The sequence below is a fragment of the Tamandua tetradactyla genome, chromosome 9 (genome assembly GCF_023851605.1).
Source record: "Tamandua tetradactyla isolate mTamTet1 chromosome 9, mTamTet1.pri, whole genome shotgun sequence".
Lineage (NCBI taxonomy): Eukaryota > Metazoa > Chordata > Mammalia > Pilosa > Myrmecophagidae > Tamandua > Tamandua tetradactyla.
The window spans coordinates 248,607-387,503 of record NC_135335.1 but is presented as its reverse complement, the minus strand read 5'-3'; the positions used below and the strand labels follow the sequence as shown (position 1 = coordinate 387,503).

At 52.8% G+C, this 138,897-nt stretch overlaps 5 protein-coding genes and 1 long non-coding RNA gene across 13 annotated transcripts; 4 read left to right on the top strand and 2 right to left on the bottom strand.

The window, feature by feature from the left end:
* Window positions 1–22,174: 22,174 nt before the first annotated feature.
* On the top strand, window positions 22,175–31,183 carry RNH1 (ribonuclease/angiogenin inhibitor 1). 4 transcript variants are annotated; one of them, XM_077115231.1, is made up of 9 exons: window positions 22,175–22,323; window positions 26,609–26,714; window positions 27,449–27,619; window positions 27,700–27,870; window positions 28,257–28,427; window positions 28,530–28,700; window positions 28,790–28,960; window positions 30,638–30,808; window positions 30,919–31,183. In XM_077115231.1, exons 2-9 carry the CDS (start codon window positions 26,629–26,631, stop codon window positions 31,004–31,006), a joined length of 1,200 nt encoding a protein of 399 aa, XP_076971346.1. In that variant the 5' UTR covers window positions 22,175–22,323; window positions 26,609–26,628; the 3' UTR covers window positions 31,007–31,183. The 4 variants fall into 4 exon arrangements, with proteins under 4 accessions (XP_076971346.1, XP_076971349.1, XP_076971347.1 ...); XM_077115234.1 differs by lacking the exon at window positions 22,175–22,323 and adding an exon at window positions 23,977–24,087; XM_077115232.1 differs by lacking the exon at window positions 22,175–22,323 and adding an exon at window positions 24,439–24,503.
* Window positions 31,093–93,964, bottom strand: PTDSS2 (phosphatidylserine synthase 2). 2 transcript variants are annotated; one of them, XM_077115236.1, is made up of 12 exons: window positions 93,734–93,964; window positions 56,752–56,853; window positions 44,431–44,513; window positions 40,849–40,916; window positions 36,423–36,557; window positions 35,936–35,986; window positions 35,648–35,761; window positions 35,433–35,551; window positions 35,008–35,122; window positions 34,790–34,935; window positions 34,533–34,718; window positions 31,110–34,216 (listed from the first exon to the last, which is right to left on the bottom strand). In XM_077115236.1, exons 1-12 carry the CDS (start codon window positions 93,916–93,918, stop codon window positions 34,018–34,020), a joined length of 1,503 nt encoding a protein of 500 aa, XP_076971351.1. In that variant the 5' UTR covers window positions 93,919–93,964; the 3' UTR covers window positions 31,110–34,017. The 2 variants fall into 2 exon arrangements, with proteins under 2 accessions (XP_076971350.1, XP_076971351.1); XM_077115235.1 differs by lacking the exons at window positions 40,849–40,916; window positions 93,734–93,964 and adding an exon at window positions 59,137–59,624 and having other exon boundaries at window positions 31,093–34,216.
* Window positions 93,965–94,183: 219 nt separating this feature from the next.
* On the top strand, window positions 94,184–96,729 carry LOC143645801 (uncharacterized). The gene is made up of 3 exons (XR_013157185.1): window positions 94,184–95,262; window positions 95,439–95,527; window positions 95,843–96,729. It is a non-coding gene; the product is annotated as an uncharacterized LOC143645801 (long non-coding RNA).
* Window positions 96,730–100,819: 4,090 nt separating this feature from the next.
* Window positions 100,820–120,217, top strand: ANO9 (anoctamin 9). Of its 2 annotated transcripts, XM_077115225.1 has the most exons (23): window positions 100,820–100,875; window positions 105,147–105,191; window positions 105,317–105,439; window positions 105,537–105,658; window positions 106,459–106,505; window positions 106,632–106,690; window positions 106,762–106,832; window positions 107,131–107,265; window positions 107,433–107,529; window positions 107,793–107,853; window positions 107,952–108,034; window positions 108,121–108,225; window positions 108,366–108,530; window positions 108,620–108,656; window positions 108,771–108,882; window positions 117,061–117,118; window positions 117,581–117,678; window positions 117,760–117,893; window positions 117,978–118,130; window positions 118,577–118,724; window positions 119,221–119,322; window positions 119,398–119,491; window positions 119,622–120,217. In XM_077115225.1, the coding sequence occupies exons 1-23, from the start codon at window positions 100,870–100,872 to the stop codon at window positions 119,817–119,819; spliced, it is 2,253 nt and encodes a 750-aa protein (XP_076971340.1). In that variant the 5' UTR covers window positions 100,820–100,869; the 3' UTR covers window positions 119,820–120,217. The 2 variants fall into 2 exon arrangements, with proteins under 2 accessions (XP_076971340.1, XP_076971341.1); XM_077115226.1 differs by lacking the exons at window positions 100,820–100,875; window positions 105,147–105,191; window positions 106,459–106,505 and having other exon boundaries at window positions 105,329–105,439.
* A 307-nt stretch (window positions 120,218–120,524) lies between these two features.
* On the top strand, window positions 120,525–127,194 carry SIGIRR (single Ig and TIR domain containing). Of its 3 annotated transcripts, none has more exons than XM_077115230.1 (10): window positions 120,525–120,722; window positions 123,445–123,609; window positions 124,338–124,536; window positions 124,931–125,064; window positions 125,174–125,314; window positions 125,472–125,615; window positions 125,806–125,908; window positions 125,981–126,131; window positions 126,433–126,622; window positions 126,872–127,194. In XM_077115230.1, the coding sequence occupies exons 2-10, from the start codon at window positions 123,603–123,605 to the stop codon at window positions 127,033–127,035; spliced, it is 1,233 nt and encodes a 410-aa protein (XP_076971345.1). In that variant the 5' UTR covers window positions 120,525–120,722; window positions 123,445–123,602; the 3' UTR covers window positions 127,036–127,194. The 3 variants fall into 3 exon arrangements, with proteins under 3 accessions (XP_076971345.1, XP_076971343.1, XP_076971344.1); XM_077115228.1 differs by lacking the exon at window positions 120,525–120,722 and adding an exon at window positions 122,102–122,269; XM_077115229.1 differs by lacking the exon at window positions 120,525–120,722 and adding an exon at window positions 122,102–122,307.
* Window positions 127,195–127,727: 533 nt separating this feature from the next.
* Window positions 127,728–134,527, bottom strand: PKP3 (plakophilin 3). The gene is made up of 13 exons (XM_077115224.1): window positions 134,169–134,527; window positions 132,334–132,413; window positions 131,582–132,183; window positions 131,381–131,504; window positions 130,820–131,024; window positions 130,431–130,605; window positions 130,036–130,153; window positions 129,799–129,969; window positions 129,467–129,652; window positions 128,955–129,108; window positions 128,576–128,768; window positions 128,311–128,398; window positions 127,728–128,180 (listed from the first exon to the last, which is right to left on the bottom strand). The coding sequence occupies exons 1-13, from the start codon at window positions 134,392–134,394 to the stop codon at window positions 128,145–128,147; spliced, it is 2,358 nt and encodes a 785-aa protein (XP_076971339.1). The 5' UTR covers window positions 134,395–134,527; the 3' UTR covers window positions 127,728–128,144.
* Window positions 134,528–138,897: the final 4,370 nt, after the last annotated feature.

Below are 138,897 nucleotides of genomic sequence, written 5' to 3'. Positions count from 1 at the left end.
TAGCCAGGGAAGTTGAGCATCTTTTCATGTGCCTTTTGGCCATTTGTATTTCCTCTTCTGAGAAGTGTCTGTTCATGTCTTTTGCCCATTTTGTAATTGAGTTGTCTGTCTTTTTGTTGATGAGTTGAACAATCTCTGTTTATATTCTGGATACTAGACCTTTACCTGATATATCATTTCCAAATATTGTCTCCCATTGTGTAGGCTGTCTTTTTACTTTCTTGACGAAGATCTTTGATGCATGAAAGTGTTTAATTTTGAGAATTTCCCATTTCTTTCTTTCTTTCTTCAGTGGTAGTGCTTTGAGTGTAAGGTCTAGGAAACTGCCTCCTATTATAAGGTAGATAAGATATTTCCCTGCATTTTCTTCTAAAAGTTTTATGGTCTTAGATCTAATGTTTAGGTCTTTGATCCATTTTGCGTTAGTTTTTGTATACAGTGTGAGATATGGATCCTCTTTCATTCTTTTGCATGTAGATATCCAGTTCTTTAGGCACCATTTATTGAAGAGACTGTTCTGTCCTAGGTGAATTGGCTTAACTACCTTATCAAAGATCAATTGTCCATAGATGAGAGAGTCTATATCTGAACATTCTATTCAATTCCATTAGTCAGTATATCTATCTTTATGCCAGTACCATGCTGTTTTGACCACTGTAGCTTCATAATACACCTTAAAGTTAGGTAGCATGAGACCTCCAACTTCATTTTTCTTTCTCAGGATACTTTCAGCTATTTGGGGCGCCCTGCCCCTCCAGATAAATTTGGTTATTGGTTTTTCTATTTCTGAAAAGTAAGTTTTGGGGATTTTAATTGGTATTGCATTGAATCTGTAAATCAATTTAGGTAGAATTGACATCTTAACTATATTTGGTCTTTCAATCCATGAACACGGTATGCCCTTCCATTTATTTAGGTCTTCTGTGATTTCTTTTGACAATTTTTTTTGTAGTTTTCTTTGTATAGGTCTTTTGTTACTTTAGTTAAATTTATTCCTACATATTTTATTCTTTTGGTTGCAATTGTAAATGGATTTTTTTTCTTGATTTCCCCCTCAGCTCGTTCATTACTAGTGTATAGAAACGCTGCAGATTTTTGAGTGTTGATCTTGTAACCTGCCACTTTGCTGTACTTATTTATTAGCTCTAGTAGTTTTGCTGTGGATTTTTCAGGGTTTTTGACATATAGTATCATATCATCTACAGACAGTGAGAGTTTTACTTCTTCCTTTCCAGTTTTGATGCCTTGTATTTCTTTTTCTTGTCTAATTGCTCTGGCTAGACCCTCCAACATGATGTTGAATAATAGTGGTGATAATGGACATCCTTGTCTTGTTCCTGACCTTAGGGGGAAAGTTTTCAATTTTTCCCCATTGAGGATGATGTTAGCTGTGGGTTTTTCATATATTCCCTTTATTATGTTGAGGAAGTTCCCTTTTATTCCTATCCTTTGAAGTGTTTTCAACAAGAAAGGATGTTGAATTTTGTCAAATACCTTTTCTGCATCAATTGAGATGATCAGGTGATTTTTCTGCTTTGATTTGTTGATATGGTGCATTACATTAATTGATTTTCTTATGTTGAACTACCCTTGCATACCTGGGATGAATCCTACTTCATGGTGTATAATTTTTTTAATGTGCTGCTGGATTCAATTTGCAAGAGTTTTGTTGGGGATTTTGCATCTATATTCATTAGAGAGATTAGTCTGTGGTTTTCTTTTTTTGTAATATCTTTGTCTGGCTTTGGTGTGAGGGTGATGTTGGCTTCATAGAATGAGTTAGGTATCTTTCCCTCCTCTTCAATATTTTTGAAGAGTTTGAGCACGATTGGTACTAATTCTTTCTTGAATGTTTGGCAGAATTCACATGTGAAGCCGTCTGGTCCTGGACTTTTCTTTTTGGAGAGCTTCTTAAGGACAGATTCAATTTCTTTACTTGTGATTGGTTTGTTGAGGTCGTCTATTTCTTCTCAAGTCAATGCTGGTTGTTCATGCCTTTCTAGGAAGTTGTCCATTTCATCTACATTGTCTAGTTTATTAGTATAAAGTTGTTCATAGTATCCTCTCATTAGTTCCTCTCATTACTTCCTTTATTTCTGTGGGGTCAGTGGTTATATCTCCTCTTCCATTTCTGATTTTATTTATTTCCATCCTCTCTCTTCTTCTTTTTGTCAACCCTGCTGAGGGGCCATCAATCTTATTGATTTTCTCATAGAATCAACTTCTGGTTTTGTTGATTTTTCTTGTTTTCATGTTCTCAATTCAATTTATTTCTGCTCTAATCTTCATTATTTCTTTCCTTTTGCTTGCTTTGGGGTTAATTTGCTGTTCTTTCTCTAGTTCTTCCAAGTGGACAGTTAATTCCTTGATTTTTGCTCTTCTTTTTTGATATAGACATTTAGGGCAATAAATTTCCCTCTTAGCACTGCCTTTGCTGCATCCCATAAATTTTGATATGTTGTGTTTTCATTTTCATTTGCTTTGAGATATTTACTGACGTCTCTTGTAATTTTTTCCTTGACCCACTGGTTGTTTAAGAGTGTGTTGTTGAGCCTCCACGTATTTGTGAATTTTCTGGCACTGTGCCTATTATTGATTTCCAGCTTCATTCCTTTATGATCTGAGAAAGTGTTTTGTATGATTTCAGTCTTTTTAAATTTATTGAGACTTGCTTTGTGACCCAGCATATGGTCTATCCTTGAGAATGATCCATGAGCACTTGAGAAAAAGGTGTATCCTGCTGTTGTGGGGTGTAATGTTCAATATGTGTGTGATCTATTTTTTATTAATATATTTTGTCCAAGAAGCTGTAGGTTTACAGAAATATAATGCACAGAAATGTATAAAATACAGAGTTCCCACAGGGCTCCCCATTATTCACACCTTGCATCAGTGCGGTAGGTCTGTGATGGTCCGTGAAAGGACATTTCACTAACTACAGCATTACTGCCATCCCTTGTTATGGCACTGCTGTGTTGTGCAGTCCTGTGTGTTTCCTTTCTTTTTTATTCTAGTGACAGATACACGGCCGAAAACTTACTCTTTTCACCATGGTGACGTATGTAATTAAGAGTTGTGAATTCCATCCGTGTTGTGCTCCCATCACCACCGTCCGCTACCGACACGTCGCAATCAACCCCATGGAAACAGCACAGTCTAAACATTAACTCCCGTTTCCCAACCCAGTCCGGCCCGGGGACTGTGTTCTAGGTTCCGGCTGCATGAGTCTGCTGGTTCTAAGGGTTTCATATCAGTGAGATCATACCACACGCGTCCTTTTGTGTTTGGCTTATTCCACTCAGCATGATGTCTTCGAGGTCCTCCCATGTTGTACATAAATCAGGACTTTATTCCTTTTCATGGCTGAATAATGTTCAATTGTACATATATTCCACATGCTGTTTATGGGTTCATTGGCTGACGGACTCTTGGGTTCTTCCATCTTTTGTCAGTTGTGAATAATGCCCTGTGAACATTGGTATGCGCATATCCATGAGGCCCTCCTGGGATTGCCAGGCTGTATTGTAATTCTGTAATAACTTTTTGAGGAACTGTCAGACTCTTCCACAATGAAGGCACCGTTTTACACTCCCACCAGCAATGAATGAACATCCCTGTCTCTCCACATCTTTCACAATACTTGTAATTTTCTGTTGTTGTTTTTAACAGTGGGTGGAAAATGGTATCTCATTGTGGTTTTCATTTGAATTTCCCTCTAGCTAATGATGTTGAGCCTCTTTTCATATGCTTTCTGGCCATTTGTATATCTTCTTTGGAGAAATGTCTATTCAGATTTTTTTTTGCCCATTTTTATTGGCTTGTTTTATTCTTAGATAATAGGACTTCTTTATGTATTCTAGATATTAAACCCTTATGAGATATGTGGTTTCCAAATAGTTTCTCCCATTCAGGAGGCTGACTTTTCACTGTCATGATGAAGTCCTTTGATGCACAAAGTTTTTTTATTTTGATGAGATTTCATTTATCTATTTTTTCATTTGTTGCTTGTGCAATCATTGCCTAACACAAGGTCCTGAAGATGCCTCCCTTGGTTTTCATCTAGTTTCTTAGTTCCAGTTCTTATATTTGGGTCTTTGATCCATTTTGAGTTGATTTGTGTACCTGGTGTGAGGTTGGGGTTCACCTTCATTCTTTGGCAAATTGAGACCCCATTTTCCTAGCACCATTTGTTGAAGAGAGTATTCTTTCCCAATTGAGTGGACTTGAAAAATCAGTTGTCCATAAATGTGAGGGTTTATTTCTGTACTTTCAATTCTATTCCACGGGTCTCTGTGCCTGTCCTTGTGCCGTGGTGTTTGGATTGCTGTGATTGGATTCCATGTAATTGGATTACTGCTTTGTAATAAGATCGAGAACTGTACATCTCACAACTTCATTCGTCTTTTTCAAGACAGGTTCAGCTATTCAGGGCTCATTAACCTTCCATATAAATTTGATGATTGGCGTTTCCATTTCTGCAAATGTGATTGTTGGAATTTTTGTTGAGATTGCATTGAATCTATGAATTGTTTTGGGTTGTACTGACATCTTAAGCCTCTTTAACTTCCAATCAATGAACACAGAATCTCCTTTCATTTATTTAGAAATGTTTTGTAGTTTTCTGTGGACAGGTCTTTTACATCCTTAATTAGATTTACTACCAGATATTTGATTCTTTTAGTTACTATTATGAATGGAATTTTTTTCTTCATTTCTTCTTCTGGTTGTTCATTACTGTTGTATAGAAACACCACCGATTTTTGAGTGTGTTCTTGTACTCTCCCACTTTGCTGAACTCATTTATTAGCTCTAAGAGCTTTGTTGTGGATTTTTCAGTATTTTCTATAAATAGGATCATATCATCTGAAAACAGGAAGAGTTTTACTTCTTCCTTTCAATTTGGATGTCCCATTTCTTTTTCTTGCCTAATTGCTTTGGCAAGAACTTCCATTACAATGTTAAATAACAGTGGTAACCGTGGGCATCCTTGTCTTGTTCCTGGTCTTTCACCATTGAGTATAATGTTAACTGTAGGCTTTTCATGTATACCCTTTATCATGTTGAAGAAGTTTTCTTCTAGTCCTAGTTTTCTATGTGTTGTTATCAAGAAGTGGTGCTGTATTTACTCAAATGCCATTTCTGCATCAATTGAGATGATCATGTGAGTTTTTTTCCTTCATTCTGTTAATGTTCTATGTTATTAATTGATTTTCTTATGTTAAATCAATTTTGCATATGAAGGGTAAATCTGACTTGGTCATAGTGTATGTATAATTCTTTCAATATGCTGGCGGATTTGGTTTGCTAGTATTTTGGTGAGGATTTTTTCATCTATATTGATAAGATATTGGTTTGTAGTTATCTTCTGGTATCTTTCTCAGGTTTTGTTATGAGGGTGATGTTGGCCTCAGAGAATTAGGGAGTGCTTCCTCCTCTTCAGTTTTTTTTGGAAGAGTTTGAGCAGGATTGGGGTTAAGTCTTCTTGGAGTATTTGGTCGAATCCCCCTGTCATGCCATCTATCTGGTCCTGGGCTTTACTTTTCGGGTAGGTTTTTAATTATCGATTCAGTCTCTTTATTCATTGTTGTTTTGTTGATATCTTCTATTTCTTCTTTAGTCAGTGTAGGTGGTTTGTGTGTTTCTAATAATTTGTCCATTTCATCTAGGTTATCTAATTTATTAGCATATAGTCGTTCATAGTATATTGTTATAGTTCTTTTTATTTCAGCAGGGTCGGTAGTGATGTCTCCCCATTCATTTCTGATTTTTGTTATTTGTGTCTTCTCTCTCTCTTTTTTTTCTTAGTCTGGCTAAAGTTTGTCAATTTCATTGATCTTTTTTTTTTTCTTGCATGGGTAGGCACTGGAAATCAAACCCAGGTCTCTGGCATGGCAGGCGTTTAAGAATAAAATTTAAATTTAAAAAATTGAAGGGAGAAATAGAGATCTCTGCAATCATAGCTGGATAACTCAGTACACCACTATCAACAACAGACAGAATATCTAGACAAAGATCAATGAGGAAAAGGAGAATTTGAAAATGATGATAAATGGGCTGGACCTAACAGACATACAGAACACTACACCCCAAAACAGCAGGACACACATTTTTCTCAAGTGCACATGGGTCATTCTCCAGGATACACCCCATGCTGGGTCACAAAATGAGTCTCAAGTAATTTCCTTCATTCTGTAAATGTTCTGTATTATTAATTGGTTTTCTTATGTTGAACCACGTTTGCATGTGAGGGGTAAATCCGACTTGGTCATGGTGTATGTATAATTCTTTCTGCCACTGAGCCACCATTGCACCGCCCTGTTGATCTTTTAAAGAATCAGCTTTTTTGTTGTTGTTTTTCTTTCTTTCTTTCTTTTTTTTTTTTTTTCTGTTTCATCGATCTCCACTCTGGTCTTTGTTATTTTCTTCCTTCTGCTCACTTTGATTTTAGTTTGCTCTTCTTTTTCTAGTTCTTCCAGTTTTTAGGTTAGGTCTCTGATTTGAAGTTTTTCTTCTTTTTTAAAGTAAACATTCAGAGCTATAAGTTTCCCTCTGAGCACAGCCTTCACTGCATCCCATAATTTTTTTTTTATCCCGTAAGTTTTGATATGCTGTGTCCTCATTTTCATTTGTCTCAAGATACTGTCTGATTTCTTATTGGACCCATTGATAGTTAAGGGTGAGTTATTTAACTTCCACGTATTGGTGATTTTCCAGTTCTCTGCCTATTATTGATCTCCAACTTCGTTCTCATGTGGTCAGAGAAGACGCTTTGTATAATTTCAGTCTTTTTTAATTGATTGAGACTCATTTTGTGACCCACCACGGGGTGTATCCTGGAGAATGACGCACGTGCACTTGAGAAAATGTGTGTCCTGCTGTTTTGGGATGCAGTGTTCTGTATGTCTGTTAGGTCCAGTCCATTTATCATCATTTTCAAATTCTCCTTTTCCTCATTGATCTTTGTTGAGATGTTCTGTCTGTTGTTGAGAGTGGTGTACCGAGTTATCCAGCTGTGATTATAGAAGTGTCTATTTCTCTCTTCATTTTTTTAATTTAAATTTTATTTTTAAATGCAGGTTTTATTGCGATATATTCACATATCAAATAATCCATCCAAAGTATACAATCAGTGTCTCACAGTGTGATCACATAGTTGTGCATTCATCATCACACTGAATTTTAGGCCATTTTCATTGCTCAAAAAAGAATTATAACAGACACAAAAAAAGAACCCCCAAACACGACATACCACTTATCTGCCCCCCCATTGTTGACCACTAGTATTGGTGTGGTACACTCTTTACTGTGGATGAAGAAGTATTTAGATATTACAGTTATGTTTAAAAAAATAAAAAGATATTACTGTTACTATATTCCCTAGCTAACAATAATTATTTTGATTCCATATACTACTCTAGTATTAACTTTTTTGTACAAGTGCCATATATTTGTACTAGCCCATGAAAGAACTTATTCATATTTGTCATGTTAATCTTAAACAATGTCCCCGTCAAGTTTCATTGTTATACAATCCCATATTTTACCCTCTAGCTTTCCTTCTGGTGACATATATGACCCTAAACTCCCCCTTTCAATCAAATTTGCCTACAATTCAGCACTATTACTTAGGACCCCAAGAACAAGCCATCTTCACCTCTGTCCATTTCCAAACATTTAAGGTCAACCTTGTTAAGAATTCTGCACGTATTGGGCAGCTGCCCCCCCATTCTCTAGCTTCAGTCTAACTCCTGGTAACCTATATGCTACGTTTTATGTCTCTAAGTTGACATGTTCTGGCTAGTTCATATCAATCATTAATATCCTTTCACATCTGACTTGTTTCATTCAGCATTATGTTTTCAAGGTCATCTGTGTTGTTGTGTGCTTCAGGAACTCTTTGTTCTTACTGCTGAGTAATAGTCCATCGCGTGTATTGACTCCATTTTATTTGCCCATTCATCAGCTGGAGGACACTTGGGTTGTTTCCATCTATTGGCAGTTGTGAATAGTGCTGCTGTGAATACCAGTGTACATATGTCTGTTCATGTCACTGCCCTCAGCTCTTCGGGGTATATATATACTTAGTAGCAGAATTGCCAGGTCATAGGGCAACTCAATATTTAGTTTTCTAAGGTACCACCAAACTGTCTTCCACAACACTTGTACCATCTTACATTCCCACCAGCACTGGATGAGTTTTCCTATTTCTCCACATCTTCTCCACAATTGTAGTTTTCTCTTTATTTATAGTGGCCATTCTTTTTTAAAAATTCAGTTTTGTTGAGATCTTCACGCAGCATACTGTCCATCCAAAGTACACGATCTCATCACATAGTTGTGTATTTATTACCATAACCGTTTTTAGAACATTTGCATTGCTCCAGAAAAGAAATAAAGAGAAAAAAGAAAACTATAAAACATTGCTACAGTAAATCAAAGAAGACCTAAATAGGTGGAAAGACATTCCGTGTTCATGGATAGGAAGGCTAAATGTCATTAAGATGTCAATACACCCCAACTGATCTAAGATTCAATGCAATATCAATCAAAATTCCAACAACCTACTTTGCAGAATTGGAAAAGTTAGTTATCATATTTATTTGGAATGGAAAGGGGCCTCAAATGGCCTTAATTATGCCCTTGGTGCTCATCACTAGTGCATAGAAACACCAGTGATTTTTGCATATTGATCTTGTATTCCACCACTTTGCTGAGTTTATTTGCTCATGTAGCTTTGTCATAGTTATCTCAGGATTTTCCAAATATGAGATCATGTCATCTGCAAATAATGTATTTTATTTCCTTCTTTACAATTTGGATGCCTTGTATTTCTTTTTCTTGCTGAATTGCTCTAGCTAGAACTTCTAGTACAATGTTGAATAACAGTGGTGACAGAGGGCATCCTTGTCTCTTCCCCAAACTTAGTCTCTCACTATTGAGTATGATGTTAGTTGTGGGTTTCTAGTACCTTACACTTATCATAGAGAAAGTTTTCTTAAATTCCTATCTTTTGAAGTGTTTTTGTCAAAAAAAGAATGCAGAATTTTGTTGAATGCCTTTTCAGCATCAATCGAGATGATCATGTGATGTTTCCCTTTTGATTTTTTAATCTGTTGTGTTACATTGATTGAGTTTCTTGTGTTGAACCATCCTTGCATTCCTGGTATAAACCCCATTTGGTCTTGGTGTATAATTCTTTTAATGTGTTAATTCGATTTGCTCATATTTTGTTGAGAATTTTTACATCTGTGTTCATCATGGAGATTGGCCTGTAGTTTTTCTTTCTTGTATCTTTATCAGGTTTTGGTTTTAGAGTGATGTTAACTTCATAGAATGAGTTAGGTAGAGTTTCTTTTCCCTGAAAGTTTTGGAAGAGTTTGAGCAGAAATGTTAATTCTTCTTGGAATGTTTGACAGAATTCCCCTGTGAAGTCATCTGGCCCTGGGTTTTTCTTTGTAGGAAGATTTTTTTTCCAGTGAACATGTGGGAAACAAAATTAAAAATACGATGCCTTTTATAATTGATTAAAAAAATGAAATAGGCTTAAATCTAACAAAACATGTATAGGATTTGTATGCCAAAAATTATAAGAAGCTGATTAAAGAAATCAAAGAAAATCTAAATACATGGAGAGATATGGCATCATGGATTAGAAGATTCAAATATTCATTCTCCCCAAACTGATGTACAAGTTTAACCCAACCCCTCCCTTCCCCCAGCAGGGTTTTCTATAGATATAGACAGGATTCTACTAAAATTTACATGGAAAGGCAAAGGAACTTAAAGAGCTAAAATAATTTTAGAAAAGAAAAACTGGGAGGATTTGTTCTTCCTGATTTCATCATTTATTCATAGCTTCAGTAATCAAAACTGTGGGGTACTGACGGAGGGACAGACCCGTAGGTCACTGGGAAGAGTAGAGAATCTGGAAATAGCCCCCCACAAGCACAGCCAATGAATTTTTTTTCCTGTATGCTGTATGCAGGGGTCACATTTCATTCTTTTTCCATGTGCATATCCCATTATTGCATCACCATTTGTTGGATTTTTGTTTGTTTGTTTTGGGGAAGTGCATGGGTCAGCAGTTAGCCCAGGTCTCCCACATGGCAGGTGAGAATTCTACCACTGAACTACCCTTGCACCCCCGACTGATTTTTTTTCCCCTTTTTTTGAATTAATTTTTTTAAAAACATACCAAACACAAACATTCTTAACATATCACTCCATTCTACATATATAATTGGTAATTCACAATATCATCACATAGTTGCATATTCATCATGATCATTTTTTAGAGCATTTGCATCAATTCAGAAAAAGAAATAAAAAGACAACAGAAAAACATTCGTACATACCATGCCCATAACCCTCCCTTTCATTGATCACCAGCATTTCAATCTACTAATTTATTTTAACATTTGTTCCCCTATTATTTATTTATTTTAATCCATATGTTTTACTCATCTGTCTATATTGTAGATAAAAGGAGCATCGGACACAAGGTTTTCACAATCACACAGTCACATTGCGACAGCTGTATCATTATACAGTCATCAAAGAAACATGGCTACTGGAACACAGTTCTACATTTTCAGGCAGTTCCCTCCAGCCTCTCCATTACATCTTGAATAACAAGATGATATCTACTTGATGCATAAGAATAACCTCCAGAATAACCTCTCAACTCTGTTTGGAATCTCTCAGCCATTGACACTTTATTTTGTCTCATTTTACTCTTCCCCCTTTTGGTCGAGAAGGTTTTCTCAATCCCTTGATGCTGAGTCCCAGCTCATTCTAGGATTTCTGTCCCACGTTGCCAGGAAGGTCCACACCCCTGGGAGTCATGTCCCACGTAGACAGGGGGGAGGGTGGTGAGTTTGCTTGTTGTGTGGGCTGGAGAGAGAGGCCACATCTGAGCAACAAAAGGGGTTCTCTCTGGGGGTGACTCTTAGGCCTTATGTTAAGTAGGCTTAGCTTATCCTTTGCAGGTTTAATTTTGTATGAACAAACCCCAACATTGAGGGTTATTGATTTGGTTGTCCCCACTGCTTGTGAGAATTCAAGAATTCTCCACTTGGGGAAGTTGAATTTTCCCCCTTTCTTATATGTCATGGTCAGTTTCATGTGTCACTTTGGCCAAGTGGTGGTACCTCTTTATCTGGTTGGGCAAGTGCTGGCCTGTCTGTTGCGATGAGGACATTTCATAGAATTGAATCATGATCACGTTGGCTGTATCCACATCTGATTCCATTTGTAATCAGCCAAGGGGAGTGTTTTCTGCAATGAGTGATGCTTAATCTAATCACTGGAAGCCTTTTAAGGAGGATTCAGAAGAGACAACCTCTCTTCCTGCTTTGGCCAGCGAGCCTCTCCTGTGAAGTTCATCCAGACCCTCCATCAGAATCGTCAGCTTCACAGCCTGCCCTATGGATTGTGGATTCTGTATTCCCACAGTTATGTGAGACACTTTTATAAATTTTATATTAACTAGTATTTCCTGTTGATTCTGTTTCTCTAGAGAACCCTAACTGATACAGCTTGGTACCAGGAATGGTTCTTAAGAAACAGAATCTTAAAAATGGGTTTTTTGAATGGTTTTCTACTCTGACTGGACTCAAAGGCATTAACAGTTTGTTTGGATGGTTGGCTGAAACATGTATCAAAAGGTGGCTGACGTTGCCTGAGGTTGAAATGCCAGAACTGCCCTGGTATAATGTAGATGAGGGGATCCAGAGGCTTAGAGAGTTGGGAATGTTAGAGTGGATTTATCATGCGAAGCCTGCTCTTACACCCTAGGAATGTCCAGAATATGCACCTTTTACCAGAACACTGAGAAATAAATTTGTAAGACTAGCGCCATGATCCCTGAAGAGCTCTGTGGTTGTACTTCTCTGTAGGTCAGATATTACTGTGGGAACTGCTGTCACTGAGCTGGAATCCTTAAACACAATGGGGATGACAGGATCCTGAGTTGGCAGAAGCCAGGTGGCAGCACTTAATCGCCAAAGACAGGGTAGACGTGGCTATTATAATAGACAACAAACTCAAAGCAGACATCAAGATCATATGACATGCAGAGATTTGTGGCATTGGCTAGTAAATCATGGGGTGCCTAGAAATACAATAGATGGGCAGTCTACTAAATTCTTGCTCAAGCTGTATAAACAAAAGAGTTCTAGGTCAAGTGAACAGGAATCTAACTTGAATTACAAAAACACAGAGTCATGGCCCCTTAACCAATTTCTAGAGTTGAGACAGTTTACAACCCCAGATCCCCTTGAATGAAGGGGAGGCCAGGTCCCTTTGGGGGAGAAACCTGTTACACTGCTACAAATTTATACTGTTAACCTTCCTCTAAGTCTTCCCCAAGGAGACCGACGGCCTTTTACCAGGGTAACTGTGCATTGGGGAAAAGGAAATGATCAGATATTTCGGGGATTATTAGACACTGGTTCAGAAGTGACATTAATTCCAGGGGACCCAAAACATCACTCTGGTCCACCACTCAGAGTAGGGGCTGATGGAGGCCAGGTGATCAATGGAGTTTTAGCTCAAATCCGTCTCACAGTGGGTCCAGTAGGGCTCCGGACCCATCCTGTAGTTTTTTCCCCAGTTTCAGAATGCATAATTGGAATAGATATACTGAGCAACTGGCAGAATCCCCACATTGGCTCTCTAACTCGTGGAGTAGTGGCTACTGTGGTGGGAAAGGCCAAGTGGAAGCCACTAGAACTTCCTCTACCTAGCAAAATAGCAAATCAGAAGCAATACTGGACTGCTGGAGGAACTGCAGAGATTACTGCCACTCTTAAGGACTTGAAGGATGCAGGGGTGGTGATTCCCACTACATCCCCATTCAACTCTCCTATTTGGCCTGTGCAGAAAACAGATGGGTCTTGGAGGATGACAGTGGATTATTGTAAGCTCACCCAGGTGCTAACTACAATTGCAGCTGCTGTTCCAGATGTGGTTGAGTAAATCAGTACATCCCCTGGTACCTGGTATGCAGCTATTGATCTGGCAAATGCTTTTTTCTCAATAGCTGTTAGTAAGGACCACCAGAAACAGTTTGCTTTCAGCTGGCAAGGTCAGCAATATACTGTCCTATCTCAGGGATATATCACCTCTCCAGCCCTATGTCATAATCTTGTCTGCAGAGACCTTGATCGTTTCTCCTTCCCACAAGACATCACACTGGTCCATTATATTGATGATATCATGTTGATTGGACCTAGTGAGCAAGAAGTAGCAACTACTGTAGACTTACTGGTAAGGCATTTGTGTGTCAGAGGATGGGAGATAAATCCAACAAAAATACAGGGGACTTCCACCTCAGTGAAATTTCTAGGCGTCCAGTGGTGTGGGGCATGTTGAGATATCCCTTCTAAGGTGAAGGATAAGTTGCTGTATCGGGCCCCTCCTGTGACCAAAAAAGAGGCACGATGCCAAGTTGGTTTCTTTGGATTTTCTGACAACATATTCCTCATTTGGGTGTGCTACTCCGGCCCATTTATCGAGTGACCAGAAAGGCTGCTAATTTTGAGGGGACCTGAACAAAAGGAGGGTCTGCGACAGGTCCAGACTGCTGTGCAAGCTGCTCTGCCACTTGGGCCATATGATCCAGCAGATCCAATGGTGCTGGAAATGTGAATCACAAATAGAGATGCTGTGTGGAGCCTTTGGTGGGCCCCTATAGGAGAATCACAATGCAGACCCTTAGAATTTTGAAGCAAAGCCTTACCATCCTTTGCAGATAACTACTCTCCTTTTGAGAAACAGTTTTTGGCCTGCACTGGGCCTTAGTAGAGACTGAACGCTTACCATGGGCCGCCAAGTTATCATGAGACCTGAGTGGCCTTTCATGAGTTGGATGTTATTTGACCCACCAAGTGATAAAGTTGGGTGTGCACAGCAGCACTCCGTCATAAAATGGAAATGGTGTGTACGAGATAGGTCCAGAGCAGGTCCTGAAGGCACAAGTAAGTTACATGAAGAAGTGGCCCAAATGCCCATGGTTTCCACTCCTGCTGCGTTAACTTCTCTTTCCCAGACCAGAGCTATGGCCTCTTGGGGAGTTCCTTACAGTGAACTGACTGAGGGAGAGAAAATTTGGGCCTGGTTTACAGATGGTTCAGCACGATATGCAGGTACCACCCGAAAGTGGACAGCTGCAGCATTACAACCCCTTTATGGGGTGTCCTTGAAGCACAGTGATGAGGGGAAATCCTCCCAGTGGGCAGAACTTCGAGCAGTGCACCTGGTTGTTCATTTTGCTTGGAAGGAGAACTGGCCAGAGGTGCGTTTGTATACTGACTCATGGGCTGTTGCTAATGGTTTGGCTGGATGGTCAGGGACTTGGAAAGACCATAATTGGAAAATTGGTGACAAAGAGGTCTGGGGAAGAAGTATGTGGATAGACCTTTCTGAAACATGAATATATTTGTGTCCCATGTGAATGCACACCAGAGGGTGACTTCAGCAGAGGAAATTTTTCATAATCAAGTGGATAAGATGACCCGTTCTGTGGATACCAGTCAGCCTCTTTCCCCAGCAACTCCTGTCATTGCCCAATGGGTTCATGAACAAAGTGGTCATGGTGGTAGGGATGGAGGTTATGCATGGGCTCAGCAACACGGACTTCCACTCACCAAGGCTGACTTGGCTACAGCCACTGCCGAGTGTCCAATCTGCCAGCAGCAGAGACCCACACTCAGTCCCTGATATGGCACCATTCCCCGAGGTGACCAGCCGGCTACATGGTGGCAGGATGATTACATTGGACCACTCCCTTCATGGAAGGGACAGCGATTTGTTCTAAAGGAAATAGATTACACACTCTGTGTATGGGTTTGCTTTTCCTGCACACAATGCTTCTGCCAACACTACCATCCGTGGGCTTACAGAATGTCTTATCCGCCATCATGGTATTCCACATAGCATTGCTTCTGATCAGGGAACACACTTCACAGCAAATGAAGTGCGGGAATGAGCACATGCTCATGGAATTCTGTGGTCTTACCATGTTCCCCATCATCCAGAAGCAGCTGGATTAATAAAAGTGGAATGCCCTTTTGAAAACTCAATTACGGTGCCAACTAGGTGGTAATACCTTGAAGGGCTGGGGGTAATGTTCTCCAGGAAGCTGTGTATGCTCTGAATCAGCATCCGCTGTATGGTGCTATTTCTCCCATAGCCAGGATCTATGTGTCCAGGAACCAAGGGGTGGAAATGGGAGTGGTACCACTCACTGTTACCCCTAGTGATCCACTAGGAAAATTTTTGCTTCCTGTCCCTGTGACCTTGAACTCTGCTGGTCTACAGGTTTTAGTTCCAAAAGGGGGAGTGCTTCCTCCAGGAGAAACAACAGTGATACCACTGAACTGGAAGTTAAGATTGCCACCTGGTCACTTTGGGCTACTCATGCCCCTGGATCAACAAGCCAGGAAGGGGATTACATTATTGTCTGGGGTAATTGACCCTGACTATCAGAAGGAAGTAGGACTGCAACTACACAATGGAGGTAAAGAAGAGTTTTCCTGGAATATAGGAGATCCCCTAGGGCGTCTTTTAGTACTACCATGTCCTGTGATTAAAATCAATGGAAAACTGCAACAATCCAATCCTGGCAGGACTATCAATGGGTCTGGAACTTCAGAAATGAAGGTTTGGGTCACTCACCAGGCTAAGAACCACAGCCAGCTGAAGTGAGGTGTAAAGGGAACATGGAATGGGTAGTGGAAGAAAGTAGTGATAAATATGAACTACGACCACGTGAACAGTTACAGAAACAAGGACTGTGATGCTGTTTTGTTCCTGTTATACTATTTAAGTTGTAAGATATCAAGTTTAAGAATGAATATTACCCAAGACTTGCACTCTATTCTGGAGAGATTTAATATGTTTCCTGATATGTGCAAGACAGTTGAGTATTGTTAGGTGAGGGAAAAAAACGTATCTTATTGTTTTCTATTTCAAAATTAGGTATGGTTTAAGGTGGTATGTATAGCTGCCAAGTTTACGAGGGGTGGACTGTCATGGTGAGGTTCATGTGTCAACTTGGCCAAGTGGTGGTACTTGTTTGTCTAGTTGGGCAGGTGCTGGCCTGTCTGTTGCGATGAGGATATTTCATAGAATTAAATCATGATCGCGTCGGCTGCATCCACAGCTGATTCCATTTGTAATCAGCCAAGGGGAGTGTCTTCTGCAATGAGTGGTGCTTAATCTGCTCAATGGGAGCCTTTTAGGAGGATTCAGAAGAGACAGGCTCTCTGGCAAGCCTCTCCTGTGGAGTTCATCGGAGTCGTCAGCTTCACAGCATGCCCTGCAGATTTTGGACTCTTCGTTCCCACAAGAACGAGACACACTTTTATAAATTTTTATTTATGAATATTTCCTGTTGATTCTGTTTCTCCAGAGGACCCTAATATATCATAAGACCTGTTTTTTGCCCCAGCATGTGGTCTATCCTGGAGAATGTTCCATGAGCACTAGAGAAAAATGTATCACCTGCTATTTTGGGGAGCAAGGTTCTACATATACCTGTTAGGTATAGTTCATTTATCATTATTTAGATTATTTAGTTTCTCTGTTTCCTTATCGATTCTTTTCTAGATGTTCTATCTATTGAGGAGAGTGGTTTGTTGAAGTCTCCTTTTACTATTGTAGAATTGTCCGTTTCTCCCTTCTGCTTTGCCTGTGTTTGCCCCTTGTACTTTGGAGCAACTTTATTAGGTGCCTCGATATTTATGAATGCTATTTCTTCTTGGTGAATTGTCCCTTGTATTAATGTATAGTGTCCTTCTTTGCCTTATACCGTTTTTGTATTTATAGTCTGCTTTATCTGATATTATTATAACTACTGCAGCTTTTTTGTTTTTTGGTTACTACTTGTGTGGAATATCTATTTCCATCTGTTCACTTTCAGCCTATTTGTATCTTTGGATTTTAGATAAGTCTCTTGTAAACAGTATATAGATGTATTGTATTTTTTTAAATCCATTCTGCCAAGCTCTGTATTTTGATTGAGGAGTTTAAGCCATTAGAATTCAATGTTGTTACTGTAAATGCTGCCCTTACTTCAAGCATTTTATCCCTTGGCTTTTATTTGTCAGATCTAGTATCTTCTCACTTTTATCCTTTTAGTTACCCTTAGTAATAATTAATAATCATCATTTCTGTATTCTCCTCTAGGCTTTTCTCTCTTTATTTTTATTTTTTCATCTGGCAGAACAGCCTTTAATATTTCTTGGAGGGCAGGTCTCAGGTTAACAAATCTTTCGTATTTATCTGTGGAAATTTTAAACTCTCCCTCACTTGTGAAGGACAGCTTTACTGGATAAAGAATTCCGGGCTGGCAGTTTTTCTCTGGCAGGATCTTGAACATCCCACACCACTGCCTTCTCGGGTCCTGTGGAGTAATCGGAGCTCGGTCGTACGTGGCTTCCCCTGTAGGTGCTGAATTCCTTTTCTCTTGCTCCTTTCAGGATTCTCTCCTGCTCCTTAGCACTTGACAATCCGATTATTAGGTGTTTTGGAGTTGGTCTGTTTGGATTTATTCTATTTGGAGTTTGTTTGGCTTCTTTGATTTCATATTTACGTCTTTTATAAGGGGGGTGGGAAATATTCCCCAAGTGTCTCCTCAAGCAATCTTCCCAGCCCTTTACTGTTTCTCCTTCTGGGACACCTTTGATTCTTATGTTTGTGAGCTTTGTGTTGTTAAGTCATTTCCCTGAGATCCAACTCCAGTTTTTCCATCTTTTTGTCATTTTTTCTTTTGTGCATTCAAATTCTGTTGCTGTGTCCTGTAGTTCTCTCATTCTTTCTTCTGCCTCTTCAAATCCGCTTTGTCTCGTGTAATTTAAATTTGATCTACCATACCTTTCAGTTCTGTGTGATCTGCTGTTAATTTATTCTTTCCAATTCTGCTTTATGTTCTTCTAGTGTCTTCCTGATATCCTTTATCTCTTTAGCCAAGTCACTGAAGTTATTTAGGAGATTTGTTTGAACATCTTTGATTATGAATTCCAAATTCTTTGTCTCTTCTGGCTTTAAGAAATGTTCTTTTTAATTTTTAAAAAAATATTTTTATTGAGAAATTTCCATGCACATACAACCCAACTATATTATACAATCAGTGGTTCACAATATCATATAGGTATGTGTTCCTCACCATGACCATTTTTAGAACATTTGCATCACTCCAGAAAAATAAAACGAGAAAAGAAAAGGCTCATACATACCATACCTCTTACCCCTCCCTCTCATGGACCAACAGTATTTCAATCTACCCAATTTTTACCCTTTATCTCCCCCTATCATTTATTTTACTCATCTGCCCACACCCTGGATAAAAGGAGCTCAGACACAAGGTTTTCACAATCACACAGTCACATTGTGAAACCTGTATCATTATACAATCATCTCCAGGAATCAAGGCTACACACAGCTCAGCAGTTTCAGGCACTTCCCTCCAGCCCCTGCAATACACCCTAAACTAAAAAGGGGTATCTATGTAATGCGTAACAATAACCTCCAGGATAACCTCTCCACTCTGTCCTCTGGCTTTTTAATCTGATCATTTGGCTTGACCACAGCTTCTTGTTTTTCTCATGTGCCTTGTAATTTTTTTGCTGTTTTCTTGGCATCTGATTATCTTGATAAGGCTAATTTGAAAGTGATTTCCCTCACTCACGTCAGGTTTTTGTAGTTGCTGGGTGTGAAGGTTTGTGGCACTTGGTTTCTCAGTAGTTCCCACGGTGCAGGGGCAGTGCTGTTCAAGGGGGCCGAGGGGGGGGGCGGAGGGATGGGTGGGCTGGTCTGCTGCTCCCCCTCTCCTGTGGGGGCTCCCTTCTCTCCCACGTCTGCGTGTGCTGGCACCTGCCAGCCCCGGCTGCGAGTGGGCCCTGTGTCCTGCAAGGTCCAAAGGTGAGGTTGCGGCCTCCTGCTGGGGAGCGTCCAAGCGCCCAGCCCTGAAGGGCTCAACTTCACCAGCCCTTAGGCGGGGTACACTTCTCCCTCAGCAAGACCCAGGCTGGGGGCGTGGGTGTGAGGCTGGGGGACGGGGTGGGGACGTGGGGTGGAGACCTGGGGGTGGGGGGCGCCTGGTGCAGACAGGATCGGGGCTGCCGGCCCAGGCCGCCCCTCGTCCACCCCAGCGGGGCTTGCGAGGACATCGTGCGTCTGCCTGCCCGCTCCTGCGTGGAAGGACTCCCGGCTGGGGGGGTCCCGGGCCGCAGCCATGGCCTCCGGGCGCAGTCGAGTCCCCGCTTGCATTTCTCCGCCTTTCCGAGCAGCTGTTTCCTACCGCCCGCGCCCCCCGGCAGTGTCGCCGTGGATGGGTGCACCGTCCACGCTGCTCCCTCTGCGTGGGGCGCCCTTTTATTACCATCTCGCTCTAGCAGTTTCTGTAACTGCTTTCGCCCCTAAGCCGGCTTTGTGATGTCAGTGGAGCCCCCCAGCTCCTCCCGCTTCTGCCTGCACGGAGTCTCCTTTCCGTCCTTCCACCGTGAGCCCGCGGGCTCTTCGGGCCTGAGGCCTGTGCGGGACGCACACGGGTGGTGCTTTCCATCCAGGCGGCCACTCTGCCTTCTGACTCGGGTCTTCAGTCCATTAACACTCGGTGGTTTTACTGGGAAGGCAGCACTTGCTTTAGCCATCCTGTCCTTTGTTTTTTGTACATCTTTTATCTTTTTTGTCTCTTTTCCTTTACTGCAGCCTCTTTTTCTGTACAGTTGATCTTTGGGGATGTTTCTCACAGATTCCGTTCCTATTTCTGTAATAGTTTCTTTGTGGCTAGCCTGGGGCTTGTCATCACACGGCCTACATCTACAACCCACTAATTTGAAAAGATACCAGCTTAACTTCTGAGCACACCCGTTCTCTGCTCCTGTATCCGTCCCTTTTTCTCCTAATATTGTTTTTGTCCCCAAATACCTCTTTATATTTTTCATGTCCATTATCAGGAAATATGACTGTTTTAAAGTTCAGTTATATTCTGACCCTTATAGGAAGTAGAGTAGCGTCGTACATTGAGGACACGGTACTACCGGGTTTTGCATTTACTCTTTTAGTTACCTTCACTAGTAATGACTTATTGTTTTCATGCTGCTCTAAGCATCTCCTGTCTTTTCCTTTCAACCTGCAGAACTCCCTTTAGTAGTTCTTGTAGGGCAGGTCTCTTGTGGTGGGGAACATGCTCAGCTTCTGTTTTATCTGTGAACTTTAAAAACTATTTTTAGTTCAAAAGATTTCTTTTTGAAGGACAGAAAAATAAAGAATTTTCGGCTGCACTTTTTCTCTTTCAGCCCCCATATATCCCACTGCTTCTTGCTTCCATGGTTCTGAAGGGAAAGTGGAATTTCGTCTGGAGGGTCCTTCTACGTGGCACATCGCGTTTCTCTCGCTGCTCTCAGGGTCGCGTGTCTGCGGCGCTGACCCCTCCGCGTGGCTCCGCTAGCCTTTGCAGTGCGCGGCTTCCTGGACATGGAAATTTAGCTCTTTCATAAGCGTTGGGAAATTTGGGGCCATTTTTTCTTCACGTATTCTTTTTGCCCCCTTCCGGGACGCATGACAGCGTTTGTACGCGTCGTGCTGTCGCTGAAGCCCCTGAGACCTGCTTCCGTCTGTCCTCCCGTCCCGCTCAACGCCGCTGGGCCCAGGGCTTTGGCTTATTAGGGAGGGAGGGGGAGGGGGAAGTAGGGGGGCACCCGCCGAGGCCCCCCATCGAGGCCCCCCATCGAGGCCCCCCCCCCCCCCGTCGAGGCCCCCCGTCGAGGCCCCGGCTGCACGCCTGTCACAGGCCTGGGGTCTGGAGCGCGCACACGGCCGCGCAGCCCTGGCTCCAGGACGTCCGGATACGGCCGCCCCCCACTCACCACCGAGCACGCTCCCCCTCAAGTCCCCGCGAGCCCTGCATCGTACCTGTGTTTTCCACACCAGAAGTGGCACGCTGACGTGACCACTGCGTGTGAAACGCGGCTGTCCACGCACAGGACGTGCACTTTTCTGTGAGCTTTTCCAGCTCATAAAAAGGGAGTTTTAAAGAGAATCGCATTTACAAAAGTGGAGCAGGGACAGACGCCCCCCTTCCTAGCCGCCCCAGTGTTGGCCTCGCGCGTGAGCCCACGAGTGGGGTCGAGGCAGGCACTGAGGGACCGGCAGGACACACCCTGAGCTCTCCCCACTCCGGGAGGTGGGGGCGGGGGGTGAAGGCGAGAGGAACGGAAGTGGATGGGCCGGGGGTCGGGGGGCCGCTGAGAGCTCTGGACCCTATCCTGGGCGGACCAGACCGGTTCAAAGGGACAAGTGCAGACCCCGCGCTCCCTGTACCCCACGCGCGTCCCTGCCCGCCCCGCTTCCTCGGTCGGCCCTCACGCTCCACGGGACAAGGCTCGTGCAAGCAGCATAGACGCCATCGGCGCCGACCGTTTCAGTGCCCGCGGCGTGACGGAGGACGCACGTGACAGCAGGACCTGGGCGCTTCCCGCAGCCCCGCGGCGGGCAGGGGCCCCCGCCACTAGAGGGAGGGGCGGCCCGCTCCGCGTCCTCGCCCCCGCCCACGTCCCTCACGCGCCCCGCCGCGCCTCAAGGGCGCACCGGGGCCACCGCCGCTTCCGCGGAAACATCCCGCGGCCGGGCGCAGTTACCGGCAGCCCCGCCCGCCTCGCCCTCCCCGGACACTGTTGTCGGCCGGTCAGTCCGTCAGTCAGTGAGTCCGTCAGTCCGCGAGTCCGTAGACGCGGAGAGAGGGGGCTCGGACCGTGTCAGCCTAAGGCTCGATCGGCGCGGGTCCCCTCCCCACCCCAGCAGGTCCCTCCCCTCCCCAGCAGACCCCTCCTCTCCCCAGCAGACCCCTCCCCTCCCCAGCAGACCCCTCCTCTCCCCAGCAGACCCCACCTCTCCCCAGCAGACCCCTCCCCTCCCCAGCAGGCCCCACCTCTCCCCAGCAAATCTCTCCCCTCCCCAGCAGACCCCTCCCCTCCCCAGCAGGCCCCTCCCCTCCCCAGCAGGTCCCTCCCCTCCCCAGCAGACCCCTCCCCTCCCCAGCAGACCCCACCTCTCCCCAGCAGACCCCCCCCTCCCCAGCAGACCCCACCTCTCCCCAGCAGACCCCTCCCCTCCCCAGCAGACCCCACCTCTCCCCAGCAGACCCCACCTCTCCCCAGCAGGCCCCGCCCCCCCGCAGGCCCCGCCCCTCCCCAGCTGGCCGCGCCGGCTCCCTGCCCTTTGCCGGCGCCGCCAGCCACGCCACGATTCGAAGAGGAGCCGCCGTCCTGCGGTCCGTCCCAGGCCAGTGGCAGTCTGTCGCCCGTCGGTCGCCCCTAGGTCAGTTACGCTCCGAGCCTACGGGTCGCTTATGCGGCCGGCGGGTCCTGGCTGCCCTTTCCGGCACCGGCCTCAGTCGGGTCCCTGCGCATGCGTGCCCTCGCGCTGCTGCGGCCTCACTGCCCCGCGGGCGTCCTCCCGCCCCGAGGAGCCCCCCGCGCGTCGCCCCCGCCCTCCGGGGAGGCCCGCTGGGAGCGCCGGCCGGGGTGGTGGGTCTGCGCCCCCAGACCCGCGCCGGCGGCCCCGAGCCCCCTGCTCCTTTGGCGGCCCGTAAGGCGCGTAGGCAACACCTGGCCTGGCCAAAGGCTCCCGCAGACTGACCCCTGGGCCTGGTAGCCCCGGGCGGAGGGCCCCTCCTGGCCTGGCTTCTGGACACCCTCCCCGCCTCACCCCCTCTGCCTCCCACACCCCCTCCCCTGGTCGGGATCTCTCAGTGGCGCCCTGGATAGTGCAGGGAAAGCTGCCCTCCCCGCGCCCCGTCGGAGTCCGGCAGTCTGGGGGCCCCGACCCAAACCCTGATGGTGTCAGCATCTCGGACGCGCAGGGCTGAGGGTAGGGGGCTCGAGGGACGGCCGAGACCACGCGATACGGATGATCTAATTGCAGGCATGTGCCGGCCGCTGCGGTCCAGGTGCCGCGCTGCAGGCGGCCCGCTCGGCTCCCACGGAGCTTCCTCTGTCCACAGAACTTCAAACGTGGGGTGGGGCAGTCCTGGGCTGACCTGACCCTTCATGAATCACCATCAGGGCCGTCTTTAGTGATCAGACTCCAAAGTTGAAAACCAGGATACGGGTACAAGTGAGGCTCAGCCACAGGGTTTTTACATCACAGGGACACAGGTGGAAGCAGCCGGGCCCAGGCCAGAGCTGTCAGGCGTCTCCTCCCGCGGGCCAGGGAGCAAGGAGGCTGTCTCCCTGGTGCAGCCACCGTAACCGTCCCCTACACCCTAATTTCTCCCCTTAGGGTTTGTGAGGAACCCTCAGGAAAGCGCCCCACACCTGTGGGCGAGCCTGGCAGAAACATGCTGTATCAATTGCTTGGGGCCTCCATGCAGAGGCCCACGTGCCAGGTGACTTAAAGCAATAGGGATTTATTCCTGTACAGTTCTGGGCCAGAATTCCAAAATGGAGGTGTGGGCTGGCCGTGCTTCCTGGGGGACCCAGGAGCCCCTGGGTTTGTGGCCACATCGCCCCAGTGGGGGCTCCATGGTCACGTGCCCTCTCACCTGCGCTCCCACTTCCCCGTCTAGTCCGATTGGACTTAGGGCCCACCTTGTCCCTCATCTCAGATAATTACATCTACAAAGCCCCCTAAGCGGTACCGGGGTTCGCACGCGACTGTGGCCTTTGGGTGACACATTTGAACCCACAGCACAGGCTTTGGCTTTGGTGGGCGCCTCACGGAGGGTGAGCCCGTCCACGTGTGTGGGCGCGGTCCTGTCCACTGGAGGTGGGTGACCTATCCATGCGGGGGAACGAAAGAACTCAAGAGTACTTTCAGAGTTGCTAAAATGTCTCACTGTGCATTGTTTTAAAACTTAAAACTGTCCTTGAAGGTCTTTCCGTGTTAATTATAGGTTTTTCCGCGGATAGCGTCTGGGTGGGCGCCGTCCAGCCCTCTTTCTCCGGCTGGGCATCTAGATTGTTCACGGGTTTACTCGCCTTCCGGCGCGCCGCGGGTTCCCGCAGGCGCCTGTGCCGCGCACCTGGGCGCGCTCCGTGAGGCCTGTGCAAGCTGGAGGGACCCGCAGCGTCGCTCGGTCAGGTCGGGCAGTGAGACGGGCGTCAGAGCTCCCAGCTTCATCCCCGTGCGCGCGGCCGGCGGCGCGGGTGGGGCAAGCGGAGGGGGCTTCCCGCGATGGGGGCCGCGCTGAGAGCGGGGGGCGAGGGCGCGCGCCTGGGACCCGGAAGTGCGAGACCCCGCCCCGCCCTGTGACGCGCGGCGGCCCCGCCCCCGCCCCATGACGCGCGGCGGCCCCGCCCCCGCCCCGTGACGCGAAACTGCCCAGGCCCCGCCCCCTCCCCCGCCCCGTGACGCGAAACTGCCCAGGCCCCGCCCCATGACGCGCGGCGGCCCCGCCCCCACCCCGTGACTCGAAACTGCCCAGGCCCCGCCCCGTGACGCGCGGCGGCCCGGACCCCGCCTTTCCCCACGGCCTCCCGGGGCGGCGACGGCGCGCGGTGAGCGTCGGGAGCGGCGTCTGCGGGCGGGCGGAGGACCCCAGGCCTGGGGCGGGCGGGGGTCGCGGCGGGCCCGGCTGCGCGTCCCCGAAGCCGCCTGGTTCCCGCCAGGCGCAGGGAGCCTCACGGGGGCGGGGGCGGGGGCAGGCGGCCTGCGGGCCTGAGGGTCATGAGCCGGGCCCGGCCCATCGCGCTCCGCCTCGGCTTCGCTTGGCCTCGCTCGGGTAGCCGCACCCACCACCTGGGGTCCGAGCGGCCGTGCCTCCGGCCTCAGAGCCAGCGGCCTGCGCCAGGCCCCGCGCGTGACCCGTGACCCGCCTGGCCGGCGATGGCTGCGACCACGTGCTGTTTCCCGGGGACGCTGAGGGGACGGGTTGCCGAACCCCCAAATCCTGGGCGCAGGCAGCCCTGTTTTATCGTGGGGGGCGCCGCTCTCCCCGGCCCCTCCGGCGGGGCACGGCCTGGCGGGAGCCGGGCGATGCGCAGCCTGGGGACACGGGGCAGCAGGCGGGCCCAGACAGGGCACCCGAGTCCGTAGTAGCTTGGCTGGGTGGGGTCCGGCCTCGCCCCTGCTTCGAGCAGTCGGCTCTGACCCCCGCGGCTCCTTCTGGGGGCCTCCGGCAGCCCTGGATAACGAGGCCTTGGGCACAAACGGGAGTGATGGGGTGTCCGCAGTCGGGTAACCCCAGCTGGGTGGGGCGGAAGGGCTGTGCTGCAGAGTGAATGATGCCCGGGGAGGCGGGGCCGGTCCCGAGGGGAGCAAAGCCAGAGGCGTGGAAGGGGAGACTCAGGACGCAGGGTCCGGGGGCTCCCGTTGGAAAGGGACTTGTGGCTGCCGGGGCCAGCAGGCAGGGCCGGTGTGTAGAGTGGCCCAGCGCGGGTGTCCTGGGTGAGGGACAGCCCATTCCAGCTTGGAGCCAGGCCTGGGCGGAGAGGCCAGGGGCTGAGCGTTGGCAGCAACCCCTCCAGTCCCAGGGACCACGTGGCAGCCCCTCCCACAGGAGCTGGACCCCACCTGAGTGGACACTTGCTCACCCTGGGCAGCTCTGCCGGCCGTGCCCACCCTCCTTCCGCGCAGTGCTCGGGTCTCATGCCTGGGCGGGCCTGCACTCCTCCCTGCCCCAGTACTCCCTTCCTGGCTGCGGGGGTGGTTGCAGCGGGAAGGGAACCCTGTGAGGTCAGCTCTCCAGTTGGGAGGGTGGCCGCGGTGGCCCCAGCTGCCCATGGACTTCTGAGCGGCCTGCACAGCGCTTCCCACTCCTCTCTGAAGGTGGAGCCCCTTCACTGAACCCTAAGGGCACCCTGGAACCCTTCACCATAGGTTAGCACCCTCCATCTAACCTGGCTGAAACTGGGCCTTTAACTGCTCCTCCCTCCAGCTCTCTCCAGCCGCCTCCCCGGGCTGGCTGCTGGCCAGCCTCCTGTGGGCTTGTCCTACTCTGTGTATGACCTTTGAAAGGGCAGCCCCAGTGGCCTTATTTTTGGGTGAGGGCCTTTCCTGGGACTTCTGCTGCTCTGGGGTGAAGCCCCCTTCTCTGTCCTGCTCCCCCACCCCATAACCCCTGCGGGGCATCTTGCCTCCCAGGCAGCTATGTGGAGCTCAGGGGATGTGTCCACTGCCCCCGGACATGTGAAGGTGGGTCTGACTTCACAGGTCCTCCCAGGCTGGTGGGGTTCCTGTGGTCTCGGCCCCCACACCCTCATGACCTCAGGAGCTTGGAGGTGGTTAGGTGGCCTGGACCCGGGTGTTAGATGGTGCTGTTTTTCTGGACTCTGCCCTCGTCCCCCATGAGTGGTTCAGGGCCCCTGACCTGCCCTGTCTGCCCTCTGCCTCCCATGGGCTGATGTCCCATCTGGGGACCTGTGGCCAGTGCCCCTCGGCAAGCGTGAGCTGTCCAAGGCTTGTGTCCCCCACCCAGCCACTTCATGGTGGGCACAGACCTGCTTTCGGGATGGCAAGGCAGGGTGGGTATCAGGAGGGGAAGTCCTCCATGCTCATCCCTTGTGGGCTGCAGGGCCTCTGCCCCGCCAGGCTGACCCCAGGCCTTCTGCCCCCTCTGCCTGGGGAGACCGTGTCTGAGGCCACCCTCTCCCGCATCTTCTAGGAAACGCCCTTCCCATCACCATGAGCCTCGACCTCCAGTATGAGCAGCTGAGTGAGGCCAGGTGGGCCGAGCTTCTCCCTCTGATGCCGCAGTATAATGTCATCAGGTAGGACCCCCGCCCCACCCTGCCAGGGAGGTGGCAGGCTGATCGCATCTCATCCCCCCAGGTCACACAGCACTCTTCTTGAAAATTTTCTTAACCATTTAGAAAACCTGAAAACTGCTCTTGGCTGGGGTTCCGAGGCAGATGGCCCAGGGTGTCCTGGCAGCTGGGCTGGCACCTCCAGCTTGGTCCCCTCCCCTGCTCCCCTGCCTCATGGAGAGCTCCTGTGGGGGATGCTGCCCTTCCCTGCCAGGCCTGGCTCGTGCCCTTACAGTTCTCCCGTGTCCCAAGTAGGAGAGGGGCCTGCTCATCCCGTTTTTTCTGACTTATGTTGGGGCAATTTTTAAGTTACAGGGAATTCGCCGAGATGGCCCACATTTTCACCACCCCAGCACTAGCAGCCCTCCCCGGGGCCCCCGAGCCCTCCCCTCTGCTCCTGGCCCCACGGGGCACTTCCTCAACCCCCTTCGGAGGCAGCTCCTCCCTTGTCCTTGGCCTGGATGCTTCCAGGTGTTGAGCACTGGTGGCCGCCCCGCCCCACCCCAGGTTTTGTGAGCAGTGATGACCGTCCCCCCGGGTTTCGTGGGCTGACACTCCTGCCCCTGCCCACGCACCTCCTTAGCACCTTCTCCTCCGATGCCCCGAGTGTCACTGAAGACAAAGGAGCGTGGGCCCAGGCCTGGCAGGGTAGGCGTGCGCCCCCACGCCACCACCACATGTCCCCCCGCCCCCCGCAGGCTGGACGACTGCGGCCTCACGGAGGCGTGGTGTGCGGACCTGAGCCGGGCGCTGCAGGCCAGCACCTGCCTGGAGGAGCTCAGCCTGCGCTGTGGCGCGCTAGGCAATGCGGGTGCAGGCCTGGTGCTGCGCAGCCTGCAGGACTCCCCGTGCGCGATCCGGACGCTGAGGTGGGTGCGGGAGCTGTTGGGGGGCGCGCCTCGGGCCCCCTTCCCCCAGTGCAGCTGCCCTGAGGCCCCCCATGCTGCAGCCTGCAGGACTGCGGTCTGACCGGGGCCGGCTGTGCTGCCCTGCCCGCCGTGTTGCGCGCCCTGCCCACCCTGCGCGAGCTGAACCTCAGTGACAACGCCCTGGGCGACGCAGGGCTGCGGCTGCTCTGTGAGGGGCTCCTGGATGCCCCATGCACGCTGGAGAAGCTCAAGTAAGTGCCCGCCCTCCCCACACCCCGCGCTGACTTCACGCTCGCCTGGGGACTCCAGGAAACGGGCAGGCCCCCAGACGAGGTGGGGGCAGTTGTAGCAGGGCCCGGGAGGCCCCTGGCTCCACCAAGAGGCACTGGCTGGGCGCTCCAGTCTGGCGTGGCCTCATGGCACTCGTGCTGAGCCACAAACATGCGGGCGAGGCCAGCACGCAGCAGCTGCGCCAGGGCCTGGTGGTGTCCCCATGCCCTCTGGAAATGCTCAGGTAAGTGGCTGGGGGCAGCCATGGACCCCACTGCGGGGCCAGACGGGCAGCTGGTTCTCACTTCGCAGACCACCGCGAGGCACCCTCCCCCCACACACCCCCCTCAGGTGTCCCTGCCCCCAGGCTGGAGAGCTGCGGTGCCACGTCTGCCAGCTGCAAGGAGCTGGGCAGCATTGTGGCCGCCAAGGACTCGCTGCAGGAGCTGGCACTGGGCGACAACAAGCTGGGGGACGCGGGCATCGCAGCGCTGTGCCCGGCGCTACTCAGTCCCAGCTCCAGACTCAAGGTCCTGTGGTGAGTGGCCTCGGCCTTGCGGGTAGGGAGGAGCCCCTCCTCAGGGAACCCTTGGTCCTGCAGTGGTACCCCCCTAATCCTCCCTGCTCCCCATCCCCCCAGGCTCTGGGAATGTGATGTCACCGCTGAAGGCTGCAGAGACCTGTGCCGGGTCCTGCGGGCCAAGGAGAGCCTGAGGGAGCTCAGTGTGGCCGGCAATGAGCTGGGGGACAGGGGTGCCCAGCTGCTGTGCGAGGGCCTGCGTGAGCCGAGCTGCCAGCTGGAGTCGCTCTGGTGAGTCCAGATGCAGCAGGATGAGCTGGCCTTCTCCGGAGCTGGGGGAGGAAGGAGGGGCGGCGGCCAGGACATGTCTGTCCCCACAGGGTGAAGACCTGTGGCCTAACGGCCGCGAGCTGCCCACACTTCGCTGCCGTGCTGACTCACAACAGAGCACTGCAGGAGCTGCAGATGAGCAGCAACAAGCTGGGGGATGCAGGCGTGCAGCAGCTCTGCCAGAGCCTGAGCCAGCCTGGCACCACACTGCGGGTCCTCTGGTGAGTGCGCCCATTGGCCTTCCCCGTGGAGACCCATGCACATGCCTCCATGGCCTGTGCACACCCGTGCTGGTGGGGGTTGCTCTCACGGGCATGCAGGGTATGCATGCGCTGCTTGGCTGCATCCACAGCACCTGCTTCTTGGCCCAGCTCTGCCTCGTGTTTTCCTGGGCATGCTGGTGCACGTGCCTTCCCCAGTGCCGAGCATCGCGCCGTACCTCCTGTGGTGCCCACATCGCCTGCTTCTTTTGTGGAAGGGAGACAGCCTGCCTTCTCCCATGGACTGGTTCCTGGGTCCCTCGGCTCTGGTTTCCTCCTGCTTCTGTTAAAGTGGCTCTCCCTAAGGAAAGGTTGCGGAGATTTTTGGAGACGCTGTGTACCTGCCGATAATCTGTTCGGCCTTCCCTCCCATCCCTTGGCTGGCATATGGCAGGGCACGTTTCCCCCACGCAGTACTGCTGTATCACTTCCTGGCTGTCTGTGGAGAGCTGCTGTTTGGACCCTTAATGCATCGTGCTCCTATTTGTGATCTGCTTTTTCTCTATGGAAACTAAGACCTTTTTCCCATGTTCTCTACCTGATGTGGGTTTCTTATCGTTGACTCTGCTGGCCATTTGGTAGCCTGCTTCTCTTGCTAGAGGCATTACTTCTTGGGTGACTTCTCTCACCTCTCTCTGGATGTCCCAGGAATCGCTTACGGGGTCTCACGAATGGACCCACTGATTTCAGTTCTTTCCTGATGAGTTTTGTTCCCGTTTCTGGGAGATGTGCTCAGGTCTGTCTTCTAATGTACCTATTGAATCCTGTGCTTCTGAGAACTGCTGTTCTGTGTGCAGTTCTCACTGTGAGCAGCCGGGGGCTCTGGGGGTGTTTCTCCCACAGGGAGCCCTCCACCTTCCTGCCAGGGAGAGCTCCGGCTGCTGGGTCCTCAGGAGCCTTGCCAGAGTGGAGGGTGGGAGGGGGTTTGGCAGAAGCATGGCCGCAGTGCTGGGAGTTGCCAGGCTGAGCCCTCTTACTGCACGAACAGCTGACCCTCCGCCCTTCACCTGCATGGGGCCTGTTGTCTAACTCCATCTCTTTCCTTGGCCCACGGTCTTCCCGTGGGGCCTGGAAACCTTGCCCACTCAAGTGTGCTCCTGCCTGGCACAGCTGCAGCCCCCTCAGCACCCTTGAAGCCCTCCATGCCAGGCTGACAGCAGTCGAGCATCATTATACAGACTTGGTGGCTCAGAGCGGGCCCATGTCCTTTCATGGTTCTGGAGGCCCCACTGAGCCAGAATGGAGGCCCTCCCTCTTCACAGTGCTGGACTGGGGTTTATGCCCAGCCAGGTTAGGTAGGATGATCCCCTAAGAAGGATGTCTCATGGCATCAGACCTGCAAAGCCTGTCTTCGTTTTCCTTAAAAAGGGAGCATTTACCAGTTGTGGGGTGAAGACTTAAAAGTTTTGAGGGGCTGCTGCTCAAGCCCTGCAAACCCTACCTATTATACCCACCCAGCCAGCACCCCCGTCTCAGCCCAGATGGTGTCAGCTCAGGTCCAGACTCTCATCTTTCAAATTATCCTGTGAGCGGAAACTGTCTTCACTGCTCCCCAGTCCCGGTGGGGAGATGAGGACTGGGCGCCGCTTGCTGACCAGTGTACTTGGGTCTTGACTCCGCCCTCTGCCCTCTGCCCAGGCTGGGCGACTGCGACGTGACGGACCGAGGTTGTGCTGCCCTCGCCGCGCTCCTGCTCTCCAGCCCCAGCCTGCGGGAGCTCGACCTGAGCAACAATCCCATGGGGGACCCCGGCGTCCTGCAGCTGGTGCAGAGCCTCCAGCAGCCCGGCTGCGCCCTGGAACAGCTGGTGTAAGGGGGTGGGGCGGGCCGGGGCGGGCTGGGTTGGGAGGGGCAGGGGTGGGGATGGGGAGGGGCACGGGTGGGGAGGGCTGGGCCCACCTCCCCCCTGCCTCCCGCAGCCTGTACGACATCTACTGGACGGCGCAGGCAGACGAGCGCCTGAGTGCCCTGGAGCAGAGCAAGCCCAACCTGCGCATCATCTGCTGAGAAGGGCCCGACCTCCCCGCCAGACCCCACAGCCACGCTTCCCAGGACACAGCCTCTGCCTCTGGGGTTCTAGACTCCAGGGGTTCTAGCTCCGGCCGCAAGGAGAAACCCAAATCTTGTTAATTTTGTTGGGGATACTTTCAATCCTTTATACTTATTAAAACACTTTTTCTGGCAGGAGGGGTCCTTGTCCTTTGCCATGGACCCGTGTTTCTCCTCCAGGCACGGCTGGGCCCTCAACCCGAGGCTGCCCCCTGTAGGCAATTCACTGCCTCGTGTAGAGACGGGGTCTCAGGTAACGCTACCTAACTGCACACCCTTCCACCTTGTTCCCCTGCTGGTTAGGAGCTCACAGGCTGCCTGGCCCCAGCAGCATGTGCAGCCTGCCCGCGGCTTGCAGGCGCGGGTCCCATAGCCCGGGTCCCCCACAAGCCTAGCCAGCCATGGTGGTACCCCCCAGGGCCAGCACAGGGTGGTACTCTGACCTGCACGCTGCCCAGTGGGCACATGGGTACACCTGCCTTCGAAGGGCCTTATATCTGTGTAGCAACTTGCAGCTCTGGAAATGAGCCTGAGTAAATTGTGCCAGGATCTGAGAAAGTGTTGGAAACCAACGGGTGTCACAGAGCAGAGCAGCCTGGAGGCTCCTGGCTAGACCCGGGTCAACGTAAAGGCGGGCTGGCGGGCAGGGCTGGGCACAGATGCGGGGCCACAGTCCCTCTGCCAGACCCGCAGCAGCAGCCAGCCCAGACCAGCCTCATCCAGGATGCTGGAACCGGAGCTCAGATCCGTGAGACTGGCCACACATGCCACACCCCAAGGATCTGCCAGAGCTGGGGCACCCATGGCAGGAACCTGGGTAGCGGCACCCCGACGCAGGGGCACACCCACACGGAGAACCCGGGATGCCTCCTGCGGGACAGTGGGGGCCCACGTCACTCCAGCCTCCTGGGGCAACACCCCTAATGTGTGCAGCTGTGCTACCCCAAGAGCCACCAGGGTGACAGAACCCAAAGGCAGAGACACTGGTTTACAGAAGCCTGAGGAGTCATATGACTAGGGGAGGGGGTCCTGGCTGCAGCCCCCCATCCAGAGGCCAGGTGCTGCACCTCCCAGTCTCACAACTTAAGTTTGATTTCCCAAAATGAAAAGTAAAGGGAATAAAGCAGACGCACCCCGGCGAGCTGTGGGCAATGCAGTGAACACAGGCACGTCGGAACCCTGGAGGAGCATGAAGTTATCTGAAGAAACAATAGCTAAGAACATCTCAGATCTGATGAAAAGCGTTCCATCCAGGAGCCAAGAGCTCTGTGAACAGCGAGTGGAGCAGCCTCCAGGCCATCCACACGCAGACTCGCTCTGTTGGACACAAAGTCCCAAGACAGGAGAGAACCACGAGTCCACCCAGTAAACTCTCTTCAGAAAGGAGGGCGGATGGAGACATCTACAGATAAACAAAAGCCAAGATTCGTGACCAGGAAACAGCTACAGAGTCTCAGGCGGAGAGAAGGCTGCCAGCAGGAACAGGATAAAATAAGGGACCCTGAAGAGGGAGCTGCACAGCAAACAAACACAAACTCATTTTTGCTTGTAACCCTTTTCTTTTCCTATTTGTTTTAAAAGACAACTGTATTAGGCAATAACTTAAAAACTGTTCATAGGTTTAAAACAAAACTGTAAGGGAGAAAAACCCGAAGAAACCAGAGTCCTGTGAGGCCAGGCAGCTGTGGGAGGCACGGCAGGGTCCAGCCAGCATGTTCCGGCCACTGGTGGGTTGCGGCCGGGGTTCCTTCCCAGTGTCCCCTCCCCACCACCAACCCTGCCGTGCGCGCGGGCAGGCAGCAGCATCCAGGCGAGGGTGGTGCAGCCCCCAGCTAGAGGAGACGCGAGGCCACGGACAGGGTGCCGTGAGGGGATTCCCCGCATGCTGCTCTTCATTTGCAAACCTTCAGCATCTACTTTAAGAACAGCCCACAAAGACGGCTGTCCCTTTTCAGAAACCCCACACCCACCTACCTCCCACAGCCTGGCACCTACTCCTGGACCTCCCACAGGCCTGCCCTGCTGTGTCAACTGCTCCACACCCCCCGGACCCAGCCCCGTCCTCCAATGAGGGGGCAGTGCAGCAGTGACAAGGGCCCCACAGGAGGCCGAGGGACACCCACTGGAGGTCCCCGAGTCCTGGAGGTGGGGCTGCTCTGCTCATGGAGGGCCTAAGCCAGCAGATGAGGGGCCCGTACTGCTGGGTTTGGGGTGGCTCGCTGTGGGCAGGTGGACGAGGGTATGAGGTGGCCAGCAGTGGGGAGGCCCTGGGCCTGGGGCAGCCCTGGACAGCAAGGAAAGCCCAGGGTTGCAGACCTGCGTCTTCACTCTGTCCTCTCTGCTTGTGGATGAGCCCAACACCTGGACGCCACTGACACAGACAGCCCCAGGCCTCGGATTCTGTAAAGTGACCCCTCTCGTTCACACTACAGGAAAGGGCTCAGTGTCCCCAGCTCTGACTCACCCACTGCTCGGTGGCCTTGAGGTGCCCATACACCATTCAGCACTCAGGCGGCCAGCAGGCCACGTAGAGATGCAGCTGGGCCCTTGGCCAGCACATCCCGTGTGCACACCCCCAGGGCCCCTGCCCTGGCCACCCTGCCCACAGACCACTGCGTGGAGGCGAACAAAATGGGGGTGCGAGCAGGGCTGGCACGAAGGAGGAAGTGCCAAATCCAGTGGGCCAAGTTGCCCCCACACAGCCCCACCTGCCAGCTTGCAGCTTGAGAAGCCTCAGGAAGAGCATGGGCACCACAGGCACGTGTGTGCACACACGCACACACACCCACACACGCACGCACACTCACGCACGTGGACAGAGTCCAGGAAGGGGGCCTCTCTCATGCCCTTCCCTCAGCCCCGTGTGTGCATGGCCGCCTCTGTGAGGAGACGCTTCAACTAGGAGGAAAAGAAAACAAAACCGCGAGGGCCAGGAGCCTGTTGGAAGGTTCTAGGGGGAATCGCGAGGCTCAGGAGGTGGACAGGGAGGGCATGGAAACAGGCGGGGCAGCTGGGAGCTGGGCCTCGCTCCTTTCGGCTGTCACAGGCCCTGGCAGGTCATCGTCCGGCCCCAGTGAGTGCCCGTCCCCACGGCCGATGGGGCAGCCCTTGCTATTCCTGCTCTCCTGCTGCTGCCGCCGGGTCTCCTTGTACCGCAGGGTGATGTCCCTGGGGGTGGGGAAAGGCTGTGCCATTGCCTGCCATGCCCACACCAGCGAGGGCCCCTAGGGACCAGGTGGCTGGGGGCAGGGAGTGTGGGGCCCTGGCCTGGCCCCGGCAGCCGCACGTGACAGACAGGCCGAGGGCACCTCCCAGGGTGGGGACGACCCCGGAAGCACCCAACCCCTCACAAGTTGAAACAGAGGCCCCGGGAGCTGCATATTGAGGACAGGGAAGACGACGTCCTCAGGGACATGCGCGCCTCTGCAGGCACAGACTCCTCTCGGGCCCTCCCCACGCCGCAGGGAGGCCTGGCTGTGCTCACCGCAGGAAGAAGCGCCAGGCGGTCCAGGTGAGCACGAGGACGGAGCCCAGGGCCCAGCACTGGGAGATGTAGAACGGGAGCGACAGAGTGAGCGTGTGCGGGTCGTACTTGACCACGATCAGGAACTCGGTCGCCGCGATGGCCGCCACCAGCCAGGCCTGCTGCCCGAACTTCTTGTGCAGCTTCCTGCCACGGGCAGGGGTGTCAGCCGCGGGCGCCAGCATGGCCCTCCTGCCCGCCCACCCAGCCCCACTCACGGGTCGTCCATGAAGTCGTAGATCTCGCGCATGGCCACGCCGCCCACGTTCACGAAAAAGACGAGCCGCAGGAGAACGAGGCAGTGCTCTGGGGGCAGCCACAGCACGAACTTCAGGTAGAACGTGTTCAGCTCCGCCAACAGGAACTAGGTAGGGGACAGGGGCGGGCATGAGGGCGTGACAAGGCTGCGGGGACCGGCCCAGGGCACCCGGCTTACCACCAGGATGATGCCGCACACGGCCAGCCAGCGGCGCAGGCTGGAGGCGGGCTTCCACTCGAAGCGCACCCAGCTGTAGGGTGTGAACTGAAAGGCGATCCTCTTCATCTTGCCCCTGGAAGCACAGCAGGCCTGTAAGGCCGGCCCCCCAGACCCCCACAGGCTGCAAAGTGTCCCGCCCTCGCTGGGTCCCGTTTACCCCAAAGCCAGCCCTCCCCCACCCGAGGAGTCAGCGTCCAGGGCCTCCAGCCCCCAGAGGGCTCCCCAAAGCCTGGACAGTGCAGGCTCGCGGCCCCGCCTCGGGGCAGTGCAGAGGCCGAGTCCGCGTCCCGACGGCCAGGTCCTCGCGGCCCCCAGGTCAGGGCTGAAGCCGACTCTGTGCACCCCGTGCCGCTCGTCCCGCGTGGGGCAGGCCCGGGCCGTACTTGTAGGTGGGGATGTTCCAGAGGCCCTGCCACTGGTAGGTCTTCAGGGACAGCCACTCAAGGGTCTTCATGCCACAGTAGATGCCCAGCCCGTTGCACACGAGCACATCCATGATCCACTGGGGGCGAGAGCCCGGTGAGGCGCGGATGGGCACAGGCCGCCGCTGCTCCACCCACACCCCGCGGGGCCAGGACCGTGATGGGACGGCACCTACGTGGTCCCACCAGCACTCGCTGAAGTTGGGCAGCTGGTGCTCCAGGCTGTACTCGAGGAACTCGAACATCACACTGATGATCATGCACATCCACCAGTCGCGGATCATCAGGGTCTGTGAAGGTAAGGCTGACGGCAGTTGCGGGGCGGGGCCTGGGGAGACGCGGGGCGGGGACCAGAGAGATGCGGGGAGGGGCGGGGCAGGACCCGGGGAGACTCAGCGGGCATGCAGCAGGCACAGGGTGGCCCTGAGAAGGAGGCTGCTAAGTCGTGTGACACAGTCACTTACCTTCAGGTACCAGCCGAGGAAGTGTGCAGGGACAAACCCGTCCAGCTTGTCCTGGGGACAACAGAGCACAACAGATGGATCCCACGGCCCCAGGGCACCCTCACTCAGGCCTGCCACCCCTCCCACCACCACGTGTCACCACAGGGCTCAGCGAAGGCTCCTCTCTGGACTCAAGGCTGGGCATTACAGCCCCACCCTCAGGACAGTCCCTGCGCCTGCGACCTCAGGACTGACCCCAGGCAGAAGGAGGCCCGGTGCTCCCGACCCTGCTATGTGTGTGTTGTGTGGGGAGGGTCCTGGAGGGAAGGTGCCACTGCCCCCTGTCCACAGGCAGGTTGAGTACATGTTCTGGAGACATCCGCAAGGGACAGCAAGTACCCGAGGACTGTGTTCATAAGACCAGAGCCCTGGGCCTTGCACCAGATTAGTGGAGGTGGCAGAGAGGCCCGCCAGTGTCCTGAGACTGCCGTGGGGCAGCCGGGCTCACCCAGATGTTGTGCAGGGGGTCGGTCGCATTGCCTGCATCATACAGGAGGCAGTTTCCCCCGTAGTCTCTCTCTGGCAGTGGAACCCCCAACTTGGGGTCGATGTACTTCAGAAACTGCCTGCCATCATGGACGGTCTATGGAGAGACCCTCGTTAGGGTCCCCACCCCGTGTGATGGCCACAGCCCGCACAGTGCACGGAGCCCTGGAAGCGGCATACATGTGGCATGCACAGCCGTCTCCACAAGCCCGTCCAAGCACAGTGCCCCTCAGGGGCCTCCCACCCGGCAGGCTGGGTAGATTTGGGGTGCCCGCAGGGGCCCCCAGGAGCAGAGCAGTTGCTTCTTCAGCTTTGCCCATGGCAGGATCAGGAGGCCTTGAGCCATCCGTGGCCCAGGGGCCTCAGGTCGCTACCCAGATGATGCCAGGGCTGTGAAGGTGGCACTGGGCTCCTGGGTGCAGCGAGGGCCCGGTCTCACTCCCACGTCCGTCTGTCCTGCGTAGAGGCGTGGGACTCTGTCAGGAGGAAGGCTGTGAGGCCCTGCTTTCTTCCTCAGATCCGGGCTGGACGTGCAGCTTTCCCAGACCTGGCGCCCCTGTGAGCCGGTGCTCCTTCAGGCCTTTGCACAAAGCACACACTGGGGTGACGCCCCTCGAGAGCCAGCACAGCCTTGTGTCCTCCTGCTCCCGTGGGCTCAGGTTCTGAGTACAGGGCCCCATCCTTACACCACAGGAACCAAGCAGGGAGGGTCTCGGAGACCAGGGGACCACGGGACAGGACAGAGGCCACAGGTGTCCTGGGTGGCGCCAGGCAGGGGGAGGGTGGGTGTGAGAGCACAGGGTCAGGCCCGAGGACCTGGCCGGATGCAGCTCTGCCCACGGCTGCCTGGGGCAAGGGTCACCTGTGGAGGGCCAGGCCCAGGAGCAAGAAAGGGTGCCGGGGAGGAGTTTGTGACCGAGGGCAGCGGTCTCTGCCTTCTCCTGTGATGGGAGCCTTTAAAATAGGGTCTTTTAAAGGGAAGTCTTAGAACCTATGCGACCTGTCCTGGTGCACAACTCCATGCCCAGAGGAACCCAAGGACCAGACAGCAAAGGGCTGCCCGAGCTGCAGCACTGCCTGTGAGGCCCCCACAGCCCCCAAGGTTGGGCACAGCCCGTGTGAAGCGGGCACCGGGAGAGGAGGGGTGCAGAGTCTGCCAGACGGTGGTGCGGAGGGGCCCCTGTGCAGACTCCCCAAAGCCAGCAAGGACCATGAACACCTGCTCCTGGCAAAGGGCAGCGACACACCCTGGCCCATGGGACCCTCCTTGCCTATAAGGTTCCCCCTAATTGCCCTGCAGCGGCCTGTGGACCAGTGAGGGCTTGGGAAGGGCTGTGGGCAGCAGGGAAGAAGGGCAGCTCCGGGTAGGGTAGCCAGAGCAGCTAAAGACCCAGCACGTGCGTGTGGGACGCAGGGGCCCAGGAGGACGCATGAGCACCTGTCCCCGAGGTGGAGTTACCCACTCCCCGGCAGAAGCAGAGGTCACCGCACATGCCCGGAGACGGAGACCCCACCTGCCCGACGTCAGCAGCATCACTCTGTGTCACGGGCACAAACACTCACCAAGGCAGGCCATGTTCTAGGACACACGTGAACCTTAGCATATTAAAGTCAACTGAAATCCAAACACTTAGAACTTAAATGACACCCTTCTAAATAAACCATGGATCAGGTTTGTCTCAAAAGAGACCTCAGAATACTTTGACCCAAACAAAAATAAAATTCAACCTATTAAGATCAGTGGGACTGTAGCTAGACCAGTTCTTAGAGGGAAATTTATAACATTAAATACTTGTGTTAGAAAAGAAGAAAGGTTTCCATTACCTAAGCATTTCCACCTTAAAAAACTGAAGCGGAAACAGCAAAATAAACTCAAAGCCAGCAGAAGGATGGTTAGAGTAGAAATCAGTGAAACTAAAAAAAGAAAGAAAGAAAAAAACCAACCACTCCACAACTGCCCCCAGTCGTGGGAAGACCGCCTACAAGAGTTCCCTATCCAGCAAAGCCCTTCTTCAGAAAGGAAGGAGGAATCAGTTCAGACACACAAGAGCTGAGCTGGCCCAGCGGCCTGAACAGGCCTGCCCACGCCAGGAGCCGTCAGCTCTCTTCAAATGGACCCATAGACTCGATACAATTCCCACCAGCACCTCTCCAAGACATTCTGTAGAATCAGACAGCTGATTCTAAAACCGTACGGAAAGCAAAGGGATCAGAATGGCTAAAACAATCCTGAAAAAGAATAAAATTGGAAGAATCACATGACCTTGGTTTAATATGGAAAAGAATCCAGAAACAAACCCACGTAACAAATATCGTCAATGCGTTCTCAACAAAGGTGCAAAAGCAATTAGATAGAGGAAGAGTAGTCTTTCCAGCCAATATGCCGGGAGAAATGGACACCCAACCCAAAAGAACGAAGACTGACCTCAGCCTCACAACCCAGGCCACCCTGGATGTACAGCGAGGGGCGCCCTGCAGTGGTGGGCAGTCCTGAAGCCTGGCCCCAGGGAGGCCACGCGGCCACATGCAGGGAGTGCCCAGTGTTGCACACACACCGACGCCCTGATCCCGACAGGCAGAACACGCCATGGAGGGTACAGGAGAGGGGTGCATGGGGCCTCATGTACAATTTCTCTCAGCTTCTCGTGAGTCTATATTTCAAAACAAAAGGTTAAAAAATAATGCAACTCAAAATGGATGACAGATCTAAATGTAAAAATAAACTGAACTTTTAGCAGAAAACATATAAAGTGTTAACAACCTGGAGTTAGACGAAAAATTCTTAAATTGAAATCCATAAAAGAAAATGAATGAATTTACTTTTTTTTTCTGCATGGGCAGGCACTAGGAATTGAACCCAGGTCTCTGGCATGGCAGGCGAGAACTCTGCCACTGAGCCACCATCACACCACTCAAATGAATTCACTTTTAAGTAAAGGAAAAAAGAAATCTACAGATTTGGAGAAAAAATTTTGCAAATCACATACCCAACAAAAGACCTCATGTCAGAAAAACTCCCAAAATACAACACTAAGAAGGAGGCAAAAACCCAACAAAGTAAGGGCAAAAGACATGAACAGACAGACCCTTCAGCAGAGAGGCTACGCGTGGGAGACGCTCAACCTCATCAACCTTTGGAGAAGTGCAAATCCCAGACAGGATGAAATGCACTACACACTTACATCTGTCTCAATGGCTAAAAGAAAACACACTGACAACTCCAAGTGCTGGAGAGGATGTGGAGTAAATGGAACACAAATACACTGCTGGTGGGAAAGTAAAATGGTATGGCCCCTCTGGAAGAGGGTCTGGCAGTTTCTTCAAAAGTTAAACGTAACGACTGTGCTGGTCTGAAGAGGTCATGCATCCCAGGAAAGACAGGTTCTTTTTCCTAATCCAGTCTTGGAGGGCAGACCTGTTGGGTGGATTCTTTTTGATTAAGTGGCTTCCATGGAGATGTGTTCCACCCATGCAAGGTGGGTCTTAGTTTGCTTACTGAAGTCCTTTATGAGGGAACCAGTTTGGAAAAAGCTCAGAGCCAATACAGAAAGAGATGTTTGGAGACGCAGAAAGAAAGCGCCCCTGGGGAAGCTGTTTGAAACCAGAATCCAAAGGACCAGCAGACGCCAGCCATGTGCCTTCCTAGCTGATAGAGGTGTCCCGACCCATTGGCCTTTCTTGAGTCAAGGTATCGTTCTCTGGATGCCTTAGTTTGGACATTTTTATGGCCCTTAGAGCTGCAAACCTGTAACTTAATACATTCTCTTTATAAAAAGCTAACCCATTTTTTTGTATATTGAATTCCGACAGCTTTAGCAAACTAAAACCACATATTTCCCAGCATTTCCACTCCTGAGTGTTTACTGCAGAGAAAGATATAAACAACTAAAATAAAAAATGAAAATGGTGACATTTTTATTGACCTTACAGAAAATAAAGAGTATTATTAGAGAATACTATGAAACACTGTATGACAACAAATTAGACAACCTAGAAGAAATGGAAGAATTCCTAGAAACACACAAATTACCTGAACTGACTCAAGGAGGAAATAGAAAATCTCAAGAACTTATAAGTATAGAAACTGAAACAATAAACTCCTCCAAAAAACAGAAGGGGAGGGATTACTTCCTAACCACTACGGGGCCGGCACAGCGATAAAGGCAGCACAAGGAGACAGAATCAGGGGCTGATGCCCTGCGTGAACACAGCTGCAGTCTGCCCGCACAGGGCTCTGCTCCGACTTCTGCAGGCAGGAGCTCCTGGGAGGATCCCCGAGTCCCCTGCCCACCTGATGGGGCCTAGGGACTGAGTGCACAGAACCCTTTCTGTCAGCTTGCCCTTACCCTAACTGCCCACACTTGGTGCACCTAAGAAAAACCGCTTACCTGGAAGAGTATAAAGATGAGAAACAGCTCGTAGACCACACTAACGCAGAGCCAAAACCTCCAGTAAGCTACAAAGACAACACAGGTACGTTAGGGGACCCCAAGACTCCAGGACAGGGCCTGACGTCAGCCCCCCAAGCCCTGGAAGAGCCTTCCTAACTCAGATCTGAGTTCACGTTTCTCTCTGGGATGGTTCTGTCCTTCCCTTCTGCTCCAGTCCTTAGCTCTTACTTCTTTCTCGGGGCCTGCTGCAGTGGCTCAGAAAGGCTGTGAAATGTTGGAGGGAGACGGTGGCAGCCAACACCTCGTCCTGTCTTCACAGGAAATGCTTCGCTCTGCATTAAGTATGTTTCAGTAGTTTTTTCGTAGATTATTTTTTATCTCATTTTTTCTCTTGCATGCTACATTTCTCATAAATTTACTTTTCTGAATTTAAAAGGATCATTTAAAAAAATATGTTCTGTGATGAATTACATTACTAGGGTTCCTAACATGAAGCTCTCCCTGAGCTCCTGTGATAAACCCAATGTGCTCATAACTTGTCGGGAACTGTCTTCAGGATAAAACCCAGCAGCCCACATCAGGCCCTTCAGAATTCCTTTCATCAGCCTTGGCTGCAGCGCTTTTCACACTCTGAAATGAAAAGCTCAGTTCTCATTGGGGGATGGTGGGATGTGGAAAGTCTAAAACTGTTCTCAAGTGCAAACACCTTTTCCCTTCCAAGAACCTTGAGAATGCTGCCTGAGAAAGATCTTAGTGATCTGACTGCCCATTGCTTACCTCTGTGAAACAATAAACCAAAGCCTACCTTAAAGTCACTCCCCTCCAGTAGCAAAGCTGTGCTGCTCACAGCACTTAGGAGTTGTGGAGGAGGAGCCTGGGGGGTGGACCCCGCTATCGGGAGAGCCTGCCTTTGGGCAGCCCTGTGGGGTGGGGGCCTGCTACCCAGACAGGGCCGAGCGCCCCACAGTGAGCAGGCTGTAGCTGCCTCTGCACAAGCTGTGGGGGCTACTCTGGGCAGGCGGCCCCTGGGGGGGTGCTGATCTGCTGGGGGGGGGATTGGGGGAGGGGGCGAGCAGCAACTGTGTTTATGGAGAATCACACTGCCAGTCGTGAGACGTGATGTGAAATACAGAGAAGGAGCAGATTCACAGCCAGAAACTAGAGCCCAGGTTGACCAGGCTGGCCGGGGCCTGCAGGCAGTGAGAGCACCAGCTGGGGAGCTTCTCCTGGAGGGAGGCTGCAGGGGAAAAGGATCCACAGCAGGGAGTCATCAGAGTGTGCTCAGGAGTCAAAATTAAAGCTCAACGCAGCACAGGTCTGCACAGCACAGCGAGCCCCGACGGAGCAGAGGGCTGCACGTCAGTGGTGACAGACGCTCCACACCCAAGCAAGGGCTCACTCCTATGGGACGCATAAGGGGACTCAGTGTTTTACGCATGGTTTTTCTGTAAACCTCCAATTTATTTTTAAAACATGCTTGTGGGGGTGGAATCAACCTTGTGTGGGCGGGAAATAGGGGCGTGGTCAGTCCTCAGAAGGCTGAAGCAGTTCTCCAACACCAGAGACACTGAGGCACGAGGGGTTCTCTGCGCTCACTGATGGGAACACCTCTGTGGAAAAGTCTCACTGGGTCAACAGCTACTCGAAGGGCTAGTGAAGAAATCTGCGCCGGGCAGCCATCCCCCCACTGGCGCCCGACGTGCCACACCAAGGACGGCGTGCTGCAGCGCCTGGCCCCATGGGCACCCACCCACCTGGCCCTGAACGTGTGTCGCTCCTGCATTGCCCCAGGCCACCTTGTGGGAAGGCAGAGCAGCATGCTTCCCCTCACATCCACCTAGGACCCACGATGCCCACCTCTCCCACCTTCCCACAGCATTCCCAGCCCCCTTCCCTCTCCCTTAGAGGATCCTCCACTGACTATCCACCTGAAATCATAGTGGACGAGAAGACGACACAGGGAGCTGCAAGAGTGCTGGCAATACTCTGATTTACTTGTTTTCTGAAGGAGCCACGGATCAAAAGGAAAAAAATCTCTGTGTGTAAAACCATGAAGGGAGGGGCCGTGCTGAGCTGGCCCAGTGGGAGGCAGGGAGGCGCGTCCAGGGACCTGCTCTGAGGGCCAGACCCCCGCCCCCAGCGCTGCACTGCCGGGACGGCCTGTCCCCCCTCTGAGCACATCCTGGCTGCAGAAGTGTGGGGCGCCCACCAGCGCTAGATTAACAAGATGCCTGGAGAAGACGGGGTGGCGGGTCAGGGCAGGCTCCCCACGTCATCGCATTCCTTAAACCAGAAGAGACATGCACATTTATTCACGGCAAACTAAATTTTTTTTAAAACGTAGGAGTGGAACAGGGCTCACAGGCCTCCCAGGAGGAGGGAGACAAACCGTGCAGGGGGAGAGGCGCGAAGCAAGTGTAGTGGGAGCTTCCGGAATCCAAACACCTTCAGCCCAGCATGAGCCCATCCCACAGGGTGACTGAGGGCTGGCGCTGGCACCCTCGCCTGGTCTCGACAGCTGGTGGGTACGCATCGCTTGGGGCCATGGCCAACCACGGCCCCGCCCAGGGGTGGCCCCGCCCACCCACAACTGAGATGCGCAAGCCCCTAACCAGTACTGTCACTCCAGGGGGTTCTGACCACATGAGCAATCAAACGTGCACACACAGATGCAGGGGCATCCTGCAGCCTAGCTCACTCTAAAATAACTGGAGATCTCCTAAATGCACAGTAATAGCAAACCGCTCAAGTAAATCACATGACACTCCAGTGGCAGCTAAACAAGCAGCCATTAGATATTCACTGACAAAATTAACATGTAAGGCAATGCTTGTGCCAAACCTAAAGTGGAAAATGCGTGACATCAAACCACACATGCAGTGCAATTCCAACTTTATTTTTAAAACCTTTGTGTACTTATACACAAATACATCAAAATGTAATAGTGGTTATTTTTTTGTGGGTGGTTTTTATTTTTAAATATTTTTATATTTTGTATTTTTCAAATTTCTATGGTAAATATATACCTCTATTAAAAAACAATGAAGAAACAGGTTTTTAAAATTACTAAGTGATTAACCTTCAAGAAAACCAACCCTCCTGTGTCCAGAGCCCTAGGACAGAGCTTTGGGGACGTCCAGCCACCACTCCTCCTTGGAGGGCGAGAAGCCATAGAAGGAAGACCCAGGGATGGGGTGGGGGTGGGGGTGGGGGTGGGGGTGGGCACAGGCCCAGCCAGGACAGCGTGCCTGGGACCATGCGGTGTGTGGAGCTAGCCAATGGCAGAACCTCCTGCTCCACTCATTGCTGACCCTGCTGGATGCCCAGGCACCATGGCCTAAGACATGGGGTGAGCGGAGACAGGGAGGGCAGGGTGAAGTGAGGAAAGGCTGCACAAAGATCTGAAGGAAGACGGTAGGCACAGAAAGAACCCCACCTTGTGCAGCATCTCTGAGCTGCCTTGGGGTGCAGGTGCCAGAAGCAAGAGGAAGGACCTTCACCCTGAGAAGCAACTGTGAACCGAGCGGCCTCTCAGCGCAGAATGGCCACGCAGCCAACAGAGAAAACGTGGGAAGTTACCTGGATGAGGTCTGGAAAACGGCCCATCTTTAGCTTGTGTGACTCCAAAACATAAGAAAACCAAAATGCTGGCCACGATGCCTCTGCAAACCAAGAACAGAGAGCCCCTCAGTGTGCGTCCCCATATGCAGCCCCGCATCTGCTTCTCTTAGGTGGGGGGCGGGAGGGACCCCCAGGAACACCCAGCATGGCAGCCCCCAGCGGCAGGTCCCCACAGCCCCCCATGGCGCGTCCCCACAGACACCACAACAGGTCCCCATGGCCCCCCATGGCCCGCCAGTGGCAATCTGCCCCGTGCCCTGCCTGCCGAGAAGACCCTTCTGTTAGGGCTGCCTGCTGGTCACCAGGTAAAGCCCAAGGCCGTGGATGTGCATGGTTGCATCAAAGGAGCCCCCACAACTCCACTGAGGGTCCAGGCAGCCTCCCAGGGAGGGAGGATACCCGGAGCTGGTGGCCTCCCCACCCAACACCACCGGGACCCCTAGTCAGGGGAGGAAGGTGGTGCTGGGACCACAGCTGAGCACGGTGCATAGACGGGCAGTGCCCGCAAAGGAGTGCCCTGCCCGGGCAGCAGGGAGGCCTGGGGCCCACAGGCACAGGGATAAGCAGAGGCCGGCCCTCCCCATGGGGCCTGCGTGGACCCCCGGTGGGCCCCCAGACACTCGGTGGCTCGAGTGGATTGGGCTTGTTTTCACCTTCCACGGAGCCATCACACGCATGAGACTCAGCGGGCAGCCAGTGCCCATTCCCAAGTGCATGTCCAATCCATGGGTGCCGACAGGACGTGGGTGTGTGTTTAACCCTTGCAGAGCCTGCCAGACAGCTTTCCAAAGCAGCCGCGCCGTGCACTGCAGCGCTGAGTTCCTTCCTGCGCTGCCTGGCCAGCGGACCTCTCTCTGGAGGCTCACGGACGCCTCTGACCCACTTTCTCATCGGGCTGAGGTTCTCAGACACTGGGGCATGGGTCCTTTAGTGACATGCATATTGACCGTGTCCATTTCGGGCCCCTCTGTGGCCTGGGGGTGCTGGCGCTGCTCCTGGCTTCAGGGGCACAGGATGGTCCACCCCACAGGCCAGGACTGGACCCCTTCTGCCACCTTCCTTTTCTCCAGTCTTGCACCCCCGAGTAGACGAGGAGATTCTGCCTCACACAGAAGCCCCCAAGCTCACAGAACGGGTGACCTCTAGAAGTCCCAGCTGGGCACACTCGCTTCACAAACCCACTGCTTCTTGGCTGGTGCCGCTACAAAGCTTGCGCCCACCACCGCATCCTCCACAGCCTCCAGGGCCTCAGGCACCGAGACCTCAATGCCCTTCAAGAGGGCCAAAGGAACACAGAGGCCCCCACATGGGCACTGTCGGGGAGGAGTCGGGGTGCTTCACCTTTCAACTTCTCTTGGGGTTGGAAATTTCTCAAAATAAAAGGCTGGGCAAAAATAAAGCTGCCCACCACGGCCCCCATGTGCACAGCCTGCGGCAGCTCTCTGGGCCCCCCCCCCCCCAAACCTCCCAGAGACCACTGTGGCCCCCAGAAGTAAGATGGCACCTCGCCCCCATGGCCCAGCCTCCACTGCAAAGTAGGAATCAGCCCTGGCCGTGGCAGGGGCTCTGTCAGACAGCACTGCTGCTGCCTCAGTTTCCTTGTGTGCGAACACCAAAGCGGTGCAGGTGTGTCCCTGCTGTGGCCGTGTGTGCCACCGGGGTACCCCCAGGAGTGCACCTCCTACTGGCCCCATCAGTGGGGACAGGCCTGCCACCAGGGCTTCTCAAAAATGCCCAGAAGCAGCTTTCGGTTTAAGGCACCTCCTCTCCTCTGGCCCACCTGGGGCACCTGGGCCTGGGGGGCAGGCGGAGGCGGCCTGAGCTCAGGCTTGGGGTCTCCCTAGATGTGATCACGGGAGTGCTGGATGGTCAGGCCAGCCCAGCTTTAAGCTGCAGGGCCGCACGCACCCCGCTCCCTGTCCACTCAGCATGACAGGCCCCAGGCCCCGTGGAGGCGAGGACCCCAGGCTCAGGGAGGGGCCCGCCACCCGCGGCCTCACAGCTGCCAGGTGTAGGTCAGCACGGTGCAGGACAGCCATGCCCTGATGGCCCTCCCGGGGAGCGTGGAAAGGAACGTCATGCTGGGCGAAACGACAATGCACCCCCAGGACAGAGACATGAGGGGAGCACAGGAGCCACCAGGCGAGGCACTCTTTGCTCCCCAACACGGACCCAGGCCAGCTTCTGCTGCCCCCAGAGGCCCACCAGCAGGTTGGAGAGTCCCACAGCCCCCACATCGCACAGCAGAGGGCCCCGCCGTAAATCCAGTCCTCACACCCCCCATCGTAACCTTTAAAGTAACTTTTTTTTTTGGTATGGGCAGGGTCTGGGAATTGAACCCAGGTCTCCGCATTGCAGGTGAGGTGAGAAATCTGCCACCCAAGGTTTTCACAATCACACGGTCACATCATGAAAGCTATACCATTATACAATCATCTTCAAGAAACGTGGCTACTGGAACAAACAGCTCTACATTTTCAGGCAGTTCCCTCTAGCCTAATACACCTTAAATTAAAAAGGGGATATCTATATAATATGTAAGAATACCTCCAGGATAACCTCTCGACTCTGTTTGGAATCTCTTAGCCACTGACACTTTATTTTGTCTCATTTCTCTCTTCTCCCTTTCGGGAAGGTTTTTTCAATCCCTTGGTGTCAAGCCCCAGCTCATTCTAGGATTTCTGTCCCACGTTGCCAGGAAGGTCCACACCCCTGGGAGTCATGTCCCACGTAGACAGGGGGAGGGCGGTGAGTTTGCTTGCCATGTTGGCTGAGAGAGGCCACATCTGAGCAACAAAAGAGGCTCTCTTGGGGGTGACTCTTGGGCCTAATTTTAAGTAGACTCGACCTATTCTTTGTGGGGTTAAGTTTCATATGAACAAACCACAAGATTGAGGGCTCAGCCTATTGCTTTGGTTGTCCACACTGCTTGCAAGAATATCAAGAATTCAACTTAGGGAAGTTGAATTTTCCCCCTTTCTCACCATTTCCCGAAGGTGACTTTGCAAAAATTTTTTATTCACTGTTCAAATTACTCTGGGATTTATCAGGGAATCACTCTGGACAAACCTACAAAATCTCAAGCCCTATTCAAGGCTTCATGTACTTAACAGTATTCAATGAAACTGTCCATATAAGTTATTTTATCTCCCTCATTTGTTTTTTTTTGCACGGGCAGGCACTGGGAATCAAACCTGGGTCTCTGGCATGGCAGGTGAGAACTCTGCCTGCTGAGCCACCATGGCCCACCCTCTCCCTCATTTCTGAAAGACAGTTTACTAGATCTAGAATTCTTGGTTGGCAATTTGGGGCACCAGCAAGTCTTCCCACTGCCTTCTTGCCTTCACAGCTTCCAACAAGAAATCAGCACTTAATTTTATTGAGGCTCCCTTGTATGTGATACGTTCCTTCTCTCTTGCAGCTTTCTGAATCCTCTTTAACTCAGGCATCTGACAGCTTGATTATAACTTGGCAAGGTGTGAGTCTACTGGGATTCGTCCTATTTGGAGTTCTTTGAGCACCCTGGATATGCATATTTCTGCCTTTAGTTAAATTCAGGAAGCTTTCAGCCATTATTTCTCTGAATATTCTCTCTGCTCCTTCTTCTCTTCTTCTGGGAAACCCACAACCATGCAGTGGTGTGTCTGATGGTGTCCCACGGGTTCCTCAGACTCTGTTCACTTTTCTTCATTGTGTCCCTCGGACAGGATGATTTCAATTGTCTTATCTTCAAGTTCACGGATCCCTTCTTCTGCCAGCTCCAATCTACTTCTGAAACCTACCAGGGAATTAAGTTTTGTTACTATGGTTTTTAGCTCTGTTTGGTTCCTTTTCATAATTTCCAACTCTCTAATAATATTCTCTTTCTTGCCATCTATTATTTTCTCGATTTCCTTTATTTCTTTGTTTTCCTTTAGGTCTTTGAGTCTATTTAGGACCATTTTTTAAGTCTTTGCTGCTATGTCCCAGGTCTGGGCCATCACCACTTGTTTCTTTGTATGCTTTGTAATCTTGTATGAAACCTGGGAACTTTGATATTTTAATGGGTTACTGCTAGAATTTAATCTCTGAGGCATCTGTTCCTTAACCTTGTATACAGCTAATGTCGATAGAGCTTTCCCTGATTGCTAGGAGCTAAAAGAAGCAAAGAGAAAAGAAAAGAGTTTCCTGAGTCTTTGCAGCCTGACCTGTAGAAATGCTCTCCTCCGGGGCTTAGCCAATGAGTGGGTTTAGAGAACAGCTCAAGACCAAAGTGTGGAGGGTTCCTTGCTTCCTTCTGTGCAGGCCCAAACATGCTCACGGGCCTAGGAATTTCCCATTTCCAAGGTCATGGATATCCCTTCCTTCCGAGGAAACATTTTCTTCTTGGTCCTGGGCGCTGCATGTCTGCCCAGCAGCCAGCACTTCCTTGCCCCAGGCAGCCACTCGCCTACTCTCCCACTGCACCCTGTAGGAGAGCTCGGTGAGCTGCTTTCTACATGCAGGCAGGTTCCGGGACAGTGAGTCCCTCAAGCTCCACCAGATAGACGGGTCCAGACATTCTGTTTCCAGTATGTGCACCAGGATTACTCTACTCCCTCCAGAAGGGGGGCCAGGAACTTGCTCTGGGAGCACGGGCTAGCTCCACACTGAGCTGGGGAGGGGTGGAAGAAGGGTCAACCAGGACACCATGAGATCTGACTACTTTCAAGTGGCCTTTTTTTTTTCTGACTTGGTGCTTGACCTATTATTACAATCATTTAATTGTTTACTGGGGCTTTGAGAAAGATGTTTCTGTCAGTTCTTGCTGGTTGCTCAAAGCTTCAGGGAGTGGGGAAGGGGACACAAACAGAGCCCTAAAGCACTCACCCTGCCATCTTATCTGATAAGAAACTATTTTCAGTTAAAAGTGCCCAAATGAATCAGGGTACATCATCCACGTCTTCTGGTGGGTTGATATTCACTTGCGTGAATGCAGGAGTCTAGGTATCCATTCACCTCCTGAAGGACATCTTGTTACTTCCAGTTTTGGCTAATATGAATAAAGCCTCTATAAAAACTCAAATACAGGTTTCCATATGGACATAACTGGCAGCTCAATTGTGTAAATACCTAGGAGCGTCACTGCTGTATGTTTAGCTTTACAAGAACTGCCCAACTATTCTCCAAAGTGGCTGAGCCATTTCACATTCCCACCAGTGTGAGCAGGTGTCCCTGTGCCTCTGCATCCTTGTCAGCATTTGGTGTTGTCAGTGTTCTGGATTTTAGTCATTCTCATAGGAGTGCAGTGGTCTCTCCCTGCAGATTTTAACTGACTACTATCTAATGGCATAGGCTGCTGAGCATCTTAGCTGCCACCTGTACATCTCTGGTGAAGTATCCATTCAGATCTTTTTACCAGTTTTTCATTATGCCACTTGTATTATTACTGTTGAGTTTTTAAAGTTCTTTATATGTTTTGAAGCGAGACCTTTATCAGATATGTTTTGCAGAAATTTTACCCCAGTCTGTAGCTTTTCTTTTAATTCCTGAGCAGTGTATTTGCTGAGCAATTTTTTATTTTAATGAAGTCTAACTTATCATCAATTTTTTCTTTCATGGATTGGGTTCCGGTATTGTATCTACAAATTAATCACTGAACCCAAGCATCTTAGTTTGCTAATGCTTCCAGAATGCAATATTCCAGAAAAGGATCAGCTTTTAAAAAGGGAATTTATTATGTTGCAAGTTTACAGCTTTAAGGATGTGATGGTGTCCCTATTAAGGCACCAACCAGAAGTTACCTTCTCTTAAGAAAGGCTAATGCTGTCTGGAACACCTCTGTCAGCTGGGAAGGCACATGGCTGGTGTCTGCTGATCCTTGTTCCCACTTAGTTGCTTACAGCTTCTGATGCCAGTGGTTTCTTCTGGAAGCGTCTGTGGCCTTCACTCACAACTGGGTTCGGGCTTAACATCTCACAGGAAGGCATATGGCGACGTCTGCGAGGCAGCTGCCCTCTCTGTGAGTGCCCCAAGCATCTACAAACATCCATGTCTCTGTGGGTGTCTCCAAGCATCTGCTCTGCTCAGCTCTGAGCAATTTCTAAAATGTTCCCGCTTTTAAACGGCTCCAGTAAACTAATCAAGACCCACCTTGAATGGATAGGGCCACATCTCCATCTAATCAAAGGTCAGGCCTACAATTACATGTATCCCATCTCTGTAAAGATAATCTAATAAAAATTTTCCACCCTACACTATTGAATCAGGACTTAAAGAAACGGCTGCCCCCACAAGACTAGGTCATGATTAAAATATGGCTTTTCTAGGGTAGACAATACATTGAAACCAGCACACCAAGATCACACAGATTTTCTCCTACGCTTTCCTTAAGAAAGTGTATTTTTGTATTTTACGTTTCGTTCTGTCCACACCCTATTTTGAGCTAATTAAAAAAAACATTTTTATTGAGAAACTGTCACATACATACATTCCACACATGGTGTGCAATCAATGGCTCAAATATCATCACACAGTTGTGTATTCATCACCATGATCTTTTTGTAGAACATCTGTATCATTCCAGAAAAAGAAAAAGAAAAAAGAAAAAACTCATACATACTATACCCTTTACCCCTCCCTCTCACTGACCACTAGTATAACCATCTACCCATTTTACCCCTTATCCCCTATTATATATTTATTTAATTTTTTATCCACATATTTTTACTCATTTGACCATACCCTAGATAAAAGGAACATCAGACATAAGGTTTTCACAATAACCCAGTGTCATCATGTGTGAACTTGGCCAGGTGGTGGCTGTTCGTCTGGTTGGGCAAATGCTGGCCTGTCTGTTGCAATGAGGACATTTCATAGAATTAGGTCATGATCACATCAGCTGCATCCACAGCTGATTCCATTTGTAATCAGCCAAGGGGAGTGTCTTCTGCAATGAGTGGTGCTTAATCTAATCACTGGAAGCCTTTTAAGGAGGATTCAGAAAAGACAGGCTCTCTTCCTGCTTTGGTCGGCGAGCCTCTCCTGTGGAGTTTGTCCAGACCCTGCATCGAAATCGTCAGCTTCACAGCCTGCCCTGCGGATTCTGGACTCTGCGTTCCCATGGTTACATGAGACACTTTTATACATTTTATATTTACGAATATTTCCTGTTGATTCTGTTTCTTTAGAGAATCTAACAAATACAGCTTGGTAGCCAGAGTGGTTCTTAAGAAACAGAATCTTAAAAATGGGTTTTTATGAATGGTTTTCTACTCTGACTGGACTCAAAGTCACTAAGGACTCTGATTCCTATAATCAGAATAGCATTCCCAATCCATGGAGTGAGTTGGCAAAAGAGATAGTCAAAATTTCACAGATTCTCCTAATGCTTCGCTTGTACAAAGCCAGGCTCTGGGGGATAATGTTTTTGACACCTTTATGGAGTTTTGTGGAAACAGGAGGTATAGAGATGTTGGCCGGTTGTTGTCAGATACACTGGCTACATTAAGGAGTGAGAGGGATGGGCTTAAGGCTTCAAATGAGAAGCTTTAAGCGCTGACAGATGTAGAAGTTTCTATGAGTATCCTGAAGGAAAATCTTATTTTCTGTAGCCGTAGACTTGAGATCTCTGAAAATCAGACTCAGAATATTACTGTTAGAGTAACAACTTTACAACAAAAACTGAAATCTCAATGTTTTATGGTGTCTGCTGTTAAAGTGAGGGCACTGATTGGAAAGGAGTGGGACCCTGAAAAATGGGATGGTGACATATGGATTGATAATGATGTCAGGGACAAGGTTGAAACCCTAGGTCATGCTGAGTCTTCTTTAGATAACCCTGTAATAGTCTGCCCTGAGGACATAGCCACCCCACCTCCAGCCTGCCTTGAGGAGTTGGCCACCCAACCTTCACCTGAAGGGATTAGCCCTAGAGTGATTAATCCTGTTTCACCAGATGAAACTGCAAATGAATGCCCTGAGGCAAATGGCTTGGAAGATATTTTTCATTCTTTTCATGACCCACCCCCACCACCCCTCATTTCTTCCAGACCTATAGCTAGACTAAAGTCCCAACAGGCCCCTAAAGGTGAGGTACAAAGTATCACACATGAGGAGGTACATTATACTCCAAAAGAACTGTGTGAGTTTTCCAATTTATATAGACAGAAATCAGGGGAATATGTGTGGCAATGGATTTTAAGGGTGTGGGATAATGGTGGGAGGAATATAAGGCTGGATCAGGCTGAATTTATTGATATGGGCCCACTAAGCAGAGATTCTGTATTTAATGTTATAGCTCGAGGGGTCAGAAAAGGTATTAACAGTTTGTTTGGATGGCTGGCTGAAATATGGATCAAAAGGTGGCCAACATTACCCGAGGTTGAAATGCCAGAACTGCCCTGGTATAATGTAGATGAGGGGATCCAGAGGCTTAGAGAGATGGGAATGTTCGAGTGGATTTATCATGCAAAGCCTGCTCTTACACCCCAGGAATGTCTGGAGGATGCACCTTTTACCAGAACAGTGAGAAATACATTTGTGTGACTAGCGCCATCATCCCTGAAGAGCTCTGTGGTTGCACTTCTCTGTAGGTCAGATATTACCATGGGAACTGCTGTCACTGAGCTAGTAACCTTAACACGATACGATGGGGATGACCGGACCCCGAGTTGGCAGAAGCCAGGTGGCAGCACTTAATCACCAAAGACAGGGCAGATGTGGCTATTTGATAACAGACAGCAAACTCAAAACAGCTCAGCATACCTCATCTCAGCACTCACAGCTCAGCCCAGGCCTTTGGAGATGCAGAAAGGAATCACCCCAGGGAAAGCTGTTGGCACCCAGAGGCCTGGAGAGAAGGCCAGCAGAGATCACTCTGTGCCTTCCCACGTAAGAAAGAACCTCAGTGGAAAGTTAGCTGCCTCTCTGAAGAACTATACATTAACTAAATAAATCCCCCTTTACTGAAAGCCTATCCATCTCTGGTGTGTTGCATTCTGGCAACTAGCAACACCCAGTCACACTGTAAACATTACATCTTTATAAAATCTTCATGAATCAAGGCTACTGGAACACAGCTCAGCAGTTTCAGGTACTTTCCTCCACCTACTCCAATACACCATAAACTAAAAAGGGATATCTACATAATGTATAAGAATAACCTACAGGACTCTGTGTTTGAAATCTTTCTGCCACTGATACTTTATTTTGTCTCATTTCTCTCTTCCCCCTTTTGGTCAAGAAGGCTTTCTCAATCCCTTGGTGCTGGGTCCCAGTCCATCAGAGGATTTCTGCCCCACATCCCACATTGCCAGGGGATTTACATCCCTGGGAGTCAGGTCCCACATAGGGGGGAGGGCAGTGAGTTCACCTGCCAAGTTGGCTTAGAGAGAGAGGCCACATCTGAGCAACAAAAGAGGTTCTCTGGGGGTGACTCTTAGGCCTAATTATCAGTAGGCTTAGCCTATCCTCTGCAGGAATAAGTTTTCATGGGGGCAAACCCCAAGATCGAGGGCTCGGCCTATTGATTTGGTTGCCCCCACTGCTTGCAAGAATATCAGAAATTCTCCAAATGGGGAAGTTGAATATTTCTCCTTTTCTCCACAAGCCCCCAAGGGGACTTTGCAAATACTTCTTTATTCACTGCCCAAATTACTGTGGGATATATCAGGACATCACAGTAACCTGGACAAACCAACAAGATTTCATGCCCTATTCAAGATTCCATGTACTTAGTGTTCAATTAAACTGACCACACAAGTTAAATTAGGAAATGTACCATTCAAAATATAAATTTTGCACCCAATAGACATCTCTCCCTTCAGTCTCACACAGGAGGTGAAGTTTTAAAAGTCTTACCCTGTATTCTGAGATACCTTAGTCCTATCCAGATCAGCTCCATTCACATCTCTACTGAAATCTGATCACTTTTTCAACTTTTTAACAGTTCCTGTATGGGAAACAGCTGACCTTCACAGCTTCAGTTCTCTGAGTCTCAGGTGTCACATAAATACCTGAAGATTCTGGGAATAACCAGGCTACATACAAATAGCTCGGTATCTCAGAATTTAGAAATAACAGTTACAACTCCTGAATATACATGACTGCTGTAAGAACTTACAATGTAGAATCCGTCACAATAGGTCCCAACTTGATAACCCATGTTGGTATTCTGAGCTTCTTTTTGTGAAGGATAAAAAGTCTGGGTCTGTGTTCATTTTTTTCATACAGATGCACAATTGTTCAGTGCCATTTGCTGAAAAGCCCTCCTCTCCCTTCTTCACAAGCTGCCTCTCCTCTGTCAACGACCCGTCAACTTGATTGTGCAGACCTATTTCTGGGCTGTCTATTGTGTTCCACTGGTCTATGCCTCTCTGTTTTTTTTGCCAGTCCCATGCCATTGTGATTTCTGTAGCTAAAAATAAGTCTTAAAACTGGTAGTAGGAGTCCTCAAACTATTTTTTTTACTTCAGTATTGTAAATATATAACATTTCAACATGTGGTTTTAAAATGTGTGAAGATGCTTTGTTTACTAAATTTGTAAATGGAATAAACTAGGTCCCTTAAATGTGTCAGTCAGAAGCACTGGAAACCACGAAAATGTCACCACCAGACCCATCAGCGAAACACCACCTAGCAATAAAAAGACCACACGAGAGGTCCGTGTGACGCGTTGGATGTGCAGGGCCGTCAAGCTGAGTGGGAGGAGAAGACATGAGAGAGCACACAAGGCAGGGCTCCGTCTGTGGACTGCCAGGGCAACAACAAGTGTCCGGTGGTGGAGTGGTGCCAAGGGCCGGGCTGGGGTGAGGGCAGTGCTCTGTACCTTGGCTCCCTGTGGCACACAGATGCACACTCTGTAAATGAGGTTATGTTATTGGTGTAAACTGCATCTCAGTAAAGCAGATTTAAGAAAAACAAAGCAATCTCCCTCAAAGTGACAGAACCCATTAGACCCATCAGAAGAGGAGTACGATACATAGGCTGAATTGGAAAACTTAAAGGAAAAGTAGTTTTCTAAATGTATAACTTTAATAATCTACATTTTAATTTTTTTAAAGAAAAGCGATCTTTAGAAAGTCTTTTCTATGCATAAGAACCGCCCTTGAGGGCATCTAAACCTGCCCCATTATAAAAACAAACGCACCCTGGAGACCTGCAGGTCACTGGGGGATTCAGGCAGGGCAGCATGCAGGCCTCCTCCCCACAACAAGGGCAGGCTCCTGTGTGGGGGGGGTGCAGGGGCCCGTGCTGAGGTCTCAGGGAAGATGCACGGTGCACACATGCGAGGACTTTACTGGGAAGGAATCACAGGTCACGTGGACAGTGCTGTCTAGCACCACCACATCTGTGAGGGGGGTGCTGTTCCGCTCTTGGCCTGGGTTTAGGGGCCAGAGAACAGGAGCTGAAAAGATGCCCAGTGTCTCCAAAACACAGACATACAGAGAGAAAAGAGTCCTGAGACTGCTCTGTGAGCAGGTGAGAAGGAGCAGGCGAAGGGGATTCTGCCTGGGAGTTCATCGAGCAGGGACAGTGGGGAAGGGTGGCCAGGGGCTCAGAAGTTCCAAGCGTATGCACCTGAGGTCTGATATTTCCCTGGACACCCACAAGGAGCCATCAGGAAGGCCTTCGGTGCAGCGACGTCTAGCTGGCACTCACCGCTTGGATGTCACCCACACTGTGGATGTTCCAAAAGCCAGGGGACCGCCAGGAGGGCCAGGAAAGAAAGTGGCACCCAGGGAGAGGAAAAGAGGAAGATCCAGCAAAGCAAAGGTGGGGAAGAGCCCACAGAGGGTCCCCACATGCCTCTAACGGTAGGGACAGGGACAGCCCTCCTCCAGGGAGCAGGCCTAGCAAGTTCCACCAGAGCCTAGATCCCCCGACAGTGTCTTCTGACAAAAGTGCTCTGACCCTCGCCTGCTCTCCCCGGACCCATCCCCCCCATCCCCCCAACCCCCACCCCCGTGGCCATCCCGCAGAGCAGAGGTCATCAATCAGTCACCTGACACTTCAGAGCTGGTCTAACATTTTCGAAAAGCATCCACACCAGAGCGCAGGACCACAGTCAGCCAATGGGGCACTGCACGTCATCCAGGAGACACCCAAACGTAACCACTCCACCACCAGAGGCTTCTGCTTCACGCTCAACCTCCAGCACGCTGACACCGCACAGGCCGCAAGCACGAGAGGCAGCCACACACACTCGCAACCCCCAGGGGCAACACAGGCCCCACGCCCCAAGAGGCAGCCGTGAGACACGGGCCCTTGGGAAACAGTGGAGGGGCTGGGCAGCCCCAGTGGCCTTGTGGGGGCGTTACCTCTTGGTGTTGTAGGCCGTGTCCTGGGGCGTCTCCTCCAGCAGAGTCACGTAGCCCAGCGCACAGGTGAGGATGAACAGCACCGTCAGGGTGTGCGCGCGCCTGAAACCCAAACACATGTACACGCGGTCAGGCCACGGACAGCACCGCGCAGGAAAGCTGCACCTTCCACCGTCCACCCCGCAAAAACGCCAGAGGCCTGGCCATTTCCAGAAGAGTCTGAACGTGAACCGTGAAGGCGATAGAGGCCCAAGTGACAGCCACGCCGGCTGCGGCTGCGAGGGCTACAGCTGAGAGGCGGGAGCTGGTGACAACAGCAGCCCCGTCCCTCCAAAGAGGGTTTACCAAGATGGCCTGGCGCAGAGACCACTGTCCACCAGAAGAGACACGGGCACGAGGTCGCCTCTCGGCACCTGGCTCTGGCTCTGCCCACTGTGCCCCGAGATGTGGTGGGGGCATGCTTCTCCAGCACAGCCTTGGTCCCAGCCACCAGGTGCAGGGCCACAGGAACTCAGGGAAATCTCAGCCTTGCTTTCAGCTGAACTCCGCGCAGTAGACGAGCTCAGTATTTCAGAGACCTGCCCAGTAACTACAGCAGAGAAACCAACTTCCTTCCCTGGGTCTGGTGACTCGAGAAGCTGATTCTCTGCTCACAAGGGCCTAAATCTACAAAGGGCTCTTCCCCGAGCTGGTGGCTGTCCAGGAGCATGGCCAGCGGCGGCAAGCACTCCGGGGCTCTCAGGAAGCCTGGCCTGCCCCTTCTGCGAAGCTGTGGCCAGAGCTCACCCAGGTCTAGGACACACACCCCGAGGCCGTCAGATCTCCGTGTGGAGAGTAAGGAGACACGCATGAGAATCAAGAACCTACTGGGTGCTGAAAGCTTTCAGATAAAGTTAATAACAACAAAAAGCAGCAACTCGTGGGTGTGTGTGTATGAAGGGAGTAACTCGTGGGTGTGTGTGTCCATGTGCTGCCATGGCACTTGCCACATCAGGGACTACCCAGGGTCACAGAAAAGGAGCCAGGCCTGGAGGCAAAGCAAGCAGCACTGTCCGAGGCCACGCAGCCAGGTGGGGCGGGGGCTCCAAGGCTCTCCCCTCAGCTTACAAGTCTCCTGACAGCAATCATGACTCAGGGCGGGGGGAGCCTCGAGGGACCTGGAGGGAGTGCAAGCCATCCGCTAGCCCACCCACCCATTCATTCACTGACCCACTCACCCACCCACTCATTCACTGACCCACTCACTCATTCATTTACTGACCCACCCACTTATTCACTGACCCACTCACCACCCACTCATTCACTGACCCACTCACCACCCACTCATTCACTGACCCACCCACCCCCTCACACATTCATTCATTCCACAGAACCTGCTGTGACCCAGCACACGCAACTCCATCCAAGAACTGAGGAAACGCAAAGGTGACCCCCAAAGCCATGCCCCATGTGGGGTGAGCAGCTATCTGGTGCATCCCACAGAGGCTCGGGCACAGAGACTCCTAGCGCACGACTACTTTATTTCTTGCACAGCACAAAGGGTCCAAGTAGCAGGGGAAGAGATGCCACCTTGGCCAGAGCCTGGGAGGGTAACTGCTCCGGTCAGGTCATGCTGCTGAGATGAGGGAGCTAATGGGTTGACATGCTTTCACAGGCTCCAGGGGAAGGGGCCCCGCCCACACAAGCAACCTGCATGCACACGCTAGCAGGCAGTTCTCCTCAAGCTGCCTACAGACTCTTGCGAAAGACCCAGGCCAAAGACCTGCACACACGCAAGCAAGAGTGGAAAAGGGGAGAACAGGAGGGGGAAGAGGGGGAAAGGAGAGGTTGGCAAGGGCTGGGAGGTGGCCTTGATGTCCCCAACACTCTCTGAGCTCCCCCAAGAGGCAAGATAACTGCAGACCCGAGGAACGGCACATAAGGAAGCCTGACAACTGGGACAACAAAGTGAGAGCAGACAAGGGGTGCTGGGAAAGGATGGGCTGCAGTTTCAAACTGGGTGGAGGTAAAGGGAGGCCTGCTCAGTGACACCTGGGCAGGACTGGAAGGCAGGGAAGAGGCGCCGGAGAAGCACATGCTGGTTCAAGTGGCCCAGTGAGGACTCAGCCTTAATGCTGGCTCCAGCCCTGGGCAGGGGAAGGCTGCAAACCAACTTGGCTTCAAGAGGCCCCTTGGAAGGCATGGGCATGAGGACTAAGGCTGGAGAAGAGGCACAAGCAGGAAGCCCAGCAGCTGCGAGACTGGCTAGAAAATGGAACACAAGAAGGTGGGCGTGTTCCCAGATGACCTAAAGAGAAGGGATCTAGTCCAGGTCTCTTCAGCCCTGGAGCCTACATGGGCCACCTGCTTGGACTGTGGGTGGAACCCAGTGAAGGCAGCACTTGCCTTAGGGTGTTGTCAGCAGCAGGGCAGATTGTCCCACCAGACAACCCAGCATCTCCTCAGCTGTAAGATGAGCAGATGGCACGCAATGGTCTCTGAGATTCGGGATTCTCACGTGCGGGAGCATAGGCTCCTGACGCTCCGACGTGGAGGCTGAAAAGCAGGACAGATGCCCACAGCTCTCCCTGCCTCCTCTGCTGAGCATTCATGAATCCTCAGAAGAAAACGCAACACACAGGAATGATGTCACAAATCAAATTCAGGTGGGAGGAGGACGGAGGGAAGATGGCAGAGTAGGAAGCCCCAGGAATCCGTCCCTCCACCCAAACCACTGAGCTGCCAGGAACTGCGCGTGTCCACTGCTGGACTCTGGGGCCCAGTGGACCATGGAGCAGCGGTCAGGGAGGGATGGGAGGAAGGGGCTGGTGAGCTGCAGTCAACACCATGGACCTTGTCCACCCCCGTCCCCAGCCATGGGGCGGGCAGCCCTGGGGGCTGCAGCCCGGCTCCCGGGGCGGCTCTCAGGGCAGGGTGGCTGGGAGGACCCAGGCCTCCGTCCAGAACCTGTGGTGCGTGTGGTCTGACTGCTGGTCACTGCTTTCGATCAGCCTCTTCAGGTCGCTGGGGGGGCGGGTCTCAGGGCGGCCACTATTCCAGAGACCCTCAGGGAAGAGCGGCCGAGAAGACCTAAGGAGGCAGCACCATTTCTTCTGTCTTTTCTGCTTCCTTTCCCCATTTAGGAGCAACAACAGTTTGGAAAAGTCACAGATGAACAACTTCAGCCTCAACAATGACAACAAAACCCTGCCGATCCCAGAGGAGTGGAAACCAGACGTCCAGAGTCACGGCTTAATATTCAGAATGTCCAGTTCCCAACAAGAAAACATGCAAAGAAACAGTAAATTATAGCTCATTCAGTAAAGAAAATGAATTTGCCATAAACTATGTTTCAGTTTGTTAAAGCTGTTGGAATGCAATATACCAGAAACAAAATGGCTTTTAAAAAAGGAATAAAGTCGCAAGTTTACAGTTCTAAGGCCACAGAAATGTCCAAAATAAGGCATCCAAAGAAAGGGCAGATGAGGTTCAGGGTTTCTCTCTCAGCAGGAGGGACCACGGCCACGTCCCGTCGCTTTCTCCTCATTTCATCAGGCTTCCCCGGGGCGTTTTCATTCTGCATCTCCAGCGGTCTCTGGCTGTGGGATATCTGTCGGCTCTGAGCTTTTTCCACGATTCCCTCTTAAAGGGCTCCAGGAAGCGACCCCACCTGGAATGGGTGGCTCACATCTCCACGGAGACAATAGGAAGCTCCCCCCAGGGGTACTGAATGAGGGTTAAAGGACATGAATTTTCTGGGGGGCATGACAAAGTAAACCGGCACACCATCCCTGAAGAGGCGTATACATGCCTCATCACAGACTTAACATAAATTGTCTTAAATATGTTCAGTGAGCTCCAGAAAATTAGGAAAACACTGAAAACGTAAAATATAGAAATTGAAAAAAAGGAAACAAGCAGAAATTTTGGAGGTGCAAAGTACAGTACCAGAAATGAAAAATTTACTAGATGGATTCAAGAGGTGAATAGACACAAGCAGGGCTCCGTGAACTTGCAGACAACTGCGACCACCCAGTGCGAGGAGCAGACGTAAGATGAGCAGCGCCCGAGGGACCGGGGGACCCATCCTGGGTACCAGGTACACACCCTGGGATCCCAGAATGACGAGAGAGAGGCAAAGGGGCAGAAAAAGTATCTGAGAAAATAATGGACGGGAAATTCATAAATCTGATACAAGAGATGAACATACATATCCTGGAAGCTCAGAGAACCCCAAGCAGGAGAAACTCTAGAGATCTATACCAGGACACATTATACCACAACTGTCCAAAGACGGACAGGAAATTTTTTTCATCTTTTTTTTAATTAATTTTTAAATTAAAAAAAAATTACAAGAAACACATTCTTAACATAGTATTCTGTTTCACATTTATAATCAGTAATTCACAATATCATCATATAGTTGCATATTCATCATCATGATCATTTCTTAGAACATTTGCTTCAATTCAGAAAAAGAAATAAAAAGACAACAGAAAAATAAAACAAAAACAAACAAAAAAACTATACATACCATACCCCTTACCCCTCCCTTTCGTTGATGACCAGCATTTCAAACTAAATTTATTTTAACATTTGTTCCCCCTATTATTTATTTTTATTCCACGTGTTCTACTCATCTGTTGACAAGGTAGCTAAAAGGAGCATCAGACACAAGGTTTTCACAATCACACAGTCACATTGTGAAAGCTATATCATTATACAATCATCTTCAAGAAACATGGCTACTGGAACACAGCTCTACATTTTCAGGCAGTTCCCTCCAGCCTCTCCGTTACATCTTGGATAACAAGGTGATATCTACTTAATGCGTAAGAATAACCTCCAGGATAACCTCTGGACTCTGTTTGGAATCTCTCAGCCCTTGACACTTTGTCTCATTTCACTCTTCCCCCTTTTGGTTGAGAAGATTTTCTCAATCCCTTGATGCTAAGTCTCAGCTCATTCTAGGATTTCTGTTCCATGTTGCCAGGAAGGTCCACACCCCTGGGAGTTATGTCCCACATAGACAGGGGGAGAGTGGTGAGTTTGCTTGTTGTGTTGGCTGGAGAGAGAGGCCACATCTGAGCAACAAAAGAGGTTCTCTTGGGGGTGACTCTTAGGCCTATCCTTTATGTAGACTTGACCTATCCTTTATGGGGTTAAGTTTCATATGAACAAACCCCAAGACTGGAGGCTCTGCCTATAGCTTTGGTTGTTCACACTGCTTGTGAGAATATCAAGAATTCAACTTGGGGAGGTTGAAATTTTCCCCATCCTCACCATTCCCCGAAGGGGACTTTGCAAATACTTTTCCACTCCCTGATCAAATCACTCTGGACAAACCAACAAAATCTCATGTCCTACCCAAGGTTCTGTGTACTTATGTTGTTCAAGCAACTATCTACATAAGTTATATTAGGAAACGCACTAGTCAAAATATAAATGTTGTACCAAATAAACATTTTTTGCTTTAGTCTCACACATTAAGTTGAAATTTTAAAATATTAATTACCATCTATTTTTAGCACCCTGCAGTAATGACAGTCCTTTGTTCTTCCTCATGCAAAACCCTTTTTAAAATCTGTACATTTATAGTCACTATCGTTATACACTCTAGGCATTACTAGATTATACCATCTCAAGCTTTATCATCTATCTTTGTTTGTGATTTCATTTATGTCCCCAGCCCTCCTCCCTCTATCATTCTCAAATTCAGCTTCATTCAGTGTTTTAAAATAATTGTATTAAAGTTAGGTGGTTTTCTGCTGTCCATTTCTGAGTTTTTATATTCAGTCCTGTTACACAATCTGCATCCCTTCAGCTCCTATTACCCAATATCTTACCCTATTTCTATCTCCTGATGGTCTCTGTTACCAACAAAATATTCCAAGTTTATTCACTAATGTCAGTTCATATCAGTGAGACCATACAGTATTTGTCCTTTCGTTTTTGGCTAATCTCACTCACCATAATGTCCTTAAGGTCCATTTATGTTGTTACATACTTCATAACTTCATTCTGTCTTATAGCTGCATAATATTCCATCGTATGTATGTGCCAGTTTGTTTAGCCACCTGTCTGCTGATGGATATTGTGACTATTTCCATCTCTTGGTAATTGCAATAATGTTGCTATAAACATTTGTGTGCAAATGTCCATTTGTGTCCTTGCCCTCATGTCCTTTGAGTAGACAGCATATAGACGGGTCCTGTTTTTTTAATCCATCCTGCCAGTCTATGTCTTTTGATTGGCAAGTTTAATCCATCAATATTTAGTGTTATTACTGCACAGGTAGTACTTTCTTCTACCATTTTGCCTTTTGGATTTTATACGTCATATCTAATTTTCCTTCTTTTTACCTTTACTCATAGTCTTCCTTTCTATACTCTTCTCCACACCTCTCTTCCTTATCTTTTCCTGTCTGTCTCTAGTGCTCCCTTTAATATTCCTTATAGAGCTGGTCTCTTGGTCACAAATTGTCTCAGTGATTATTGTCTGAAAATCTTTTAATTTCCCTCTCATTTCTGAAGGACAATTTTGCTGGATATGGAATTTTTGGATGACAGTTTTTCTCTTTTAGTACCTTAAATATATCATCCCACTGTCTTCTCGCCGCCATGGTTTCTGCTGAGAAATCTACACATAGTCTTATTGGGCTTCCCTTGTATGTGATGGATTGCTTTTCTCTTGCTGCTTTCAAGATCCTCTCTGTCTCTTTGACCTCTGACATTCTGATTAGTAAATGTCTTGGAGTACGTCTATTTGGATCTATTCTTTTTGGGGTACGTTGCCCTTCTTGGATCTGTAATTTTAAGTCTTTCATAAGAGTTCGGAAATTTTCAGTGATAATTTCCTCCATTAGTTTTTCTCCTCCTTTTTCCTTCTCTTCACCTTCTGGGACACCAACATGTATATTTGTGCACTTCATATTGTCCTTCAATTCCCTGAGTCCCTGCTCATATTTTTCCATTTTTTTCCCTATATTTTCTTTTTCTTGTCAGATTTCAGATGTTCCGTCCTCCAGTTCACTAATCTTATCCTCTGTCTCTTGAAATCTACCATTGTAGGTTTCCACTGTTTTTTCCATCTCCTCTACTATGCCTTTCATTCCCATAAGTTCTGTGATTTGTTTTTTTCAGACTTTCGATTTCTTTTTGTTCATTCCCTGCTTTTTTTATATCCTCCCCCAATTCACTGATTTGGTTTTTGATGAGGTTTTCCATGTCTGTTCGTATATTCTGAATTAATTGTTTCAGCTCCTGTATCTCATTTGAATTGTTGGTTTGTTCCTTTGACTGGGCCATATCTTCAATTTTCCTAATGTGATTTGTTATTTTTTCCTTACCTTCATTAGTTTATTCTGCAGATTGCTTTCACTTCTTTTACCTAGGGTTTTCTTGTCGCATGAATTTGTTGTCTATCTGTTCTTTGACATTCAGTTCGGCTTTTTCTGGACCTCTAGCTTAGGTTTTGTTTAACAGAGGAGAATTTTTCAGTTCTTGTTTTCTTGTTTCTTGCCCTGCTTATATGGTGCCTTTACCTCCCCACCCTTAGTAGATTCTACGTAGGTATTATAGCCCCAGCCAGATTTTCCCAGACCAAACTGGCCTCCTATCAGGAGGAAAGAGTCACCTGAGTCGGTTTTCCCTGCGGTGAGACCCAGCAGGTTGAAAGACTTTCCTGTGAAGTCTCTGGACTCTGTTTTTCTTATCCTGCCCAGTATGTGGGCACTTGTCTGCCTACGGGTCCCACCAGCATAAGATGATGCAGTATCTTTAACTCTGGCAGACTCTCCCTGCTGGGGGCGTGGTGGAGACAGGGGAGAGGTTGTAGGCTGGTTTTAATGGCTTCAAATTATGAAGTCCTGGCATCTGAATTCCTTGAGGGAGGGATTCCACCTGAGTTGGGCTTCACCCCTCCCCTGGGGAAGGCATAGACTCCAGACAAGCTCTCAAACTTGTTTCTGCTTATGTCTGAGGCAGCTGCAGCCTGAGAAGTTCTACCGCTATATTAAAAGGCAGTCAAGCCTTTGTAGAAACACAGCCACAAAAACCTGTTTCCTTTTTTTTTTTCTTTTTCCGTCAGCCCTGCCCCCTGGGCTCCAGGGCAAAAATCAGCAACCTCCACTTTAACCAGGTTCACCTGAGCTGGGGGCCTATTTTTAGTAGTCAGAATTTGTTAATTAATTCCACAATTGGCATTCGGATGGGCTCAGCCCCTGCTGCTGTTAAAGTCCCTTTCCTTTCCCCTCTGGGAAGCACCCTGTGGGAGAGAGGCGCCAGCCGCCGCAGCTTCGGGAACTCATGGTTCTGGGGGGGTGCTCGCAGCAGGTTCAGCTGGTCCAGACTGGTGTACACTGTGTGTCCGGTCACTGACGTGGCTCCAGGAGCTGTTCTGTACTGTTTCTGGTTATTTAGTAGTTGTTCTGGAGGATGAACTAAAACGCACACATTGCTAAGCTGCCATCTTGGCCCAGAAGTCAAAGCTCACTATTCTTTGATACATTTTGAGTAATTCTGTAGATGGTGTGAGGAAGAGGTCTTCATTTTTTTTTCTTTTCTTTTTTTAACAAATCGAGATCTAGTTTTCCCAGCACCACTTTTTTTTTTTAATGCAATTTTATTGATATGTGTGCTGGCTTGAATCTACTGTGTACCCCAGAAAAGCCATGTCCTTTAATCCTCATTCAGTACTGCTGGGTGGGGGGATTTTTTTTTGTTTCCATTCCAATTGTGGATGGTAACTTTTGATTAGATGGTTTCCATGGAGATATGTCTTCACCCATTCAAGGTGTTGTTGCTTGCTGGAGCCCTTTAAGAGGAAACCATTTTGGAAAAAGTTTCAGAGCCAGTAGAACCATTAGAGACACCAGAACTGACAGAACCAACAGAATGGACAGAGGCCTGGGGAAACCACTGAAGAAGCCTTATGAAATGAGGAGAAAAAGCTGGCAGATGTCACTAGGTGCCATTCCAGCTGAGAGAGAAACCGTGAACATCATCAGCCTTCTTGAAACAAGCCATCTTTCCCTGATGCCTGAATTTGGACATTTTCATAGCCTTGCCTTAATCTGGACATTTTCACAGCCTTAGAACTGTAAACTTGCAACTTACTAAATTCCCCTTTTAAAAAGCCATTCAGTTTCTGGTATATCGCATTCCAACAGCTTGCAAACTAAAACAGATTTTGGTACTGGAGAAGTGTGGTGCTGCTGCAGTTTGCAAATACCAAACATGTTGGAATGGCTTTCTAAATGGGCAAGAGGAATATTCTGGAAGAGTTGTGAGGCGCTTGATAGAGAAGGCTTTTAAGAGACTGTAGAAATGTGGACCCTAAAGATACCTCTGATAAGGCTCTAGACAGAAATGTGATGTGCTATTGCAAACTAGAAGGAAGGCATACTTCGTAGATGGAGAGCAGAATTTAAGAGTGATGAACTTCCATATTTAGCAGAAGATAATTCCAAACTAAATGTGGAAAATGCAGTCTGGCTGCTTGCTCCTTGAAGCTTATAGTAAAATGCAAGGAGAGAGAGATAAGTTGAACTCTTGCATACAAAGAAATGAAAAACTGATGTTCTGGAAAATTCTGGGCTTCCAAGAAGGGAAAACCCAGAGAATAGTGCCCCATGTGAGGATTTAATCAAATGTGGAACCAGTCAGCCATTTCAGAGAAAGCCAGGATTGGAGACAGTGTTACCCAGGAAGGATCTGTGGAAACTCCTGCTGTCTGATGGAAACGATCCCTGCCTACTACATAGAAAGTCAACAAGAGTGTTGTGGGATCTGTATAAATGGAACTGCTGCCAGTCTGGACTAAAAGGCTCAGAAAAGGGACAAAATGAGGGTAAAATGTCTTCAGAGGCAGAACCATGGAAGCTGAGGTCTGAAGTTAAGAAGCCTTGGGCCAAGAGAGCAGACCCATCCATGCACTTGGAGAGAGCGAGTCTGCCCAGAAGGCAGATGGTGGGCCTTCCACTTCTTGCAGGGGAAGAGTTGTGCTGCCTCAGGCCTTGGATAGGGTGGAGCACATTTCTAGGGGATCGAGGAGAGCCTGTCTTCCACTCCATTGTCTTGGAGGGGTTGAGCGTGTGCCCCAGAGATGGCAGAGAGCCCAGGTGCAGCTCCAATGCTTGGAGAGGGTGCAGCCAAGAAAAAGGTGGTCTTCTCAGTGGCCCCCAAGGGTTGCATTCGGAGAGAGGTGAGCAGCTGCATAGTCTCTTGGAAAGCATGGGACTGCCACTTTCTAGCCCCTAAGATAAATGACTCCCAGACTTTGAAATCTAATGGAGTTTGCCCTGCAGGTTTTTGGAACTGTATGGGCTCAGTGACCCCTGTTTCCCTTCCAATTTCTCCCTATGGAAATGGGACTGTGTATCCTATGACTGTGCCTCCTTTGTATGTTGGCAACAAGTAACTTGCTCTGAGTTTTACAAGTCCAGAGCCAGAAGAAAATTCTGCCTTCAGACAGAACATGCCTCTAGCTGACCCTGATGACTCTGTACTGTTTCTGACTTTGTACTGCATTCGTGTTGTTACTGAAATAGTTTAAGTCTTTCTGATATTGTGATGGAATGAATGTATTTTGCATTTGGAAAGAACATGTCTTTTTGGGGTACAAAGGGTGGAATGTGCCGGTGTGAATCTGCTGGGTACCCAGAAAAGCTATGTCCTTTAATCTGCATTCAATATTGCTGGGTGGGCTCTTTTTTATTATTCCCATGAGATGTGACCCACCCAATTGTGGGTGGTAACTGTAGATTAGATGTTTTTCTTCATCCATTCATGGTGGGGTTGCTTACTGGAGCTCTTTAAAAGGGAACCATTTTGAAAAACGCCCCAGAACCAACAGAACAGACAGAGCCCCTGGCAAGCCACTGAAGAAGCCTTATGAAATGAGAAAAAGCTGGCACACATCATCACATGCCTTTCCAGCTGAGAGAGAAACCCTCTCTCTCATGAACATCATCGGCCTTCTTGAACCAAGCCATCTTTCCCTGATGCCTTAATTTGGATATTTTCATAGCCATGCCTTAATCTGACATTTTCACAGTCTTAGAACTATAAACTTTCAACTTAATAAATTTTCCCCTTTTAAAAGCCATTCTGCTTCTGGTATATTGCATTCTGGCAGCTTGCATATGAAAACAACATATGTTATAAATTCCCAGCCACTTATTAAAGACACTATTCTTTCCCAATTGAGTGGTCAATGCTCCCTTCTCAAAAACCAGTTGGGTTCCATGTACTTACAGTGTTCAATTAAGCTGTCTACATAAATTATATTAGGAAATGCACTAGTCAAAATATAAATTTTGTACCAAATAAACATTTTTTTGCTTTAGTTTCACACATAAGTTAAAATTTTTGAATATTAATTACCATCTATTTTCAACATCCTGCAGTAATGACACTCCTTTGTTCTTCCTCATGCAAAACATTTTTTTACCTTGTACACTGTGTCACTATCATTACACGTTCTAGGCATTCCTAGATTATACCATCTCAGCCTTTATTGTCATTCTGATTTCCTGTATAAAGAATCTTGAATCTTTCTGTTCTTGAAACTGTTCTAGTTTGCTAAATGCCAGAATGCAATACACCAGAAACGGAAGGCTTTTAAAAAGAGGACTTTATTAAGCTGCAAGTTAACATTTTTAAGGCTGAGAAAATGCCCCAATTAAAACAAGTCTACAGACATGTCCAATCTAAGGCATCCAGGAAAGGGTTTCTCTCTCAGCTGGAAGGGCACATGGCAAACACCACATCAACTGCTAGCTTCTTCTCCTGGCTTCCTGTTTCATGAAGCTTCCCAGGAGGCATTTTCCTTCTTCATCTCCAAAGTTCACTGGCTGGTGGACTCTGCTTCTCATTCTGCTCTGCTATGTCATTCTGCTCTGCTCTCTCTGAATCTCTTTCATTCTCCAAAATGTTTCCTGTTTTACAGGACTCCAGAAACTAACCAAGACCCACCCAAATGGGGAGACACACCTCCACCTAACCCAGCCTAACAACCACTCTTGATTAAATCACATCTCCAGGGAGGTGATCTAATTACAGTTTCAAACATACAATACTGAGTAGGGATTAGAAGAAACAGCTGCCTTCATAAAATGGGATTAGGATTAAAACATGGCTTTTCTAGGGTACACACATCATTTCAAACCAGCACATCCCACCTAAAAAAGACATAGTTTTCCCCATATACAAAATACATTCATTCTATAACAATATCAGAGAACTTTAAACCATTTCAATAACAATACAAACACAACACAAGGTTAAAACCAGTACAAAGTCTCATCAATCATCAAAGTTAGGTACAAGCATGTTCTGTGCTCAAACAAATTCTCCTCTGTCTCTGGACCTTTGAAAACTCGTAACAAGTTATCTGCTGCCAACATACAAAGGAAGAACAGTCATGGGATACATATACCCATTTCCATATGGAGGAAGGAACACAGGGGTTACCGGACCCATACAGTTTCGAAAATCTGCAGGGCAAAGTCCATAAGATTTCAAAGTCTGAGAGTCATTTATCTTCTGGGCTTTAGAAAGCAGCAGTCCCGCTCTTTCCAAGGCCTACATAGAGGAAAGCCTCTCTCTAAATGCAATCTTGGGGGACAATGGGGAGACCGCCTTTTTCTTCGCTCCACCCTCTCCAAGCACCAGCGCTGCACCCGGGCTCTCTGCCATCTCCGGGGTACACGCTCAACCCCTCCATGTTGTGGGAGCCAGGTTCTCCAAACCCCAAGGAATGTGCTTCACCCTCTCCAAGGCCTGAGGCAGCAGGACTCTTCCACTGCAACGAAGTGGAAGGCCCATTCTCTGCCTTCGGGGCAAACTCACCCTCTCCACGGGCTTGGGTGGGTCCACTCTCCTGGCCTGAGGCTTCTTAACTTCAGACCGCAGCCTCCATGGTTCTGCCTCTGAAGTTATTTTTCCTCCAATGTGTCCCTTCTCTGAACCCCCCAGTCCAGACTGGCAGTGGCTCTGTTCATACAGGTCCCACAGCACTCTCGTTGGCTTTCCAAGCAGTAGCCTTGGCTCATGCCCATCAGACATAAGGAGTTTCCATAAATCCTTCCTGGATAACTCCATGTCCAATCCTGGCTTTTTCTGAGATGGTTAACCAGTTCCACATCTGGTCAAATCCTCATGTGGGGCACTATTCTCTGGGGTCTCCCTTCCTAGAAGCCCAGAATTTTCCAGAACATCAACTTCTGGTTTCTCTATACCCAAGAATTCCATTCTCAGCTTATCCCTTTCCTGTCGCATTTCACTACAAACTGTGAGGAGAAACCAGGCCGCACCTTCCAGATTTAATCTGGAAATCTCTTCTGCTAAATACCCAAGTTCACAGCTTTTAAAATCTGCCTTCCAACCAAAGCTACTTGTCAATTTTGCCAGATTATCTGCCATTTTAAAATAAGGATCACCTTCCTTTCAGTCTGTATTGACACGTTTCATTTCTGTCTAGAGCCTGGTCAGAGGTATCTTTAGAGTTCACATTCCTACCAAGAGTCTCTTCAAAGCATTCCAGGCCTTCTCTATCAAGTTCCTCACAACTCCTACAAAATCTTCCCCTTATCCATTTAAAAAGCCATTTCAACATGTTTGGTATTTGCAAACCACAGTAGCACCTTCCTCTCGGTACCAAAATCTGTTCCAGTTTGCTAGCTGCCAGAATGCAATATACCAGAAATGGAAGGCTTTTAAAAAGGGACTTGATTATGTTGCAAGTTAACAGTTTTAAGGCCAAGAAAATGCCCCAATTAAAACAAGTCTACAGAAATATCCAATCTAAGGAATCCAGGGAAGGGTTTCTCTCTCAGCTGGAAGGGCACATGGTGAACATGGCATCATCTGCTAGCTTCTTCTCCTGGCTTCCTGTTTCATGAAGCTCCCAGGGAAGTGTTTTCCTTCTTCATCTCCAAAGGTCACTGGCTGGTGGAATCTGCTTCTCGTCACTATGCCATTCTGCTCTGCTCTCTCTGAATCTCTTTCACGCTCCAAAAGGTTTCCTGTTTTATAGGACTCCAGAAACTAATCAAGACTCACCCAAATGTGTGGAGAAACACCTCCACCTAATCCAGTTTAACAACCACTCTTGATTAAATCACATCTCCGGGGAGATGATCTAATTTCAAACATACAGTAGTGAACAGGGATGAGAAGAAATGGCTACCTTTACAAAAAGAGATTAGGATTAAAACATGGCTTTTCTAGGGTACACACATCATTTCAAACCAGAATAGAAACCATTCTGTTCTTGAAATTCTCCAAGGCATTTTTCACTTCAGCTATTGTGTTTTTCAATTCCAGTAGTTCGGCTTGTTTCCTTTTTAAAATTTCTATCTCTTTACTTAAGACTCTCATATTTTTCCTGGGCTTTTGCTTGTTAGCTGCTTTGGAGATGCCTTGTTTACAGGAGTTTGGTTGTCCCCAGTGCTTCCCAGGAGACAGACCTCCCTCTCTCAGGTACTCGATGCAGGCAGGCCTTTTTCCCAGACTGTCTGCCTCTATAGTTTCTTACACTCCTTTCATTGTTTCAAGCCGCTTTTGCCTGGAGGGCAAATTCTGGGAGGATGACCCCCAGAGAGGACATTCCCAAGTCAGTACTTGCCAGCCAGCACAGGGCTAGGGACCCATGAAAGGGGCAAAGACCCGCTCCCAAGTGCCTTGGGGTCAGGAAGGGCACCAAAATCTTCTCTGATGGCTCCCCAAAGCTGAGCTTTCCTGGCCTGTCCAGAAAATGCAGCCCTTCAGCTAGTTGTGCCCTGCAGCCCTGAGAAAGCATAGATCTTTAAATCTTTACAGCCTCTGCCCCTGTCTAGGCAGAGTTGAAACAACAGCTGCCCTCAGAGCCAGCACCCAGTGATGCCTATTCGCAAGTCAAAAATTATATTAAGGAGTGCCCACCACTCTTCCTAGGATGTCCCTTTCTGTCACCAGCTGCCAGCCAGGGTCTAGACCCCAGGGAGGCCTGCTGTGAGAGAGGAGGAGGGGTGCCAGGAGCTACCACACTGAGAGCACTCTACAATTCTTTACCATAGAGCAAAGAATTGTGGAAAAAAAGACTACACCCTCAAGCTCCCTAGTCCACCACTTTTCCCAGAAATTTCCTAAATAGGTGAATTTTTTGGTATGTAAATTATATCTCAATTAAAAAAAAAAAGAATATTTCAAAACAAAGAGGTGGGGTGTATCCCAGAAATGCAAGGCTGACTCAAACTTTGAAAATCATCATAATCCAAAATATTAACAGTCTAAAGAAGAAAACCACGATTTTCGTCAACTAATACAGAAAAAGCATGCAATAAAACTCAACATCCACTCCCAACAAAAAGTCGCAGCAAAGTAGGAATTGAAGGAAACTTCCTCAACCTGGTAACAGGCATCTACAATAACCTACAACTAGCATCAAACTAAATGGTGAAAAATGGAATACTTTTCTCCAAGATCAGAAACAAGGTAAGGATGTTCACTTTCATCTCTCCCTCCAACAATGCACCAGAGTCCTATCATAACAAAGAGAAATAAAAGGCATAAAGATCCAGAAAGGAAGACATAAATCTGCCTCTATTAGCAGATGACTGGACTGTCAAAGTAGAAAATCCTAAAACAAGGAATATTCAAAACAATTCTCCTAGAAATAATAAATGAGTCTAGCACAGATGCAGGGACAAAATTAACCTATTAAAACTATTCTAAAAAAAAAAAAAAAATATATATATATATATATATATTTATATTACTGACACACTTCCATATACAGGCACTGAACTAAAGAAGTATTAAAAAAAATTCTCCAAATCAAAATACTTAGAAATATAACAAAACAGCTACAGGATGTGTATGCTGAAAACTAAAAAAGTTGAAAGAAATCAAAGTAAACCTAAATGAATGAATATTGCGTTTATGGACTTGAAAACTCAACACTGTAATGATGTTAATTCACTCCACAGATTTAACATAATTCTAAAAAATATTTCAGCAGGACTTCGTTTTAGAATAAGTTACCATTTAAATCTAACATTTGTAAGGAATGGCACAGTCGTCAAGAATCGCCAAAGCAATTCTAAAAAAGAAGGGGAAAGCTGGACAAGGCAGACCACCTGAATCTAACAGCCATGACAGAGCCACAGTCATCGAGACCAGGGGGTCCAGACACAGGACAGACACACAGACCAACAGAACATGACCGGGTCTAGACACAGAGCAACGCAGTATGACCAGCTTCTTGACAAATGTGCAAAAGCAATTCAGCACAGAAAGGATAGTCTTTTCACAAATGGTGTTGGAATACCTTATGCAAAAAGTAACTGCAAATGTGAAATGTAAAATTATAAAACTTTCACATAGAAGAAATCTTTATTACATGGGGTTTGGGGAAGAATTCTTAAACACAACACCAAAGCATGATCCATAGAAAAAAAAAAAAGTAAAATTGGACTTCATTAAAAGTAAAAACTTTTGCTCTGTCAATGACACTACTGAGAGAATGAGAAGACAAGCTACAGAGAGGGAGAAACATCTTCAAATCACACATCCAACAAAGAACTCGCAACAAGACCATGTAAAGAACACTCACAACTCAACAGCAGGAAAGCAAGCAGCCCAATTAAAAAATGGTCAAAAGTCTTTAACACACTTGAGAAAATCAACAATACTAGAAGGTGATTCTATGAGAAAATCAAGAAGATTGATGGACCCTTAGCTAGGCTGACAAAAAGAAGAGAGAGGATGCAAATAATTAAAATAAGAAATGGAATAGGAGACATAACCACTGATTCCACAGAAATAAAGGAAGTAATGAGAGGACACTAAGAACAACTTTATGCTAATAAACTCCACAATGCAGATGAAATGGACAACTTTCTAGAAAGGCATGAACAACCAACTTTGACTCGAGAAGAAACAGATGACTTCAACAAACCAACCACAAGTAACTAAATTGAATCAGTCATTAAGAAGCTCCCCAAAAAGAAAAGTCCAGGACCAGACGGCTTCACATGTGAATTCTACCAAACGCTCCAGAAAGAATTAGTTCAAGAGTTTGACAATCCTGTTCAAACTCTTCAAAAAAATAGAAGAAGAGGGAAAGCCTCCTAACTCATTCTACGAAGCCAACATCACCTTCATTCCAAAGCCAGACAAAGATATTACAAAAAAAGAAAACTACACACCAACCTCTTTAATGAATATAGATACAAAAATCCTCACAAAATTCTAGCAAATCGAATATAGCAGCACACTGAAAGAATTATACACCATGACGAAGTAGGATTCATCCCAGGTATGCAAGTATGGTTCAACATAAGAAAATCAATTAATGGAATATACCATATCAACAAATCAAACCAGAAAATCCACATGATCATCTTGATTGATGTAGAAAAGGAATTTGACAAAATTCAACATCCTTTCCTGTTGAAAACACTTCAAAGGATAGGAATAAAAGGGAACTTTCTCAACATGATAAAGAGAATATATGAAAAGCCCACAGCTAACATCATCCTCAATGGGGAAAAACTGAGAACTTTCCCCCTAAGATCAGGAACAAGAAAAGGATGTGCACTATCACCACTGTTATTCAACATCATGCTGGAAGTTCTAGCCAGAGCAATTAGACAAGAAAAAGAAATACAAGGTATCAAAATTGGAAAGGAAGAAGTAAAACTATCACTGTTTGCAGATGATATGATACTATATGTCAAAAACTCCAAAAAATCCACAGCAAAACTACTACAGCTAATAAATGAGTACAGCAAAGTGGCAGGTTACAAGATCAACACTCAAAAATCTGCAGTGTTTCTATATACTAGTAATGAACAATCTGAGGGGGAAATTAAGTAAAAAAATTCTATTTACAATTGCAACCAAAAGAATAAAATACTTAGGAATAAATTTGACTAAAGAGACAAAAGACCTATATAAAGAAAACTACAAGAAATTGCTAAAAGAAATCACAGAAGACCTAAATAGATGGAAGGGCATACCGTGTTCATGGACTAGAAGACTAAATACAGTTGTCACTTCTACCTAAATTGATTTACAGATTCAATGCAATACCAATTAAAATCCCAAAAACTTACTTTTCAGAAATAGAAAAACCAATAACCAAATTTATCTGAAAGGGCAGGGTGCCCCGAATAGCTAAAAGTACTCTGAGAAAGTAAAATAAAGTCGGAGGTCTCACACTACCTGACTTTAAGGCATATTATGAAGCTACAGTGGTCAAAACAGCATAGTATTGGCATAAAGATAGATATACTGGCCAATGGAATCGAACAGAGTGTTCAGATATTGACCAATGGAGTCGAATAGAGTGCTCAGATATAGACCCTCTCATCTATGGACAACTGATCTTTGATAAGGCAGTCAAGCCAACTTACCTAAGACAGAACAGTCTCTTCAATAAATGGTGCCTAGAGAACTGGATATCCACATGTAAAAGAACAAAAGAGGATTCATATCTCACACCCTATACAAAAATTAACTCAAAATGGATCAAAGACATAAACATTAGACCTAAGACCATAAAACTTTTAGAAGAAAATGCAGGGAAGTGTATCTTATCAATCTTACAATAGGAGGCGGTTTCCTAGACTTTACACCCAGGGTTTCTCTCTCAAGTGAAAAGGCACATGGTGAACACAGTCAGGATTTCTCTCATCTGGAAGGGCACATGGTGAACTCGGCATCATCTGCTAGCTTCCTCTCCTGGCTTCCTGTTTCATGAAGCTCCCCGGGAGAGCTGGATTCATCTCCAAAGGTCGCTGACTGGTGGACTCTCTGCTTCTCCTGGCTATGCTGTTCTTCTCCGCTCTCTCTAAATCTCTCACATTCTCCAAAATGTTTCCTCTTTTATAGGACCACCCGAGTGGGTGGAGACATGTCTTCACCTAATCCAGTTTAACAACCACTCCTGATTGAGTCACATCTTCAGGAAAATGATCTATTTACAGATTCAAACATAAGTAAAAACCTTTCCAAAACACATCTCTAAGAAGAGATAGCTTTGCAGGTCAATTCTAATTGAAGGATAAATAATACCATTCTTCACAAATTATTATTTAGCACTGATTAGGGATTAGAAAAAAAAGGCTGCCTTTACGAACTCGGATTAGAATTAAAACATGGCTTTTCTAGGGTACATACATCCTTTCAAACTGGCACATGCAGGCTCACAATAAAACACACCCACAGGCACCCTTCCAACACCTGACTCCTGAGCTGGTCAAGGACACAGCACTTCAGTGGAGTTTCGCTCACTTCCATCTACAAGAGGAAATGCTCAGCAGACTGCCTCCCCAGAGGTGACAAGTCTCTCAGCCTTCTCCGAATAACAGCCAGATGACAGAGCGAAGGCATGTCATGATTCCTCTCAGAGGTGACCTTTCTAGATTATTGCCCCCTGAGCGCCCCTAGGTCTAGCACCCCCCAGACGGAATGCTAGGATTCAGCTCCTCCCCACTGTTGACCCAGGAGCTGCTGGGCCAGGAAGGTGGAGATGAGCTCCTTCCCACACCCCGGCAAATCCAGTCTCAGCAAACTCTGGATTCCAACTTCATATCCTGTGATTGACAAGGAATAACAAAAGAAATTCACAATCACTGGCCTCAAAGAAGCTTACCCTTCTTTCATAACAACCCTAAAAACAAGGTCTTAAATCATGCAAAAGTTCCCTTTAGTAGATAGACGATAAAGACAGATGGTATACAATGGAATCGAATAGAGTGTTCAGCTATAGACCCTCTCATCTATGGACATTTGATCTTGGACAAGGCAGTCAAGCCAACTCACCTGGGACAGAACAGTCTCTTCAATAAATGGTGCCGAGAGAACTGGCTATCCATATGCAAAAGAATGAAAGAGGACCCATATCTCACACCCTACACAAAAGTTAACTCAAAATGGATCAAAGATCTAAACATCAGGTCTAACACCATAAAACAGAGGAAAATGTATGGAAATATCTTATAAATCTTATAATTGGAAGGGGTTTTATAGACCTTACACCCAAAGCAAGAGCACTGAAAAAAGAAAGAAAGAAATGGGAACTCCTCAAAATTAAACACTTTTGTGCATCAAAGAACTTCATCAAGAAAGTAAAAAAACAGCCTACACAATGGGAGACAATATTTGGAAACGACATATCAGATAAAGGTCTAGTATCCAGAATGTATAAAGAGATTGTTCAACTCAACAACAAAAAGACAGTCAATCCAATTACAAAATGGGAAAAAGACTTGAACAGACACCTCTCAGAAGAGGAAATACAAATGGCCAAAAGGCACATGAACAGATGTTTAACGTCCCTAGCCATTAGAGAAATGCAAATCAAAACCACAATGAGATATCATCTCACACCCACCAGAATGGCCATTATCAACAAAACAGAAAATGACAAATGCTGGACAGGATGTGGAGAAAGAGGCACACTTATCCACTGTTGGTGGGAATGTCAAATGGTACAACCACTGTGGAAGGCAGTTTGGCGTTTCCTCAAAAAGATGAATATAGAATTGCCATATGACCCAGCAATACCATTGGTAGGTATCTACTCAGAGGACAGAAGGGCAAAGACACAAACGGACATTTGCACACCAATGTTTATAGCAGCATTATTTACAATTGCAAGGAGATGGAAACAGCCAAAATGTCCATCAACAGACGAGTGGCTAAACAAACTGTGGTATATACATACGATGGAATATTATGCAGCTTTAAGACAGAATAAACTTATGAAGTATGTAACAACATGGATGGACCTTGAGAACATTATGCTGGGTGAGACTAGCCAAAAACTAAAGGACAAATACTGTATGGTCTCACTGATATGAACTGACATTAGTGAATAAACTTGGAATATGTCATTGGTAACAGAGACCATCAGGAGATAGAAATAGGGTAAGATAGTGGGTAATTGGAGCTGAAGGGATACAGACTGTGCAACAGAACTGGATACAAAAACTCAGAAATGGACAGTACAATACTACCTAACTGTAATGTAATTGTGTTAAAACACTGAATGAAGCTGCATGTGAGAATGATAGAGGGAGGAGGGCTGGGGACATAAATGAAATCAGAAAGAAAGATAGATGTTAAAGATTGAGATGGCATAATCTAGGAATGCCTAGAGTGTATAATAATAGTGAAATGTACAAGGTACAAATTTTAAAAATGTTTTTGCATGAGGAAGAACAAAGGAATGTCATCATTGCAGGGTGCTGAAAATAGATGATAATTAATACTTTAAAATGTCACCTTATGTGTGAGACTAAAGCAAAAAATGTTTGTTACAAAATTTAGATTTTGACTAGAGCATTTCCTAATATAACTCATGTAGCTAGTTTGATTGAATGTCATAAGTACTTGGAATCTCAGGTAGCACATGAGATTTTGTTGGTTTGTCCAGAGTGATCCCCCGATGAATCCCAGAATGATTTGATTAGTGACTGGAAAAGTATTTGCAAGCCCCCTTCAGGGAATGGTGAGAGTGGGGAGAAATTCAACTTCCCCAAGTTGAATTCTTGATATTCTCACAAGCAGTGTGGACAACCAAAGCTATAGGCTGAGCCCCCAGTCTTAGGGTTTGTTCACATGAAACTTAACCCCACAAAGGATAGGTCAAGTCTACTTAAAATTTAGGCCTAAGAGTCACCCCCAAGAGAGCCTCTTTTGTTGCTCAGATGTGGCCCCTCTCTCCAGCCAACACGACGAGCAGTCACACCACCCTCCCTCTCTCTGCGTGGGACATGACTCCCAGGGGTGTGGACCTTCCTGGCAACGAGGGACAGAGATCCTGGAATGAGCTGAAACTCAGCATCAAGGAACTGAGAAAAACCCTAGAATGAGCTGAGAATTAACATCAAGGGATTGAGAGAAACTTCTCGACCAAAAGGGGGAAGAGTAAAGTGAAACAAAGTGTCAATGGCTGAGAGATTCCAAACAGAGTCGAGAGGTTATCCTGGAGGTTATTCTTACACATTAAGTAGATACCACCTTGTTGTTCAAGATGTAGTGGAGAAGCTGGAGGGAACTGCCTGAAAATGTAGTGCTGTGTTCCAGTAGCCATGTTTCTTGATGATGATTGAACAATGATATAGCTTTCACAATGAGACTCTGTGAATGTGAAAACCTTATGTCTGATGCTCCTTTTAGCTACTATATCAACAGAAGAGTAGAACATATGGAATAAACATAAATAATAGGGGGAACAAATGTTAAAATAAATTCAGTTTGAAATAGTGGTAAATGAAAGCAAGGGGTAAGGGGTATGGTATGTAGTCTTTTTTTTCTTTGTTACCATTTTATTTCTTTTTCTGTTGTCTTTTTATTTCTTTTTCTAAATTGATGCAAATGTACTAAGAAACGATGAATATGCAACTATGTGATGATATTAAGAATTACTGATTGTATATGTAGAACGGAATGATATCTAAATGTTTTCTTTGTTAATTTTTTTGAATTAATAAAAAAAGTTTAAAAAAAAAAACAACAACTCAGAAATGGACAGCACAATACTACCTAACTGTAATATAATTATGTTAGAACACTGAATGAAACTGCATGTGAGAATGATAGACGGAGGAGGGCTGGGGACAGAAATGAAATCAGAAAGAAAGATAGATGTTAAAGATTGAGATGGTATAATCTAGGAATGCCTAGAGTGTGTAATAATAGTGAAATGTACAAGGTACAATTTTAAAAATGATTTTGCATGAAGAAGAACAAAGGAATGTCATTATTGCAGGGTACTGAAAATAGATGGTAATTAATATTTTAAAATGTCACCAGTGTGAGACTAAAGCAAAAAATGTTTATTAGTTACAAAATTTATATTTTGACCAGTGCATTTCCTAATATAACTTATGTAGATAGTTTGATTGAATGCCATAAGTACTTGGAATCTCAGATAGGACATGAGATATTGTTGGTTTGTCCAGAGTGATGCCCCGATGAATCCCAGAGTGATTCAATCAGTGAGTGGAAAAGTATCTGCAAAGCCCCCTTCAAGGAGTGCTGAGAACGGGGAGAAATTCAACTTCCCCAAGTTGAATTCTTGATATTCTCACAAGCAGCGTGGACAACCAAAGCTATAGGCAGAGCCCCCAGTCTTGGGGTTTGTTCATATGGAACTTAACCCCGCAAAGGATAGGTCAAGTCTACTTAAAATTTAGGCCTAAGAGTCACCACCAAGAGAGCCTCTTTTGTTGCTCAGATGTGGCCCCTCTCTCCAGCCAACACGACAAGCAGTCGCACCACCCTACCCCTCTCTACGTGGGACATGACTCCCAGTGGTGTGGACCTTCCTGGCAACGTGGGACAGAGATCTTGGAATGAACGGAGACTCAGCATCAAGGGATTGAGAAAACCTTCTTGACCAAAAGAGGGAAGAGGGAAATGAGCCAAAGTGTCAATGGCTGAGAGATTCCAAACAGAGTCGAGAGGTTATCCTGGAAGTTATTCTTATGAATCAAGTAGATATCATCTTGTTATTCAAGATGTAATGGAGAGGCTGGAGGGAACTGCCTGAAAATGTAGAACTGTGTTCCAGTAGCCATGTTTCTTGAGGATGATTGCATAATGATACAGCTGTCACAATGTGACTGTGTGATTGTGAAAACCTTGTGGCTGATGCTCCTTTTATCTACCTTGTCAACAAAGGAGTAGAACATATGGAATAAAAATAAATAATTGGGGGAACAAATGCTAAAATAAATTTAATTTAAAGGCTAGTGATCAATGAAAGCAAGGGGTAAGGGGTATGGTAGGTATAATCTTTTATTTTTCTTTCCTATGTTTGTATTATTTCTTTTTCTGAATTAATGCAAATATTCTAAGAAATGATGAATATGCAACTAAGTGATGATATTGTGAATTACTGATTATGTATGTTGTTTTATTTTGTTTCTTTACTTTTTAATTAATAAATAAGTTTAAAAAAAAGACAGATGGTATAATCTAGGAATGCCCTGAGTGTACAATGATAGTGACTAAATGTACAAATGCAGAAACCCTTCAAAAAAATTGGAGAGGGCGGGCCACGGTGGCTCAGCAGGCAAGAATGCTTGCCTGCCATGCCAGAGGACCCGGGTTCGATTCCCGGTGCCTGCCCATGTAAAAAAAAAAAAAAAGAAAGAAAAAAAAATTGAAGAGAGATGACTTCTTAGCTCATTCTACAAGGCCAACATCACCTTCATACCAACGCCAGAAAAGACGCTGCAAGGAGAGAAAATTACAGACCAATATCTCTTGTGAATATAAATGTATAATTTATCAACAAAATATTACAAACCCAATCCAACAGCACATTAAAATAATGACACACTATGATCAGGTGAGATTTATCCCAGTATGCAAGGGCAGTTCAACATAAAATCAATTAATGTTAAACACCACATTAACAGAACAAAAGAAAAGAGCCATATAATCAACTCAACTGATGCAGAAAAGGCATTTGAAAAGGCGTCCTTTCTTGATAAAAATACCTAGAAAAACAGGAACAGAAGGAAACTTCCTCAACATTATAAAAGACACATATGAAACACCCACTGCTATCATCATCCTTTGTGGCGAAAGACTGAGCTTTCCCTCTAAGACCTGGTACAAGACAAGGATGTCCACTGTCAGTCCTGTTAGTCAACACTGCACTAGATGTTCTAGCCTAAGCAGTTAGATAATGAAAAGAACAAAAGGCGTCTGTGCCAGTTTGAAAGGACGTATGACCCCTAGGAAAACCATGTTTTAATACTAATCCCATCTTGTAAAGACAGCCGCTTCTTCTAATCCCTATTTAACACTGCACGCCTGAAACATTGATCAGATCATCTCCCTAGAGATGTGATTCAACCAAGACTGGCTGTTTAACTGGATTAGGTGGAGACATGTCTCCATCCATTCTAGATGTGCCTTGATTTGTTTACTGCAATCCTATAAAAGAGGAAACATTTTAGAGAAAGCAGGAGATTCAGAGCAGAGATGAACGACAGAGCCACGAGAAAGCCACGACAGAGAAGCCTGCAGCACCACAAAGCAGAGTCCACCAGCTTTTGGAGACCAAGAAGGAGAACGCCTCCCGGGGAGCTGGAGAGAAACTAACAGATGACACCGTGTTCACCACGGGCCCTTCCAGCCGAGAGAAACCTGGCCATGTTCGCCATGTGCTTTCCCACTTGGGAGAGAAACCCTGAACTTTGTCATCCTTCTTGACTCAACGTATCTTTCCCTGGATGCCTTAGATTGGACATTTGTATAGACTTGCTTTAATTGGGACATTTCCACAGCCTAAAGACTGTTAACTTGCAACTTATTAAATTTCCCTTTTTAAAAAGCCGTTCTATTACTGGCATAGTGCATTCTGGCAGCTAGCAAACTAGAACAGCATCCAAACTGGAAAGGAAGAAGTAAAATTTCCCTCTTTGTAGAACACATGATCCTATGTACAGAAAATCCTGAAGAATCCACAACAAAGCTCCCTCCCAGAGCTGATGAATGAACTCAGCAAAGTGGTAGGTTACAAGATCAACACAGGAAAACCAGTAGTGTGTCTGTGGCCTAGTAATGAACAACCTGAAGAGAATATAAAAGAAAACAGTCCACATACAATGGTTATGAAAACAATTTTCTAGAAATAAATCTAACCAAGAATGTAAAGGGACAAGGAAGTCATGGGAAGAGGCATACGGATGGGCTGCAGGAGTGGGTACCAAGGGCCAGTGTCGCCAGAACCATCCATCACAGAACAGACCCTAAGAAGAGAGACTACAATGTGGTTAGCTGATCACAGTTAAACTCTGTCTCCAGAACCCCTGAGCTAGCACAATGAGATCATGGTCAGGGAAGACAGGGTAACAGAGATGGAGGCTAAGAATAGAGCCAGCAGTACAGGTTCCCCTCTCTCCAGTCCCTGCCAGCTGCACAGCCCAACAGACAACAGAGGTCCCAGCTGGACCCGTTACAGCACCACTCTTCAAGAAGCCAACCAGTTCACCTGCCACTTGGTGGTAAGCTGATTCCTTTGAATCAGAACTGACACATGCCTTTTCAGTCCACAGAGTTTCCTACAACTCCACTCACCCAGGACTTTCAGTATATGCGATCCACAGCCACAGACAACCTGATCGAACAATAGAAGAGCCTCGTGGACGCGCAGCTGAGGGGCTAGCTTGGAGAAAATATGCTTTAAGGTTGCCCATCACCCTGCAGAATATGGCATACACCTTATCAACCACCCCTATTCAGTTCTGTGCCCTCACTAGGCAGGGCACACTGACCCAGGAACCAAGGGGCTGAAGGAGGAGTGGTTATGCTCCCTGGGACTCTGTGCGGGCTGTCTTCACAACTCTAGGTTTTGCATTTGTATGGGTACTGATTCTCAGTAGTGGAGCTCTCTACTGAGGGGCACCACAACATTCCCATTAAATTTTAAGTAATAGCTGCCACCTAGATACTCTGCGCTCCTTATGGCAAGTTTAGCAGGAAGGAAAGGAGTCACCAATGTGGCACGGATAACTGACCCTGATCATCATTAGGAGGTAGGCTGATATTACATGAGAGCAGCAGAAAAGAATGCATTTGGGCATTTCTGAGGCCAAGGGGAACCTACCACACAGCAGAAGATGAGGAGGGGGATGGTGAATATAGGTTCATGAATGTGTGTTGAGCGACTCAGATTCAGGCCTTTATCCCCCAAATTTCTGTAAATGTTGCATACAGATGGCTCACAGCCGACTCTCTCCTAGGGAATGGCCCTTGGTTGAAGGGATCTGCCTCACCAATGCTTACATCCCACCCCACACCCCGGGACAGCAGCATCCACTGGGTGGCTGAAGCAGTATGCAAAAGTCCAGGCCTCTTGCTTCAGTTTGGCGTCTAAGCTTCCTTCTCCTTACTTTCCCACTCCAGACTACTCTCCAATCTCCTCTCAGAGTCTGTGTTCTGAAGAACCTTATCTGAGAAACTACTGTTGATTTTAAGTTTTCTCCAAAACTTTTAATGAGAATATACAGAAATAAACTTTTTAAGAACTAAACTTTTTTCCTTTCTTTCATCATAACTGTACATCATCATCATGATCATTTCTTAGAACATTTGCATCAATTCAGAAAAAGCAATAAAAAGAAAACAGAAAAAAATTCATACATACCATCCCCCCTACCCCTCCCTTTCACTGATCACTAGCATTTCAATCTACCAAATTTATTTTAAAGTGTTCCCCCTATGATTTATTTCTTTTTAATCCATATGTTTTACTCATCTGTCCATAAGGTAGATAAAAGGAGCATCAGAAACAAGTTTTTCACAATCACACAGTCACATTGTGAAAGCTATATCATTATACAATCATCCTCAAGAAACATGGCTACTGGAACACAGCTCTACATTTTCAGGCTGTTCCCTCCAGCCTGTTATGCCTTAACTAAAAAGGTGGTATCTATATATATATATATGCACAAGAATAACCTCCAGGATAACCTCCCGACTCTGTTTGAAATCTCTCAGCCATTAACACTTCATTTTGTCTCATTTCTCTCTTCCCCCTTTTAGGGAGGTTTTATCAATCCCTTGGTGCCGAGTCCCAGCTCATCTAGGATTTCTGTCCCGTATTGCCAGGAAGGTCCACACCCCTGGGAGTCATGTCCCATGTAGAGAGGGGGACGGCAGTGAGTTTACTTGTTGTGTTGGCTGAGAGAGAGAGGCCACATCGGAGTAATAGAAGAGGTTCTCTTGGGGGTGACTCATAGGCCTAATCTTAAGTAGGCTTAGCCTATTCATTGCAGGGTTAAGTTTCATATGAACAAACTCCCAGATTGGGGGCTCAGCCTATTGCTTTGGTTGTCTACACTGCTTGTGAGAATATCAAGAATCCTCCACTTGGGGAAGTTGAATTTTGCCCCTTTCTCACCATTCCCCCAAGGGGACTTTGCAAATACTTTTTATTCACTGAAGAACCAAACTTTTATATAACTTCATTAACATTTAATTGTCACACAATGAACAGCATATATTTGATGTACAACTGGTAAGTATTGTTAGGTGTATACCCCCATTAAACGACTACCACAATAACATATTGAACAAATCCATAAGATTCCTTATGCCTCTTTATAATCCTTCCTTACTCCCCCCTTCCCTCTGAAATCCCTAAGCAACCACTGATCTACTTTCTGTCACTGTACATGAGTTTGTATTTCAGAGAGTTATATAAATTGAGTCATACAGTATGTAATTCTTTATTGCCTGGCTTATTTCACGTAGCATAACTGTTCTGCTCATCCATGATGTTGCTTGCATCAATAATGTACTTCTTTTTATCAGTGAGTAGTACCCCACCGTACTGATATACCACAGCCTGTTTCTACATTCATCTGGGGATGGACATTTGGATTGATCACAGTTTTTGGGGTACTACAAATAAAGCTGTTATGAACACTGGCGTATTTAAAAATATATAAAGGACTTACACACAGAAAACTTCAAAACACTGCTAAAATCAATGGTCAATCACGGTCAACGCAGCATGATACTGGCACAGGACAGATTTCCACAAACCAATGGAAGTGACGAGTTCAGAAACAGACCCTCACATTTGAACCTAAATACTTGTTAACAAGGTGTCAAGTCCATTCAATGGGGAAACAATAATATTTTCAGTAAACAGTATTGGGAAAAGTGCATCTCTACACGCAAAATAAAATCACCAAAGTGAAAGAACCAGGATATAAAACTCCTAAAAGATAACCTAGGGAAGCACCTTCAAGACTTTTATTAGACAATGGTTTCTTAGACTTTACACCAAAAGCATGAGAAACACAAGAAAAAAATAGATAAAAGGGACTTCATCAAAATTAAAAACTTTCGTGTATCAAGGAACATTAGGAAGAAAGTGAAAAGACAACCTACAGAATGGTAGAAAACATTTGGAAACGACTTATTTGACAAGGGCTTAATATCCAGACCATATAAAAAAACTCCTACAACTCAACAACAAAAAGACAAAACAGTCCAATTTTAAAAATGGGCCATGGAAATCCCGCTCTTTGGGATACGCCCAGAAGAACTGAAGGCCGAGACACAGACAGACATCAGCACACCAATGTTCACAGTAGTTTGTATTCACAATTGTCAATGTCCACCAACAGATTAATGGATACATAAAACGTGGTCTATACAGATGATGGAATATGAGTCAGCAGCTCAAAGGAATGAAGGCCTGAGGTGCACTACAACTCGATGAACCCTGAGGACATTCTGAGAGAAATAGGACAAACATTTTATGACCTCACTGATAAGACCTAAATATATGTAAACTCATAGACGTAAAATACAGAATACAGTTTTCCCAGATACAGAAAGAGACTAAATGCTTAATACGTACAGAATGTTTGACTAGGGTAAACTTAAAAGTTTGGGAATGGACAGAGATGACAGTAGCATGTTACTGTGAGAATAATGACCCGTGCTGAACAGCGTAGGTGAACGTGGTGGAAAGGGGAAGTTTAGAGTCATGTGTGTGACCACAAGGAAAATTGGAGGTTAAAACATGGGAATGTACAGCACAGTGAATCTTGTGGTGGACAATGACTGCAGTTAACTGTACAAGTACAAAAAAGTTCTTTCATGAACTAAAACAAATGCACAAAACTATTACAAGGAGTTAACAATGGATGAATATATGAGGAAAATGTACCTATTAGGAAGTATGAACTAGAATTAACTGTAATATTTTAACATTCTTTCATCAAGAGTTACAAATGTACCACACTAACACTACTGGCCAATAATCGGAGGGAATAAAGGGTATGGCAAGATTTGGGTTTCCTTTTTTAAATTTCTTTCTTTTATGGATAAGGAAAATGTTCTAACATTTATCATGGGGTTGTATGCACTACGGTGTGATTATACTGTAACCCAGCGACTGTACATGTCAGACGGTCTGTGCAGTGTGTGAACACACGTCAATAAAACTGCACGAAAAAAGCTGGCCATGGATTTGAAAAGATATTTCTCCAAAGAACATATTCAAATGGCCAATAACCATATGAAAAGATGTTCAACACCACTATCCATTAGATAAATGCCAATTAAAACTGCAATGAGGGGCTGGAGATTGGACTTCAGCCCCCTCTGCAGAGCCTCTCTCAGTAAACTTCCCGCCTGGGATCGCCAACCCTGCGTCCTGGTTTATGTGCCTCTGTCCTACATTCTAGCGCCAAAGCCGGGGACTGGACCGCGTTGAGATGGACAATCAGTGAGGAGCCTCCACCTTGCTGCTGCCGACCAAAGCGTCCAGAGCACCCAGGACTGGACGCTGACTCGTAATCGATGAGTTCAAACTGGACATGACCGGAGGGTCTGTCATTTCCTGCTGTCTGGGACAAAAATCCTAGTGCTAGGTCAGTGACCCTCTCTGGCTTCGCAAAGGTACAAGGTGCTCTGGAACCAGGCCTTCCCAGCCTCGGGGACACCCTCTGGACTCCGGGACTCCTGATGGACTGTGATGGACTCGGGGATGCCCACCTCCTTCCAGCCCATCCTCCCCCACCCCAGGGTTCTAGAATGTACCTGAACACGCCCCCATATACAACACAGGTACACCCAGGCCACCCTCCTAAAAATACCGCTTTAGAGTGTCTTCTTCCAACTTAAAACACTTTACCCAGGAGGACACGTCCGGACAAAATGAAAACTTCTCTCTCACGCCAACGTTTCTGGCCCCAGTAGTCAATGGCCAGAAGGTGGTACTTCTGACTTCCAAGTTCCCGGAGACCTGGAGCACTTCACCCAGCACAGCAGCAAATGGCCTGAGGCCCTCCTTTAGCTCCACAATCGCCCTTCCCTCTGCCCATCCTGCTCCTCAAATCAAATCCTTCTCCTTCACCAGAACCCCCAAAGGCTTCTCCCGGGCCCCGCACACCCTCCCATCTCCTGACTCCACTGCGCAATCAGCCCTCCACTAAGCCCTGTCCCCCTCTTCCCTACACAGCCCCTCCTACCTGTACCCAAACCACTGCCCTGCTCCCCTTCCCTGCCTGAGAGTTTAATGCCTACTTGTCAGCTGCTGTGTTCAGTCTGCTTATTAATTGGTGTGTTACTTAAATATAATAAGTGTTAAATGTCTGTTCGATTTGCTAGTCAGCAAGTTCCCGCATTTGTATTGGGCAAATGCTCCTAATTAGTAACTGATTATGAAAACTCCTTAAGAAGGGAACCTTTAGACTGTATTAAAAATTGGAAAAATTCTAGTTATAAGTCTATTAAAAAAGGGTTTATAACAGTAACAAAATCTGGCTTCAAAATGATTTAAGATGAAAATACTACCAATCCAGTTAAAATTAAAGATAATTACAGTTAAAACTGTTCTGTCAATAGGCAAAAATAAAAAGAGAAAAAAAAAGGCAAGATTCAAAAACCTTAGTTTATAATTACGGTAAACAAACTTGGACTTAAAAAGAAACTGCCCTGGAATTTCTGTAAAGCAGCAGAAAACTGTTAAAAGGCTGTCTCAGAAAGGAAAAAAAAAAGTTTTTCTTCCTAATCAGCTGAATACTCTGTCTAGAAAACAAAGATTTTACATCAAAATGATATCCCTGTTAATATCCTTAACCTTCTCATTCTTTATCTCAGAAAACAAGTCTTCTCCCTGTTCAGGAAAAACTGTTACAAATAATTTATCCTCTGTAAATAAGATACTAAAATAGTTTAACCTCTGCCTAGGATTTGAGAAATACTACAGTGGTTACAAAGATTTTCTATCCTGCTGTTGGCTGAAATTGTATAAGTAAATAATATTCATATATTTAAAGATTGTATAAATTCCTAAGAATCTAATGTTCTCACTATCCATGTTATTGATACTAATCTATATAATGTTCAGCAATGATATGGTGTTGTTAGTCATAATTTGATTATTCTTAAAAAGCTACAAATAAAGGGTGGTGCAACAGTGGCTCCATGGCAGAATTCTCACCTGCCAAGCCTGAGAGCCGGTTTCGCTTCCCAGTGCCTGCCAGTGTAAAAATAAAAAAATTTTAAAAAGTTATAAATCAAAAGAAACAGCCAAATTATCAGTTGTACTGCTTTGCTCTAATACTTCTTTAAAAGTATATACAGTCAAAAAAAAAAAAAGCATATGCCAGTCAAGCTACAGGTCAGAGCTCTGTTACGAGGAAAAACTTCTAAAAGGCAGAATACATATATGTATCATATTTTATCTGTTAACTAACATAACTGGCAAATATGTAAAAGTAAAACAGAACAAAAGCTTTGCTAAGATTTGTTAATATAAAACAACTGTAGAATGTTCTTATTTCTGAAAATAGCTTCATTTAAAGATGCTTATAAAAATTAAAGCTGAGGGCCAGGGTGGCTCAGCAGGCAGAATTCTTGCCTGCCATGCTGGAGACCTGGGTTCAATTCCTGGTGCCTGCCCATGAAAAAACAAATAAATAAATAAAGCTCAGACTGTAAGCTGTAACTATGATGCAAGAGGGGTCCCAACTTCATAAGCTGACACCTCAATTTTAAAGCTTGCCTCTATGATGCTTATTTCTATAACAGCAAATTCAACCTACTTATGATTACTGCCTAAAAGCAATCTCCAGAAAATCTCTGCTGTTGTGCAAATGTGGTCTCTCTCTAAGCCAAACTCTGAACCTCCCCCACAACGTGGGACACGATTTCCAGGGGTGTAAGCCTAGCCCTGGCAGCGTGAAACATAAGTCGCCCTAGTATTGTGAGACATACGTTCAAGGATGAGCCTGGCCTAGCATCATAGATTAACTGATGAAAAAGGGGAAAAGAAGCAGAGTTCCAGTGGCTAAGAGATTTAAGAGGTCATTCTAGAGGTTACCATTATGCAAGTCTCAGCCAAATATTGGAAACCGTCACAATACGGCAAATCTCAACCAACAGGGTTCCTGGGAACTCTGAAAAATATGCTGTGTTCTATAAAATTTTACTTAGTAAGTTTGTTTTTCAGAGATTTAAAACCTCCAGATTGCTCTAATGCCAAAGAAGCTCTAAAACCCAGAAATGCCAGACTCTCAGGAACAGCAACCAGTTTCACTGTATCACCCCTTAATGACATCACCCTTTCCCAGCTCTGAAGCAGTCACAGAGCCGTCGCCCAGATACCCCTTCTCATTTTTAAGCCCTGTCTCTTATAGCCCTTAACTGACTTTACTCGCAGAACTGCCCAAACATTGACAAGTCAGGCTGCCAGCCACAGCTTACTCTTCCCGCAGGAGCATCAGTGTCAGTCACTGACTTCCTAATTTTTGGTCCTTCTCTCCTTAAATTTTTGACCACTTTTATTTGAAGAACAGATCCTAAGCCAAAAACATTTGCAATGCCCCTGAAAAACCAGGGGAGATTCTAGATGTTGGATCAGGTGGAGGCAGGTTTAACTTGGCCCATAACAGCACGAAGCAGCGAGAACAGATGCCGCCCCTCCCCATTCCGTCCCTATAGCACCCATTCATCCACTCGAAAAGTCAGGGATTCAGGGAATCCTGGGGTTGGTGAGGGCCCCCTTTGCCTTGGTTGACCTTGAGGGGGCCCTTATCAAACTGCACCATCCGTTCACTATTCAGGGCGACACCCTAGACAGAACTAGTTCCTGCCCCTATAACTGCCACGTTCAGTTTAAAGCCGCCAATGGAGAGCCACCAGCTTCCCACTTGACCCTTGTTTTTTAAAACAGCCAACGAGAATCTGCCATTTCCCTGCACCCGCCAAACCCTCAGTCCCTCTGCTATAAAAGACTTTCCCTCGTCCTCTCCAAACCGGCTGGAGTTTAGATTTCAGACCCCCTCTGCAGAGCCTTTCAATAAACTTCCTGCCTGCAAAAAACAAACAAACTACAGTGAGATACCACTTCTCACCCACTAAGATGACAATTTTTGAAGAAACTTAACAAGTGTTGGACAGGCAGCAGAGAAACAGGAATCCTTGTTCTTAGTCGGTAGGAATGTGAAATGGTGCAGCTGCTGTGGAGAACGGTTTGGCAGTTCCTCAGCAAGTTAAGCGCAGAATTACCACAAGATCTGGCAATCCCACTACCAGATATAACCAGGTATAAAGAAGTGAAAGCACACCGATGTCCATAGGGCATTACTCACAATCGCCAGAAGATGGAAGCAACTCACACATCCATCAACAGACAGACAAGCAAAACGTGGTACACACACACAATAGAGCAGTATCCAGCCGTAAAAAGGAACGAACTTATGATGCATGTGACAACACAGCTCAACCCTGAAGACATCATGTGGAGTGAAATAAGCCAGACACGAAAAGGACAACTATTGCATGATCTCACTCACATGAAGTAATTAGAATAAGCAAATTCACAAGAGTCAGAAACTAGAATACCGGTTACTAAGGACCAGGGAATGGAGAATTAAAGCTTAAACTGTAGAGTGTCTATTCCGGGTGACAGAAAAGTTCTGGTAATGGACGGTCCTGAGGGTCGCACAGCATTGGTGTGTAATTAACACTACTGAACTACATGTTTGAATGTGGTTAAAGGGGGAAGTTTTGGGTTGTATTTGTGTTACTAGAAAAAAATTAAAACAAACAAAACTGTACAATGCAAACAGGGAACCCTAATATAAACCATGAGCCACAGTCAACAGTCCAATTATATTAATATTCTTTCATCAACTGAAACAAAAGTTCCGCACTAATGCAAGGTGTTAATAATGGGGGTAGGCATTTTAAGCATCTATATTTTGTACATGATCTTTCTGTAAATCCAACCTCTCTAATGAAAAGTATACCTATTAAAAATAAAAAAAGCAGCAGGTAAGGCAACAACACTCTTCAGGTAAGAACAAACAACTCTCACCTGGCAGGCATTTGATAACTTGTAATAAGGAACGTGAAGCTTCCTCTGTACAGGTAACAGAGGCCCAGGCAGGAAGCCCAGCTCCTCTCTGCACCCCACCACTGACCAAGACAGCCTGTGTCCAGAGAGTGCACAACTCTGCACCCTTCGCAAGAATGCAGTGTCCATCCAGATCTACGAGGGGAAGGGACTTGTTGCACCCCCTCCCCTGAGAAGCCATCCAGCACCATCAGCACCACCACAGGTAAGCCTGCTACAGCCAAGAGTCTCAACATCGCATCCCAACAGGAGTTCGCCATGGGCTGTCCTGCTCTCGTGTGGGCCCGCCTGGCTTCTACTGGCTCTATGTCCCTTTGGCCAGCAAGGATTGTGTCTTTCAAAGTTCCAGGCTAAGCTGAATCTAAGCTTCACATTTACTTCTTTGTTACAGCCCCCAGTACAGTAACTGGAGCCCAATAGGATTCCCCTAAACATATGCTGAATGAGGAAATGAATGAAAGGGAAACAAGGAAAGTAAGTCCAGTCACGCCCTCGGGAACCTCAGAGGTCACACGCACATGGTGGGAGACGCCCTTTCCCACTGCGGAACTGCAGGGAGCATGCAGTTGGCCCTCGTTCAGGGCAGCCTACTTGAACAGGACTCTAACAGAGACGTCTGACCCTGGGCTGGGCAGTTGGAGGAGCCCACACAGGCCAGAACCAGCTCAGGCGCCACAAGAGCACATCATCGTACAGCAGGGCTAAGCCCGTGATGCCCGGCTTGTCCAGGTGCAGGACTGTCTGGTACCCAAACCCTCCTTCCCAGTTCAATCTTCTCTCTCAAACCTTTGTCTCCATTTGCAAGCCAAACCAGGACATGGCCCCATGTGCTCATCTCCGTCTGCAGTGTCTGCCTGCGTGGTGGGTCGCCATCAGCCTCTCCTCATTCCTTCACCAGGTCTGCTTTGATACGCCCACAACTCAGGCTCTTAATGACTGAGCCAGCTGCACTCCTACGTCCATGTCGTTCTCCAAGGGCAGCAGCCACATCTAATTCACCCATCTACCCAGGGCCACAGGACTCAAATGCCATCAGTGGGCTGCTCTTCAGCTGTACAGGAATAAGTCACTCAGCAGTAAACAAAAGACAAAGGTCCCTCCTCTCACGAAGCACATATTTTAGTCGATGAATGAATGAAGCTGATAAGGCTTTGTCTCTATTTACCAAGGAGGAAAGAGAAGCTCAAAAAGGCCAAGCGACTAGCCCAAGATTACAGAGCCACCAAGCCATCTCCGTGGAGAAGCCACGGCCCAGGCAGTCCAGGCTGGTTTCCCAACCCCTCAAGCACAGAAGGGCCACATTCCCAGTGGGAAAAGAAGAGCATGACCTCTAGAACGACGCAAGCTGTTCCTGGGGGCAGGACAGAATGGGGGGAGTCTGGCCCCAAGGCCTGGCTGAGACTGAGCTGTCCAGGGTAAAAAGAGCTGGTCTGGCAAGGGCAACTGGAGAGAGAAAGAGCCTTTGCTCTACAACATTTATTAAACTCCCGACACCTGATAAGTAGGATATTCGTTGTAGTTAATGTTACTACTACATGCTGGAGGGAGGGGAGGCAGACACAAACAAGGTAAGTTCACACAGCCGTGCAAATACTGCGGAGAAACAGAAAGGAGGTAACGATGAAAAACGGGTGACTTTTAGAAAGAGAGGTCAGCGAAAATCTTTCGGGGTGACTTCTGAGCCAAGTCCTCCCAAGACAGGGAGACGCGAGAGGGAACGTAGCTGGCGGGAGAACCAGGGCACAGTCGGAGAGGCGCTGGAAACCCCTCCCCTCACCCCATTAGCAGGGAAACAAGGTAGGCAGGTAGCCTTTCCGGAAGCGACGGACACAGGAGAGAAGGGCCCTGCGTCCAGCCGGGGCCGAGGGACGCCTGCGGAGAACCCGGGGTCGTGCTCCGGCACCCAGGAGCGCAGGGCAGGAAAAACCCGTGGCGTGGACAGCACGAGGGTGCTGGAGCCTCCCGACACCGCGGCCCCGGCTCCCCGAGCTTCGGAGCACCCCACCCGGGCCCCGGCGCTCACGCGCAGGCTGCCCTGGGGGAGGACTCGGGCCCGCGCAGCGGGGCTCCCCTCGTGCCTCGCACCCGGCCCGCCCCTCACCAGAAGAAGGTGTTGGTGCCGTCGTCGTAGACCTCCGACTCGGTGCTGCGCCGCCCCCCGCCCGGCCCGGGGCGCTCCCCGACCGCCCGGCCCACCGGCAGCGGCTCCTCCAGCAAGGCCTTGCCCGCGGGCGCGGGCGACCCCGGCCGCAGCCCCCCGGGGCCCCTGCGCTCGCCCCTTCGCATGGCGCCGCGGCCCCAAGCCGCTCCGCTCGGCGCCTTGACCCCACGCACGCTGGGTCACCGGCGAGAGCACGTGCCGCGCACGGCGCGGGGAGCGCCGGGAAGGGGTCGTGGCGCCCGCTTGGCGGGGTCTCGGGAGAGCGGGGCGGGGGCGGCCAGCCGGCGGTGTGCGCTGCATTGTGGGACTTGTAGTCCGCGGGCGGCCGCGCCGGTAGCGCGGAGCATGCTGGGCCCTGTCGTCTGACGTCACGCGCTCGGTGCAGTGCTTGCTGGGAAGGATGCCGCTTTGTTGCTAGGTAGCCGGAGCCGTCCTGCGCGGTGGAAGTGGCCCAGGAAGAAGCGGCGAGTAAGGGTCGCTCACGCGGGGCCGTCGGGGCGCAGGGCCTCGCCGCGGACCCGCTCCCATGCGCCCTGACCTTGACCCTTCGACGCCTTCGTCCCTTCTGGGCGCGATCCCCCGGCCGCCTTCATCCCCGGTTTCTTGGAGCGACGCGAGGCCTGAGGCCGTCGGGTAACCTCTCGGGGCGCTGGTTGACCCTCCGCCGCGCGGGACCGACCGGACTCTGGTCTCTCCCGTCCCCCGCAGGCCAGCGCGGCCGTCCTTTCCCGGGGTGGCCGGAATGGAGCGGACGAGTAGATTTGACTGACTCCGATTGTTAACAGACGCAGGGCCCCGCAGAAACGCATTTGCCCAGAGCCCCTTTAGAAAACCGGGACTTCCGCAGAAGGTGGGGCAGACTTGCTATGTGACCCGGCAGGTCCGCCCCTAGGCCCGTGCCGAAGGCGATGAAACCGAAGGAAACGCAAAGACGTGACTACGGTGCTCCCCGCAGCACATTCTGACAGTCAAAAGGGAAACAACCCACACATCCCACACTCGGTGCAGGAGAAACGCGCCCCACGCGCACGGGCAGTGTTCAGCCAGGAGAGGAGCGCTGGTACCCACGGACCTGTACACTCTAAACGGATGAACTGTATGGTATATGGATTTTAGTACAATTAAGCTGTTATTAAATGCATGCATACATACATTTATTTACTTATCTGAGCTCCCTGCACAGGGTGGGGCTGTGATTGTGACCAGACTCTGAGCCTCCGCATCCAGTAGGCCCCAGAGGTGCACTGTCCAGCCATCCAAGGCCTGGCTGCTGCCCTCTGCCTGTCCCTGGCCTCGGTCCTGTGCACTGGGATCGCCAGGGTGGGCAGGGCAGCCAGCTTCACTGTAGCCTTCTCTGGGAATGCATCTGCAAGTAGGTGGAGACAAGGCTGGAATGATGAGCGGGGGCTGGGCTTGACCTTCATCTTGAAAGCCATGGGGGCCGTTACAGGGTCTTAAGTAGGAGAGAGGTAAGCTAGGTGGGAGCGCCCCTGTTGCACTGTGTGGGAACTCTTGGGGGGGGTCCCCGCGGCTGCAGCCCACGCAAGCTGACAGGATCCACTTTGCCTGGAGGGAGTGATGCTGGAACTGAGGGCAAGAAGCAGCCCCCAGAGAAGGCCCTGTCCAACCCACCTCCTCTTTCCAGGAAGCACCCCACAGTCCTGATTCCCGCCTCTCCCCTCGGGGCCTGAAGCAGTCCTGAAGCGCTCACAGCCCAGCATGGTCTTGGTGGTGGTGGGTTCTTTTCCTGCATAGAGAACCTTCTTCCCAAGGCAGAGCAGAGCCACTGCTGGCTCTCCAGGCACACAGGATGGGCATGGGGAGCAGAGATGCACCACCCTGCTGGGGTCCCCAGTACCCTGGGGCGGTGCGCATGAGGCCGCTTGGGCCAAATGCTGGGGGGGCGGGGGGGGAGGGAGAGCAGTGGAGGGGGACGGGGATGGGGGCCACTTGTCAGGGGCCACAGTCGCTACAGAGCTCTGAACATGTCCAGCTGGCCTTCCGAATGCTTTGCCAATAATAGCTATTGACCCTCATCTTCATCTACAGTTTGAGAAGAGGAAACTGAGACACAGAAAGCTTAGGGACCACTGTGCCCAGCTCCTGGCCTCCCCTTGCAGTTCAGGGTACTGAACCCTGCACCTGGTACCTGGGCCTGAGCTCCACCCGACCTGACCCGATCTGCTCCTGCTCACTCTGAGCTGCAGCTGTGCCCACCATTTCTCCCCAGACACACATCAGGGGGCCAGGGTCAGCCGGGGTGGGGAGGCGGGAGAGGGCTTCTGCAAGACGTGCGGGCTTTGGCCCAGGTGGCTGAATGGCAGGTGTTGAGTGCTTCAGAGAGCAGGGGCGGCAACAGCTTTGGGGACCTGCGACTGCCCTGTGGGTCTCCTGCCTAGGGAGGGTGCCCAGGGCCACCTTTCTCAGATACGGTGATGTGCCTCAGGGTGCAGGAGCCAAGCAGTGGCTTTAAAGGGAGTGACCAATTCTGGCCTCCCCCAGGGAAAAGCTGCTGGCAGCCGGAGAGGGCAGGTGGGGCCAGGCGGGAGCCCGAGTCAAAGCACACCCCTCGGTGGCCTGCCCAGCTCCAGTGCTCCATCAACCTCACTCCCGGGGTAAACGGGGTAAACATGGCCAGTGGCTTTTCAGAAATGCCCTCGCAGGGAAGGGAGAATGCGTGCGTGTGTGTGAGGAGACGATGATTCTGCTGCTGGGAAGTCTGTGGAGGTGAATGGGTTACAAAACTCCATCAATTGCGCACGCACACCTGCCACCCGGAGCTTCTCAGGGTTGACCAGAGTTGGGCTGGGACAGGGCCGTGAGATCAGCCAAGAGGCACCTCTGCTGCCCAGGACCAGATGCCAGGCCCGTGGGCATCGAGGCCTTCTGAGAACAGGGCTTGCACTTGGAAGGAAGGAGCTCGTCGAGCAGGTGCTGGGGGCAGCAGAAAGACAGGGGTGTCCCTGGGGTGAGGATAGCAGGGGCCCAGCTCCCTGCCCGGCTGCCAGCTCCAGGGGGGCACAGGGGCAGAGGCTGGGAGGGCATCTCCATGCAGAGGCCAGAGGGCTCCAGGGGCGCCCACCTGGCCGCAGTGCTACCTCCAACCAGCGCCCTGACTGGACGGCACAGCAGTGTTGGCCACATCCAGTCCAGGCCCCTGAAGTCTTTTGCAGGGATCAGCGGGGCAGCTGCCCATGGGGCTCCTGCTCAGCTAGCCCTGAAGCAGGCGGATGACTCCTCCTGCTGCCCCTCAGGAGAGGGCGCCAGGCCACGTGTCCAGAGAGGGGAGGGAAGACCGGCAGGGTATGGGGGTGGGGGGCAGGGTCCAAGTAAGGTGCATGGGGGAGTGGGGATGGGGGGTAGGGAGTGCGCAGGGGGGCGGGGGGGGCAGGATGCGGGGCGGCAGGTGCGGGTGGAGGACACAGGGTGCAGGGGGGCAGGGCGTGGTGTGGGGGTCCCACAGGGGGCAGGTGGGCAAGGCACGGAGGGGTGCAGGGGGTGGGGGGTGGGGGCAGGGTGCGGGATGGGGGGCAGGGCACAGGGGGCAGGGGGCAGGGCGGTAGGGCACGGCCCGGGCAGTGGCTGTGCATAAGACACTTTAACCCAAAGGGCAGAGCTGAGTCTGGGCCGGAGGGCTCACAGTGCTGCTCCTGAACACAGATGTCTCCACAGCAGTGACTCGTATGTCAGAGACAAATTTTTTTGGTAGACAGTTTTTAAAAAGCAAAATAAAATGAGGAAAAGCAAAACTTCACCCTCTGTAGTTCACACTATAAATATAAATATAAATATAAAATTTTAAATCTACCCTTTCCAGTATTTTAATGCATTTTATTAGTTGAAATAAAAATTGTTAAACATCGTTGTAACCTTTTTTCATTTAACGTGTAACGTGAGCACCTGCCCATGTGCTCACAAGCTCTGAAAGTGTGGTTTTTACACAACTGCATAAACAGTACATGAATACACATATTTCCTCATAATATTTGCTTACAATGTGTGCTGCAAAGTTCAAACACCTATCTCATTACTTTTGATTTTATTTCCTTATGGTGTTTTTTTTTGTTTATTTATGAAACATATCCACATACAAACACAAACATTCTTACCATGTGATCATTCCGTTCTACACATATAATCAGTAATTCACAATATCATCACATAGTTGCATATTCATCATCATCATGATCATGTCTTAGAACATTTGTATCAATTCAGAAAAAGGAATAAAAAGAAAACAAAAAAATTTATACATGCCATACCCCTTGCCCCTTCCTTTCATTTACCACTAGCATTTCAATCGGCTAAATTTATTTTATTTATTTTTCTATTATTTATTTTTATTCCATATGTTCTACTCTTCTGTTGATATAGTAGCTAAAAGGAGCATCAGACACAAAGGTTTTCACATTCACAGAGTCTCATTGTGAAAGCTATATCATTGTTCAATCATCTTCAAGAAACATGGCTACTGGAGCACAGCTCTACATTTTCAGGCAGGTCCCACCAGCCTCTTTAGGATGGTTTTTGAGAAGTGAAATTCATGGACCAAACTATAAACAATTCTAAGGCCTTAGGAACTTATTGCTGAATTACTCTGTGAAGGGGCCGTGCCCATTCCTCTCCGGAGGGCTGGCTGAGAGCTGCTGTGACCAAGGAGCCTCCGTGTGGGGCTGCGGCCTCCCCGCGTTCCTGTCCCGGGAAGCCGCATCTGGGAGGGACTCTGCTGGGGTAGGCACGAGGGGCGGGGTTCCTGCCGCATCACATTGAAATGCGGGGTAAAGCTGAGAGCCGAGCACCAAAGGAACCTGAACCAGGTAAGCCCAGGGCACGCGGCCAGGTTGCCTAAACCATGAAGAAAGTAAAGACAAATCATCGCGGATGGTGAAGGACAGGGCTGGGGGTCACATCGGTGCGGGGGCTGGTTGCTAATGTGCGCCCTGTGCTCCAACACCTGTGGGTTGTGTCCTGGGCTCTGCCGAGGGGTTCGAGGCCCTGTGGCCTGCGGTACAGTCTGCTGGATGCCTCCAATGTCCTCCTTTCTTCCCTAGTAAGGAAAGCCAACATGTAACTGGAAATGAAGGCCTCAGAGAGGGGACAGGGGTGGCCAGTGGAATGTCAGTGAAGGGGCCACGTGTGAGTTGTAAACTGTGCCCTTCAAGGACAGAGCATCCTCCTTCACCCGTTCCTCTTCCTGCTGGCTGGAAGGTGGTGTGATGTGTGGAGCTTGAGCAGCCACCTTGGACCATGTGCTTAGAGGGACAGAGTAGCAAGGTAAAGGGACTTTGGGTCCCTGACTGTGGAACCGCCCTCCAGTTCTGGACCGGCCACCTCCAGACTTGGTTGAGAGGAGAGAGAAATATGCACGCCTGTTTAAACCACCACCATTTAGTCCCCTGCCACCCTCACAGACCTAAAGCTGCTCTCGCACGTGGGAGGGACCCCGCTTCATCTCGGTGGGTGACTGGCTGGCCCCACAGAGCTGCACGAGGTCTGGGCCACGTGCTTCCTCCATTGTCTATGCCACCTGTTCCAGTTTGCTAGCTGCTGGAATGCAATATACCAGAAACGGAACGGCTTTTAAAAAGGGGAATTTAATAAGTTGCTAGTTTACAGTTCTAAGGCCGAGAAAATGTCCCAATTAAAACAAGTCTATAGAAATGTCCAATCAAAGGCATCCAGGGAAAGATACCTTGGTTCAAGAAGGCCAATGAACTTCAGGGTTTCTCTCTCAAGTGAGAAGGCACATGGCGAACACGGCATCATCTGCTAGCTTCCTCTCCTGGCTTCCTGTTTCATGAAGCTCCCCGGGAGGCATTTTCCTTCTCATTCTCTAAAGGTCGCTGGCTCGTGGACTCTCTGCTTCGTGATGCTGCAACATTCTCTGCTCTCTTTGAGTCTCCTTCATTCTCCAAAATGTTTCCTCTTTTATAGGACTCCAGAAACTAATCAAGACCCACCCAAATGGGTGGGAACACGCCTCCACCTAATCCAGTTTAACAACCACTCTTGATTAAATCACATCTCCAGGGAGATGATCTAATTACAGATTCAAACATACAGTTTTGAATAGGGGTTATTCTGCCTTTACGAAATAGGATTTAGATTAAAACATGGCTTTTCTAGGGGACATACATCCTTTCAAACCAGCACACTACCTCAGCGGTCAGTTCTGGACCCGGCCTCTGTCAGAGCCAGCCTAGGGTCCCCCAACCAGGAATGGGGGCAGGGAGCCCAGGGCAAGCACTTGCCAGCTCTGGTCTGAACGGCAGGAGAGGGAGGCTGGGCGCCCACGGGCCCCCCCATCTGCTCCTCCCCCTGCCCCCCCCCATCCCGTGGGTGTTCCCGGACCCCAGCTGCATTACATGCTGTGCCATGTGTGACCAGCACCCTCTGCAGGTTCTCTTGGCCCCTTAGGATGGACAGACGTGTTCAGGACAACGGGCAGGTAGGAGAAGACCCCAAAGTTCGATATTGAAGGTCTGTCTTATTCCTCAACTTTTGTACTTCAGTTTCTTCTCCAAGTATTGAGGCTGGAGCAGGTGGGGGCGAGGGGCCTGGAGGTGGGAAAGGGATGTCCTGGAGCCATGGCCAGAGGGCATGGGGTAGGGGGTGAGCACGGTACCCAGGTGGGGTGGGATCTTCACTGCAGAGGCCCCTCCTGGCCCCCCCCCCCCCCGCCCGCAGAGCACAGCTTTGGAGCTACCTCAACCCAGGGGGGTTCAGTCAACCCCCACCCCTGAGGTGAGGCCCCCTGTGGAGGGTCATGGGGTGCTCGGGGAGGCCCCAGGCCTAGGGACCATCCTGCCCCCCCCAGCCCCTGGAACTACCTGCACCTGTGCTCCCTGCCCAAGGAAGGTCTTTTGAGGCCCGGGAACTTACTGCCCACCCCTCCCGGCTGCTCCCAGGCAAAGGAAGGACCAGGAAGAGGGGCAGGGTGAGGCAGGGGGAGCAGAGGAGGAGGGGCGGAAGAGGAGGGAGGGGCCGGGAGGGAGAGAAGGGTGAGGCCCATACGGAAGTCAGGTGGCAAGCTCCCAGCACTGACACGTCCCTGGCCTCGGCGCGCTCTCCCCAGCATGCAGGTGAGCCCCTGTGGCCGGCACCCCCTCCCGGTGGCCTCTCCCGGCGGCCCTGCCATCATGCCCTGGAAAGCGCAGGGTGCTTCGGTTTGGGGTGGGGGAGGGGTCCCCGCAGCCCAGCACCCCGAAGTGATGGTGACCAAAGCCTACAGAGGCTGAGAAAGGAGCGCGGGGGGGAGGGGGGAGGGGGATGGGGGAAGGGGCTGGCGGCAGGGGTCCTCAGGCTGAAGGCGTGGCGAGAGTGGGGGCCCAGGCCCCCTGTGCAGGGTGTGGAGTTGGGACCCTGGCCCTGGCCTGCCCAGCCCCTGCGCCACTGGGGAAGGTTGGGGGGGAAGCGGAGTCGGGCGGCGGGCACAGGGGTGCCACTGCCGCCCACTGGGCCCCTGTGATTCCGGGCGCCGCCCTCCCGGAGCTGCTGCCTCCGCCCGCCCCTGCGCCCCCCTCCCCGACCCCCAGAGCAGCTGCAGCCCCAGGCCTGGCGCCAGCAGACCTCCCCGGCTCCCAAGCGCCCCAGCAGCCTCCTCCTGGGCTGGAGCCAGCTGGGCTGGCTGGGGTTGCACGGACTGCGCGGCGCTAAGGCAGAGAACCAGCTTTGGCAAAGGGCAGGTGCAGACAGGGGGGCTGACTTGAGCCGCTTCTGCTGGTCTGAGCATGCCCCCCTGCTCAACTCCCTTTCGTGGCTCCCTACTGCCGGGGCTGAAGTCCAAGCTCCCAGCAGCCCAGCAGCCCTCGGAATCTGACTTATGCCAGTCCCTCAGCCTCACCCACTGGCAGCTCCCTTCTGCTTGCTGTCTGCACTCCTACAGAGCTGAAGTGCTGCGGACTACTGAGTCCCTGGGAGTAGGCGTAGTTATTATCAAGTACCTGGAAGTGCTGAGTCACTGGGAATAGCAACTACCCAGTCCCCGAAAGTGCTCAAGTACTGAGTCTCTGGGAGTAGTAAGCACTGAGTCCTCAGAGGGGCTGAGTACTGTGTTGCCAGGAAGAGTAACTACCAAGTACCCAGAAGTCTGGACCCTGCCTCCTGGGACCTGTGCACACATTTCCCTCTGCCTGGAAAGCTGCCCCCAGCATCTGCCTCCTGACTCCTGCTTGCCCCCCAGGCTGCACTGCAGCCCCTGTACCCTATCCCGCCTACCTGTTCCCACCACACAGCCACCTGCTCGGCCTTGCCGCAGGCGGGGTGTCATTCCCAGGTGCCCAGGAGCTCAGCGGTGCCAGCACTGCCCCATGAGGCCCAGGCACAGGGGGCCGCACCCTCAGTGCACATCGGGGGCTGGACGGCCAGATGACAGTCTGAGGGAAGGGATGGACAGATGGACTGAGGCAAGAGGGGCACCCAGGAGGACCGGGTACGGCTCAGCAGCTGTGCCCTGGGCGAGTCTGTGGCTCAGGGCCTGCATCCACTCCGGGGCCCGGCAGGGACAGCCCCACACTTAAGCCTTTTACGACATTGTTATGAACTTTACTTAACAATTTCCAAAATGTGTAGCACCTGCACCCACCAGCCCACACCTCCCCCGCCTGCCCCCTCCCCTGGTAACCTCGGATCTACTCTCTGTCTCTACAAATTGGCTGTCCTCAGACTTCGTACCGAGCAGGGGCCACCACCGTCCTCACGGGCTGCCCATCCTCCTGCTCTGTGCGGTGGCTCAACCCCTCTAGCGTGACGCCACGACTTCTGTTCTCCTATGGCCGGATAAGACTCCACGACGTGGGCGCCCGCGTGGCGTCTGTCCTTCACCTGCGGGCGGGCACTTGGGGGGCTTCCACCTCGTGGTGACTGCGTCAGCTGCTGCAATGAACACGGGGACATGCACGTCTGTCCAGGTCCCCTGTCCACCTTCCTCCAGGGCCTGGACCCAAGCCAAAGGCCGGGTGACCTTAGCTTCGTGGGGCACTGCCGCACGGCTCCCATGGTGGCAGTGCCATTGGGCATCCCCGTGGCAGCCCTCGAGGGGGTCCCCTGGGGATGCTGCCCTTGCCCCCTGCCTGCCCCTGCAGGCCCTGGGGTCCCAGTTCCATCCCTGCTTGTCCTCCAGTCTTTCTGCCTCAGCCCTGGTCCTGGGGGCGGGGAGACCCAGGGCCCTCGCCCAGCATGTGGGGTTGCGCACGCTTTACCAGCCTGGGAGTGACCAGACTCATTCTTTCAGCACGATTCATGAGCACTGCAGGGGCACAGGAGGGTGCGACCCGAGGCCCCCGCCCGCCTGGGGGCTTTCCCTGTTCTGCAACCGTGGCGCCCTGCCTGGAGGCCGCTGCAGGCCTGTGGGTGAAGGGCAGGTTTCTCCAGACCCGCCACCCAGGGACCGGGCGCTGGGGCCACACCTGAGCACAGGAATCGCAGTAGGGGAGGGGCGGGGCCACATGACGGGCATCTAGGGGTCCCTGTGGGCTGGTGGTGGCTGCCCACTCCCTGGAGCGGCACCCGGACTTGCTGTGGGGCCTGGAAGCGGGCGTAGCACCCAGTTTTCTGCTGCCACTGTGGTGCTGCTGCTTTGAGGCTGACACCCTCTGGTTGGATTTCCCAGAGTTCCTGGCAGAGGTGGGGCGAGGGATGTGAAGGGGAGTGAGCTGGGCGCTGTGTGAGCAGGGAGGGGGTGCTTCTGCCCACCTGGGAGTGGAGTACACGCGCCAGATTTAACAAAAACATAAAAACAAACATGCAAAAGACAGGACTTAAAGCTCCATGTACGTTTCAGATAGCTCTGTTTAGGGTTGTGTAGTCTAAGCGTGTCCCGTGCAGGGAGGTGTCTTGTCACTCTGGCTGGGCAACCCATGTGGAGGCGGCAGGTCGGGGAAGGAGAGGATACAGGTGGGGAGAAGAATGGATGCAGCAGAGACCCCCCTTGGGGCTGTATGGAAGGTGCCTGTGTAGGGAGGGGTCTGGGGGACCCTGAAGGGAGGGGCTGTCAGTGGATGGTGGCACCCAAACCTGCTAGCCTGTCGGGGAGCTTGAAATTCCGTGGGGGCTTGTCATGGTGGGAGGCGAAGTGGGCAGGGCGTCGGCTCCCACCCCACGTGGGTGGGGGTTCCTGTCCCCCCGGAAGCTGCCGGTCAGTCCCCGCACCCTCGACACCACACACGCAGTGGGGCCGACACCGTCCAGCCCGCAGCTGGCAGAGGTTGGCGCCCTCCCAGCGGCTGACCTGGTTCCAGCGGGTCCCTATGGCTCCTCCACAACCGCTGAGGCTGCGATGCCTCCTCTGTCTGTCTGTCTGTCTGTCTGCCTCCTTCCTGAGAGCACGAGACCCATGGGCCCCGCCCCTCTTCCTTCTTCCCCACCACGCACCCTTGGCACATGCTAGTCTGCCAGGGGATGCTTCGCCATTTCGGGGCTTTTTACCTTTTCATTTGAAAAAAGGGTGTGCTAGTGGCCTCCCGGCCAGGGCCTGTGCCCGAGGGAGCCGGCAGCCCCCACCGTTCCCTGGGCTCTGGACTCCTCAGCACCCCTGCCAGGGGCAGCTGCTCCTTTGTCCTTGGCCTGGACACTTCCAGGGGTTATTGGGTGCCAGGGAGTGTCAGGTGCCGGGGGCTGACCCCCCTGGTTTCGTGGGTGCCCGTGGTCGCCCCCCCTGGTTTTGTGGGTGCCCGTGGTCGCCCCCCCTGGTTTTGTGGGTGCCCGTGGCCACCCCCCCTGGTTTTGTGGGTGCCCGTGGCCACCCCCCCTGGTTTCGTGGGTGCCCATGGCCTTCCCCTTGAGCGGGTTGGGAGGAGCCTGCCCCGGTCTCTCCGGAGGAGGGGGGGCCCCACCACGGGCTAGGAGGGGACTTTGGCCCCAGCCGCACAGGCATTCAGGCGGGACCGGCCTTTCCCCAGGCGCGGGGCGTGTTCTCACTGTCCCGGTCCGGGCGGCCCCTGTGAGGGACCCGGCGTCTCCCGCGAGGCGTCTGCACATTCGACGGAGACTCGCGGCCGCGTGGATGCAGGGACACCTCCCGTTCACCACCACCCGGGGGTTCCCGAGCTCCCGCCAACGCCACGCGGGCGTCGGCAGGTCTAGGCGTGGGGACGCCTCCCCGCCCTGCGCCTCTGCTGTGGGGTCGCGGCCCTTTTGCCCGCCGCTCGGGTTGGGGCGTTGACTCGCAGGCGCTCTGCACACACCCTGCCGCCTCGGCCCCCTCCCCTCTCGCTGCAGCCTGGCGCACCCCACCTGGGCTCACCAGAGCACTGACGGCCACGGGGCCCCTGGCCGCCTGCGCCCCAGCTCTCCGTCTTACCCTGGAGGAGCCCGTTGTCCCACCTGCAGGTGTCCATCCCTCTCTGCCCCCCAGGGAGAAGAGGACAGCTTTCCACTGATGCCGGCTGGCACCGGGGAGGTGAGCGCCCCTGGCCCTGGCAGGACCCCGTCCCTCCCGCGCGCCCAGCCTCCACCCGCGCCCGCCCTGCCCCCAGCCCCCAGCCCTGCTGCCGGGTGTCGGACCCCGGTCACCTCGTCCCGCAGGCCCGGGGCTCGGAGCCGTGGGACTACGTCCTGGTGGCTGACCAGGCCCGGAGAAGCGCCAGGCGGGACGAGCAGCGGCAGCGGTTCCTGGAGGCGCTGAGGACCAAGGGCCTGCACGTCACGGTGGGCGGGGCGGTGGGCGGGGCGGCGGGCGGCACGGTGCCCCGCTGCGGAGCTGAGCGCGCCCAGGGGGAGGGGGTCTCACGCGCGCCCCTCGCAGGTGGTGGAGGACCCCGAGCAGCTATTCTTTGGGATCCGCGCCGACCGCTCGCGCTGCGCCCTGTACCGCGCACTCCTCGTGCAACCCGATGGCCCCGCCCCCGCCGTCGAGGCCACCACGCGGTGAGCCCCCGCGCACCCGCAGGCCGGTCGACGAGGGAGGGTGGGGTCTAAGCGCCCGGGGTGAGAGGGTCACAAGCACAGCGGTGGGGGCCACGACCGACCCCAACGGCTCCCCAGGACCCCGGCGCCCCTCCCGGGTCCTGGCCTCTTCCCCACAATGTCCCCAAAGCCAACAGGAAACACCTTGCCCCCCATCCTTCGGGAGACCAAGCCGGGAACCCCAGGCCCACACTCCCCCAACACCCCACCCCCGCGCTGCCCTTGAGCTCAGTGGGGGTTCCCTGCCTTCCAGGGCCCCTCAGAGCTCCCCAGGGCCTGCTCCCTGGCTCAGCAAAGAATGGGTCTGGAACCTGGCAACAAGGGGCTCCTGGCTGGCCTGAGGGGCAGATGAGTCCGGGCACCAGAGATGGGAGTGGGAGCAGCAGGTTGTGGAGGAGGGTGGGCTCACGGGAGGGGACCCAGGCATCCAGGGGCTGGTCTCTCAAGAGGGTGCTGGGAGCTGGGTGTCCTGGGCAGGTGCTCAACCTCTCTGGGCCTCAGTCTCCCCACTGGCAGGTGGCCCAATGGGCATAAAGAGCCGTCACATGCATGCAGGTTTACGATGGTGTCCGGGCACTGGGGGCTCCAGAGGCCTTGCTCTTGGAAGTTAGGGTAGGGGGTTGGGAGAGACGGGAGCAGGGCTGAGGGCACCGAGGCAGATGCAGGAGAGGGGAGTGAAGGGTCTGGGCTCAGGACCTGGGGGTCAGACCTGGGGCATCAGGCCTGCGGGACCACCCTGAGTGGCAGGTCTGGTATTTCAGAATCCGTATTGTCCATTCTGTCCTGAATAGCAAGACGGCAGACGGGCGTAAGGAGAGGACCCTGGCAGGGGGGCAGGTGGTGGGCCCAGTGGCTGGGGGGCGAGGGGGTGCTGGGAGGGGGCTGCAGGGCTCCTGCACACCTATCTGACCTGCTGATGCCCTGTGGCCACCAGACACCTTCAATGACTTGGTGAAGGAAGGAGTCTTTGAGATCAGTTTCCCCCTCCACAAGGTGAGAGGCTGGGCTGGGCCTGGGGGGTGGGCCTGGGGGCAGGAGGTTCTCAGTGCCCCCCCTGCACCCAGGAAGACAAGGCCCTGCAGAGATGGGCCCAGTGGAGAAGCATTTTCTGCAAGCAGCCCATTGATGACATCAGGTAAGACGGCTCAGAACAGGCCACCTATGCTGCAGCACACCCACCTGTCTCCCCATGGTGCACCTGAGCCTCACCTGTGAGCCCCCAAGGGGACTCGTGCCCCTACGACATGTTTGTACCTGCTTTAGACCACCTGTGCCCCCACCACAGCCATTCACGCCCAACGGGTGTTTCTGCACCCTGAGAGCATGGAGCTGCGCCTAGGTCTTGTGCCCCCATGCCCGCATGTGGACATGCCCACCACCGCCTCCCTGGTGGGGGCCGCCCTCTCAGGCCCTCACCCGTGCCGTGCCCACAGGGACTACTTTGGGGAGAAGGTGGCACTGTACTTCGCCTGGCTGGGCTGGTACACCACCATGCTGGTGCCTGCCGCTGTGGTGGGCCTCGTCGTCTTCCTGAGTGGGTTCTCCCTCTTCACCTCGAGCCAGATCAGGTGGGTGGGGGGCGGGGACTGGGCGTGGCCTGTGGGGGTTGGCTGGGAGGGCAGGGGCGTGGAGCGTGGGGCGGGGCCTGCAGGGGCAGGCGGGGCCCGGAGGGGGAGGAGCCTGCAGGGGCGGCCTGCACAGGGTGGACCGGCACAGCTGGGTCCTGTGTCCCCAGCAAGGAGATCTGTGAGGCCCACGATGTCCTCCTGTGTCCTCGTGGGGACCACGGGCGCACGTTCCAGAGACTGTCTGACACCTGCACCTTCGCCAAGGTTGGCTGCCCCTCGGCAAGGGGTCCGTGCCAAGGTCGCATTACACCCTATGGAAGGGCTGGACTGGTCCCACAGATGGGGAAACTGAGGCATGCACCTGTAGAGCTGGCCAGACTGTCCTGTGGATCCAGAGCTTATTTTTTCTCAGCTGGGGTGATGACGGGGTGGCAGGGGAAACCCTGGCCCCTACCCCACTCCCCCACTTCGTCGACAAGCCCGACTCCCCCACTCCCCCACCTCCTTGACAAGCCTGCCTCCCCCAGCTCACCCACCTCTTTGACAACGAGGGCACAGTGCTGTTTGCCATTTTCATGGCCCTGTGGGGTGAGTCACTGAGGGCACCCCCGAGGGTCCCGGGGCGGGGGCCACTCCCATCCCGGAGGGGCACCATGTGACGCCCACCCCTCATGCCTGGATGGCAGCCACGGTGTTCCTGGAGATCTGGAAACGGCGGCGAGCCCGCGTGGTCCTACACTGGGACCTGTACGGGTGGGACGAGGAGCAGGTGAGGCGGGACGGGCGGGACCCAGAGGGCCAGCACCTGGGACGGGACGCGTCTGCTCCGGGCTGGCCTGACCTGTGTCCTTGCAGGAGGAAATGGCGCTGGAGCTGGTCAGCTGCCCCGAGCAAAAGCTGCGGCTGCACCAGCACTCCTTCCTGCGCAGCGCCGCCGTGCTCCTGCTGGCCCTGCTTGTGGTGGGCCCGAGGGCGCCTGGGCCTGCCCACCCCTACATCCCCCACCTGCACCCACATCCCCCGCCCCCGCCATCCCCCGCCCGACCCCACCTCGTGTGCACCCCCCGCGGCGTGCCCACCCTTACCCTGTGTGCCCCCAGATCTGCTTTATCATCGGCCTGGCCCACTTCCTCGTGGTGTACCGCGTCCTGGCCGCCGCCCTCTTCAGGAGCTCCCCCTGGCCCTTCCTGGAGGAGCAGGTGACCACAGCCGTGGTGGCCACCGGGGCCGTCGTGCACTATGTCACCATCGTGATGATGACCAAGGTGTGGGGGCGCTGGGAGGGAGCGTGTGGAGGGGCCGGCTGGGTGGGGGCTGCATCCAGGCCCAGTGTGAGCCCCGCTCGGTCCCACAGATCAACCGGTATGTCGCCCAGAAGCTGTGTGACTTAGGTAAGCCCGCGGCCGGGCAGGGGCTGGGCGCTCCTGCTGGGGTCTTGGAACCGGGGCCCGGCGGGTGCGGGGCCAGCCCGGCGCAGGCGCAGGTTTCGACTGCCCCCCTTGCAGAGCAGCCGAGGACGCTGCGGGAGCGGGAGAGAAAGTTCACGGTCAGGTTCTTCGTGCTGCAGTTCTTCACGCACTTCTCCTCGCTCATCTACATCGCCTTTATCCTGGGCAGGTGAGGGGCGGCCGCGCCCTCCCACCCTCCCCTCCCTCGGTCTCAGCTCCCCATTGTCACAAAGGGAAATGCCCGCGTTCTCTAATTTTTAAACTAACTCTTGCTCAGAGAAAGCACCAGCCCACACAGACCTGGCGAAGCCCGGCGTGCCCCGCCCCCCGCCCGAACCCACAGAGGCAGCTCAGGTGGCCAGGGCTGTCCACACTTCCCGCACGCGTGCACACGCCCTCGCTGACATGTGTGGTTTTGCGTCATAAATCATGCTCTCTGCTCTCTCTGCTTTGGATGCCAAAAACAGCCCCTCGCCGCGCAGGTGTGAGCGGCTAAGGCACAGAGGGCCCCTGAGACGGTGTGAGCCTGGGCGTGTCCAGCATTTTCAATTCCGAGCTTCATAAACAAAGCTCTGTGTAACACACACACTCGCACCCTCGGCCTCTCACATAGGCACACACACTTATCCACACGCACTTGGACTCATACTCACACCCACATTCATACTCCTGGACACATTCAAACATACTCATTTGGATGCATGCACACACACTTGGATGCATGCATACACTCACACTTGTGTGCATGCACAAACACCTGGAGGTATGTGTACGCACACACATACCTGGATGCATGCACACACACACATACCCTTCCCTCACTTCAGCTTCCTCATTAGGAAAACGAGCCTTTCTGGATAAATCAGTAGGTCACACATTACGAGTTCACATTCTGTGTTCCTTGAAGAAAATACCTGCCAACCCCCTTTGTGTCTGCATAAATGTACAGTAGTCTCAGCCCTCAGGGAGATCCCTCACAGGGCAAAAGCGCCCCAGGATCCTGTGGCCCCCCAGCCCCGCCTCCTGGCATTTGTTTGTAGATTGGAGTGTCTGAATCAACCACTTAGTTTTCTTTGATTTTGTTTTTCCACACTTTCCATGTCTTTGTGGTATTGTCCCAGTTTCTGGGTTTTTTTCTCAACTTTATTTTCCACCGTTCCGTTGGACTTTCTGCTGGTGGTGATGATGGGGTGCTCTGTCGGGTGCTGGGAGCCCCTCACCTCCTCCACTCTGGCCCGGCTGCTGTCCCTCCGTCTCTGCGGCTGGGGCTGTCCCTGGGCGCTGAACTGAGCTGCGTGTGGCCCCCAGAGCTCCACTCAGGACCCCTGGCTCTGTCGGTGCCAAGGGGACTCAGGCTGGGCGGGAGGGAGCCTAATGGGCAGGGTCTCATGCCCAGCGGGGGAGGGGCGTGTGGATCCGTGCCCTGTGCCCAGCGGGGGAGGGGCGTGTGGATCCGTGCCCTGTGTCCAGCGGGGGAGGGACGGCGTGGATCCGTGCCCTGTGTCCAGCAGGGGAGGGACGGCGTGGATCCGTGCCCTGTGTCCAGTGGGGTAGGGATGGCGTGGATCCGTGCCCTGTGTCCAGCGGGGGAGGGGCGTGTGGATCCGTGCCCTGTGTCCAGCGGGGGAGGGGCGTGTGGATCCGTGCCCTGTGTCCAGCGGGGGAGGGGTGTGGATCCGTGTCCTGTGTCCAGCGGGGGAGGGACGTGTGGATCCGTGTCCTGTGTCCAGCGGGGGAGGGGCGTGTGGATCCGTGTCCTGTGTCCAGCGGGGGAGGGGCGTGTGGATCCGTGTCCTGTGTCCAGCGGGGGAGGGGCGTGTGGATCCGTGTCCTGTGTCCAGCGGGGGAGGGGCGTGTGGATCCGTGTCCTGTGTCCAGCGGGGGAGGGGCGTGTGGATCCGTGTCCTGTGTCCAGCGGGGGAGGGGCGGTATGGATCCGTGTCCTGTGTCCAGCGGGGGAGGGGCGTGTGAATCCGTGTCCTGTGTCCAGCGGGGGAGGGATGGCGTGGATCCGTGTCCCATGTCCAGCGGGGGAGGGGCGTGTGGATCCGTGCCCTGTGTCCAGCGGGAGAGGGAGGCTGCCCCCCGGCTCGGCCCTATGACCAGGCCTCTGGTTGTTCACGGCCTCAGACAGCCTTGGTGTCCCGAGGGACGTGGGTGGCGTGGGAAGCAGCCCTGCCTCCCACCCAGTCACCGGCCACTCCACGCCTGGGGCTCTGAGGCCCAGCTCGTGGCTGCAGGGTCTCCCCAGCTCCTGCTCAGTGAGGGGGCCTGGGGGGGGATCCCGCTGCACGGCCCACTCGGGGGCAGGGGTCTTTCCATTTTAAAAGTGTCGGCGTTGACCCTCAGCGAGGCTCAGCTGTCAGGTGTTCCTCGACCTTTGTCTTCTCCTAAAATTGCCTGTTGGTTCTGGGGTAATGGGCTCTCCTGGGCGATTCCCGCGTGGGGAGTGGGAGGGCAGAACTACTTTCCTCTTGCTGCCTCGGCAGGGTCACACATTGCTTTGCTGCTCTCTCCCCGCAGGGGTTTATCTTCCACTTACCAGCCCAAGTACGTGTGGTTAAAAAAAAAAAAAGGCGAGAATTTGTAAGAAAAATCATCTCCCCACCCCTTTGCAGAAACACCTCAGAAGCAATGTCCCCCCAGCCCTGCTGGTCCTGTGTGCTCACCTACCTGCGTGCAAACACTCTCACACCAGTCCTGCACACCCACCACACCCCCCCCCACATACTCCACACACAAACCCGCCCACGCGCCCACACCTATTCCCGTCAGCACATCATCTCCTTCTCCCATCTCCCAGGATCTGGGAGTCAAATTAGTTTTAGTTCTGCCGGTCACCCTCGCTCTTTACATGATGATCGTTATTTCCCCACCCCTCTTAGGCAGTACTTAGATTTGCTTTTATTTAAGGCTTCAGGGCCTCCTCCTCCACCTTCCTTCCCAGTCTCCACGCCCGGGCACCGGCAAGCAGGGCTGCTCAGATTCTCCCACGGAGGTCCGGCAGCCTTGGTTAAGCCTGTGCTTTGGTACGAGGAAATTCGAAAAGCTGAAAACCGACATTCCGTGCTTTCGTTCCCACACGAACCCCTCTGTGGGACAAGCGACATAGGGTTGCACTTCTTTTTTTAAGTTCGATGTCACAACCCTGAGGCTATTTGCAGGAGCAGTTTTCTAACATCAAGGCCAAGTGGATTCTCCTTTATTTGAGTCCCATAAAATCCTGTCCTATATTACTTGGCCTCATATCTGGGCCATTTCCTTATTTACAGCTCTTTATTGTCTAATTGCCTTTTTTTTTTTTTTCTTGCATGCTTTTATCATGGCCTGGGTTGACCAGGCCTCGCAATCTCCTCACCTATTGCATGGACCCCTCTTTTGCTGGTCACTCTCCAGGCGCCTGTCTTCCTGGGGCTTCCCTCTGCCCATTTTCTGGGTTGGATTCCCAAGCCACCTTCTTTCTTTCTTTTCTTTTTTAACATCAGACAGTTGTTTTTTATTAAGAAACCATGGTAGAGATTTTGTTCTGTTTCACATTTACACATTTACCAGGGTTATGTTATTTAATAGATAAAATATAACATATCTTATTTGTCCAACCTTTCTTTTAAAGTTTTTCCTTGTTACAGATGGAGCTGTGACCTATAATTGGGCACATAGAGTTTTTTTTTTCCTTTGTAATAATTATATATTTTTCTAACTGTGTTAACTTTAATTCCCCACAGCACCTTGGCAATGTTGAAAACAAAAATACAAATACAAGGATATACTCCATTTTAGCATTTTATGCATGAGCATATATCACACATATTTGGGGGAACAGTTTTGACAACAGGAATAACCTTAAGCAATGGACAAAATAGAAATCAGATAACTGGTTATGATTCCCACCCCCAAATTTTTGGAGGCATCACTCAAGGGACACCAAGTCTGGTAAAAACCAACACAAGATGGAGCACATAATGCTTTTAAGGAAGTATTAGAGCAAAGAAGCGTACCTGACAATTTGACTGTTTCTGTGATCTGTAGCTTTTTAAGAGTAACTAAACCATAGCTAACACCATACCATTACTTAATATCATACAGATAAGTATAGAATATAACATGGACAGTGACAACATTGTCAAATTTTTAGGAATTTTATAAAATTTCTAAATACATGAATAATATTTTACCTATACAAATTTAACCAGCAACAGGACAGAAAATCCCTTTAACCACTGTAATAATTCCCAAACACCTCCTATGCTATAGGTTAGACTGCTTTAGCACCCTACTTACACATGGTGAAAGAAAAAAATCTTTTTTTTTTTTTTAATTGCATGGGCAGCACTGGGAATTGAACCCGGGTCTCTGGCATGGCAGGTAAGAACTCTGCCTGCTGAGTCACCATGGCCTGCCCAAGAATAAATTATTTTTAACAGTTTTTCTGTTAGCAGTGAGAAGACTTGTCTTCTGAAATAAAAGATAATGCCTACACAAACATTAACAAGGATATTATTCTGATGTCCATGTTATTTTTAAAAATATTTTAATTATAAACAACAAACAAACATACAAACATTCTTGACATACAGACATTCTTGACATGCTATACAATCAATGGCTCACAATATCATCACATAGTTGTGTATTCATCACCATGATCATTTTTTTAACATCTGCATCTCTCCAGCAAAAGAAAGAAAAAAGAAAAACTCATACAAACCATACCCCAACCACTCCCTAGTATTTCAATCTACTCAATTTATTTTAACCTTTGTTCCCCCATTATTTGTTTATTTCTTATCCATACTTTTTACTCATGTGTCCATACCATAGATGAAAGGAGCATCAGACACAAGGTTTTCACAATCACATAACACATTGCAAAAGCTATATCATTATACCTTCATCTTCAGGAAACATGGCTACTGGAGCACAGCTCTACAGTTTCAGGCACTTCCCTCTAGCCTCTCTAATATACCCTAAACTAAAAAGGGATATCTGTAGAATGTGTAAGAATAACCTCCAGGATAACCTCTTGACTTTGTTTGAAATCTCTCAGCCACTGACACTTTATTTTGTTTCATTTCTCTCTTTCCCCTTTTGGTTGAGAAAATTTTCTCAATCCCTTGATGCTGAGTCTCAGCTCATTCTAGGATTTCTGTCCCATGTTGCCAGGAGGGTTTACACCTCTGGGAGTCATGTCCCATGTAGACAGGGGGAGGGTGGTGAGCTCATCTGCCACGTTGGCTGAGAGAGAGAGGCCACATCTGAGCAACAAAAGAAGTTTTCTGGGGGTGACTCTTAGGCCTAATTTTAAGTAGGTAAGCCTGTCCTTTGCGGGGATAAGTTCCATAGGGACAAACCCCAAGATCGAGGGCTCAGCCTATTAATTTGGTTGTCCCCATTGCTTGTGAGAATATCAAGAATTCTCCACATGGGGAAGTTGAATTTTCCCCCCTTTCTCTCCATTCCCCCAAGAGAACTTTACAAATACTTCGTTATTCACTGTTCTGGGATTTATCAGGGCATCATGCTAACCTGGACAAACCTACAAAATCTTATCCTGTTATCAAGTTTCCATGTATTTATGCCACCTTCTTTCTTGCTTTTTGCTCTCATTTGTCTAAGAAAGTATATTTGGGAAGCAAAATTTCTGAATCCTCCTGTCTAAAAATGACATTATTCTGCTCCTCCACAATTGACAGGACTGGGTACAGAAATACCCACATTATAAAGTATTCAAAAAGTCTTCCCTTCAGAGCTTTAAGGCATCACTCTCCTAAAAGTGGAGTTTTGTCCTTTCCCAGGCAGCCTATCTTTTTCCATCCAGAGGCTGTGGGGTCTTCGCTTGAAACCAGCAACAGTCTTGGGTGGGTCTTTTCCTCATTCACTGTGCTGGGTGAACCCTTCCAGATCTGTAAATTCATCTTGTACTTCTTTTTTTAAATAACTGTTCACAGGATTTTTTTCTCCCCTGCTGTCTGTTTATGGAACTACTGGTTCTCTTGGGTTTGTCTTCTCTATTTCTTACCCTCTCTCCTATCAGTCCATCTGTGTGTCTCATTGTTCTACATTTGGGAGCTTGCCTTCACTTTTCGCCTATTGATACATATTTTTTAAGTTTGACAGTTAAAGTCTTAATTTCCAAGTGTTCTTTTTTATGTTTTTTTGTTCATTTTGCATTTGTAGCCTCCTTTTCTTTTTTATAGATGCAGTATTTTCTTGAGCATTTCTTGAGGATCTCAGTCAGTTATTTTCCCTTAAGTTCCCATCTGCTCCCTAATGAGCTCATTTCGTAGAGGAGCCGTTTCTCTGTTCACTGGGGTTGTGCTGTGCCGTGGGGGCTGGAGGCAGCGTGGCCAGCCCGTAGGGCTCAGGCCTAGGCACTGGGCGGGTCAGCTGACAGAGCGCAGCTCCCACCTGCCTCACGGTCACTATACCCTACCTAACCAGACGTCCTTACCCTCAACTCAGTGTGCTTGGCCACTCCCTGGGGTCGCCACACCTAACCTCGGGCCAGGACGTCTGACTTGGGCCTGGGGGCTGCGGCTGCCTCTGGTCCGGGGGGGAAGGAGGGAAAAGCCTCTCCAGTGTCCAGGCCATTCCGGAGGCAAGTCCCATTTTTATGTCGCGAGGCTTGCTGGCATGTCCCTTTATGGTTTCTGTTTTCCATGCCATGCTCGAAAGGGGTTGCCCTCAAGATTAGAGTGGGTCACGGTCTGTGTAGGTGTCTGTGCTTTTGAAAGGTAACCTTTCAAGTCTGCTTCCTAACCTACTTGCACAGGGGGCAAGAAGGAAGCTTGTGCAGTTTTCTAGATGTCAGCTGGTTCTCCCCAAACCATTTCCTGGCTAATCCAAAACCTCCATCCCCAGTGAAAAATGCCTTCTCTGCAAATATCAAATTCCATTATTCACTTACATATTTTCGTATTTTTCACGGATTCTGTTAATTCCAGGGCTAGTGCCTTATGCTACTATTTTTGCTTTATGCCTTACTGTCTGTTCTAGTTTGCTAGCTGCCTGAATGCAATATACCAGAAACGGAATGGCTTTTAAAAGGGGGAATTTAATAAGTTGCTAGTTTACAGTTCTAAGGCTGAGATAATTTCCCAATTAAAGCAAGTCTATAGAAATGTCCAACCAAAGGTATCCAGGGAAAGATACCTTGGTTCAAGAAGGCCGATGAAGTTCAGGGTCTCTCTCACCTGAGAAGGCACATGGTGAACACAGTCAGGGCTTCTCTCTCATCTGGAAGAGCACATGGCGAGCACAGTATCATCTGCTAGCTTTCTCTCCTGGCTTCCTGTTTCATGAAGCTCCCTGGGAGGTGTCTTCCTTCTTCATCTCCAAAGCGCTGGCTGATGGACTCTCTGCTTCATGGTGCTGCAGCATTCTCTGCTCTCTCTGAATCTCCTTCATTCTCCAAAATGTCCCCTCTTTTATAGGGCTTCAGAAACTAATCAAGACCCACCCGAATGGGTGGAGACATGTCATCACCTAATCCAGTTTAACAAATAGGGATTAGAAGACATGGCTGCCTTTACAAAGTGGGATTAGGATTAAAACATGGCTTTTCTAGGGTTCATATATCATTTCAAACCAGCACACTGTCTGATGGTGCCAGCTGCGATCCCTTATTCTTTTGTTTTGCTTTTTTAACTTTACTTATAGACATTTATTCTTCTAGATGAATTTTGGAGTCATTTTATCAAGTACCACAAAATTCCCAGGAATTTACCTTATCTGAAGATTGCACATTTTTTTAGGGAGAGGCGGCACGGACACCGTAACCATGGGTTTGCACGTGTCTGCGTGAGAAGTTCCCACGAGCTCACTCTCTTACCTCCACAGATTTGTTTATACCTTCCAGTTCTGGAGGCCGGAGGTCTGACGGGGCCGGGCTCAGGTCAGGGTGTTGCAGGCCGGCTGTGCCCGTGAGGCCCAGCAGTGGCCCTCAGTCCCCAGCTCACCCTCGGGCCTCAGGCTGCTGTCCTTGGGCTGCATCTCTCCGGATCTCCCTCCTGGGCCTCCTGGACCCCTGAAGGACCTCCGTCCCTCCACGGTCAGCTGGGTGCCCAGGCCCGGCCCTCTGTGCCGGCGGCCAGCCCCGTGTCCCAGACACAGAGGGGGTCCTTCTGCCCGAGATCAGGGTCCTCGTTCAAGGTCCCCTGCTCTGCAGAGAGGCCGTACTTTTCTCCAAGCGGGTTTCCCGAGTTTCTGGGAGTTCCACTGGCCGTTTTGTTTTTCCCGGTGTCTCTGACAGTGATTTCCTCGTCTGTGGCTGCGGGCAGAGTGTGCACACACCCGACCTGCGGGCTCGGCTTGGCTTACTTCCCTTTTCCTTTCCCCTCCCTCCCAGGATCAACGGCCACCCCGGCAGGACCGTGCGCCTGGCGGGCCAGTGGAAGCTGGAGGAGGTCAGTCTGTCCCTGAGGCCGCACTGCCGGTGCCCGGGGTGGGAGGGGTCACAGGACACGTGGCTGCTCTGAGAGGGGGGCGCTGGGTGTGGAGACCCCAGCCCAGGGAAGGAGATCCACCCGGCAGGAGCTGGGCCGGGTGCGCCTGCAGGCAAGGGGAGCCATTGGGGGAAGGGGTGGGGGGAAGGGGTAAGAGGGGTGGGGGAAGGCAGGGAGGAGCAGGACAGCACGGCTGGGCTTGGAGACCTGGGAGGAAGCCTGAGGCTGTGCCTGGGGAGCGTCCACAAGAGATACCCGCTGACTTTGGGAACACCCCCCATCTGTAAACCCCCTCCTGGAGCCTCCTCCCCTCCTCCCCCCCAGCCCCTCCCAACCCCCCGCCCCGCAGTGCCGCCCCTGGGGCTGCACGATCCCCCCCGCAGTGCCGCCCCCGCGGCTGCATGATGCCCCCCCCCCCCGCAGTGTCACCCCAGCGGCTGCATGATGGACCTGTCGGTGCAGATGGCCGTCATCATGGGTCTGAAGCAGACGCTCAGCAACTGCATGGAGTACCTGGGCCCGTGAGCAGCACCCCGCCCCCAGCGCCCGTCCCGCTCCCGGGCTCCCGAGATCCGGTCCCTACCGGCCCGCATTGCCCGCAGGTGGCTGGCGCTCCGGCTGCGGCTCTGGAGGCGGGGGTGCGCGCGCGGGGACGCGGTGCTGCGTGAGTGGCAGCGCAACTACCTGCTCAACTCCGTGCACATCTTCAGCCTGTTCGACGAGTTCATGGAGATGAGTGCGCGCGGGCGGGGCGGGGCGCGGGCGGGCGGGGGCGGGGCGGGAGGGTCCTCCAGCCGGCGTGACTGCCCCGGCCCTGCAGTGATCCAGTACGGCTTCACCACCATCTTCGTGGCCGCCTTCCCGCTGGCCCCGCTGCTCGCGCTCCTCAGCAACCTCGTGGAGATCCGGCTGGACGCCATCAAGATGCTCCGGCTGCAGCGGCGTCTCGTGCCGCGCAAGGCCAAGGACATCGGTGAGCGGCCCGACGGGGTGGACATGCTCCAGGGACTCTCACCACCTCAGCCGTGGAAATGATGTTTCTCCCAGTAGGCACAGCCCTCACAAGCCCTTGCCCGGGTCTGCCTGGGATGGAAGCTGGCCTTGGGGGAACTCAGCCCCCAGTAGGAGTCAGGACTAGGTGGACTTTGCTGCCTCCCCCACCCAGGGGGAACTCCCCCCCCCCCCCCAGGGTGGGCCTGGGGATGTGCCCAGCCACTGGGGCAGGAACTGAGCGAGGTGACTCCATCCAGCCCCAGAGATGCTGGGATAGGCGTGGAGAGCTCTAGGGGCCCCAGATTAAAGGGTTCTCACCCTGAGGGGCCCCCAAGAGGTGGAACAGACGGGAGTTGCCTGGGGGTCTGGGCTGGGGGCTGCCGCTCGGACTGCAGGCTGGGTGCACTCACCCCAAGCTTGGCCCAGGGACCTGGCTGCAACTGCTGGAGGCCATAGGCGTGCTGACCGTCATCACCAATGGGGCAGTCATCGCCTTTACATCCGAGTTCATCCCCCGTGTCGTCTACAAGTACCGCTACGGCCCCTGCCAACATGGGGCCCAGCCTGGCGTCAAGTGAGGGCACCCAGAGCCTCTGCTGCCAGGGATCTCTGGGAAATCCTGGCCCGGGCACAGTTGGGCCCCAGGGGACTGCCCGGTTCTGAGGGGCCCAGGCCCAGGGGCTTCAGGGCAGACATCACGGGGTGGGGAGGGGGTCGGGGGAGGCTCGGCTTTCTCCGCTTCCGCCATGTGGGTCTGCCCGGTCAGGCCTTGCTGTCAGACTCACCCCCAGGGGGTGCTCCGCAAGACCCCCCACATCCCCCAGTCTCTCCACTCAGTGCAGGCCCCCTGCACCCTCCCCCACCAGTATGCCATCTTCCACATGGGGAAGGAGGGAGGAGGTCTGGGGCGTGCTCCCATCCCGGGGATCCCAGGACTCCTGGCTTCCAGCTTGCTGTGCAGGACGCAGCAGGGGAGCCTGGAGGGTCTGGCAGTGCCCGAGAGCAGCCACCCCTCCTTGCTGAGTGCAGGCCCCCTGCAGCCCACTCCTGCCCACGCCCTCTGCCCGCAGCTGCCTCACAGGCTACGTTAACCACAGCCTGTCCGTGTTCTACACCAAGGACCTCAGGGACCCCGTCCAGCTGGAAGGCTTGGAGAATGTCACAGAGTGCAGGTTTGCAGCCCCCACCCCACGCTCGGCCAGCCCTCTGGAAGCCCCCTGCCAACCCCGTGCGTGTTCCCACCCCAGGTACCGCGACTACCGCAATGCCTCCGACTACAACCTCTCCGAGCAGTTCTGGGTTCTCCTAGCCATCCGCCTGGCCTTTGTCATTGTCTTCCAGGTGGGCCGCAGCCAGGGGTCGCGGGCGGGGCCCTCCTGCCTGGCTCCCAACCGCGAAATCCCTGCCCAGCCTCCCCGCTCAGCCCTGGCCTTGGCTAGGCCTCCCTTGACCCCTGACCCCTGGCCCCCAGCACGTGGCCTTGTGCATTAAGTTCATCGCCGCCTGGCTTGTGCCTGACGTCCCTCAGTCGGTGAAGAACAAGGTCCTGGAGGAGAAGTACGAGAGACTCCTGGCCAAGATGTGGTTCAGGGGGCAGGGGCCGGGCGAGGCCCGCTCCTCCCCAGCCACGCCCCACTCCAGCCCCAGCTGTAGGAGCACGGATGTATAGGGGCTGCAGCCGGCCAGAGCTGAGCATCCGAGCACCCCCCCCCCCCCCCCGGTGGCTGTGGGGTGGGAAGGGTATGGGATCTGCAAGGCCTGTGCAGCCCTGACATGAACTCTTGGTGGCCCCCTGACCCATTTTTCTCCCAGGACCAGGGACTGGGGCTGCTATCTTAGAGCTGGGGGTCGGGGGCCCCCAGGCAGCACAGTGCAGGGCCCCAGGCCCATTTTTCTAATGAATAAACCTATCAGGGCCCTGGCGGGAGCTGGCCAGGCCCTGCCACACCTCTGCCCTGCTGGACAGGGGGCGAATGATGCCCCTCTGGCCTCTCAGCCAGCCATACATTCTGTAATAAAATAAAATCGTTTGTGTTGTTTGGAAGCCTACGTGCTGTAGAGACAGAGTGTCCGGTGGAGGCAGGTGTCCTGGGCCCAGAGCCAGCAAGGGCCAAGAGAGGCCGCCAGGTGCTGCCCTGGGGGGCTTCCTCCCAGGCCCTCCCTCCCTGCACCTGGAGCTTGGAGGTGGCCAGGGAAGTGTGAGGTACAGGGAGGGCTGGGGATCAAGTAAGGCTTCCTGGAGTAAGGGGAGGCCTAGGGGAGCAGGGGCAGAACCTCCAGGCTCACCTGGAGTCTCCAAGGAACACCTGGCCCCGCCCGGGGCTCCAGAAACTCCCGGGGCTGGTTGGGCCGGTTGGCGCCGCCCCAGGCCCGGTGGCGGCAGCTCGCGCGGCTGAGCGCAGCTCTCTCCAGCCACAGCCTCGGGCGCACAGCGGGACACCTGGGGCCGCCCTCCCGCCGCGCTGCAGGGCGGGGCGCACCTTCCGCGGCCGCCGGGCTGTCGCTGCTACGCACCTGACCCAGGTGTCCGTCCCTGGCCCGGGGCCGCGCGGGCGGAGGTCCCGGGCAACAGGTCAGTGGCTCGGGGACGCGGGGGGACTGAAGGTCGCCGTTCTTCGGGAGCGGCGGCGAGGCCTGGGGCTTGCGGCTCTGGGAGTTCGGCGCCCCGAGGAGCGCGGCGGGCGCGGTCCCCGCAGGAAGTGGCCCGGAGCCGGCCGGCCACCAGCATAGCCCGGAAGCCGGAGTTCGGCCGCGTCGACGCCCTGGGGCCTTGGGGACGGCGGGGCCGGAGCCGCTCTTCCAGCGCCGCCCGACGTGGGCTGTTGGCTCCGCCGCCCCTCCTCGGGCAGGGCGGGAGGAAACGCGGAGCGCAGGGAACCCCCACCCCCACCCCGCCACTCCCCGTGCTGCGCGGCGCCTGGAGCTTCCGCCATGTGCACCTCCGCCCCGCCTGCTTACGGGTGCAGGAGGGCCGGGAGCTGCTCCTCCGGGTCGGGGGCCTTCTCGGCGCTATGGGCGCCCCCCCGTTAGGGGAGGATGGAGGCTCGCGTGTCCTGCTGCAGGTTTAGCAGCCTGAGGGTGCCGGCCGGGGAGGGGCTTGGTGGGAGCCACAGGAGTCAGCAGGTGGAGGGTGGTGTGGGGGCGGGGGCGCCATGGGGGGGTCCCCGCAGGAGGGTGCCCTGAGGTGCTCTGGGGTTTTATGAATTGTCTGGAGCATGGACTTCAGTAGGCGGCAGAGGGAGGCAGTGAGCCAAGGCAAGGGGACAGCCTCGCAGGCGCCTGGGGGGGTGGTCATCCCTGGTGTTCGCTGTGCCAGGGCATGTGTGGCAGAGCATCCTCCCACAGGGACTGGCCAGGCAGCTGCGCAGGGTGGCCCGGGCTGACTGGTGGCTGGAGACCCTGCTCCACACCCGGCTCAGGCTGCGCGAGGTGTGGCGGGGGAGCCACCCAGCCGGCCCTGGGCCCACTCACCCACCTCCCAGGGGGTTGCCGCAGGCCTGAGTGCGGTCAGGATGGGCAGCAGCCCCTGGCGGGGTCAGGGCCAGGAGCTGGAGACTTCCAGTTTCCCTGGGCAGCAGTCCCCACCCAGGTCAGTCTGGGGGCCCAGTGGGGACAACAGGAGATGCCACCCGCACCCCGGTCTCCATGTTAGCTTCCTGATCTGGAAAACAGGTTCTGCCCCAACCCGCAGCTGAGGTCCAGAGCTGCCCACTGCCTCTTGTGGCCGTTCAGCAGCTTGGGGCTTTGCCTGGGAGGTGGACCGGGAGGGGGCCCTAGGCCCGGTCAGGGGAGAGAAAAGCACGGGGGGTCCAGAAGCAGGTCCTGTGCCCTCCTGCACCTCCCCAGGACCCCGCCAGGCACCTCCAGGGCAGGCGGGAAGTGTGGTGCTTGGTGAACGCCTCAGAGGAAGGCCTGCGGCGGTCACAGGAAGGGGGCGGGCGGGGATCCGGGGGTGTTCGTGTTCAGGAGAGGATGTGACTGCAAGGCCAGGAAGCTCCGGGGCGTCGGGGCTCTCATCAGCACACACCGCGCCCTGGGGGAATGTGGAGACAGGGGCGGAACGGGCCTGAGCGCGCAGGAGTGACTGCTGTCCCCCCAGGAGGAGAGAGCGGGAGCCAGGTGACGCCCCACAGCTGGCCAGGGGGCCAGGGGACTAGGTGCATGCGAGGGAGAGGAGGGCTGGGGCGGCAGTGCGCAGGTGCGTGCTGAGCGTGCCGGGGGCGCGTGTGCAGTGGCAATGGAAGTCCGTGGGTGTGTGAGGGCTGCGTGTGTGCGGGAGGGCCCTGCCGCCTCCTGGCCCACGTGGGCAGTTTAGCCTGCGTCCTGCCGGCCACGCTGCACCGGAAAAGCCTTCTAGGCCTTGTCACAGCCGCCACGACACACCTGGCGCGGGTTCTTCCCACGGAGATGCCTGCCCAGCCAGACCTGGGCCCGGCCGCTGGTGGGGGAGGGGAGGCTGGGGTGCCCTGGGCTTTAGGGCCTGAGCCCCTCCCCAGCTCCAGCCCCCATCCCACTCAGCAGGGAGTGCGTGGTGCTCAGCGAACACCTGGTGAACACACAGGCTGAAACTGGGGTGCCGCTGGGGAGGGGACCTCCAGGGCTCTGGGCCGCCAAGGAGAACCTCACCCAAGGCTCGCAGGCCAGGGCTTGTGGGGCACAGCGCCCACCCCTGGGGGCTGGGGGGTCTCGGGCCCCTGCAGGAAGGAAGGCACCTCAGAGGGGGGGTTCCCTTGGAAAACTGGACAGACACCTGGATGAAATCTCTGGGACTGGAAGTGACAAGTCAGGTCCTGGGGGGTCTGGGGACGCCCCACAAGGCCATCAGTGTAGTCCCATCCTGGCCAGGCCCTGCTGCCTCTCCTGCCCCGGACAGCCTCAGGGCTGGGCTCAGTCTTCAGGGTCCACAAGCGTGACTGGAACTAGAAGCCCCCCTGCCCAGCAGCACCCCCACCCCCTCGCATGCGCCAGCGCTGCTCTAAGGGCATCTGAGGGCCAAACAGAAATTTCTGCCCCAACTGGTGCCCTCTGGCCACCCCACAGTCCCCACCTGCCTGCCCTGTGCTGTCATGGGGGTGGGCCCTGGGGTGGGCACACCTGGACCTCAGGCCTGGCGGAGAGCCCCCAGAACCTGGGCTGTGATTGCCAGGTGCCCGGGCAACCCCAGCCATGCCTGGGCCTCTGCCGCCTCTGGGTCTGGGCAGGGAAGAACCCCGGCAGGGGGCAGTGCCATCTGCGGCCAGTGCGGTTACTCGTTAACTCATCCTGTTCCCGTTTAACTTGTTCCCTGGGGACAGCGGCAGCCTCTGACGCATCCAGGGGCCCTGACCAACTGGTCACAGGGACAGAGAGTCCTGCGTGGCCAGAGAAGACCCACCTGGTCAGGCCAAGGAGCCCTGGTGGTGGCGCCGGTGGCACGCTTGCCTGTGGCCCGGGGGAGGCCGCAGCCAGAGCCATGGCAGGTAGGGAGGTCGGGGGGGCCCTCTGCTCAGTCTGCAGCTGGGGGGACAAAGGTCTCCCTCCCCCACGTCAAGCACTCCAGCCCTTGGCAGACAGCAAGGAAGGGCCTGCGCCTACCCCTGCTCAGGCCTCCAGACCAGGGGCCAGGGGCCAGCCAAGCCCAGGAACGCTGAGAGTGGGTGCTGGGCAGGGCAGGTAGGGATGGGGGCAGGGGGCAGGGGACCACCTCTACCAAGATGATGGTGGTCTCCTCCGACCCCCCCCCCCACTTAAAGGGGGAAGTTCAGGCTCAGGGTATGGGGGGGCTGGCTGTGGCCTGGGGTGGAGGGTTCCAGGGTCCCAGGCACCCACCTTGCCCACCCCTGCAGTGGGCGCATCACACCCAGCACCCGAGTCCCCTGGACCCCAGCACCCACGTTCTCTGCAGAGCCTTCCGGCAGGGGCAAGCCTGGGCTGGGGGAGGGGGCGCAGCTTGGCACCCTGCCCTGGGGTAGAGGGTGCAGAACTAAGACAATGCGGGACGAGTGCCCACTGCCCTCCGTGCCAATGTCCCTCCTGAGGGCTGGGCCAGCCATCCTGCCATACAGGCCACCGCCATGGGGGACTGCTGCCGTGTCTTGCCCACCACCAAGCAGCACGCCCCACCCACTACCCCCTTTCTCTTGGAGCCGCAGGCCAGCCTGGGGGCATGCAGAAGCCTGGGCACAACTGCGTGGCTCCCTCTCTGCAGGTGTCTGTGATGGGGCACCCCACTTCCTCTCCCCGCCTGGAGACCAGGTCCTGGGGCCTGCTCTGGGCAGCACGGTCACTCTGAACTGCACAGCCTGGGTGGCCTCTGGGCCCCACTGCTCCCTGCCCTCCGTGCAGTGGCAGAAGGATGGGCAGCCGCTGGGCAACGGAAGCCACTACAGCCTCCAGGGGGACGCCTGGTAAGAGACTGGGGGAACGAATCCCAGGCCGGCGGCCGCCCAATACCACAGTCTCCGGCCACCTAGACACGGTTCTGAGTAGTGGCTCCCCAGGCAGGGTGTGGGCAGAGGGCCGCCCTGGACTCAGACCAAGGGCCAGTGGCTGCAGGGACAGATCCAGGGTGGCCCCTCTCCAGGGTGCCCAACAGAGTCTCAGAGCTGGACTGAGGTCACTGACCTCGGGTTAGGGTGACTGTCCCCAAACAGAGCCCCGCCCCCAGGTTCTGGCTATTTCTCTAGCTCAGAGACCACCCAGAAAGCCGCATGTGCAGCGTCCCTGGTGAGTGCAGCAGGGCCCTGGGGTATCGGCTGATGCTCAGGCCACAGGTGAGAGGTTGGGACCTTGTCTCCCCAGGGTCAGGGACAATTGGTCAGAGGCCCTCGTGTCCAGTGTCCTGGAGGTCAGCCTGACCGGCACTGAGGACTACGGGGCCTTCAAGTGCGCCATCCACAATGTCAGCTCCTCCTCCTTCAGGCTTTGGAAAGCCGGTGAGGGGTGCCGGGGCAGGCCTGGGGGTCCTGGTGCAGGGCCCAGAAGGAGGGCGGGGGCTCCAGAGCTCGGGGGTGGGGGGCGGCGGCTCAGGCTGCACCTCCCCAGGCCCGGTCGGCCACGTGGCTGCGGTGCTGGCCTCGCTGCTCGTCGTGCTTGCGCTGGTCCTGGCCGCGCTGCTCTACGTGAAGTGCCGCCTCAACGTGCTGCTCTGGTACCAGGACGCCCATGGCGAGGTGGAGGTGAACGGTGCGTGCGGCCCGCGGGGCCGTCCTGAGCTACGGAGGGGGCTGGGGGGACGAGGTGGCCGCTCAGCCGAGGGGCTTAGGGCTGCGTGAGGCCGGTGCCCGGCCGCCCGGGGGCCTCGGGGGTGCGCACTGACCGGGCCCCGCCGCCCCGCCCGCAGACGGGAAGCTCTACGACGCCTACATCTCCTACAGCGGCTGCCCCGAGGACCGGAAGTTCGTGAACTTCATCCTGAAGCCGCAGCTGGAGCGGTGTCGGGGCTACAAGCTCCTCCTGGAAGACCGAGACCTGCTGCCGCGTGCGGGTACCGCCCCCGGCCCTGCAGCCCCGCCCCGCCCGCAGCCCTGCCCCGCCTGCGGCCCCGCGAGGCCTCGCCCTCCGCCCCCTCCTGGCCCGCCCCGCCCGCAGCCCAGCCCCGCCCGCGGCCCCGCCCCGCCCGGCCCCGCGAAGCCCCGCCCCTCCGCCCCCGCCCCCTGAGACGGCGCGTCCCGCAGAGCCGTCGGCGGACCTCGTGGTGAACCTGAGCCGCTGCAGGCGCCTGGTCGTGGTGCTCTCCGACGCCTTCCTGGGCCGGGCTTGGTGCAGCCACAGCTTCCGGTGGGTCTCGCGCGGGGCGGGGGCGGGAATCCCCAGCCGCGGCCACCCTGACGGTCCCCCCTTCCCGCGCAGGGAAGGCCTCTGCCGCCTGCTCGAACTCACACGCAGACCCATCTTTATCACCTTCGAGGGCCAGCGGCGCGAACCCGCGCACCCCGCGCTCCGCCTGCTGCGCCAGCACCGCCACCTGGTGACCTTGCTGCTCTGGAAGACCGGCTCGGTGGTGAGGCTCGGTGGCGAGGCTCCGCCACGCGGGCGGAGGGGCATTGCGTGGGCGTGCGCTGGGCGGCTCTGGGATCGGGTGGTGGAGAAGGGCAGCGGGGTCAGGGAGACGGTGGGGGGTGGATTTCTCTGCGTGGGGGAGGTTGTGGACCACCGGCGCTGTGGTGGGCCCGGGGCCGTGAAGGGGAGGAGAGGGGCTGTGTGTCCGTGGCGCTCACGGTGGCAGCGGCTCACCGCCCCCCCCCCCCCCCCCCCCCCCCCCCCCGCCCCACTACCACCCTCATGGCCCACCCGGTCCGCAGACGCCGTCCTCCGATTTTTGGAAGGAGCTGCAGCTGGCCCTGCCACGGAAAGTGCGGTACAGGGCACTGGGGGGAGATCCTCAGACCCAGCTGCAGGGTGACAAGGACCCCATGCTGACTATCCGAGGCCGAGTCTCTGAGGGGGGGACCCTGGAACCAGGCCTGGACCCGGACCCCGAGGGAGACCTGGGTAAGCCAGCCCACGCCAGCCCCCAGCCTGGGGGGATGGGGCAGGGCAGAGGGGCCCAGAGGGGGGCCCCCCTGCAGTGGGGAGGGGCCGGGCACAGATACTCTCCCTCTCCCCATGGGAACCTCTCGACTTCAAAGGCCACCACAGGCCAGAGAGGCAGCAGGCAGTGACCCCTGGGCAGGGTGTCCTGGTGGAAGGCGGACTGTGGGCCGCCCAGCCCGAGGCCATGGCACTGTCCCTCCCATCCAGGGGTGCGAGGGCCGGTCCTGGCAGAGCCATCAGCTCCGGCGCCCGCAAGCGGGGCGGTGCTGCGAGAGGGCCGCAGCAGTGAACTGGACGTCTCGGACCTGGGCTCCCGCAACTACGGCGCCCGAACGGACTTCTACTGCCTGGTTTCTGAGGAGGACGTGTAGCCCGCCCACTGTGGCAGGTCGCCAGGGACGGTTGGGCTTGGGGTCTGCAGGGTTCCCTCTCCCCTCAGCAGGACCACAACCCCTGCCCCGCCTGTGCCTGGGACCCCCAAGGGGAGAGCCCCTCCTTGTGCCAGGAAAATAAAGTTCTTTTGCACCTTTCCTGGGTGTCTCCTCTTCCGGGGCGGGTGGGTGGTGCCTGCGTTGGGGACACAGCTTCCCCCCGAGCCCCTGCGTCCACCCCAGGCCCCTTCCCCTTTCCCACTGCCTACCCTGGTCGTTCCCCTGCACCCCGAGGAGCTCCCTGTCCACTTTGTGGCCTAACTGTCCCCAGTCCTGTCCCAAGGGCAAGCCTTTTAGCCACTGCAAGGCCTTTTTACGGCAGCAGCCTTGGCTGTGACAGCATGGCTGGTGGCCTCTGCACCACTTGACCCAGAGGGGGCGAAGATGGGAAGGGGCGCGGTCTCCAGCGGTGGTGACCTGCGGTCGGGGCTGCGGGGGCATTTGCTGGCCGCCCACAAGGTCTGCCGCTGGGGTGCGGCCACGCGCCAGGCAGCACGGATGCCGCTGTGTCCCCACACCCTCTCCCCTTGACCTCTTGCCTTGTGTTGCCAGATATCCCTCCCCTCCCCTTCCCTGTCCCTCTGTGGGTCATCTCTGCTCTCTGCCCCCGGGGCTTCTGACTCGGGAGGCCGGTGTGTGTGCAGGGGTGGGTGGACACAGCTGAAGCCCGCATCAGACGCTTCTAGGTCAGCTGTCCACGCAAGCACGGAGGCTGTGGCTGCTGTCACGGCACCTTTATTGCCCTGTGCTGGCCGCCTCGGGGGCTATCGGCCGCGGCCAGCCTCCCCTCCCTTTGCCAAGTGCGACAGTCACACTCCCAAGCACCAGAGCATCCCCAAGCACCCCACCCCCACAGAAGTCAAGTCCCAAAGCCCCCAGACACCAGCCTTGTCACCCCTCCCCCGCCCCCGGTGGCCCAGACCCCTCGCAGGGTCAAGCAGGGGACTCCCTTGCAGGGGCCTCCAGCCGTTGACTTCTCGTCCAGCGGGCCGGCAGTGAGCAGTACTGAGCCGCCCTCGTGGCCAGGCGGCGCCTCCAGGAAGGCCTCACTACAGACCCAAGAAGTCCTCCTTCCGATAGCCCTTCTGCAGCGAGACAGGGCCTCGGGGTGAGCGCACGGCACCCGCCCCCGGCGCCCCGCCCCTCCCTGGTGCCACGCCCCGAGGCCCCGCCCCTCCCCGGTGCCAGGCCCCGAGACCCCGCCCACTAACGCACCGCGCGGAAGTCACGGTGGAGCTTGTTGTACTGCCACAGGTTGGCCAGGAGGCTGGAGGCCGCGCGGGAGGACTTCTCGCTGTCAGGGCTGGGGTGGGGAGCGGGGTCAGGGCTGCAGGCCCAGCCACAGCTGGGGTGGGCTGGGGGAGCCCCAGCTTCTGGGGTGCTGTGGTGCGGGGAGGGCCAGGCTGCCGCAGCGTGGGGTCACACTTGGGTGGGCTCAGCCCTGGGTGGGCTCAGCCCTGGGGTCCGGCCAGGCCCTTACCTGTCTCGCCTCTTCTTGATGAAGACGAGCTTGCGGAGCCCGTCAAAGTAGAGCAGGTCGCGGGCGGCCACGGGACTGGCCACCACCAGGTTGTTGAGGACGGCGATGATGTTGACCAGCACGTCGGCCGGCGGTGCCTTCTCGCCCACACTCCCGGGGAGCTTCTCGATCAGGTGACTCACCACCTTCGTGGCTGCCAGGACCGTCGGAGCTCAGCCTCCAGCCCCTCTATGGTGCCTTGGGGCCTTCAGTCCCTGCCTCCCTACCCGGCCTGGCGTGCCCGGCTACTCTACCTGGGCTCCAGCATGCCCCAAGCCCCCCCGTGGAGAGATGGACCCCGGGGAGGGCAGAACCCAGGCTGCGGGGGTGCCTGACTCACACATCTCGTCCTTGTTCCGGGCGTTGCGGGACAAGTTGCGGATGAGGCCGGTCAGCGAGCGCAGCTGGAGGGGGTCTGCAGTGCGCACGCGGTCCAGCAGGGGGTTGAGGATCCGCTCCTGCTCCAGGGCCAGGCGGCTCAGCACGCCCGCCCACTGCGCGGGGAGGGGCAGGTGAGGGCGTCGCCGCCGGCTGGGCTCCACCTTCTGTCTCGGCACCTGCTGTGTGGCCTCGCCCAGGGCGGCTCGCATACCGCCCCCTCGGCTCAAGTCCCGCTCCCCCCACCCCCCCACAGGACAAGATGCCCCCCCACCATCCAAGACACTGGCCTCCTGTCCCTCGCTGGTCTTAGAGAGGCTGAGACCTCACCTATGTCCCCCCTCCGCCCCGCTTCTGTGACCCCCCACCCCCGTCCCTCCCTCCGTCCCTCCCTAGGTCGCTGACACTTGCTCCAGCGCTTCCCGCCTCTTCCACACCATGTCCAGGCCCCGGCCCCTGTCCGGCAGCGCTCACCCTGCGGTCGCCCGCCGTGATGTTCTGCAGCGCCCCGGCCGCCGCCTCGGTCGTGTTCCTGTTGAGTTCACAGCGCTGCAGCAGCCGGTTGTACAGACCGACGATCTGGGGGCTCCACAGCCACTCCAGGCCTTTGGGGTCCTTGGACACCTCCGCAAAGGTCAGCGCGTCCGCCGTGAGCGGCAGCTGGGCAGGGGCAGCAGGGCGGGCCGGTCAGGCCAGGGCCACGCCCACGCCAGGGGCAGTAGCCCCGCCCCACCTGGCCCCACCCCCACCCATGACCCTGGCCCCACCCCCACCCCCACCCCCGCCCCCGCCCCCGCCCCGCCTACCTCGCGCAGCCGCCGGCTCTGCGGCGTGAAGCAGCCCACCACCTCGCCCGGCGGCGCCCCCGCCAGGTCCCTGCGGCCCCGGCCCTCGAGCCGCTGCAGTGCGGACGGCGGCATCTCGTCGTACAGGCGGTAGGACAGGTTCCTGAGCACGCACACGGCGTTCTCCACGCTCTGCGGGAGGGCGGGCGTCAGCGCAGCCCTCGCCGGCCCTCGCCCGCCGCCCCGCCGGCAGCTCACCTTGTCCTCGCACTTGCCCACGTCCAGAGCGTGGTTGATGTAGGTGACCAGGGCGTCCACCAGGCCGTGGCACTCCCGCATCTTCTGGCGGGTGGCCTGGGAGGCTGAGCTGAGGTTCCTGTGGGTGGAAGCTCATCAGAGATCCCCAGGGCCCTCAGGGCCCCTGGCAGACCTGCCCCCAGGACCCCTGGTCCCAAGCCCCCCGACAGCCTGGACTGCATCCCTGAGTGCCGACCCCCACCCCACCCCACCCTAGCTGGCCCTCTCTGCTCGCTGCTCCCGGCCTATCTGAGAAACCCAGTAGTGTGACCCCTCCTGGCCCCAGGGCCTGTGCCCGTCCCGCCAGCCTCAGCCCCCAGCCCTGCTCCAGCCACTGGCCCCTGCGCCGCCCCCACCTGAGGAAGCCCGTGGCGTTGTAGAAGATCTCCGCCTCCGAGGCGTTCTGCTGGGTGAGGGGCGGCCCCCCTGCCCCCGAGAGGGGGCTCAGCACCAGGTCGGTCAGCTGCTCCAGCGTGTCTCGGGCCAGGCGGTCCTTGAGGTGGTCGCTGGACGACAAGTTCCACAGGATGCCTGCGGCGGGCAGGGGGTCAGGGCCACCCCTCGGGCCTCTCTGCACCCCCCGCAGGTGGGTGTGGCTTTCGCAACCCGCCCTGGGGTCGAAGGTGTGCGGTGTGTCCTGTGGGGCCTCGGACGTGACGGCAGCACTTGGGGCTGGGGGCTCGGGTCCCCCCCTCACGACATGGCACAGGGACAAGCCCGAGGCGGGGCGGCGTGGGGGGCGCACCGGTGACGTTCTTGCGCAGCTCGTCGTCCTGCTCACGCAGGGTCCGCAGCAGCTCGAAGATGCCGTTCTCCTCCACCAGGGCCAGTTTGTTGTCCGCGTTGTCGTAGATGAGGTTGCGCATGGCGCCCGTGGCGTGGCGCTGCACCTCCTGGTTCGCGTGGTTGAAGAGCTTCACCAGCCTCGGCACGGCCTGGAGGCTGCAGGCCTGCCGGGCATGGGTGCGCAGACCTTGCAGGTGCATGCAGGCCTGTGCACACGCGCAGGTGCATGCACATGTGTGCAGGTATGTGCTAACGTGTGCAAGTGTATGCAGGCGTGTGCCCTTGCATGGTGTGTGTGGGTCGTGCGGGTGTGGGCAGGTGTTTACAGGCGTGTGCAAACTGCTCACTCCCACATTTCTCCTCTCAGGAGACGCTGCAGGATGGAGTCTCCCCAGTGAGCTTGAGGATCAGCAGGGTATGGTCGGGTCAGTGGTCAGTAGAGGGTGGGGAGTCAGTGACGGCGGTCAGTGGCGGGAGGCAGTGGGCAAGGAGGGCTCAGCGGCTTTGAGGGGGCAGCTACCTGCTTCTTGGCAGTGGGGTCACTGTAGCACTTGTGCTGGATGTAGGCGGCTCCCAGCACCTGCAGGTTGGGGTCTGAGGCCATCAGGTACTTGACCGCCGAGGGCAGGTCCATGTCGTCGAAGCTGCAGGGCCAGAGGTCGGGGTCAGATGGGCTGGCAGCCCCAAGTAGCAGGCGCTCCCCCAGGCCGGCCCGGCTCACCCGCTGCTCAGCCTCTGCAGGGTGTGGTGGCCGCTGTAGCTGTCCAGCCTGCGCACGTCCGGCAGGTGGCCGGGATCTGCCAGGCTGAGGCTGCGCACCGAAGGGGCTCGGGCCACGGGCTCCAAGACGGTCCCCGGCATGGCCCCCAGCGCCCCCCGGCTGCGGTGGCTGCTCTGGAAACGCTGCAGCGTCCGCATGGCAGGGGCGCGGATGGTCCGGCTGGGGGGGGCCTCGGCGGCATCTGGCCAGTCCAGAGCGGAGCTGGCTGGGCGCTCGTAGGCGAAGGCCCTGTAGGCGGCGGTGGTGGCGGGCACCAACTGCTCAGACAGCACGCTGCAGTGGTCATCCAGGCCGGCCGGGCCCAGCCGCAGGGAGCGCAGGGACAGTGTGTCGTAGTCCGCCCGGCTGCCCAGCCCGCCGCGCTCGTGCAAGGACACTGGCCGGGGAGGCATGGGGGCGGCAGCCGGGGCTCCCCCGTATGCCCCGAAGGTACTGCCCCCGTGCTGGGCGGTGCTCAGCCTCCGAGTGGTGCTCAGGTCCACTGCTGAGCGCGAGGACCAGGAGGCCGGGCTGTAGGTGGGTTTGGCGAGCGGCCGGAAGGCCTGGGAGGAGGGGGCTGTGAAGGTGGGGCCAGCCAGGAGAGCCGGTCCCTCTCCCTGACCCGAGGGCCCGCAGTCCCACCCCAGGGTCCCCCGAGGCCTGCAGAACCCAGAAGCCCCCACACCCAGGGCCGGAGCAGGGGTGCCACTCACCGAGGCCGTGTCTGCACTCAGGCCCTGGGAGCGGGAGCTGAAGCCAGTCTGCAGCGTGTGGAACTGCGTCCGGGACGCGCCTGGGGACAGGGATGCTGGTAGCCCGGCTGGACTGGACGGCCCAGCGGGAGCTGCCCGACCTGTGCCCGCCGGGCCTCGGCCGCCCTCCTTGGGCCCCCTTCCCCAGGAAGGTGTCAGGGCCCCTTCGCCAGCTCTCCAGCCCCTGCCGGCCCAGCACACATGGACCTCCTGTCTCTGAGCTCCTCCCGCGCCAGACCCCACCGGGCCGGGCTGCTGGGACCGCAAGGACTGCTCGGGAGTGGCTGCGCTCCCCGAGGGCCCGGCGTCTACCTGGGCAGCTGTCCTGACAGGCAGACTCTTCTCCCACCTGGCAGAGCCCCAGACAGGGACCACACCTGTCCCCAACTGGACAAACACCGACTCAGGGATGAGTAGATAGATGGGCAGGTGGGTGGGTGGAGGATGAGTGGGCGGAGAGACAGGTGGACAGAGGAATATTAGGTAGGACAGGCAGGTGGACAGACTGAGGTGAAGAGGGTCAGCTAGGAGGATGGTGAGTGGGCAGGCCTGCCTGGTGCATGGACCAGTGAACAGGTGAGTTGATGGTCAGACAGTTTGGATGGAGAGGTACCAGGATTGGTGAAGGGACAATGGTGGATGGCAGAATGGACGGACAGGCAGACAGGTATTTGGTTGGCTGGGCGGACAGGTGGGTGGGTCACGGAGGGATGGACAGGTCCTAGAAGCAATTAGGTAAGAGCTGAAACAAGACCCAGAGCCGTGGAAATGGCCTGGGGTAGAGCGGGGGACCCCAGGGGCAGGGTTTGTGGGCGGGTGGGGGTGTCAGGGAGGGGTGGGGAGACTTGGGTAAAGGAGTCCTCCCTCTGCCTCTGCCAGAGCCCCACCCCAGCATGCTCCCCAGACCCACCTTGGTTAATGAGGCTTCTAAGCGGGGGCTATTAACCCTTTGACGCCAGCGAGGCTCAGCCTGGGGGTGCACGCCCCCTATTTGGGGGCCCTTACCCCTAACTCCAAATTATGATCCTCCTCCCCTAATTGGCAGGGCAGTCAGTGTGGTAATTAACCCCTCCCTGCCCTGCCTCCACCCACGACCCCTGGGCACTCGGCCTGGCTGCCAGCAAGGCTGAGGTCAGCGACAGGGCGGACGCGGGGTCCAGGCTCTCCTGGCTTCTCTCCCGACCAAGCCAAGGTCCCAGGGCTGGACCAGGCCCTGACCCTGGGCGGTACAGCCTGCTGCCTGACTGTCATTCCTGTGGCTGCAAGGGGGAAATGACCCTTCCTGAGTGCATGCCGTGAGTGCCCTGCCTCGGTGGGTCTCTTCAGCCCCCACCCCCACCCGACCTGTGAGGCCAGCATTCCCACAAGGGGGGTGGGCCTGGTTGACACTCAGGACTCCCCTACCCGGGAGAAGTTCAGGGTCCCTGCAGCCCCACAGGGAGCCCCTGGTCCACACGGGGTGGCCGGCCCCCAGGTCTCCCAGCCGCCAGGCCTGCACCTCCCTTCTGCTCATCATCCCGGGCCCTGGGGTCCCGGCCTGTGCCTGGTGCCTCCGAGGGTGGCCTCTGGCGCGGGCCTGGGCACGCAGGGGCACCGGGCACACTGGCAGCACTCGGCCAGGCTCAGCCCGGAAGTGCGGGGGTCCGTGCCCAGGACCGCGGCCCCGCCTCGGCTCTTCCCACGCTGGGCAGGGCGGGCTGGGTGGTGACTCAGTGCCAGGCTCCGTGAGTCAGGGCGCCGGGCCTGCCGCGCGGCCGCCCCACCCTGCATCTGGCCCCTGCCCCACGCGGGCCTACCTCTGGCGGCCTCAACCCCCGCCTCGGCCTCGCCGTTGTGCCGCGGCTGCTGGCCCAGCTGGAGGAGGCGGGCGCGGACCTGCTCCTGGACGCGGGCCGCCCGCAGCCGCTCGGCCTCCGGCCCCTCGGCGCCCCGGCGGTCCAGCTGCAGGTCCGAGGGCAGCGCCAGGGAGCACACGCCGGCCTCGGGCTGCAGGGCAGACAGCAGGAAGTTGCCGTCCTGCATGGCGGCGGCCGCGGGCTCCCGAGCTGTCTCACGGCCTCGTCCCGCGCGGCCCTGTCCCCAAGTCCCCTCCCCGCTGGCCGCGCCCAGAGCCAGCCTGGAGACAGACGCCCGCCCGGCCCTGAGCCTGGCTGGGGGCGGGCTCACCTGCGCCAGGTGGGAGGGAGGGGCCACCTGCCCGCCGAAGGTGGAGTCAGGGTGGAAGAACAAGGCCTGCCTGGTCTCCGGCCCCCCAGCCCCGCCCAGGCGGGGGCGACAGGGATCGGGGCCCTTGGGCCAGGCTGGACAGATGCACCCGGGTGGGGGGGGGGGCAGCGAGCGGCCCCTCCCAGCCCCGTTCCGAGGTATAGGTAGGGGCCAGGCAAGCCACCGGGCGTCTGGCCGCAGGCGGTGGTGGCGGAACCCCGTGCTGATGGGGGCTGGGTGCGGGGTCAGCTCCAAGTGGTGGGCGGGTGCGGTCAGGGGGCCGCAGTCCCGTGCGGCCCGTTCCCTGGTGCCCAGTGAGCCCTCCCCAGGCTCGGGCCCCTGCAGGCCGCAGAACTTGCCCAGCCCCACCCCACCTCTGCAGTACCCCCAAAAGGGCCGGGCCCTGGGCGCCTCTCCCGGCCTGCTGCCCCCCGGGCGGTGGGGGTGGAGGCCATGCCCAGCCCATGAGTCAGGACGCCAGGCCAGGCGGGACCGCCGCGGGGGGCTGACTCAGAGGGCCTGACTGTGGGTGCCTGCCAGCGTCCCCGGCCGGGTGGGCAGCAGCTGGGGTCTCCGGGGAAGAGGGTGGGCCTTGGGGAGGGGAACCGCCTTCCCAGGCCATCAGGGTTGTTCTGGGGTGGGGGTGCTGCTCCGAGCAGCCTGGGGCCCCAAGTGCTCGTCCTGGCTCCCGCCCCGTGGCCCTTTCTTTGCTCTGTGCTCCACTGGGGAGACCCCCGCCTTGGGCCCTGGGCCCGGAAGACATCCACCTCCATTTGCAATCTGCTCGCAGAAGGCTGGGCGGGTGCTGGGGGCGCCGTGGCAAGGCCAGGAGGGCCAGAGGACATGGGCGAGGCTGGGGTGTGCAGGAGAGGGGAGGGAGGCCAGGGGCGCCTACCATGCAGCGGGCAGGCCTCCTGGGGGGTCCTGGCGCCCTGTGCTCCATGAGGCTTGTGGGTGGGTGCGGGGTGGTGGGCTGCACCGCTGGCACAGGAACGCCCAGCTCACCCGCCCGGTCGCTTCCTTTGGAGACGCGTTTAGAGTGGAAGAATCCCGGGAGACAAGTTTGTGCGGCCTGAGCACGCCCAGCAGAGCAGGGCCTGGCACGGCCGCGCCACCCTCCATCGGGTCCACCGCCCCGGGCCCAGGCCAGGCCCCACAGGAGGGGGCTCAAAGGTATGAGCGGGGATGCATGGAGGGTACCCCACAGGACTGGCTGGGGTCCCCCACAGGACTGGTTGGGGTCCCCCACAGGACTGGCTGGGGTCCCCGCAGAGCTGGGGGAACCCCTGAGGCCACTGTCCAGGAGCCTACAGGTCCCCAGGACCCCTTGTGGCCGTCTCCCTCATGCCCACGGCCTGGGCAGCCCTGCAGCTGGCCGCACCCCCGAGCAGCCTGCGCTACTGACCACTCACCAAGGCCCCTGTGGCTGCTGTGGGGCGGGACCGGGTGAGACCCAGTGCAACCAGCCCTGGCTGCCCCCTCCCCTGACGATGCCGTGGGGGCCCAGGCAGGAGCAGGACATGCTCTGGCAGGGACCCTGGGAAGTCGGACCGGGGCTCTGTGGGGCTCGGCTGAATGCCCGCTGAACCCTGGGTCCCGAGGGCCATGAGGGGTGACTGGAAGTCGTCCACAGAGCGGTGGGAGGCCGAGGGCAGTGGAGGGGCAGGAGCGGGAGGGAGGGCATGATGGGCAGGGCTGGAGGGAGGGAGCTTGGGGCACAACCACCCACCCGGCGCCCACCCAGTGTTCTCCCAGCCGACGGATGCCGAGCTTGGCAGCTGCCTTGGGGAAGGTGTGTGCGTGCCAGCCAACCGGCGCCTGCTGGAGCTCCCCTACCCAAGCCACAGCCGGTGAAGCCCTTGGGGGGAGGGGTGTCTGAGAGGTCTATGGGTGGGGGAGACACTTAGCTCACCTACAGGCATGAGGAGAAGCCCCCCAGAGGCCCCTAAAGGAGCCAGCTTTGCCCAGGAAGACCCAAAAGGGAGCAGTGTGGCTAGAGCCCACAGAGCAGCGGGGCAGCGGAGAAGGTGAGAAAGCAGGCCGCGGCAAAGAGCTGCGGGAATCCTTTGGGTGCTTTTCAGCAGAGAAGTGACAAGGTCAGATTTGTGTTTCAGAAGGACGTCAGTGTTTCTTTCTACAAGGTGGATAAATTGAAGGGCCTGTAGGCAGCGGGGAACTGGGAGGCCCCGGTGGCGTGCAGGCCCCCTCTACCCACGGGTGCCGTTTCCTGGGGACTGCCGATTTGCTGAGTGCTCTGGCACGCCGGGCCACCCCATCGTCCCGGAATCGCAGGAGGGCGGCGCGTGACGGCCTCCGGTGTCCCGAGGGGACACAGAGCCAGGAGGCTGGGGGTGTAGAGAGCGCCGCACTGAGCACCTGGGAGACGGTGCTGCTGGGACGGGGTCCCCCAGCTGGGTCTGGCCACTTCCTCCTTGGGAGCCGAGGGGTTCGCGCCTCCTCTCTTCGTTTCGCGTCTGCCTTGTTCATCAGCAGGCCCCTGGTCCCTGCGAGGCCTCCTGCCCGCCACCGCCCACCGTGGCCTTCCATTTGCATCTGTCCTTTGGCTGGATCCTGGATGCCTGAGACGTGGCGCTCCTGACAGCTCGCGAACGTGGATTGCCTTGAGTGGCACCCACTGGGGACACGTGGGGACCGTGTCCCCCGCCACCGCCGCACCTCGGAGCGTCACAGCTGGCTGCTCAGCACACTCAGGCACTTTCCTCTGAAGTCCAATTGGCTGATTATTTGGTATCAATTTCTCAAACTTTAGATTCCAGCCTGTATTTATTTCAGAAGTTTTCTTTGGCTGTATTACTTATGTGCTTTCTCTTTCATTTAGTCTCTTTTTTTCTCCTCTGTGTGCCACTACCTATTCTGCTTTCACGAACCACTTCTGTCTTCATTCTTTGCCATTTCACTCTGCCTTCTTTAACTCTGCCTTCTGTGTTCCCATCTGGTTTTCAACAATAGCTATTCTTATTTTCTGAAACTGCTAAAACGGTGCTTATGCCTGTAAAACATTTCATTGTCTCTCCCAATTCTTTCCCAAGTGCTGCAGATTTTATTTCCTTTGTTTTCTCGCTGATTTTTAAAGTCTCCTCCCACGTCACCTCTGGCCTCCACCCTCCCCAGTCTGCCCTGGCCAAGTTGTCTTCACCTGATGCCGCCTCTTCTGATTTGTCTTCTCTGACCCATCATGACAACTGCACCCGCAGCCGAACGTGCCGTCTTCCGGCCTGGCCTGCTTTGCTCGCTGGTGCTCACCGCCAGCTGCTTTATGGGGTGCATTCCTGTGTCCCCTGTCTGCCTCCCAGCCCTCCCCACAAGCACATCAACCCTCCAAGGGCAGGAGCCTGATGCCCAGCCTTGGACAGTGCTGGTCACGGTGGGTGTGCAGTAAGAACTTGTTAGGATGGATTGTAAGTTATGGGGTGTGGAATTTTGTGGGACATTTTCTTGTTTCCTGAGGTAAGTCTTTTTCAGACGTGGGCGCTCCATTTGCCTCTGGCTTGCATTCCTTCTCTCCCTTTCTCACTCTTTCTTTTTGGTTGTATGAATGAAGCCCAGGGCTGATTCTTTTGCTGCTGAAATGCCTGTGGGTTTCATTCCCTCTGAACTCCATCTTTATGAAAGAGCTGGGCATCCAGGAACAGGGGACAGGCTTGTGCAGAAACCCGCACGCCACAGGCATGTGGCTGAAGGCCCTTCCCTCCACTGGACTATCTCCGGAACCTGCGCAGGGCTCCCTCATCGACCCCACCTTGCAGCCCCCGTGTCCATGCTGTGGGGGCCCTAAGAGGCCAATGGGCACCAGCCTCGGGATGGCTGTTTGGACCACTGGGCAGGCGTGCCTCTAACCCACAGTATGGTGAGGAAGTGCACAGCAAACTGTCCACGTCCTGCTCCCTGCCTGTGAAGATGTCACCTGCAGGTGGCCTGGACGTGGAGGTGGGCCAGGGTTACCTGGGTGGGCCTGATGTAACCACCTGCAGTCCACAGGAAGGAGGGGTTCAAAGAAGGAGACGCAATGATGGAAGCACAGGGACAGAGGGGAAACCCACGCTGCTGGTTTTGAAGATAGAGGAGGTGCCATGAGCCAAGAGACAGTGCCACAGCTCTGCCAACACCTTCCCTCAAAGACACCTAACCTCCAGAACTGGGGAGAGTGCACAGGTGTTGTTTTGAGCTGCTAACTTTGGGGTGATTTGCTACAACAGCCACAAGCAATTCATAGAGCGGCCAGCGCCAGGCAGCTCTGCAGCTCAGGACCCTGCCGAGATGGGCTGAGACCTTCGATGGCCAAGAGGGAGCAAGGGCAGC

What these genes read in the sequence shown, in the direction of transcription:
- RNH1 (XM_077115231.1), top strand. Translation starts at nt 26,629, where the DNA reads ATGAGCCTCGACCTCCAGTATGAGCAGCTGAGTGAGGCCAGGTGGGCC. An exon ending in CCGCAGTATAATGTCATCAG is followed by an intron (nt 26,715 to 27,448) that starts GTAGGACCCCCG and finishes CGCCCCCCGCAG; the next exon opens with GCTGGACGACTGCGGCCTCA. An exon ending in TGCGCGATCCGGACGCTGAG is followed by an intron (nt 27,620 to 27,699) that starts GTGGGTGCGGGA and finishes CCCATGCTGCAG; the next exon opens with CCTGCAGGACTGCGGTCTGA.
- PTDSS2 (XM_077115236.1), bottom strand. Translation starts at nt 93,918, where the DNA reads ATGCGAAGGGGCGAGCGCAGGGGCCCCGGGGGGCTGCGGCCGGGGTCG. An exon ending in GTTTTCCAGACCTCATCCAG is followed by an intron (nt 40,917 to 44,430) that starts GTAACTTCCCAC and finishes TTGTCTTTGTAG; the next exon opens with CTTACTGGAGGTTTTGGCTC. An exon ending in TGTGCGGCATCATCCTGGTG is followed by an intron (nt 34,936 to 35,007) that starts GTAAGCCGGGTG and finishes TCCCCTACCTAG; the next exon opens with TTCCTGTTGGCGGAGCTGAA.
- ANO9 (XM_077115225.1), top strand. An exon ending in CAGCCCATTGATGACATCAG is followed by an intron (nt 106,833 to 107,130) that starts GTAAGACGGCTC and finishes CCGTGCCCACAG; the next exon opens with GGACTACTTTGGGGAGAAGG. An exon ending in ATCGCCTTTATCCTGGGCAG is followed by an intron (nt 108,883 to 117,060) that starts GTGAGGGGCGGC and finishes CCTCCCTCCCAG; the next exon opens with GATCAACGGCCACCCCGGCA.
- SIGIRR (XM_077115230.1), top strand. An exon ending in TGGCGAGGTGGAGGTGAACG is followed by an intron (nt 125,315 to 125,471) that starts GTGCGTGCGGCC and finishes CCCCGCCCGCAG; the next exon opens with ACGGGAAGCTCTACGACGCC. An exon ending in GGACCCCGAGGGAGACCTGG is followed by an intron (nt 126,623 to 126,871) that starts GTAAGCCAGCCC and finishes CCTCCCATCCAG; the next exon opens with GGGTGCGAGGGCCGGTCCTG.
- PKP3 (XM_077115224.1), bottom strand. Translation starts at nt 134,394, where the DNA reads ATGCAGGACGGCAACTTCCTGCTGTCTGCCCTGCAGCCCGAGGCCGGC. An exon ending in GGGGGTTGAGGCCGCCAGAG is followed by an intron (nt 132,414 to 134,168) that starts GTAGGCCCGCGT and finishes CCCTGTCCCCAG; the next exon opens with GCGCGTCCCGGACGCAGTTC. An exon ending in AGAGCCGGCGGCTGCGCGAG is followed by an intron (nt 129,653 to 129,798) that starts GTAGGCGGGGCG and finishes GCCCCTGCCCAG; the next exon opens with CTGCCGCTCACGGCGGACGC.